Source organism: Juglans microcarpa x Juglans regia, chromosome 6D (assembly GCF_004785595.1).
Source record: "Juglans microcarpa x Juglans regia isolate MS1-56 chromosome 6D, Jm3101_v1.0, whole genome shotgun sequence".
In the NCBI taxonomy this organism is placed as follows: domain Eukaryota; kingdom Viridiplantae; phylum Streptophyta; class Magnoliopsida; order Fagales; family Juglandaceae; genus Juglans; species Juglans microcarpa x Juglans regia.
Genome location: NC_054604.1, coordinates 28,341,024 through 28,455,050, shown reverse-complemented (window position 1 = coordinate 28,455,050; position 114,027 = coordinate 28,341,024). Strand labels below are relative to the sequence as shown.

General features: G+C 38.1%; 4 protein-coding genes across 7 annotated transcripts; 2 read left to right on the top strand and 2 right to left on the bottom strand.

The window, feature by feature from the left end:
- The first annotated feature begins 49,433 nt into the window (after positions 1-49,433).
- Positions 49,434-53,291, top strand: LOC121233948 (metal-nicotianamine transporter YSL1-like). The gene is made up of 8 exons (XM_041129726.1): positions 49,434-49,682; positions 49,827-50,227; positions 50,353-50,525; positions 50,930-51,024; positions 51,137-51,271; positions 51,381-51,572; positions 51,685-51,797; positions 52,205-53,291. Exons 2-8 carry the CDS (start codon positions 49,864-49,866, stop codon positions 53,128-53,130), a joined length of 1,998 nt encoding a protein of 665 aa, XP_040985660.1. The 5' UTR covers positions 49,434-49,682; positions 49,827-49,863; the 3' UTR covers positions 53,131-53,291.
- Positions 53,292-54,032: 741 nt separating this feature from the next.
- On the bottom strand, positions 54,033-96,396 carry LOC121233947 (protein HLB1-like). Of its 3 annotated transcripts, XM_041129723.1 has the most exons (14): positions 95,937-96,396; positions 94,818-94,940; positions 94,537-94,606; positions 93,935-94,048; positions 93,412-93,495; positions 92,961-93,011; positions 92,749-92,778; positions 92,499-92,561; positions 92,271-92,336; positions 92,022-92,150; positions 91,756-91,791; positions 91,447-91,566; positions 90,359-90,547; positions 89,153-89,412 (listed from the first exon to the last, which is right to left on the bottom strand). In XM_041129723.1, the coding sequence occupies exons 1-14, from the start codon at positions 96,296-96,298 to the stop codon at positions 89,302-89,304; spliced, it is 1,548 nt and encodes a 515-aa protein (XP_040985657.1). In that variant the 5' UTR covers positions 96,299-96,396; the 3' UTR covers positions 89,153-89,301. The 3 variants fall into 3 exon arrangements, with proteins under 3 accessions (XP_040985659.1, XP_040985657.1, XP_040985658.1); XM_041129725.1 differs by lacking the exons at positions 89,153-89,412; positions 90,359-90,547 and adding an exon at positions 54,033-54,102 and having other exon boundaries at positions 95,937-96,363; XM_041129724.1 differs by lacking the exon at positions 92,961-93,011 and having other exon boundaries at positions 95,937-96,362.
- LOC121233946 (metal-nicotianamine transporter YSL1-like) lies at positions 84,773-88,829 on the top strand. 2 transcript variants are annotated; one of them, XM_041129720.1, is made up of 8 exons: positions 84,773-85,256; positions 85,409-85,803; positions 85,925-86,097; positions 86,444-86,538; positions 86,649-86,783; positions 86,893-87,082; positions 87,178-87,292; positions 87,752-88,829. In XM_041129720.1, the coding sequence occupies exons 2-8, from the start codon at positions 85,437-85,439 to the stop codon at positions 88,675-88,677; spliced, it is 2,001 nt and encodes a 666-aa protein (XP_040985654.1). In that variant the 5' UTR covers positions 84,773-85,256; positions 85,409-85,436; the 3' UTR covers positions 88,678-88,829. The 2 variants fall into 2 exon arrangements, with proteins under 2 accessions (XP_040985654.1, XP_040985655.1); XM_041129721.1 differs by having other exon boundaries at positions 85,400-85,803.
- A 3,571-nt stretch (positions 96,397-99,967) lies between the features above and the next one.
- LOC121234443 (rab GTPase-activating protein 22-like) lies at positions 99,968-104,493 on the bottom strand. Its single transcript, XM_041130378.1, has 5 exons — positions 103,617-104,493; positions 102,633-102,768; positions 102,449-102,498; positions 101,678-101,731; positions 99,968-101,539 (listed from the first exon to the last, which is right to left on the bottom strand). Exons 1-5 carry the CDS (start codon positions 103,823-103,825, stop codon positions 100,261-100,263), a joined length of 1,728 nt encoding a protein of 575 aa, XP_040986312.1. The 5' UTR covers positions 103,826-104,493; the 3' UTR covers positions 99,968-100,260.
- Positions 104,494-114,027: the final 9,534 nt, after the last annotated feature.

The window sequence follows — 114,027 nt, the reverse complement described above, 5'->3', positions numbered from 1 at the left end:
TTTTAGTATAGTAATCAAATCCATATAAATTACATCCGAACATTATACTTTGTAGAGAATAACTTCAAATTGGATGTGGTGTAAATAGGAGATTTGTACCCTTCAATCATTGGACGACACGTCATCATTCTAAGAAGATAACAATAGAATCGACTTTAGATGATTATCCCATACAATCCCCATCCCTTTCTTTTTCCACTTTCCCTCCCTCTCTAGTCTCTCCCCCCACTCTCTTCAAGCAACACCCCTCAGTCTTCCTTCGATCCCAACTCCTTTGAGGTTATCATCATATATTGATTCTAGTACTATAATTGACCCAGCTAGAAATTGAATAGATTTGACGCTCGAAAGTGTCATTGATACCATGATTTTGATCCCTTTCTAGGCCAAACGTCTAGAAAACTGGAGCAATGGATTTACATGGCATTGTCCTGGAAACAGAAGAACCACGACATGAGCCTTTCTTTTCCTTTATTTCTTTTCAACACTTTCAGGTTCTTTTCCTTTCACTTATTTCCTAAGTTGCTTAAGGTTGTTAAGACAACAATTAAAGAATAGGAAGGGATAAAAACCAAAAGACAAAAGAAATGTTGTTTTTAGCGTTTATGTTGGTTTGGATTGATCTTATTCTAAATATTCAGGCCAATGTCTGTCAGTAAGAGAGAGAGAGAGAGAGAGGGAGAGAGAAGGGATTGTGTGAAATAATCACATGAAATTGGTTCTATTGTAATCGTTTTAGAATGGTGATATGTCGTCCAATCATTGAAGAGCATAAATCCCCTCTTTACACTACATTCGGTTCCTATCCTCTTCCATACTTTGTATGTAATTTGTTCTTAATATTTTCCAACATTTTTTTTCTAAGCAAGTAAAGTTCTATTAGAAACGGAAAGAATCATATATGAGGAGGGGGTGAGGTTCCCCAACAAATGCCCCAGTACAATAACCACAGTGTAAAAGTGGTGGAAAAAATAAAAATAAAATAGGTTTTGAGATCGATTTCTTGGTTCCCACCCATGCCCTACAAAGAGGGCGCCATCTTAAAAGACGGTAGTTAGCAATTCACAAAGTCATGCGAACTATGGAACTACCGCTGATGGCGGTGGAACCTCTGCTAGAAGCAGTGAAAGTTGTGGGTGCACTACGGTTTGTTGTCTTGATATGTTTTTTAGATAGATTTGTAGCCCCTTTTCAAGATCATCAGTTAGGAAAATCGATAACATAGTTGAAAGCACGACATTGGATGGACTGATCTGCGACCAGTCATCTGTCTCCTCTCGCATCTGTGGTGGCACATTGTAACCACACGCCGGTGGTTGGGAGTCAAGGTAGGGCAGATCTGAAAGATCTCGGCGTGGGGGATCTGCTAGTACGACACGTGTGACCGGCAGAGGCATTGTGGTGCAGTGGCATGTGAAGACCACGCATGAAAACAAGCCTAGCGTGAGGGCCACGCTCTGAGCTTTTTGGAGTGATTCTGCTCTGTCCCAATAGATCCACGGTTGTAGGATGGCGTGGTGGGGCGTGTCGACTGATGGTGGCCGGAGTGCAATAGATTTGACCAAAACCACACCGGCAGAAAGAGAGAAAAAAAACACTAGCATGAAAGTGTATACACATTGCAGAAATGGAAAGGGAAGATAGAGGAGACTCCACCCTCCTCTCCAGCGAAGGCACTTGAAGTGATTGAGTTTTCTAAAGAGAATGAGTAGTTTCTCTCTCTAACAAGGCAAAAGGCACTTTCAAGTTATTTTTCAACCTTAATATAATATAGATACGGTATTTTGTCATAGATACGGTATTTTGTCATATTAATAAAATTTTTTTATTACAAACTTTTAGATTTATCAATTTTTTTTTTATAAGTTCATTACATATTAACATGAATTATATATATGTAGTTTTAACATAAATGCTCACAAAATCTTCAACATTGATCAGCCATATTTTATCCTAAATGCATGCATTTGGAGTATCTTTACTAGATGTGAGCATTTTTTATTAGGTTTTGATTTGTTGTAAGCATTGTTTGAAGACCCAGATGGGCCAAATCCATATTTTGCTTTTTGATTTCCTCCTATAGTTGACCAAGGTCATATGTAGCACATTGTCATGCTAATATTTATGGCCATATTTGGCCTATTAATGGTTTCGGTCCATTATCAACACATTGTCGACCACAACTTTAGATTTAATATTCTAGATTCAGTTATATCATCACCACCACTACTTTTATCAATTCATCGCCGATCAATCAACAGATATCAATGCTACATTTATGTTTTTCAAGATTTCAAAACTCTTTATCTTGAGTTTGAGCAGATGTTAGAGATAATGATCAAATCAATAGTTATCCTAATTTATTTTTTATTATTATCAAATCAAGTGATTTGATTTTTATAATGATTAAGATATTTACTAACTCATTTCTATGTAATTTTTCTATAAATCGTGATCATTGTGTTGTATTCAATTACAATAGAAAATAATAAAGATGCAGCCATCGAAATCTCTGATCTCTCGTTTTCTTTTCTCCATCTCAATTTTTATTGTATTTCATATTTTATGTTATGTTAGTTGGGATAATGAATTTTTTAAGTCAAGTAATATTTTTAGCGTTGAAAGTTTTTACAAACAATTTCTGTAAGAACCATGGACATGAAAGAAAAGAAAAGAAAGAGAATGAGAGAGAAGACTTCGAAAGACTGCCAACTGATGAACCTGTAGAAAGGTTATTATATGGAGGGATGCCCACATGGGGCTGACCCCCTCCTCTCCTGCATTGTAACGCATGGCTTTAAGCCATGGGTTATTTGCTTGTAACGCATTGCTTTATGTTACTGCCATTTAAATGACATATTGAAGGCTGGTCTTTACGGCCAGTCGTGTGGGGTGGGCTATATATAGCCCCCCTCAGTTGGTTTGTTGGATCATCCGAAATACAAATTCTTTCTCTTTTTTTGTTCTCTCTTGAAATAATATTTAGGCTATGGATGTGTTGAATGTTACTCTAATCTATACTATGTAGATTAGAGTAACATTCAACACATTCATAGCCTAAACTGGATATACTTGTGGAATAACTTAGTAAATTGTGCTTGAGGTATTTTTTGCTGTGCTTTCTTACATTGGTATCAGAGTCATCTTATAGTTGTGCCCAGTTTATATATTATTTTTCTTGCATATGTTTCAATTCTGGGTGCCATTTTTGTCCTCTATTTTTTTAAAAAAATTGTTTTGTGAAGCGCTGCCACTAACCACTAATTTTTAAAAAAAAAAACACTTTATCTGTGTTGAGCATCCGTGACCTCAGCAGGGCAGTGGTGCAACGAGCACCACAGAGGTGCTACGCGCACCCCAACAATGTTGTGCTCACCCAGGTGGTGTAGCACTCACCACAGTACCACAGAGGTGCTGCACACACCACCGTGGTGTAGCACCCACCAATGAGGTGGCGTGGCGCCACCTTGCTGCTTGGAATATTTTTTCGGCGGAGGATGCAAGTGAGGTTGCTTGTGGTGGTCTCTATCGTCGGTTGCATTTGCAACTGTGTAAAGGCAACTGTTCATGTGAATAGTAGCCACCTAGAGGTTGAAGATGACTTCTACGTCATCTGGAAGTAATCTGGGTTGGGTTTGGGCCTTTTGGCCCATTAGTTTTCTGTAAAAAAAAAAAAACATCTGGGCTGGGCCATTTTCGCAGCCCAGCACTGTTTGAGCCCATTTTTTTTAACACAAAATAAAATAAAAAGGGATGAAAGTGGCAACCCTGGTATTCGAACCCAGGACCACCGGTTAAACAAGGGCACTGCACACCATTGGGTTGCAACTTTCCTTTGGTTTAGGTGGGGGTTTTAAATGTATTTATTATACATTTATTTTATATTATAAAAAGATGTTTTTTTGCATGATTTAATATATGCTTAGATATATTGTTATATTACATGTGATCTTTTATTTAATATTTTAGATTATATGTGATTATATGTATGTGTGAATTGAACATGTGGATATGTGATTATTTTATCATCTATGAATGTTAGGCTTGAATATTTAGACATTAGTCTTCATTATTTTCAGTGATAAAATAGAAAATTTTCACTAAGTCATCTTAATTAGAATTGTCTGTGTGAATGATAGGCTGAAAGAATTGCAGTGACCCGATTAAGAATTGTAAATGAACTGTATAGCCAAAAGATTATAGACTATGGTGGCTCCAATAAGAACTATAAATGTACTGATGGAACACGAAAAATGGACGAAAAATGGACTGTAATGGCCTTAAAAAACTATCTTTATAGACTGGACCAACATGTTGCTATAGTTTGAGTAGCTATCATTGTAAATTGGCCCAACAAGTTGTTGTAGTCTGAGTAGCTGTCATTGTAGACTTACCCAAAAGGTTACTACGGTTTTAGTATGTTATGTCTTTACATGTGACTAGGGTTAGATGATTACTTAAGATAGTGAGAGTATGGTTGAGATTGAAGATGATTTGATCTCCCATATTTTTTTTTAAATTGAGCAAGCATTAGGTTAGAAATTTAATAATTGGATATTGTGGCACAAGAGATGATTATGAAGCCTAGCGATTTTTCAATCTAGCGACATGTCTAAATTATTTTTTTCTAGCTTGGTTGGACGGGGCAGATTTCTTTGGTGTGTGTGTAATATCCCTTCTTTGTGTATTGTAGTCAAATAACATCCAAGAATATAGTTGTCAATTTAAACAAATGGGAGAACTATGATGGGGATTACTACAACATTTGGCATCGTAAGATTCAATATATCTTAGATGAGTAAGAGGTTTTGGAGGCTTTATCTCACTCACCGCGCCGGAGGAAGGGGACTCAGAACAACACAAGAAAAATCATCTAGCCTATATTGAATGGGTTAAGAAGAACCGGTGCACGCGTATAATCATGTTGAGAAGCATGCACAAGGATCTCATTGTGAGATCGAAACCTATGACACTGCCCAAAGCATGTGGCAAGTTTTGAAGATGAAGTTTGGAAGGAACTTCACCCACGAAGTTACATGGATTAACCATGAGGTTTGACTCCTATAAAATGCGCTTTGACTACACGATGAACAGCATCTTAGGGCTATGTCGACCATGATCCACAAACTTAAGACGGTAGGAAACAACCTGACTGATGAACAACAAGTCCAGGCAGTGATAAGATCACTACCAAATTCTTGGGAGAGTATGAGCCAAAATCTGATGCATAATAAGAAAATCAAGGACTTTAATGAGCGCCTAGAGGCTCATCAGGAGCGGCCGAACACATAGCACGAGATCGAGTTGGCTTTGTGAAGTATCATCGGATTCCAACTAAGAGTCATGATATCAAGGTGAGGAATAGAGCTAGCGTGAAGGTGTTGGGACTTAGTACCTACAAGCTGGACTTGTGGGGTGGCCGCACTCTATTTTTCCATGATGTGTTATACGCTCTCGTATGTTTTTTTTATCAGACAGTTTTATGATATTGGATTTGGATTATTCAAATATGAATAAATCTATTTTTTTTCTACATCTGATAATTCCGATTCATATAAATGACATGTTAGGCTTAGCCATATAGGGCAAGATAGAATGACTCGATTAGCTAGAGAAAGTCTGATAGGCAATCTCGCTAAGGTCATCTTGCCCATATGTGAATATTGTCTTATGGGAAAAGGCAAGAGAAAACCGTTTAAAAAAGCCACTAGAGCATCTTTTGCATTGCAATTAATCCACTCAAACATCTATGGTCCAATGAATGTAAGGGCAAGACACAGAGGTGTCTACTTCATCACATTTATAGATGACTTTTCACGTTTTGACATGTCTACTTAATCTCCCATAAGTTTGAAGCATTGGAGTGCTTTAGACAATATCTCAGAATAGTTGAGAATTAGCTAGACAAGGATTTAAAAACTCTAAGAACTGATTGAGGACGAGAATATCTCTCTGAACCATTTTAAAGGCTCTATGATGAAAAATGAATCAAAAGACAGTTGATGATGCCAAGTACGTCACGGCAAAATGGCGTGGCATAAAGGAAAAATCGGATACTGCTTGAGATGGTTAGGTCAATGATGGCGCAAGCAAACGTACCAAACTCTCTCTTTTTAAAAGGCCAGCCGTGTGGGTTGGACTATATAGCCCCTCTCAGTTGGTTTTTTGGATCATCTGAAATACAAAACTCTCTCTTTTTTTTTTTTGTTCTCTCTTGAAATAGTATTTAGGTTGTGGATGTGTTGAGTGTTACTCTAATCTATACCACGTAGTGCACTTCGCAACGCCTGAGATTTGCTAAACTAGATATACTTGTGGAACAACTTGGTAAGATGTGCTTGAGGTATTTTCCGCTGTACTTTCTTCTAAAGGTCATAAACAATATTCTAGTCATAGACAAAGCATATAATAGTAAGGGGGTCACTACTAGCGAGTGATATGATCAGAGCCATCATGCACATGATGAGCCTAATAGTCATGTATAATACTCATTTTATCAGTTTTCTTTTAATAAATTTTAAAATTCAAATTTCATAATTTTTAGTATATCAATAACTGAGACACGAAGAAATAAATTTTTTGTAAATTTTTCTTAACTAATTTTTTTTTTAAAATTTTTAGCATATCAATAACATTTTTCTTTGTATTTATCCAGACATGGATAAACTTAGTAATTGAAAAGGCAGGTTTTGCATCAAGGCCATCCCGAGATAATGGTACCACACAGACTTGTGCAGTTTATTCAGAAGTTAGGATGTTGAGGGAGGAATAATTTATAAGATATACACATGGAGAGAGGGAAAATGAGGGTAGGTAATTAGAACTTAGAATCATGCCCGATCATTATCATTCTATACACTTCAGCATACATTTTGGGTTTTAATGCTCTCCCTCGAGTTGGAGCATATGTTGTATAACACAGGTTGTGACAAAGAAACTTCAATCAATTATGATGTGCATAAGGACATAGGAAATATATCTGGAACTTGCTCCATAAACTTCACAAAATGTGTAAAAATATTACCGCTCTATATCGCATCTCAAATTCTCTATCGATATTTATATTCTCAATCATTTCATGAAATATGGATAAGAGGTTAAAATAAATCTAACATATCACATCTATCCACATTAATTTGCTAGTTTTATTTTTGTAAGAACTTTTTGTAAACCTTACAGTACTTCTCGTAAACAATTTTGTCATATGAGAATAATCATTCACAAATGTAATAGAGAAATAATATTCTTCATGATCAACCTTGTCATCTTCTGTTATACTTGATAGTGTGACATATTTCAAAATGGCTTCTTGATATAGAAGATCTGGGGTCTAATGATGCAGATTTGATAGGTTCTACATTAATAGTGTTGGATTACCTCAAGAAGACAAATCAGAATAAATATGGCAATAAACGATGAAAGTGTTGATTTTTAAATTTATAAATAATTAAAATATTTGATGTAAAGTAAAAATAATGTTAACCATTACTTATGTTCAATGTATCGATTTGATGGTCTATATTTAAATGAAAATGTGTCATGATAACTTGAACCAATGTATGCCTCTTGAGGATATGAACCTTAACCGCTTCCCAATCAAACAAAAAGTTGTGTCCTTTGGTGAATTAGAAATCTTTTCAATGTATTATCTAATATTTGAGAAGTTGTGACTTCTCAAAAGTGCTCCTTCATTTTAGTTATACCTTTTCACAAATACCCTTTCATTTAAATAAGTTGTGACTCTTCACAAGTGTCTTTTCGTTCTTTATAAATAGAAAACCTCACCCACAAATTCATTAAATCTAAATTCTCTACAAAAATTAGAGAAACACTTCCTCTTTGTTTTTTTTTTTTTTTTTTTTTGTCTTTCTTTTTTGGGTTTTGACTATTTTATATCAGGTTCGAGAATCTCCTTTTATGTGCACCGACGAGAAGATTAATAAGAACCGACGTTGTTGTATCTTAGGAGTAAACTATCAAGAAGCCTAGTGCATGTTTATAACTAGAGGCAGTAGAATCTACTCTAAGGAAAGCGTTCATCACAATGTGACTCAACAACGGGTTCTCTCTTTCTAATTTGTTTTTTTTTTTATTTTACATATTCTCTAGTTTACAAAAAATTTCAAAATATATTCCCAATAGAAAGTTCTTTGGATTGAGGCAACATTGTATACATGTTAGTATTTTGGTCATAACTTTGACTATGAGTATTAGAATAATCATGCATAAGTAGGGGTGTAAATTTAAACCGGGAAACCGGAAAACCGGACCGGTTGGGAAAATATATATATATATAAATTAATTTTATATATTATACAAAATATTTATATATATATAAATTTTATATATAATATATAATTATATATCATATATGAAATAATTTCATATTATAATTTATAAATTATAACATAAAATGTTAATCTTAAATATGAACATTTATAATTTGTTTGATCATATGTTATTAATATAATTATATATAAGATAGTGTTATTATAATTTATAAAATAAAAGTTTAATCTTAAAGATGAATATTTAATTGATCATATGTTTTAAAAATAATATATATATTAAATTATTAATAACATTTTATCATAAGAAGTAACATTTTATTATATATTTTTTACATTTTAAAAAAATCAAAAAATCAGACCGGACCGGATCGGAAACCTGTAAAACCAGATGTACTGGTTTAGGAGGGTAACCGGAGCGTAATCGGTTTTGAAAAATGAAAAACTGGTACATACCGGTTCGGTCCTAGATTTTGTCCAAAATCGGACAGGACCGGACCGGTTACACCCCTATGCATAAGACTCTAATTTGAAAAGCTCTTTTCAACATGCACGTCATGATCAACACTCTATGCCTGATGGTGCACGTTTTAAGTTAATTTTTATCTTTTATGGAAATATTTCACTCTCATTTTTTAGAATTTTTTTACTCCAATTTGGACCAGATTTTTGGCAAGATTTTTATTTTATTACATATTTTATTTTTATGACATAATTAGAATTTTTTTAAAAAAAAAATCTCATAATCTTGGATTCCATAAGGTGATGAACACAACTGCCGACGTTAGGATTCCATCTGGCATGCGCGCTCTCAATAATTAGATACGCATTTGGAGTCCTACCACAACACAACACAATCTTAATTTCTTGCATGGTGAGAAATAACCGCGACGTACTTTGGAGGACGTCGGGAACGTTGATTGTATGATACTTTTGGCAATTTTTTCTACGTACTCCCTCGACAAACGAGCATGCATTGAACCACCTTCTTCATGTTTCGGCTAGTTACATATTGTACTATATATCTAGCCAATTGGACCACTCAGATTTTCGTGCACATGACTATAAAATTGGGCCAACCCTATTAGCTCAAATCTTTGCGTATTGTCATCGATTTGAACAGTAATATTTGAAAAATTCTATTTTTAAATTGATATGCACATGGCTCAAACTTTTGGGTATATTATATAAGTACTTTTTATTATGTGTTCTACAAAGTTTGATAATAAAATAATGCATAATATTTGCACATGTATATATGACGCCATCGATGTAATATAATTTTGCTATACCTAAAGAAAATGTGAATCTATTCATGAGAAGTAATTAGAAAGTAGGACTGAAGAAAAATCGACGCAGCTGGCCGCCACCGACAGGAACCGTCCTACCGTGTCAGGAACCAGTTGGAATTAGTGGAGAACCGGTTGGCGTGCGGTGGAAAATTCAAGGAACTGGCGTTCTGCAGTTCGGTCCTAGTTTGAAGCTAGACCAGACCACTGAATCGACCGATAAAATAAAACTATATTTTTTTTAATATACACTAATCAAAACGACGTCGTTTTGCACCTATAAGTATACAAAACATAATAGAAACGACATTGTTTGGTATTAAACCAAACGACGTCGTTTTACTTAACACGTATGAAAATATATATATATATATGTATCAAATGACGCCGTTCCACTTAAACTGAACGTCATCTTTTCGAGATCGGGTCGTCTTTGTCCCCAATCACCTTCTACCCTGTGTTTTACACGTCTTCAACTCTCTCTCTCTCTCTCCTCTGCAATTCTCTTTTTCTCTCTCTGCAACTCTCTTTTTCTCTCCTCTACAACTCTCTCTCTCAGAAGAATCTCGCCACTAGGGAAACCTGACTCCGACCGAGAACCACCAGATAACTGCCTCGATCGGTTTCCTCTTCCCCATCGACTAGTTACAGTCGGTTGCTTCACCCAATTTTCTCTCATCGGTCGGCGTCGTTTTTGCCCAAAAACCGTGCCCAAGGGGTCAGTTTTCACCCCTATTAAAAAGGTTATCTCATAAAGTCCCTTAGTGACTCCATGGGGGTATAAGCATGCATCGACTAAGGCACTACACCTACTGCAAAGATGAATCAAGGAACGATGCAATCAATATAAGGTTCTCATAAACTTTTTTGAGGGATTTCCTTTTTCTGACAAAAGAGAAGAACGAACTCTATTTTGGATGTGTTTCGTTTGTATCAAGAGGTCTCCTCGGACAGCTAGGGGTGGATCAAGGGACCTACAAATAGACAAATACAGAAGGGAGCTCAGGCTGGTTAGGGAACCCTCCGATGCTTAAGTTAGTTTCCTTTTTAGGAAGTGTTTTCTTTGCCTTTAAATTTCATGAGTTTGAACATAACTTGAGTGGGCTTTTATACTAGGTTTGGGGTGTTGTTGCTTCCATTTCCAAGGAGCTGTCTCATCGTGCCCTATGCTTTGTGCACGTGAATCAGTTAGAGGGCGTGATACCCTGGAGGAAATTATTAATGCAGCGTTGAGCTCTCACTTATGTCTCAGCGCCCTCTTAGTCAAGGCTGACGAGTCTCATCTTTCTCTTTTCGCTGAAAGAGCCATGGTTACTCTTTAGGCATGCATCCCCACTGTTGCCTCTTCATGACCATCATTTAGGTGGCTTCTCAACCTGTTACGGTGACGTCCACTTTTCTTTCCTCAGTGTATGAGTCATGGTTACCTCTTCTGGATGCTTCCCAACCGCTGTTTTCTAGGGACTTGAGGAGTTTGCGTCCCCCCAGCCTGTCTTGGTGGCACCCACCTTCATTTTTCCAGGGGAATGGTGGTTATAGCTTCTCCAACCCACTTCCTGTAGCCACGTGCTAGTGATGATTCAAGGCAGCTGGCAGGTTGGCGCACGTCACCCCTGGCCACTTCTGCCGTTGTCTCATTACTCTTGGGTCAGGCCGAACGAACCTCTTATTTGTGGGACGAGCCCATCAAAGGCTGTTATCTTCACTTTGCCAGAAAGATGCGCCTCCTTTGGTCCGTGGGTCCTTGAACTCTTGGGCTGGACCTTTTTACCCTCTCCATTATCCTACTAATTCTTATTGAACCAGTTTGATGGAGATTTAATTTTCCCTCTTTTTTTCTCTTCCCCTTCCCTCTTTTACGTTTTTACCCCACTTAGCCTAATGACTAGACTCCTCAGACCTATCTTGATGTGTCGTTTGGCTTTCTCATGTTGCTTTGTATCGCATGTTTCACAGGATTCAAACCCTTTCGTATCCCTCTTTTGACACATGGGCGTGGAAGGCCAACCATCACTTCTCCCATATATAAACATGGTTCTACCCTCGTTTCTCCTTTTTACCACAACTTTTTATCTCTATGCTCTAATCTTTCATTCTATTTGCTCAATTCTCTTCCTCCTCCGTCACTTTTCTCAATCTCCACTTCAATGGCTCCCAAGAAGGGCGTTCAACCCAAAATTCCTGAAGACCTAGATTTGCTAGATGTTCGTACCACGGAGCAATTCTACATTAGGTACAACTAGTGTTTAGATGTCACCCCCCGAGTTCTTGTTGTCGCTAGCTTCCACCTTTCGCGTCGCTAACACGGTGGTTTTCGAGGCTCCTAGACCATGCAAAAGGGCTGCCGACGACAAGGGTTATGCCTTGAAGGTTCCCTCTTTCCTAGCATGTTCTCCTACGGGTTGAGCCTACCCTACCCTTCCCTCACCTTGTCCGTGACCTGCTAGATCGTCTTAGATTGGCCCCTTCTCAACTCCACCCGAACGCTTGAAAGATCCTGATGTGCTGCTGCGTCCTCTGGTAGTGAGCTTTGTTAGAATAAGACCCAGAGCATGCTGACCTTACAGGCCTTGAGTTTCTTCTGACCCATAACCTCATAAAACGTGAGGGGAACATTTGAAGTTTCAGAGCGATGCACGCCCTCTATTCCTTGGAGCAGTGTTAGCGCAAGGTCAAAGATTGGACTTCCAAACTTTTCTTTGTATCCAACTGAGGGTGGGAGTTTCCGATCAGATAGGTAAATCATCATGAGTTCCTTGTTCGGAACATATGGGGTGGTTCCTAATGATAAAGTGATACGGCCGAAGGCCTCTTCCGAGGAGTTACGTCGTATTACCCTTGTTAAATAATGGGTGGAGAATCACTCGTCCGATGTCCTCTCAGAGACTTTTCTTTGGGAGGAAAATATAAGAGCATTTTTACCTCCCCTTGGTCACACTGTTTTTGACAACCGCAACATACTTATGTGGTCAAAAGCTCCCCCTTTCCCTAGCTCAGAAGCGTTCCCCCAGTCCTTTTCCCGCAGGCAAAGGAAAGAAAACAGTGTAGAGGTTACTAGGGTCGACAGTAGCCTAATATCCCCTTCTCGATTCCCTTTGGGCAGTCCTCTACGTTGATTGAGGTACGTTAGCCAGCACCATCTATGGCTGCTCCTCTATTAGCCCTCGCCAGTTGTTCGTCGGAGCTACCAAGGAGGTCGAGGATGGGAGTCCTGCCATCCCTAAAGTACCAGCCGCTCCTCTTTCTGCGGCAGTTGTGATTGTGGAACTTGTCACTGTTGCAGTCCCTATGGTGCCAGCCACACCAATGGGACCACACAAGATGTCCCAGGGGGCCGAGATGCTCTCAATGCATTTCTATGGGGCCTTCTTGGAACCGGCTCCTCGTCAATCAACTTTGGTAAAGCCTCCTCCCGAGGTGAACGTGGAGATGATCCCCTCCTCCCCGTCCACAATGCACTTCACTGTCAGGGGTCAAGTCTTTGAGGGTGCTGCTGAAGATTATGCAGGAAGCCTTGACTTAGATGCAGAAAGGGTATCTTCCCCTGAGTCCCCTCATGCACAATCATTAGAAGAAGACCTTGCATCTGCCCATGATGTTATTAGGCTTATTGTGGCTCCTGTCGTGGAGCCTGTCGGGAGAGCTTTGGGAGGGATAAGGTGGAGCTAGGGTTGGTCGCGGTTCCTAACCTCGTTACAGAGAAGAGGACTACTCCCTTCTCTCCCTTACCTATTGCGAGGTTGCCTACTGCTGGAAGTAAGATCGTCGTGGAGTTGAGGACTAAGGGAGAGAGTCCACGTGGCCTTAGTGAGAGATGGGGGCCACAGAGTTTTGGCGAGGAGCTTCCTACTGCCGTTGAGTGCCATCCTCTTTCCTAGCCTGCCATCACTTCTGAAGAAAGGGTCGCGAGTGCAGGTGAAGACATGGAGGCCGCTACTTGACCATCCCTCGAAGAAAGCCATGTGGAGGCCATTCCTGTCTCCACATGATCCAAAGCGGGAGTAGCTCGGGTGGAGTCTCTGGAACAAGTGACCAAGTCCTTGATGGAGCTCTTTTCTGAGGACACTTGCACTTGTTTATATTTTCTGCCATGTTATCAATTATACCCTATATTAACTATTCCTATGTTTGCTTTTGTCGGTGACACAGTGCATCTCGGCTAGCCGCCTTTATTGTGGATGGCCAGGAAGCAGTTAAAAGGGAGAGCCAGACTCTTCGTTCATTGGCATGGAAAGCTTTGCGCTGTGCTCAGGGGGAGAGGGAGGAGAAGGAGCGTCTATAAATGGATTTGGTGAAAGCCTAGCTCGCTCACAAAAAGAGACAGAAGCAGGTCAAGAAGCTTTGTCGCCAGCAAAAGACATTAAAGGCCGAGCTTGCCTTGGCAAAGGAGTGGGCAAAGTTGACTTGCCATAATGTCCTGACTGAGTCGGAGGCGAGAAGCTCAGCCATGGAGTCAGTTGATTACCTAACCACGAAGGTGTTGGCTCTTGAGAAATCACAGAGCCAGTTGCGGGGGGAGAATATTGAGTTGAAGGGCCGAAAAAACTCTAAGGCTCAACTGTTTTATCAGTTGGATAAAGATCGTCAGTCCCTTTCAAATGCTTTGAAAGGATGGGAAGATTCTTTGGCGGCTGTTAAGGCCGCTACTAATCGAGAGAAAAGGAGGGCCGACCAAGTGTTTGAAGAACTAAGGGGGGCCGAGAAGCAGCTAGCTACTCAGAATGTAGTCATTCGAGATCTACGGAGTGACATGTCTCAAGTTAAGGATGTTGTTCCCCACTTGAAGAGGCACCTGAGGTCGGCCATGTTCATTCGCTACAAGCTTGGTCGTACAGATACATTGAAGGCCTCAAGAGGATGCGGGACCTCATTCTGGAGAACCCTTAGGTAGACTAGAGAGCCCTTAACCCCCACGAACTCCCTACAGACCTAGACGTGCTTGAACATGGTTGCACCTAAGGCAGAGAAATGATGTCCGACTCCTTCCCTCCTAACTTTGACTCCCCCGATCTTGATCCTAATGCTCTTGATCCAGATCCTAATGCTCCTGATCCAAATCCTAATGCTCCTATCCTTAGCTTTTGTTTATGTTTCTTTGTTTTTAAAGTTATGTACATTATTTCATTTTCTTGTAAAGAACTCTGTCCGAGTATATATAGGAATCATTGCGTCCATCTGCTCATGCTTTGTATACATTTAACTATCAATAAAATTAACTTTTTCCTTTGTCACTTAGCCTCGGATGTTTGTCTCTCTTTTTGCTATTTTTCCTTTTTCTTTTTCCTTTGTCGGCCTCGTAGATTGAGGCAAGGGATGAGGAAAGTCCATGGAGACATGACACTAGGCTCACCTGGTCTTTTCGCCGATCTCGTAGACTGAGACAAGGGATGAGGCAAGTTCGTGGAAGCACGGTACTTGGCTCCCCTAATCTTCTTGTCGACCTTGTAGACTAAGGGAAGGGTCGAGACAAGTAAGTGGAGACACAGTACTTGGCTCCCATGGTCTTCTCGTCGGCCTCGTAGACTGAGGCAAGGAATGAGGCAAGTTCGTGGAGACACGGTACTTGGCTCCCCTAATCTGCATATCAGCCTCGTAGACTGAGGTAAGGGATGAGGTAAATCTGTGGAAACACAGTACTTGGCTCCCCTAGTCTTCTTGTTGGCCTTGTAGGCTGAGCTAAGTCCGTGAAGACCTGGTACTTGGCTCCCCTAGTCTTCTCGTCAGCCTCGCAGATTGATGCAAGGGATGAAGCAAGTCTGTAGAGACATGGTACTTGGCTTCCCTTGTCGTCTTATCGGCCTCGTAGACTGAGGTAATGGATGAGGCAAAGTCTGTGGACCCACGGTACTTGGCTCCCCAAATATTCTCGTTGGAAACATAAGACAAACAAAAGCAAAAATAGAGGTAAATGAGAGATTAAAAGAGTTATCTAATATTTCATTCAACTCGATACATATATCTACAATGTTTTCGCAGATGCTCTGCATTCCAAAGGTGTGGTAACTCTTTACCTTGTGCATCCTTGAGTCAATAGGACCCTGGCCGACTACTAGTCGTGACAACGTAGGGCCCTTCCCACAGCAGGCCCAGCTTTCCTTCATCCTTGGTCGTCGTTCCCGTCTCTTTAAGCTCCAAATCTCCTATTTTAAAAGACTGGGGTCAGACCCGTCGATTAAAGCTCTACTCCACCTTTCTCTTATGGGCTGCCATCTTCACCTTTGCCTCTATTCTCCTTTCTTCCAAAAGTTCAGGTTCCTCTTTCAACTTGGCATCATTGTTTTCCTGATCGACATGCTGGACTCAACACATGGGCATCCCTATCTCTACCAGCAAGATAGCCTCTTGCCCATAGGTGAGGGAGAAGGATGTCTCCCCTGTTGGGGTCTTTAATATGGTCCGGTAGGCCCAAAGTATTCCTAGAAACTCCTCAGCCCACACTCACTTCCTTTCACCTAACATCTTCTTGAGGATATTAAGCAAAATCTTGTTAGTAGCCTCGGCTTGCCCGTTAGACTATGGATGTTCTGGTGATGAATATCTTATCTCAATCCCCAGCTCCCGACACTAATCATGATAGTGACCACAATCAAACTGCTGCCTATTATTTGATATGATTATCTGGGGAATTCTGAATCTGCACACGACTGCTTTCCACTAAAGTTTGCTGTTATGGAGGCCAGGGGTTATGCTTCCACCATTTTGTGAATTAATCTTCTGCGACCACCTCAAAATTCACCCTGCCTTTGTGGGGTGGAAAAGACCTAATCGAGTCAATTCCCCACTGCATAAAAGGCCATGGCGACATGATAGATATCAACTCCTCAAGTGGGTATTGAGGTATCGGGGAGAACTCTTGGCATTTTTGACATTTTTTAAAAAATTCTTCTGCGTCCTCGAGGGCTCGAGACCAATAGTATCCTGCTTTTGTTACCTTAGCCACCAACGATCGTCTGCCAGAATAGTTTCCACACACTCCTTCGTGCACCTTCGCTAATATGTACTACCCTTCCTCCTGTGATACACATCTCAAGAGGGGAGTTGAGTAACCACCGCTTGTATAACACATTGCTCACCAGGGTGAACCTGTTAGGGACCCCAGTCTTGTCCCTAATCATTAAGTCCACTAGCTCGCCTTGGTGATGATGGTGACCGAGTGATCTTGCCAACTTGCTTGGCCTTCAACAAAGGGTAAGTATTTGGGAGGTGGAATGATGAAGATGGTGGTGGAATTGGGTAGGCTAGTGTTTAGGGTTTGCAATTCAAGTGGATGGCTAGGGTTTATTCCTTGAGTGTGGTGCCAAGTTGATGGAGGCTATGGATGTTGAAAGGTAGTAAGGCTAGGGTTTCGGGTAAGGAGGCAACTAGGGTTGCCAAATTTGGATAAGGGAAATTAGGGTTGGCGTGTATGAGATGGAGGCTAGGGCTTCAAGTAGGAGGCAACTAGAGTTGCCAAATTGGGAAGTGTGGAGATGTTTTAGGAAAGATTCCTATGTGGTTGGAATCTTTAGGGGATTCAAATTTGGCTAGTAAGGAAAGTTAATGATTGACTTGAGTGATTTTAGGGATGAGAGATTTAAGGGATTGAAAAGAATTATGAATTTCTTAAATTGAGGGATTTGAATTGGAAGGAGTCAAGACTCCTAGAAGGAAAGAGTTTCCTTTTGGAGACTTAAGGGTTTCGGCTATGGCAAATTGAGATGGAAGAAGGGCAATTATGGAAGTGTTGAATATGGTAAGTGAGGGCTAGGGTTTTATGGAGAGTGGCGGCAAAGTAATTTATGGAAGGTGGACTTAGGGCAAACGCTATAGTGGGCAACACTAAGTGTTTAGATGGATCAAATGGGGCAATGTGTGTTATGGCAATGAACAATTGATGAACACAATGTATTCTCAAGAACAATTCAAGATCAATGGAGAGAAAATGGAAGACAAGAGAATGAATGAATAATACTCATAAGATTGATAAACCGAATCACACTTATTCACGAATTGCAAAGTGTAATTCTCTCCTTAGGGATTCACGAGTTGCACCCCAAAGAGCCCAAGTGCTAAGCATCTAAATAGTTGATCTCAAGAACAAAACCGTCCAAAAGGAATTTGTCAAAAGATGTAAAAGAAAAGACTAAGAGTCCTATTTATAAGAGTTACAAACTGGAAACCCTTAATAGGTCCCTTGGAAATAAATAAATAAAAATAAAATAAATAAAAAGGAAATAACATAGTGGCACGGGCCAAGTTGGTCGTGGCATGCATGAGCCCATGGTGGGCTAAAATGGTGCATAGTGGCCTTTGGGCTGGTCCATGGCTAGGTGGCACAACATGACTTGTTAATGGGTATGGCATGGTGCCATGCAAGGGCCTACTGGTGGGCATGGCATGATGCCATGCAACGCCTACTGGTGGTGAGCCATGTGTACGTGCTGCATGGACCAGGCTAGTGGCCTGGGCATTGGGTCTGCATGGCCCAGGCTGGTGGCCTGGGAATTGAAGATGCAAGGCATGGGCTGGAGCCATACGCTAGATGGCATGCCTGGTGGGCATGCAACTGGCTTAACCTGCAAAGCACAGGCTGGAGCCATGCGTTGGATGGCATGCCTGCGAAGGAATGCCACTAACCTCACTAGCGTGTGGCATGGGGCACATGCAAGGGCGTGCACAGAGGGTCACGCGCAAGTTTGTGCACAGGGGCGTGCGCAGGGATTCTATTAGGGGCGAGCGAAGGGGCACGCGGCGCAGGGCTGCACGCATGGGCATACGTATGCCATTCTGCACGCTGGGCTACGCGTGACTATTAACCTCGCTAGCCTGCATGCTGGGCACCCCGTACATGTCAACGCGCCGGCCAAGGCATGCATGCATGCTGGGCGCCGCATGCGTGTTACGGCACGAGCCAAAGCATGCGTGTAAGCTAGCCATGGTGCTGTCCTTGCCTCCCAAGGGCAGTGTCGAGACTTGTCCCGAGGCCACTTTTCTCGGAGTTTTAACAGAACCGCGCTACTTTGTGTCTAACTTTCCTCACTTCTCCCTTAGCTTTTGGCAACTCGTAAGGCTCTAAATACCTGACTATCTCTTCGGCCCATCCAGGTATCCGTTCCTTTAGCTCGAAAGCTTTAGCTCTTATCGCTGGCACTTCCTCAATTCTAACTACAATTTCCTTGAGTAAGGAATATCCTGTTTGTCCCGATGCCACTCTGGTTAGCTTGTTGACTTTCTGATTTTCGACCCTCAGCACCTGCTGAATTTGAAAGTATCGGAAGTGGGCACGCCTTCTTTCGACTTCCAGTAGATACCTTTTCAGTCTTTCACTTTTCACTGCAAACTCTCTTTTAAACTGATTGTCCACAACCTGGGCATTTACTCTCGCCTCTATTTCCTTGGCCCAAGAGATGTTGCGACTATCAACCCAACCAACAGTGTCTCATACTCTGCTTCATTGTTGATAGCTTTGAAGGCCAATCGGATGGCATATTCGTACTCCACTCCTTCACCCAAAAGAATATGCACATCCACTCCCCCTCCAGCCCGGCATGACTAGCCTTCTACAAAAACATGCTAGGGCTTCAAGGATGGTTCATATTACGGCTCCTCTAGGAACCCAGTAAACTCCGACACAAAGTCTTCCAACACCTTTCCCTTCAAAGTGCTCCTAAGCACATAGTTGATGTCAAATTCACTTAGCTCAATGGCCCAATTGACCAATCGACTTGATACTTTTGGTCGCTGGAGGATTTTCTTTACATGTGCTTCTGTGAGGATGCGCATGGGTGAGCATGGAAGTATGACCATAATCGTCTAGCCATTGTCACCAACGCGAAGATAAGATGTTCTATGCATGGGTATCTCACCTCGGCTCCCGAAAGGCCCTACTGGTGTAATAAATTGGCCTTTCTTTGCCCCCTTCGTTGCAAAATAATACTAAGGACACCGCATGTGGTGAGACCGGCAGGTACAAATTCAAGACTTCCCCTAGCTTGGCTTGGCTTACGAGGGGAGGGTTGGCGAGGTAAGTCTTCAGGGTCTTGAATGCCCTATCTCATTCTTCATTCCATTCTTGGGCCTTTCGCAACACTTTAAAAAAGGGGAGGCACTTGTTCGTCGACTTGGACACAAATCTGTTTAGGGCGGCTATTCTCCCAGTCAGCCTTGGTATATCGTTAATATTTCTTGGCAGGGTCATAGTCAGGATAGCATCCACCTTCTCGAGTTCATCTCGATCCCTCTTTGTGACACCAGGAAGCCAAGGAATTTTCCCAAGCCGATGCCAAAGGCACATTTGTCTGGGTTGAGCTTCATTTTGTACCGTCGCAGCGCATCAAAAGCCTCTTAGAGGTCGGCCAGATGCTACAAGGAGGTCTTACTTTTGACAAGAAAGTCATCCACATATACCTCATATTGCGGCCAATCTGCTCCTTGAACATCCGATTCAATAGCCGTTGATAGGTGGCCCCTGATTTCTTTAAGCCGAAGAGTATAGCTTTGTTGCAATATAAGCCCTTATCAGTAATAAATGATGTCTTCTCTTTGTCATTCGAGTTGAAGGGAATCTGGTTATACCCAGAATAAGTGTCCATGAAGCTTAGCATCTGGTGACCTAACCTAGAGTTGACAATCGGATCTATTCGTGGTAGGGGGAAGCTGTCTTTGGGGCAAACTTTATTTAAATTGGTGAAGTCGATGCACATCATCCATTTCCTGCTGGCCTTCTTTACTAATACCACATTAGATAGCTACTCCGGGTGATGTACTTCCTAGATGAACCCAGTGGCCAGGAGCCGATCTATCTCCTCTACAATGGTGGTGCATTTTTCAGTGCTAAAACTCCGACTCTTTTGCCTAACTGCCCTTGCCTCAGGATCCACACAGAAACTGTGTTGGATGATGTCAGGATCTATTCTAGGCATATCTTCATGGCTCCATGCAAACACTTCACAATGTTCTATCAGCAGTTGTCCTATAACCTATCACATTTCTGATCCCAGGTTCCCCTTATCTTGACCGTGGTTCCTTGCCGGTCATCAAACAAATTGACTAACTCGAGCGGCTCACCTGGTTCCGCCCGTACCAATGCTTGCTCGTTCCTAGCATACCTTCCTGTATAAGTGCTCTGGGGGGACTTGGGATGGCAACCTCTCCCTCGACCGCGGGCACTATCACATAAATTCCTATCTTAGTGGGCTTTAACTCCTACATCTAGCACTCTTGGCCAACACATGTTCTCCTCTGACCTCTCCTACACCTGTGGTTATTGGGAATCTTATCTTCAAGTGGTAGGTGGACATTACAGCCCTTAATATGTTCAATATAGGGCGTCCCAAGATGGCATTGTAGGATGAGGGCAACTTCTGCCATGATTGAAGAAACGTCGAGGGTGTTCTCTCGCCAATACTGACAAAGTGATTACCCACATGGACTGGATAACATCTCTTGTGAAACCCCTCAGTGGCACAAGCACCAACCGTAGACGAGTAGGATCAATACCCATGCGACAAAAGGCATTGCAAATGAGAATGTTTGCAGAACTGCCATTATCGACGAGAATCCTCCAGAGAGTAAAATTGACAACCAACAGGGTGACCACCAACACATTGTCGTGTGGGTGGAAGATCCCTTCCTCGTCAGCCTTTCTAAAGGTGATGACTGGAGTCCCGTCACTTTCCCTCATAAGTCGATGCTCCGCTACATATATCTCCTGAAAACGAGCTTTCCTCACGTGCCCTTTTCTTCCAGAAGATGTCAACCTTCCTCCAGCGAACACTTCTGCTATAGTTTGAATTTCTCATAGTGAAGGACCCTGATATGGGGGCATTCACGATCTTTTTTTCCAAACCCTCCGTCTCTCCTGCCTTCTTAGGCTTTCGCTATTCCTTCTTATTCGGTCATCCCGGCTTCAACCCCGCTCTTGATTTCCTTGTTAGTCCTGCTTGTTTGCCCATGGGGAGTCACCCCTTCTTCCACCTAAGGTTTTACATTCTGTTGTATTGTAGCTAGTAGTCTTGTGAAAATGACAGTAGCAATTTTCTCCTTCTCACACTCTTACCTCTTGGGTTTGATGGTCCTTGGCATCCTCCATCGTCAACGCTAAACGACCGTGGCGAGGGTGCACCTTTTGTTGTTAAGAGTCTGTGGTGCCCGCTCTCTTGCCTATTCCGTCCACTTTTATCCGCTGACTTTGCTTGCGCTAGAGCCTTGGCCCATGGAGCCTAAAACTCTTGGGATGAGACTTTTCACCCTCTCCAAACTCTTTTTTGAGGGACTTATACGTAATAGTTATAGTTTTGACTTGAACATCATTGTGCTATTGGGTTATGACTATATATAGTTGTGGTAGCTAAATTCTAATTTGATTGGCCTACTTTAAAATCATTATAATTTTTTTAAATTTTCACATAAAATATAATGATCAATTTAATTTTTTTAAATCTTAGAACAATAAAAATATTTAAAAATATTTATTTAATTTTTATCTAAAATTATTTTATCTCATCTTACTATACAAATAATAAGTAATTCTGACATTCAAAGTTTTCACAATTTCTACAATTTTTCATTGAGTAATATTATTTATCATTTTTATTTTTATTGATATAGTATTATATAATTAAAAATTATTTATTATATTTTATTTATAAATATATTATTTAATATTATATTAAAAAATAATAAAAAAATAGATAGTAATTAGATTTCGATTGTGTTTCGATGTTGAAGTGAGTTGAATTGAGTTGAGTTGAGATGATAAAATATTATTAAAATATTATTTTTTAATATTATTATTATTATTTTAAGATTTAAAAAAATTAAATTATTTATTATATTTTATATTAAAATTTAAAAAAATTATAATAATAAATTAAAATAAATTAAGATAAATTGATAATTCAAATAAAGCCTTCCTCGATTCTTTTTCTACTTGCTCCGATTAAAAAAGCTGCAGGCAAATTACGTGGTTGACTGACTTTTTTTTTTTTTTTTTTTTTTTCTAAGCAAGTTGACTGACTTTCACTGCAGAGGGATTCAGGACATGGATATCGCAGAAAGGATAAGGGTTGGCGTATATAATCATATAATTATCGGCTGGAAATCATTTGAAATAATTCACGCACTTTGAAGCATTTATACGTTTTCTGTCTTTTTGTGGTCGATTCTTCTGCATCATCAACAACATCATCTGTCGTGTCTTGGGCCCCATCAACGCCCTGCCAGCCACCAGCTTCGCCTTTGAATTTTGATCCATCTTTGCTAGATCGAGGACTCGCCAACCAAAGGTCATCCTTCTATATTGTTTTTAAAACTATTCTCTCTTTTATCTTATTGTCATTATTAATAAAAAAATAATATTTTTAATAGTGAGTATGTAAGTATTATATAATTATTTTTAAAAAAATAAATAAATATAAAATTTATATGAAAAAAAATTAATTTTTAACAATAGACTTCACTCTTTTTTAAAACGACTACGTAGTATTTATACATTTCACAACTGTATATAACATTACTGTTATTAATAAGTCTGATCGTGAAGATTAGGTTTTTTTTCTTAAAATTACATTTAGATATTAAATTATATAAAATTAAAATAAGTTAAAGATGATAAAATATTATTAAAATATTATTTTTTAATATTATTATTATTTAAGATTTAAAAAAATTTTATTATTTATTATATTTTTTAATAAAATTAAAAAAAATTATAATAATAAATTGAGATGAATTTAATAACCAAACCAAATCTATTAACATATAGAGGAAAACTGAAAAATTAATGAAAAATACAAATTTTATATAGATAATATGTGCATAATTTTTTTTAAAAAAATAGATCGGCCTATTATGAAAAATATATATATAAAAAAAAATCCTTTCTAGTGGGACCGAAGTTTTTATAAAATATTGCATGTGCAGAATTCATCTATTTAAAATTTATATCTAAAAATATTATTTAATTTATTGTTCAGTTAACGTTTTATACATGACCTACTTAACGTGTTACTCTTATTAAATATCCTCACTTGAAATCCATAAATTCAAGCAATAATTTGAGTAAATATTGATCCAACACATGCAACTCAGCAAATATAATTCATGACTGATATAAGTAATATTTATTGTGTGTTTGTATGTTTGTAGTGATCAATTTGAGTTCTACGTAATATTGGCCGGTTGGGTGGTCTCACGTGTATTGTTTATTTATGTATGAAAGGTCGAGACCTGAAAATTCTTTTTTTTTTTTTTTTTTTTTTTTTTTATTTATGGCAACGCTCATTGTTCAAGGTTGCTTTATACATGATAAAATATAATTATAATAATAAAATAAAATAAAAATCTCTGATCACCCGAGACTTGTTCGATCTTGTTAACATCCAAGGTCTCCCTCTTATATCTTGTTTAGTTCATGTGGTGCTTTGTGGAGACTCTAGCTAGGTATGGATGACATTAATGAAAAATTTATCTAAAAGTGTCTTTTGTAATAATATTATATATAACTATGAAATGTATAAATATTGTATAATAACTTTAAAAAATAATAGAATTTATTATTAAAAAATTAAATTTTTTTTTCATATAAATTTTGTATATATTCATTTTTTAAAAAAATAATTGTGCAGTATTTATTCCCTTATAACTATAATTATTATTTCTTTTTTTTATTATTTTGGGTTAAATTTTGTGAGGTTGTGAGACAACAAACCGATTTCTGCAAGTTTTCGGTGCTGGACGTCACTTCATTTTATATTTTATCGAGAGTGGGAGATGAAAAGCAAGCAAAGCGACCTACGAGAGGAATGGTGGAGGAAAGCCATCCCATCAAATCGGAGGCAAGCAATAATCCTCAAAAAGAAAAGTAAAGAATCCAAATATGATCTTGTCGGGATTGTTTGTATATGGCATGCATGGATGCCAAACAAACGAAGCCAGCAGCTTCGAAAGCAAGTGGCACATATAGTGGCCTAAAAATCTGCATATATACCATGAGAACTGTCGAGCTAAAAAGTATCAATTCTGTCTTGCATCATTGCATGTACTGGTAACTGGCATTCTCGACCATCCAAGGCCAAGGTAACTTGAGAGAGAGAGAGAGACACGATGACTAGTTGACATCGTGTAGGAGTTGTAGCATTGGCATCCGCCACATTCCTTTGTGGACGATCATCTCCACTATGTCTAGGATCCATATCACAATCAATGAAGCTGAAAAAATTAAATTAGAAGCAAAAAATTAGTTTAAAAATAAACTAGGCTATTGTATTATACAATAGGACATGTATTATTGTATCATAATATATTATTGTATCGATGTATTATTACATCGAGGTTCGGTTGACTTGCGCTCGACTCAGCGGAACCCATCCAGAGAGGTTCGCTCGACGTGCGCTCGACGTTCGCTCGAGCGGAACCAATCCAGAGACGTGCGCTCGACGTGCGCTCGACGTGGCGTTCTACGTGCGCTTGACGTGGCGCTCGAGCAGAATCCATCCAGAGAGGTTCGCTCGACGTGTGCTCGACATGGCGCTCGAGCAGAATCCATCCAGAGAGGTTCGCTCGACTTGCGCTCGACATGGCGCTCGAGCAGAATCCATCCAGAGAGGTTCGCTCGAAATGCGCTTGACGTGGCGCTCGAGCAGAACCCATCCAGAGAGGTTCGCTCGACTTGCGCTCGACGTGGCGCTCGAGCAGAACCCATCCAGAGAGGTTCGCTCGACTTGCGCTCGACGTGGCGCTTGAGCCAATGTTCAATACAACGTGCGCTCGACTTGCGCTCGACACCTCGCTCGAGCGCAAGTCTGCAATACAATGTAAAATTCAGGGTTTTGAGCGCCGTGTTGGGACTATATTGAATATTCAATACAACCAATTCACAAGAATCACAACTACTGGCTCCAATTCATAAGAGACGTGCTTGAATTAAATTTAGGGCTCATAAATTTAGGGCTCACAGTAGGTGGAAGCTGAATAGAGGAGCAACGAGGAACGGCGGCACGGAGGAGCAACGACGAACGGCGGCACGCTGGCACTAGGACGGAAGACGCGAGAGAGAAGGGATGGTTCAGTCACTGGGACGGGAGACGCGAGAGAGAAGGGAGAAGGAAGAAGAAGAAGAAGAACTGGAGAAGGAAGAAGAAGGGGGGGGAAGGGGAACCGTATGAGGCTCATGAGGCTTCCTTAGGAAGACATATGAAACGACGCCGTTCCATATTAAGTGGAACGGTGTCGTTCAATAATTTTTTTTTAAACCCAGTTGTAAAACTACGTCGTTTTACAGCTGGGTTTAAAAAAAATTCGGAGTCGGAGTCAGAGCTACATGGAGCTCCGACTCCGACTCCGCTTCCGAATCACTAGTCGGAGTAGTTCCGAATTCCGACTCCGAATTTCGACAACTCCGACTCCGTCGGAGTCAGCGTCGGAGCGGAGGTCGGACGGAGTCGGAATTCTCAGAATTTTGCACACCCCTAACTATAGCTATATATTAGTATAGCTATATAATATAAGTATAACTATAGTCTATATTAGACTATAAGTATAACTATAGCTATAGCGAGTTTGTTAATTGTTATATTAGTATTTGTTAATTGTTATAGTGAGTTTAATTTATTATAACTATATTATTGATAGTATTATAGTGATAGTATTAGTATTAGTAATTAGTATGTTCCCCACAAAATTCCATCCCATTTAAAACGATTTTTTCCAAAAACAAAAATGATTTATTGGAACAGATCTCTAGTAAATTAGAAAAATTAACTATTAGTAACACTGCTACCACCTCAAAACAACTACATATTAATGTATTAAGCAAAATAGACTCACCCGTAATATCTGACTCTGAAATTAGTAATATTGAAAATCAATTTAAAAATCTAGATTTACAGATAAACAAGATTAGAGGAGATCATGTTAATAATTTTTCGGCTAGAGATTCAAAACAGCATGTCTCTATTACTCGTAATTGGTATCCCAAACCTACTCCACCGGATATGCAATTCGAGGAAAGAGAACATATAGTAAGATCAGTCTTCGCACCAGATGTATTATACGAATGGAATATAGACGGATAATCTGAATATGAAATACTAAATCATTTTCAAGAAATGATTATGGTAGCCAACGTCTATAAAAGTAACAGAAAAACTGATCATTAGGTAGCACACATTATTGTTACAGGATTTACTGGCCAACTAAAGGGTTGGTGGGATCATTGTCTTTCATATGATGAAAGGTCACGTATATTAACAGCTTATAAATATGATGAAAATATGCAAATAATTAAAACAGAAAATGATTTACCCCTAGAAGATGCTGTCAATACATTAATATATGCATTAACTAAACACTTTGTTGGTGATCCCGTTCAATTTAAAGAAAGAACTAGTGATTTATTGATTAATCTTAAATGCCCTCAATTATCTGATTTCCGTTGGTATAAAGATGTATTTCTAACTAAAGTTATGATCAGAAATGATTGCCTACAGCCATACTGGAAGGAAAAATTCATAGTCGGACTTTCATATTACTTCGCCCAAAAGGTACGAGAATCATTATGAAGATCAGACGGTACTATTGATTTTCATAATCTCACATATGGTGATATAATAAGTAAGATTAACAGAATTGGATTAACTATGTGCAATGATTTAAGATTAAAAAAGTAAATGGAGAAAGAAAAGAAGTTTGCTAGAAAAGAATTAGGTACTTTTTGTGAACAATTTAGTTATACTCCTTTATTAGCCCACTCAAGAAGACACAAAAAGGGAAAAAGAGTTTATAAGAATTGTTCCAATAAAAAATGAAAATACAGAAAACCTTATAAAAAGAGAAAAGACAAACCAATATATAATAAGCCACTAAAAAGTCCTAAAAAGACTAATAAAAAGAAAAAGCAGATTGTTTGTTATAAATGCGGAAAAGTAGGACATTATAAATCAAACTGTAAAGTCAAACAACAAATTAATGAATTAGATATATCCGAAACATTAAAAGACAAATTAATGGACATTTTTATAATACATTCAAGTGAAGATGAGGTTAGTTCTTTAGAAGAAGAAGAAATTTATCAATTAAAAAAATCAAGTTTTTCAGAACAATCTTCCGATAGTGAATTAGAAGAAGATGAAGTACATATTTGTAATTGTCTAAGTAAGGATAATTGCATTTGTAACAAAACTATTAATGTACTTTCAAAACAAGAAAACATTATACTAGAATTAACAGACAAAATCAACAACCCTCAAGAAAGAAAAGATTATTTAGAAAAATTAAAAGATACATTTAATAATCAAAATACTACAATAACTTCATCCTCAACACCTTACAATTTTTCAGAAATAATAGGTAGATTTAAAACTGACAAACAGAAAATTACGATTCAAGATATACAACAAGAAATCAATAAGATAAAACAAGAAATTAGAAATTTAAAAACATCCAATCTTAAATTAGAAGTTTCAAACGAACAACTATTACAAGAAATTATATTATTAAAAATAGAGAAAAATGAGAAAAATATTCATGAAGAAAAACATAATATTGAACAGGGAGAATGTTCAACATTAGATGAAACGGACAATTTCATTAATATTCTTAATAAGATAAATTTTCAAAAATGGTATGTTGAAGTAACAGTTTCAATTAATCAAGAATTCTCATTTACTACAATTGCCCTATTAGATACATGAGCAGACCTAAATTGTATACAAGAGGGATTAATACCTTTTAAATATTTTGAAAAAACAAAAGAAACATTATCCCAAGCCAATAGAACAAAATTGAATATAAATTATAAATTATCCAATGCACATATCTGTAATAATGGACTTTGATTTAAAACAACATTCATTTTAGTAAAAAATATTAATACCAAAGTAATCTTAGGAAATCCCTTTCTTGCACTACTATACCCTTTCTCTGTAACAGAAGAAGGAATTTCTACTAAAATACTTAGACATACAATTTAAATTCATAATTCCCTCGGTACCAAAAGAAATTAACTCTTTAAAGAAAATTTCATTAACCAGAGAAATTAAGTTTTTAACAAAAAATAGAATTAGAAGAAAGGAAAACCAAATAAACTTCTTAAAACAAGAATTAAAATATAAAAGAATTCGAAAACAGTTAAAAGACCCATTATTAACCCAAAAAATTGATAATTTCAAAATTACAATTGAAAATGAAATATGCTCTAACCTACCCAATGCTTTCTGGAACAGAAAACAACACATAGTAGAATTATCCTATGAAAAAGAATTTTCTGAGAAAAATATTCCAACCAAGGCTAGACCTATCCAAATGAATAATGAATTACTAGAATATTGTAAAAAAGAAATTAATGATTTAAAAACGAAAGGATTAATAAGGAAAAGTAAATCACCATGAAGTTGTGCTGCCTTTTATGTCAAAAAACATGCAGAATTAGAAAGATGAGTTCCTCATTTAGTAATAAATTATAAACCTTTAAATAAGGTACTACAATGGATTAGATACCCAATTCCTAATAAAAAGATTTATTATCCCGATTATATAATGCTACAGTATTCTCAAAATTCGACATGAAAAGTGGGTTTTGCAAATTCAAATCGCTGAAAAAGATCGATATAAAACAGCTTTCACAGTCCCCTTTGGACATTTTGAAAGGAATGTTATGCCCTTTGGATTAAAAAAATGCCCCTAGTGAATTTCAAAATATTATGAACGAAATATTTACTCCATTCACTTATTTTTCAATAGTATATATAGATGATGTATTAATATTTTCTTCATCTATTGAACAACATTGGAAACATTTAAATATTTTTGTTCAAGTTATCAAACAAAATGGATTAGTTGTCTCCTCATAAAAAATAAAACTATTTCAAGAAAAAATTAGATTCCTTGGACATGAAATTTATCAAGGAACTATTACACCAATTAGTAGAGCAATAGAATTTGCTGATAAATTTCCAGATAAAATAAAAGACAAAAATCAATTACAGAGATTTCTAGGAAGTCTCAACTATGTTGCAGATTTTTACCAATCTCTCAGACCATTATGTAAACCATTATTTAAAAGATTAAAAAAGAATCCACCTCCTTGGATAGAAAAACATACTAATATCATAAAACAAATTAAAGCCCATATTAAGAAATTACCATGCTTAGGGCTTCCATCTCCTCATACTTTTAAAATTGTTAAAATAGATGCCTCTGATATTGGATACGGAGGAGTTATGAAACAAAAATTATCATCCAACTCGGAACAGATAGTTCGATTTCATTCAGGATGTTGGAATCCTACTCAAAAGAATTATAGTATTATTAAAAAAGAAATTTTAGCTATTGTATTATGTATTTCTAAATTTCAAGATGATTTGTTGAATCAAAAGTTTTTACTTAGAATAGATTGCAAATCAGCCAAGAAAGTTTTAATTAAAGATGTGAAAAACCTGGCTGCCAAGCAAATATTTGCCAAATGGCAAGCTATATTAAGTATTTTTTATTTTGATACTGAGCATATTAAAGGAGAATCTAATTCTCTTCCTGATTTTCTATCCCGAGAATTCTTACAGGGAAAATCATGTCATCTTCAAAGTCTAAAATAAAGTCCAAATCCTTATACGCACGACCGCCATCTCCTCTCTATCCTTCACTTTGTCCTTCTGCAACTCCAAGACCTTATACGGTATTGGGGTCATTACCACAAAATATTAGATCCTCTTACAATCCATTTTCACCATTAGCCTCTCCAAAATTACCAACCTATTCCAAAGCTGTTTCTCATTCTTCTCATTCTCCTTCCCAAATTATTAATCCTCCATTATTATCTCAATCTTCTTCATCTCCTATTATTATCAAATCTCATTAGCATCCAGTCTTTCCTATTGAATCTGAAATTCAACATTTGTCTGTCCCTCAGAAATTACTTGATGCCTTTCTCCTACCAGACTGGCATTATGTTTCACAAAACATTAAAAAAACTCAGCATTTTTATGAATTTATATTAGTAGATACTGACTCAATTATTCTCTCAGAAATTCCTTGTTCCTTTCAAACTCAACCTTCTCCACCAGCATCTCCAATTATTGATTTTCATAAAGTCACTATCAAACAAGTTCTCACCCTGGAACAATGGGGAAAAAATCTCTACTTAATAAGAAAATTCTCTCATCCCTATGATCCTCCTTATTATGATTATTACGATTACCAGCAAGCATGGTTCCTTCATTTTGATAAATTACAGGAAATTAAAACACTCCCGAAATGGTTCTCACTATGGTGGGAATATTATGGACCCGAGCCTCTTCTCCTTCTTCTTCCCCTTCAGGAAAGTCTCCAAAATTTCATTTCACAAAATGACAGCCCACCAGCATTAAACCATTGCTCACCCCTCTTGCTATTCTTTCTCAAAACAAAATTAAATTGGATTATAAAATGGGAATACGTTATCAAACCTCATCCATCTCTCAAAACCATTATGTTCCTAGCCCGTCAAGTTTCCATCAAATAGTGGGAAAAATACAATTATGATCATGTATTGAAGATGTTTTCAAAAGTTACCAAAGCTCCGGAAGTCCTAGTCCAACGGAGCAGATTTCAAGCACAATTAGCATCCATTACAAACAAGAAGGATTTGAAAAAATTAGCTGAAGTGATGTCACAAATATCAGACAGTGACAATGAAGAAGAAGCACAACCCAGATTATCTCCACTACAGCAACCCGCATTATCACCAGCCTATCAGGCCTCTCCTTCTCAACAGGCCTCTCAATTTCAGGGCAACCAAGCTGCATCTCCTTCTCAAGATTATTCACCTTACCATCCGGTACAACTGATGGATTCTCAAGATCCGTTTGAACTGGAATTAGCAAATTATGATCCTCAGAATATGTGACTCCAAAAAATTATTATCTGACTAACCAGCATAACATGCAGAAATTGTCAAAATATTATCCCTCTAGAAAGTTATTCGTGACAGATTATTGACCAGCAAAGCGACAAATAATTCTGTACAAGATTACGTGTTCTGTACTATGTTTGTTTTTAGCGTCGGCTGACACTGTTCTTGTCGTTAATGTCGGTCGGTACTGTGTTTGTCTTTAGCGTCGGCTGATACTGTTCTTATAACGGCCGGTACTGTTCATGTATTATTAGAGTTACTGTTTTAGTGTCTATATAAAGGGGTTCACGAGGCAAGAAGGGTATTCAGAATTTCTAATCTGAAATCTCTTCCTCTCTCGTCCAAACCTCTCCAGTCTAGTCCTGTCCTCCTCTCTTTGTAAATCTTTCAATCGTCCTTCTCTCATGTCTTCAACTCCCAACTCCTTTGAGAATTAATCTCCTTGTAAGTATTATGTTCTTAATGAAGAAGTTTATTTCATATATCTTTTCTTCAATATTTATTTCCTCATGCATATGGTCGGTTATATCGCCTGCCTTCTTTGCTATCATGCATATGGCCGGTCTTACCGCCTTTAATTTTTATTAATACATTTTCTTTTATTAATATCTTATTATTCTACCTGGGATATACGCTTTTGGTATCAGAGAAATTGGTGATAGTATTGTTATTGCTATCAAAGGCGTATATCCCAGGTAGAATAATAAGATATTAATAAAAGAAAATGTATTAATAAAAATTAAAGGCGGTAAGACCGGCCATATGCATGATAGCAAAGAAGGCAGGCGGTATAACCTCATTATTTTATATGTGATTATTTAGTATAGTGATTATTTAGCTATATATAATATATCAGTATAATTAGTTATATATTAGTATAGCTATAAATAAAATGTTATTAATAATTTAAATATATATTTTATGCTTAAAGCATATGATAAATTAAATTTTCATATCTAAGATTTACATTTTATGTTATAATTTATAAATTATAACATGAAATTATTTCATATATAATTTTATATTATATATAAAATTATATATAAAAAATATTTTGTTTAATATTTTGTATAAAACTTATCTATACATAAAATTTTTATTTTTTTTCCAACCGGTCCGGTCCGGTTTTCCGGCTTTCCAGTTCAAATTTACACCCCTAATATTAATTATGATAATGTGTACAAATGGTGACCGAAATATTCAAAGGAAATGCTTCATAGTAAAATTATTTTTATTATAAAATAAATTTAATGTGTCATTCAATTTATAAATTTATTTTTATAAAAATTATTAGAATAGCAGTTCTTATCAAAATTAGAACAGTGTAGGCCTCTGCCATTTTATTTAAATAGGCTATTTAAATAGGGACTTTTGAGATACTATATATGTGAAGGGGCAAAATCCCTTAGATTAGGCACAGATCAGGCCCAAGTTATAAGGTCTGGGTTGAACCGGGCCAAAGACATAGGCCGGATTAGGGTTCAGATGCATAATATGGGCTGAGGTCAGACAATAGCATCTGGATCAGGGCTCGGGCAAGAGACCCAGGTCAGATCATGCTAACAGGACAGGAAACGCAAGACGCGGGCAAGGCTTGAGAAGGAAGGAGCATAGAACTCATCGCCAGACGAGAGGATTTACGCCAGATCACACCTAACATTAGAAAGATGGAAGGGACTCAGGACAAAAGGTGTGCCGCATTCAATGCGACCCAGAGCAGAAGGCACGCCGCATTCAATGCGGCCTAGAGTAGAAACATGTTGTATTTAATGTGTCCCAAGGCGCGAGCAATGTACAAGGACCTTGAGTACTTCACAACTCGATAAGGTGATGACATAGGAGTAGCTCGGCGAATCAACAACACAAGCATGTTATCTCTTGCTATGCAACACCCCCTATGGTGGAGACCTGGTCGGTAACTATAAATAAGGCACTACCAGCAGCAGACAAGGTAATCAATCACTATCACCATACACTCTCGTCTCCATTATTGTTTATTATCTCCATCACCATTACTGACTTAAGCATCGGAGGATCAACGGACCCCGAGGTCCCTCCTTTAGTTACCGTGCAGGTGATCGCTCGAATACTGCCGGCGTGAAGTTGCCCAGGCCCTCGAAACACGACGTCAACAGTGGCACCGTCTGTGGGATCTCTGTTGTCCCATAACTAGCGTGCCCTTCGTATGCCAACGATGACCCGCTCTGTGCGTTCGCAATGTGAAATAGTGCAATCTGAAGCAATGAAAGCAAGATTCAATAAACAGAATGAAGCAATACAGAAACTACGGACATGGAGACCCTCTGAAAATAGAACATTGCCTTACGAAGGAATGATGAAGAACCTGAGGCAAACCGACAGAGTCATCACATTACTCTGGGGTCCATCCTCATCCTAATGCAACCTCTGCAGAGGAGGAACAACATAGGGTCAATATGCAAATTCAGATGGAAGTGGTGAAGCAAATAGGCCAACCCTCCACAGTAGACCAACTGCTCACCAATGCTGAACTGCCATATAGTACTGGGATTTTGGCGGTACCTATACCCCCAAAATTTAAAGTTCCTCAAATGGAAGCATACGATGGGTCAAAAGATCCGTCAGAACACCTGGAGACCTTCAAGGCCCACATGACTCTCCACGGCTTCCCCAGTGAAGTAGCATGCAGGGCTTTCCCCCTCACTCTGAAGGAAGCGGCGCGAGTGTGGTTCGGTTCCCTGCAGCCTGGAACTGCGGATAGTTTCAATGAACTGGCACGTCTGTTCTCTACGAGGTTCATGGCCAACTGAACGAGGAGGAGGCCATCAACCTATTTGTTGACTGTTAAGCAAAGGGATGACGAGAGCCTCAAGTCATACCTCTCTCAGTTTAACAAGGAATGACAACGGACGACCAAGACAAAAAGATCACTTTGGCCGCATTGTTAGGAGGGATCTAGCCTAGTAACCCCTTTATGACGGAAATCTCCTGCAGGACCCCGGTAACCCTAAGGGAGTTTATGGACCGTGCTGACAGTTACATAAACGGAGAAGATACGCTCCGAGCATTAACTGCCCCTAGAAAGAATGACTTGGAAAGGGCAAACAAGAAGACAGCAGACCGGCATCAAGGGTCGAACCAAGGGGTTTGCAAGAAGAGGATTTATGAGACTAAGGGTAAAGGAAAACCCAGCCCTCATATACACACTAACCTAACGATTGAAGCTAAAGAGGACCTGAGTCCACAAGGAGAGTAAAAAAGAAGTTCGTCACACCCCAAATATTGTTCCTTCCATAGGAGCAATGAACATAACATGCAAGATTATTATACGAGGAGGAGAAGGTTTGACGGCCCTGAAATTCATGCTGACCAATCTGAAGATGAGAGGGATGAGTCAGGATGAGACTACCATCCCTACTCTTGGAGAAACCTGGACCGAAGTCTCGTTCGGAGGAACCAGGGCCCAATTCGTAGGAATTACAGCTCGAAGGAGTAATAGGAGCCCTGACAGAGCAAGAACCACGAACCCTCGCGGGGAGAACCCACGTCAAAGAGACTCGAGAAGAGCAGAACCTCCCATAGGCGAAATCAGCACCATAGCTGGAGGATATGCTGGGGGAATGACTTCCTCAGCATGAAAGGCCCATGCAAGGAGGGCCAGGTATGAAGAAGTATTCTTTGCCCACAGACCCTCTTGTAACAACAGGGATCAGACCGAAGAATATCTCGTAAATTTCAGCGAAGAAGATGGAGAAGGTCTGTCGCTCCCCCACGACGATGCACTGGTAGTAACGGCACAAATTGCTAACTATCAGACCAAAAGAGTATTGATCGACAACGGCAACTCCGTCGACATCCTCTTCTGGGAGGCATTCATTAAAATGGGAATCACTCCCCATAGGTTGCGACCAGCACCTACGCCCCTCAGAGGCTTCACAGGGGACACCATCCAGCCAATTGGAACAATTGTTCTATCTATGTTGGCGGGAACAACCCCCAAAACAACATCTCTCATGGTAGAGTTCTTAGTGGTGAAGGCCCCGTCTTCATACAACGTGATCCTTGGACGTCCGTCCTTGAATCGGATGAAGGCTGTAACCTCCACGTATCATTTGAAGGTAAAATTCCTGACCTCATCTGGAGTAGGAGAAATGCGTGGCGAATAGCAGACCGTAAGAGACTATTACACTCGGGAAATGAAGTTAAAGGCGATAGATATACAAACTCTTAAGTAAGACCACGGGGAAGCAACCATGCCTCCACCTCCGGCTCCTACAGAACTAGACTGAGAAGTAAGGGACGAAGAGGCACTGAGGTAGCGGAACCTAATGAGCTGTTAGTTTTGATACCAATGGATCTTGAAAACAAGAACGGATTGTGCAAATGGGATCTAAAATGTCCACCGAGCTGAGCCAATCTATGAAGTAACTTCTTGTCCAACATCGTGATGTCTTCGCCTGGCGCCATGAAGATATGCTTGGTATCGACGAATCGATAATAGAGCACCGCCTCAGTGTAAATCCGAAGGCAAAAAGAGTCAAGCAAAAGTGTTGCAGTTTCAGTGCAGAGAAGTATGCAGCCATTGCTGAAGAGGTGGATCGCCTTCTAGCTACGGGGTTCATTCGGGAAGTTTACTATCTCAAATGGCTCTCCAACGTCATATTAGTAAAAAAGGCAAGTGGGAAATGGAGAATGTATGTCGACTTCACCGACTTAAACAAAGCCTGTCCTAAAGATAGTTTTCCCCTCCCGATGATAAACTTGATAGTGGACTCAACGGCTGGGCACACCTTACTCAGCTTCATGGACTCATACTCTGGCTACAATCAGATCAGGATGAGCCCCGATGATGAGGAAAAAATAACATTTATGACTGATCAAGGATTCTACTGCTACAGAACGATGTCATTCGATCTCAAGAATGCAGGAGCAACATATCAACATCTAGTTAATCGAATGTTCAAAAACCAGATCGGCAGAAACATGGAAGTTTATGTAGATGATCTTCTAGTTAAGAGCAAGAAATCCGAACAACACCTTGATGATCTCTGGAAAGCTTTTGCTGTACTTAGAAAATACAAAATGAAGCTCAACCCGCAAAAGTGTGTTTTCAGAGTTAAGTCAGGAAAGTTCTTGGGATTTATGGTCTCCGAGCAAGGAATCGAGGCTAATCCCAAAAAAGTTAAAGCAATTTTGGATATGCCTCCACCCCAGACAATCAACGAAGTTCAGAGACTGGCAAGGAGGGTAGCTACCCTGGGCCGCTTCATCGCGAAGTCGACCGACCGGTGCCTCCCTTTCTTCAAGGTCTCGAGGAAAACACAAGAATGGGATGAAGAGTGTGGAAGGGCCTTCAGCGAGCTAAAGGAATACTTAGCCCATCTACCTTTGCTCAGTCAAATTACGCCAAGGGAAGACCTGAAAGCCTACCTGACTGTGTCACCACATGTGGTGTCTGCCGTATTGACTCGAGTAGAAGAAGGAATCCAATGTCTCGTTTATTATGTAAGCATAGCCTTTCGAGGTGCAGAGGCCAGATACTCCTGAACAGAAATACTAGCATTCGCATTAGTAATCATTGCCAGGTGATTAAGGCCTTGTTTTCAAGCTCATCCAATAAAAGTCCAAACTGATGTTCCATTGAGAAAAATATTACTAAAACATGATACGTCTGGTTGAATGACTAACTGGGCAATCGAGCTAAGCGAGTTTAAGATCGAGTACCTTCCACGCACCGCCATTAAGGGCCAGGTGTTGATAGATTTTGTAGCTGAATTCTCGAACTTTCTAGAGGAGATGATCATTACACCCAGGGCAAGCCGTGGTAGATATATGTCGACGATTCATCTTGCCGGATCGGGGGAGGTATGGGAGTACATATAATAACAGATTCAGAAGAAAAGTTTGACTACACACTCAAGCTCGGATTCAAGGTCACCAACAATGAAGCTAAGTATGAAGCACTTTTGTCAGGTCTAACCATTGCCATATTGTTGGGGGCTACTGAAGTTGAAGTAAAGGTTGATTCTCAGATAATGGTAGGGCAAGTGACCGAACAATTCCTTACGAAAGGGGAAAATTTGAAAAAGTATCTCTAGTGGTGTAACACCCCACTTAATTAACTCTTGATTAACCCTTAAGTACTTTAGATTAGGTTTTTATTTTTGGGTTAATCACTTTCATTAAGGTTGATAGTGAGATTAGCATTAATGTTGGTACTTAGCATTAATGAGCTAAGGATTAGAGAGACAAGCTCATTAGTAATTTTGGTGAGCCTTTTTAGGACCCAAGTGCATTCATTGGCCTAGCCCAAGAAAACCTTGAACCAAGCCCTTAGGAAATCAAGGCTAGTCTTGGTCCAAGTATAGGAAGGCATAAGGCCTTTGGTGTAGATTGGGCCCTTGGCCCTTTTCAAGCTCATATGGCTCAAAGCCATGTTTGTACTCATTTTACCATTCAAAGACCAAATGCCTAATACACCATACCATTAGTTTCCTTAAGCCCAAGTCACACTCAAAGTACCCAAATTAAGTTTTAAAAATTGGTTAAGGCCATTAACCATCATATTTGAGGTTAGTGCAATTTAAGCTATACTTTGAAGTTTAATCATGCTTAATCTTTTCTTAAACTTTTTAATTCAATTTTTCTTGAATTAATACTCCCTTAAACCATGATTATACCATGTTAATACCCTAGCTAAACCATTTCACATGTCATTAAGAAAAATGACATAACAAGCTCAAACCATGCTTCAATCGGTCTTGTGCATTGCCCTTTGTAATACTTGGACTGTTTTGCCCTTGAGCTCAACATTTTTGTGGTTTGTACTCAAGATTAATATAGTCCTTGAATACCTCATGAGACTCTCTCAAACTCAGTTTGAGCATTGGAAGAAAATGGTTGCATCAATCAACTCAAATAACCAAATCGGGTGCACCTTGGTCTTGTTTGTGTAGGAACCATTTAGTTCAAATTTGAACCAGCCTCTTGCCATGGTTTGCACCACCACCCCACACCACCTCCTTCTCCACCCAATCATCAAGAAGTCCCATGACCATCGTGAAGGATTTTGACTATTTTTTGCTGCCCAAAAAATCCAAAACCGAACTAATTTTTTGCCACTACAAAACCACCTTCATCCACCTATTTTCAGGGATGGTTTGAGGGATCTTCTGCCATCCAAATGATGTCCCACGATCTGAATTCATCTACAAGACCCTTGCAGCTATTGTGGAGAGGAAATAATGCTGGTTTAGGGCACTATTTCATTCTACACAAGTGACCTAAGCTCATGCAAGCAAATCTGAAAATTTTCCAGATTTGATCATCTCCCACTTCACCCAATCACCAAGCACCCAAGCCAATGTCCCTCAACCTTGGCCACCTATAAATAATTTCCTCCCCATATCATTTCAGCCACACCACAGCTCCAAGCATCATCTTGAACCTTGAGAGCATTTCCCTCTCTTAGAGATCAAAAGAGTGCAAACCGAGTGAGTTTTTGAGTGTTCTTGTATAAGGCAGTCTAGAGTGCTTGGAAGGCCACGAAATTTGTAAGTTTTCTTCCTTTTGATCTTAGCTAGCATGTCAAGCATTTTTTCCAAGTGTTGGTACGAAATTTGGTTGAGTTTTGGGAAGGTTATGATGCTTAATGCAAAACTAGGTCAATTAAAGGAAGGTTTGAATGATTGAATGTTTTTAATTGAAAATTTAGCTATGGCATGTCCTAAGAATGGTTTGATATGATCTATCATTATCCTCAAATGATTATGGAAGGTTAAATTTGTGATTACAAGCATGTCATGATAGGTTTTAAATCTATCTTGTTTTGATTATCAAGCATGATTCGGTTTTAAGCATATAGGTGATTAAGGATTTCTTAGCTTTGATTAAGTGTTGGGATAAACTTGATTACTCAAGGATTAGACTTATTAATGTCCCTAAAGATGTTAGTGATCATTAATGATTAAATAAAATCTCATATGCATGCATTCAAAGGAATCAATAGTTGAAAATACACATAGGCATCAACTAGGATGCATGCCACGAGTTGGGATTAATTGGACAAGTTCCAATTTGAATTTTGATAATGTAAGGGCATAGATGGTTTTAGAATTCCAAAAATATAAATTTCATAAAATTTGGTTAAATTTGGAGTTCGTTTGCAATTAGTGAAAATTTAGGACCTAAATAGCAAGTTTTAAAAGTCTAGGGGCATTTTTGTAAATATCTAATTTTTTTGAAGCCTTTGATTTTGAACCTATTCATAAGAGTACCACGAAGAACACGAATTGCCACACCCATGGAACGCCGAGCACCTAAGGAAGTATTTTGTATGACAAATTTGAGCCATGCTCAAACAATGTAACATTGTAGTTAGTTAAGTTTCATGAACTAATTTCGAATGTTGCGTTATTGTGTCTCCTACAAACAACTTAAATCAAACAAGCCCGGTCTCTAGATCGGCCACGAAGTATAAAGCACAAGAACCGAGTTATGAGCTCTGACCTACTAACAGCTATTCTCAACACAATCTAAATGACTTGCAGAGCTTCGGGCAAGGATGCGAAACGATGCGTTGGTGTGGGAGCAAGGCTCTCGGGCTCTGCCAACCTATAAGGGCCAATCCATGAAGTATAAAGTACAAGAACCAAGCCATGAACTCTGACTTACTAACAGCTACTATCAACGTAGTCTAAATGACTTGTCGAGTTTCGTGCAAAGATGCGAAACGATGTGTTGGTGAGGGAGCATGGCCTTCGGGCTCTGCCAACCTATAAAAGGCCAGGGCCAATCCATGAAGTATAAAGCATAGGAACCAAACCATGAGTTCTGACCTGCTAATAGCTATTCTCAACGCAGTCTAAATGACTTGTTGAGTTTCATGCAAAGATGCAAAATGATGCGTTGGTGAGGGAGCAGGGCCCTCAGGCTTTGCCATCCTATAAGGGTCAATCCACGAAGTATAAATCACAGGAACCGAGCCATGAGTTCTGACCTGCTAATAACTATTCTCAACGCAGTCTAAATGACTTACCGAGCTTCGTGCAAAGATGCGAAACGATGAGTTGGTCGGGGAGCAGGGCCCTTGGGCTCTGCCAACCTATAAAGGCCAATCCACGAAGTATAAAAGCACAGGAACCGAGCCATGAGCTTTGACTTGCTAACATCTATTCTCAACACAGTCAAAATGACTTGCCAAGTTTTGTGCAAAGATGCGAAACGATGTGTTGGGGGGGGAGCAGGGCCCTCGGGCTCTGCCAACCAATAAGGGCCAATCCACGAAGTATAAAGCACAGGAACCGAGCCATGAGCTCTGACCTGCTAACAACTATTCTCAACGCAGTCTAAATGACTTGCCGAGCTTAGTGCAAGGATGAGAAACGATGCGTTGGTGAGGGAGCAGGGCCCTTGGGCTCTGCCAACCTAAAATGGCCAATCCACAAAGTATAAAGCATAGGAACTGAGTCATGAGCTCTGACCTGCTAATAGCTATTCTCAACACAATCTAAATGACTTGCCGGGCTTCGTGTAAGGATGTTGAAAACGATGCAAGCCCAATCTCTAGACTGAGCGAGAAGGAAGCCAAAGGAGGAAACAAAACAGCTAAGTACACAAAATTATTTTATTTAAATTGAACAATCTAGTCTTCGCAGGATACAACAATTTAAACCCAGTCTTTAGACTGAACAAAGCAAAAGCGAAAGGAAAATGGAAGCTCAGTAAAACTCTACGTTAGTGGCATTTTCACGGCATGAATTCAAAAGCCCAATATGTGAGAGCACAATAAAAGCGAGGAATCATACAAACAGATGTACGAAAGCATTGTAAAATCATTTTACTTCCCGAACAGGGTCACAAACATGGTTACAAGAAGAAAATTACATCGTCAAGAGTTACAAAAACAGAAGGAAAAGCCTCATCTAGGTAAAAGTAAAATGATCAGCAGTGCAATATCTCCATCAAGGAGGCGTCTAGTGAAATCCTGTTCTGGCCAGACAAAACAGGGGGATCAGCAGGGTGATTTCTCCCTTGAAGAAGATGGACGCACTGTAGATCCAGGTTCGTCTGAGCAAAACTATGGAGCCTAGCAGTGCAGTTACATCCTTACGTAGCACCGAATGGGACGCTCAGTGCCGCTGCATCTTCCTTCTCAGGATGAAGGGAGTCCAGTGGCACCCCATGCAGGTTCTCAGGAGTGCGAACTAGGTTCAAGGTTGATCAGGAGGGGGACATCCTAGAGAACAGACGGTCGTAAGGGAGGCAAGGGGAATCAACTCCAAAGATTTAATTGCCACCTTAAACCGTCTGTTCCTTCCCTCCTCAACCACCTCTACTGTGCCCATATCGTGTTCTTGCTCCATGTCGGACTCATAGGCAGTGAGTTCCTGTACAACAATAAAGGGAGTCGACCCACGTAAGCAAGGGGCAAGAACAGGCACCATAAGCAAAAGGGCAAAGACAAAAGGTATGGGTGGCTTGTTTCTTCTTCAATAATCAAATCGCCATAACCAGCAACAGCCTGAACACCAAAGGAAAAGGAATCGCCCCTCGTAAAATATGAAAGGAAAAAAGAAAGTCATGGGAAGTTGCCAAATTTGGGAGAACAAAGAGAGAAGCGGAATGGGATGAATTCCCTAGGAAAGGGGAATAGCCCCCTTTTATAGGCAAGAGCGACGTTTGGCATCCCAGGGCACCATAACTCCTGAGACCTCCCTGGGCGACCACGTGTCTCCAAAACCTCTCAGATTGTCGACGCGTCTCTAAGGGGAAATCATAGACCCTTGAGATTCGAAAAATGTGGAAATCTCAACTGATACATTAAACGGAGTTCAAAATTACATCATCAAGAGTTACAAAAACAGAAGGAAAAGCCTCATCTAGGTAAAAGCAAAATGATCAGTAGTGCAATATCTCCATCAAGGAGGCGTCTAGTGAAATCCTATTCTGGCCAGACAAAACAGGGGGATCAGCAGGGTGATTTCTCCCTTGAAGAAGATGGACGCACTGTAGATCCAGGTTCGTCTGAGCAAAACTATGGAGCTTAGCAGTGCAGTTACATCCTCACGTAGCACCGAATGGGACGCTCAACGCCGCTGCATCTTCCTTCTCAGGAAGAAAGGAGTCCAGTGGCACCCCACTCAGGTTCTTAGGAGGCGAACTGGGTTCGAGGTTGAGTAGGAGGGGGACATCCAAGAGAACAGACGGTCGTAAGAAAGGCAAGGGAAATCAACTCCAAAGATTTAATTGCCACCTTAAACCGTCTGTTCCTGCCCTTCTCAACCACCTCTACCGTGCCCATATCTTGTTCTTGCTCCATGCCAGACTCGTAGGCAGTGAGTTCCTGTACAACAATAAAGGAAGTCGACCCACGTAAGCAAGGGGCAAGAACGAATAAGGCACCATAAGCAAAAGGGCAAAGACAAAAGGTATGGGTGGCTTGTTTCTTCTTCAATAATCAAATTGCCATAACCAGTGACAGCCTGAACACCAAAGGAAAAGGGATCGCCCCTCGTAAAATATGAAAGTAAAAAAGAAAACCATTGGAAGTTGCCAAATTTGGGAGAACAAAGAGAGAATCGGAATGGGATGAATTCCCTAGGAAAGGGGAATAGCCCCCTTTTATAGGCAAGAGCGACGTTTGGCATCCCAGGGCACCATAACTCCTGAGACCTCCCTGGGCGACCACATGTCTCCAAAACCTCTCAGATTGTCGACGCGTCTCTAAGGGGAAATCGTTGACTCTTGAGATTCAAAAAAGGTGGAAATCTCAATTGACACATTAAACGGAGTTCATGGAGAAGTTAATGATAGAGTTAAATGCGGAAACCTCAACCGACGTGCTACACAAAGTTCATGGAAAAGTTAATGATAGTAGGCAAAACTTCATCGACAGTGCTAAAACAACATTCAAAGCAAACAGGGAATGAAAAGAAGCTAATAAAAGCAGTTTCAGGATCAATGTGGAATCGACAGGAAGTTGAGACACCCACGTGCGTAAAAGTAGGGCCGCACGGTAAAACACTTCATGTGTTCAGCAAAAAGATTGTTGCGCGGTAAAACACTTTATACGTTCAGCAAAAAGATTGTTGCTCGGTAAACACTTGAACATGGGCTCAGCAATGAAGAACTACAGAATGCAACAAGCAGAAAAGAGAGAAAAATCAAAAGCATCGAATTAACCGAACTCAGACAAACCAGAGGTATATTATTTTGTGCAGATTATCAAAATTACATAAAAGACCGAATGTAGGTCTGAAGAAAGAGAGGGTAGTACACAAGTTATCAGCATACATCCACGCAAATACAAAGACTTAACAGTATTTTCGGTCGGTGTGAAGAAATGCCACTCGGAAATCACTTATACAAAGGATTGTCGTTCAGCAATCACCCATACAAGAATATTTGCTCGGTACCCATCTAAGCGGAATGGCCTCACTCACAACAACGCAATGACCCCAATAGGAAGATGTTGCTTGGTAAACGACGAGCAAAGGAAGCCAACCTCGGTCCCACTCAAACGAAAAGAAGCCAACTAGTCCTTCATCAATCGAAGGATAATATGTTCAAATTTTTATCAACAATGGATTTGGATGTGCAGAAGTAAAGAAGGAAAATCAACAAATGTAGCAGGCAATAAGCAATAAAAGAGGATAAAACGAAGGTTATATATATATATATATGTAGAACCAAAGGTACATTCATTTGTATTGTCAGAATTACAGTGAAAACTCGTGCAGGTCTAGTAACAAGAATGATAGAGCGGAAGCTGAAAGCTAAGAAGGAGCATCACGAAAGGCTAAAGGCATGTCCTTTACACCCCACGTCAACATTGCCTCTTAGGCAAACGTATTCGGCGGGAGCTCTCGAAGGTTTAGGGTACGAAGATCGGTCTCGGGATTTTCAAGAAGCACCTCCTGAAGACGCTTGAGACCTTCCTTATACCCATTAATCCAAGCTTTATCACGTAGGGCGAGAGCCTTTCGGAGTTGGGAATCAAGCTGGTCTGCGAGGTCTCGAGCTACATCTAGAGAAGACTCCAGACGAGAAACTGTGGCCCGAGCTAAAGCCCTTGTCTTATCTCCTCGTCTGGCTATCCCCAAGTATTTGTGGAACAGGTGGCATCGAACCTCGATGGCACATTTCTTCTCCTTCGCCAACATCTCAACGGCTTTTTTGCTTTGCCTTAGCTCTTCCTGAGTGAACTCCAGCTCGCACTCCAGCCTCTGGACCTCAGCTTGGGCATCTTCCCTCTCGGTAGAAAGGAGATCAAACTGGACTAGAAGATCCTCGAGATCTTTCTTTGCAGATTCTAAGGCTTCGAACGTTGAGGACATCTTCGTGCGAAGTATATTGATCTCCATGTCTTTCAGCTGAATCTCCTTGTCTTTAAGCTCGAGCTCCAGGGCCATTACCTTTATATTACGCTCCGTCTTCTCAGCCTCCTTCCTTTGAGCACGAATTTTCTGACGACAGATCTCGTTGTCCCCCCTCAGGGCTTCATTCTCCACCTCTATAACACGAAGATCGCCCATAGGTTTCTCTCCTCACAGGTTCATTTTCTTGTTTAACGCAATCGTAGCTTTGAAATCTTCTTCAAGAACCTTCTACTCTCAAGAAACCATCTCGGCTAGTTGATCGGAGCTTGAAAATTCACCAGTAACAGAATTTATTAGCAAAGCGTGAAAGATCGAAACGACAATGGAGGAGAAGTGCTTACATTGGCAAAAAGGAGCCTGAACTTTCGGGCCTGAGCTTCAAAAGATTCCGCCCGGGCCTTCTTGTAACCTGGCCCGAGCTCTTGCGAATTTCCTTGCCTCGAAGAGGAGGAAGGTTCTACACAAACTAACGTCAACACAATTTCAGTAGGAATGTGAGCCAAGCCAGACTCCTCCTCGCGTTGATGAAAAGCTTCGACTTGAGGATCCTGCAGGAGGACGAACTGAGAACTTAGTTGTTCCTTGACCTGGGCCGAACTCTCGCCCTGGGCAGCCCTCAAACGGGGGGAGCTGCTCGCAAATAGAGAATAGTCCTCCACCTCTATAGCGTCTTCTTGGAACAAAGGAGAAGACTCGGCTTGAGGAACGATGTTTCCCTGAGACAAATAAAGCAGCTCGGCATAAGACACAAATAACTAGAAAAAGAAAGGAAAACAGTTCAAGTGAAAATAAAAGAAGCGAATACCTGAAATGTTGGAGAAGGAGGGAAAGCTTCAGGAATCATTGAGGGAACCGGTTAGGCAGTCTATTTCGACACGGAAGAGAAGACTGGAACTTCAAGAGGAATTGGCTCCATATCGCCCTCAGAACATGGCTCCATAGTCTTAGACCGTTCAGAAGAAGTTAACCCCTCGTCTCCGACATGGGTAATCTCTTCATCTAAAGGCAGAACTGGAGGGGAGGCAGTGACTGTCAGAATGGGAATTGAAGAACCACCGAGAGAAACCAGACCTGGGAGCTCAGAAGGCGAAATAAGGGAGTTAGTCAAACACTCCCCGAAGGATGCCTCAACCTCGGCGAGCCTTTCCTCGAAGTGAGTTGGTGGCTTACGTAGGGGAACTTCCTCCTAAGTAAGAGTTTCCACAAAAGAGGAAAAAGCTCCCCTCGCTGGACCAGGACCCCAAGTAACCAGATGGTCGAAAGCTGAAGCAAAAAGAAAGGCAACTACAACATCTGCCTCAACTCCCTTAACAGGACCTGGGGCAAAAGGTGAAACAATATAAACGAATGTAACAAAAAGAAAGAATTTAGAAATATTAAAGAATTACCTCCAGGAGGGTTGTTTTCTGGAGTAGCTCGGCCAGAATTACGGACAAGAGTAGTTCGGTGGGAACTACTCTCAGGGGCAGTTCGGTGAGAACTGCTCTTAGGAGCAACTCGGTGGGAACTGTTCTCAGGGGCAGCTCAGTGGGAACTGCTCTTAGGGGCAGTTCAGTAAGGTCTGCCTTCCGAGACAGCTCGGTGAGAATTGCTCTTAGGAGCAGCTCGGTGAGGATCGCTCCCTGGATCAGCTCGGTGAGAACTACCCTTTGAGGCAATATGCTAGGAACCCTATTCTTTTTATGAGGAACACTTGGCTTAGGGAGATGTGAGGAAGTGGCAAGGATCTCCTTGGCAGTCACTGACTGAGTAGGAACGGAAGCACCTTCCTCCGTTTGAGAATGCTTTGGGCTGTTACCTTCGGGTGGAGAAGCAACGAGATGCTTCGCTCTGGGAGGAAAGGGTGGAACCAATAAGAAGTCCTTACCCAACACATGAGCACGGTGTAGGAGAACAATATAGTGATGAATGTTCTCATCGCTCAGTAACGAGTCAGTCTCGGCTAGGGTTGGATAAGCCACTACCCAAGACATTACAGAAGCAATCCTGAACTCCTCTCTTCTCCCTCCGGGCATTCCCATTCTAAGCCCCTAACGAAGAAGAATCACCAATGCCAATCTTTTATTGAAGAGTAACGCCTCTCCAAAATTGTGAAACATTTCTTGGCAGAGTAGGATTAGAAGCTACAAATGTTTCCATCGAGCTGATTGATTTGATACACGGACAGAAACTCTCGAGCCACAAGATCGAGGTAATCTTCTGAGCCGCTTAGAACAATTTGAAAGGCTACACAACTGGCCATGATTAAACGTCAAGCATTGGGATTAAGTTGCGCTGGAGCAAGTTTCAAAAAATCCAAAATTCCACGCACCAGATGGCAAAATGGTAGACGCAGTCCATTGGAAAATATGTGAGGATAAAGGGCCACCTTTGTTGACAAACCATCCTCGTCCACCATCATAACGCGAGGTTGAGGGATTTCAAGAACATGCAAAGCTTGTTGTTAGTCATGGACTACGCCCACCACTTCCCAGCAAAATAACTGAATCGGGGATCGCTTGCGCCTCGTTTAGTCATAGTAAAAGTAGACGGAAGGCCTTCGTGTCTTTAGGGCTTCAGAGAAACAAAGACGAAACGAAGGAGGAAGATGAAACAGAGGAAAGGGGTGAAAGAGTAAGGAAGAAGGAATACATAGGAACGACGTGATGGAATGGCTAGATATCCGAAACGGTGGCACAAAATTCGAAGGGACGCCTTGGTTATAGGGGAATGACATTTACCTACTGCATGAGATCGAGGAATGAACCAATCCCGGGCAATGTTGGTACACTAGAAAGCAGCTTTAATTAGTAAGGGCGGCGTTAATTAAACGTGGTGGTCGATTCACATCCCGATAATTATGGAGAGATCGATTCGCATCAACAATAAACGGGCATATACCCGCTCACCTTCTATATGACAAGGTCAGAAATCATAAAAAAAAAAAAAAAGATAAAAATAAAAATGGGAAGAGAAAAGAAATCTTAGAATTTCTAGCCCATAAGTGTGCTAAAAATTCGCGTGGCACTGTGAAGGTTCCATCCCTCACATTGGGCCTAGAGCAGGGCCCAAGTTACAACCTAGTTATAAGGTCTGGATTGAACCGGGCCAATGGGCCGAATTAGGGCTCAGATGCATAATATGGGCTGAGGTCAGACAATAGCATCTGGATCAGGGCTTGGGCAGGAGACCCAGGTCGGATCATGCTAACAAGACAGGAAACGCAAAACGCGAGCAAGGCTTGAGAAGGAAGGAGCATAGCACTCATCGCTAGACTAGAGGATTTACGGCAGATCACACCCAACATTAATGAGATGGAAGGGACTCAAGACAGAAGGCGTGCTGCATTCAATGTGGCCCAAAGCAAAAGGCATGCCACATTCAATGCGGCCAAGAGTAGAAGACATGCCGTATTCAATGCGACCCAAGGCCCAAGCAATGTACAGCGACCTTGAGTACTTCACAGCTCGATAAGGTGACGACATAGGAGCAGCTTGGTGAATCAACAGCACAAGCATGTTATCTCCTGCTATGCAACACCCCTTATGGTGGAGACCTAGTCGGTAACTATAAATAAGGCACAACCAGCAGCAGACAAGGTAATCAATCACCATCACCTTACACTCTCGTCTCTTTTACTGTTTATTATCTCCATCACCATTATTGACTTAAGCATCGGAGGATCAACGGACCTCGAGGTCTCCCCCTTTAGTTACTATGCAGGTGATCGTTCGAATACTGCCAGCGTGAAGTTGCCCAGGCCCACGAAACACGACGTCAACAATATATAAATGACAAATCATATCAGGCATATCTTCGATGTGTAATGTTAGATACAGTAATGAGATGTGCAAGCATCGCGCATTCTTTTTGAAAAAAGAGTGAGATTCACTATTAAAAAAATTAATTTTTTCATATTAGTTCTATATTTATTCACTTGTTTTTGAAAAGGAGCACATAACACTTACCCACTCTATAATTACAAATATCATTTCTTTTATTCAACTTAGAGATAGCTAGGGAGAGAATCTCCTTGACTTTTCGTGACCACTATTTTCCAAGGATCAACTAACAATGTTTTGTAACTTTGTTGCGTTTTCTCAAAATTTCTGGAGGTATCATTTTCTACACTGTCCCACCTCCAGCGTGCAAGGGTCCGAGTTAAATCAACTTCCACACAGAAAGAATCTCTCCTACCCAAACTTATCCACCTCATGGAGAGGAGAGAGAGAGAAAAATGTCAATGATAAGGTCAGCTTTCTAGTCACACCAATTCTTTGTGAAGTGTAGGCTTCAACAGCAATCTGGTAATAAATATAATTATGCACGCACGAGTCAGTGCCATGCCCTCCATATCAAATACTTTATACCAAGTTCTTTCCTATGTTCATAAAAAAAAAAATGGTTTCTTTTCTATGCATCTTGTTTAGCAAATCTTTCTAATTATTCAGTTACTTTTGTAGTGCATCAAAAGAAATATATTATAACTGATCAGATATTTGCACAGTTAGGTGTCATTTTCGATGACAAGTTGAGCCCATACTGCAAGCTAGTGCCAGCATATGTATATTATATATATATATATATATTTATATATATATATATATATATATATATATATATATATATATATATATACAGATAGATAGATAGATAGAAGATATCCTGTCTAATAATTTGAGGGTCATTTGTAAGCTGTGAGCAGTAAACTGGTGGTGGCAGAAAAGACACAGGATCTGGATTCTGGGGTTCACTAATTCACAGGAAGGTTTTTACTTTCTAATTATGGGTTCCAATTAAGAAGAAGACAAAGAACCAATTGACAACTTGGGCTGATCAATTGCATGATAATTCTATGGTCTACCACTGAAGCTAGAACAACAGAAGTACAGAAAGAATCCAGGTCAGTCTATGCATTAAAACAGCATTTCTTCTCATAAATCTGTCATTCTTGTCTCATCATCTTATACGTACTTTGTTTCTAAGTTTCATCCTCTGGGATTATATATGGATTTTTCAAGTTTGGATCATCTTTTCACGTCGAAAGGTTTTAGCGAGTGCAGATAATATTTTATCGTGGAGCCATGAACATGGAATTAGAAGCCAAAGAAAAGAAAGAGATTGAAAGAGAAGATTTAGGAGGACAGCCTTTTGAGGAACCTGAGGAGTCGAAGGCAATCCAGCCATGGAGGAACCAAATAACGATAAGGGGATTAGTAGTGAGTGTTTTGATTGGCACCATGTACAGTGTGATAGCCATGAAGCTGAACCTCACAACCGGGATAACTCCTCATCTAAATGTTTCTGCTGCTCTTCTTGCTTTCGTATTTGTTCGGACATGGATAAAAGTTCTGGAGAAGGCTGGTTTTGTATCAAAGCCATTCACTCCGCAAGAGAATACAATGATACAAACTTGTGCAGTTGCATGCTATAGCATTGCTGTTGGAGGTTTGAGGCCGCTTTAATATTTCAGATTTTTAAAATTAAATACGCCATTTTTTTCCCACTTTTTACTTACTTCCAATAATTTTGATGTAATCTAACAACTCCTCTTCACTTTTAATGAACTGCAGGTGGATTTGCTTCTTATCTATTGGGATTAAACAGGAGGACATATCTTTTGGCAGGCGTCAACAATGAGGGGAACTCCCCAAAGAGTGTTAAGGAACCTGGATTTGGTTGGATGACTGGCTACCTGTTTTTAGTCTGTTTTATTGGCCTTTTCGTCTTAGTTCCTCTAAGGAAGGTACATATGATTTCTTCCCGGTGGTAACCAATGAATTCAGACTTCATATGTTTTCGCAGATGAGATGAGATGAGTTGAGACAAAAGTTGAATAAAATATAATTAGAATATATTTTTTTAATGTTATTTTTGTTTTGAGATTTGAAAAAAGTAGAATTGTTTATTTTATTTTGTGTGAGAATTTAAAAAAATTGTAATAATTAGATGAGATGAGATAAAAATAATTGTGAAAACAAATGAGACTTCATTTTCACGTAGGATTCAACTCAACAAATTAAGCATGCGCAAAACCATGAAGATTTTTTTTAAAATAACATATTCTAGAAAATTATATATGCTATATTATTGAAGTAGAAATTCAATAGATTTGCATGATCACACTGTTTCTCCTTTTCCATTTTGCAGATAATGATAGTAGACCTCAAATTAACATATCCAAGTGGCATGGCAACTGCGGTACTCATTAATGGATTCCATACTCAGGGGGATAAGATGGCCAAGTACATGACATGATCTTATAAATTTCTAGGATCTATCAATTTCTATGAACAAAAAACCATCTAAAAATCAAAACTCATGAAACTGATCATCAAAGTCATGATTAATTTGCAGGAAGCAAGTGCGGGGATTCATGAAATATTTTTCAATCAGTTTCTTTTGGGGCTTCTTTAAGTGGTTCTTCAGTGGTAAAGACGAATGCGGATTCGCACACTTCCCTACTTTTGGATTGCAAGCGTATAAGAAAACGTATGCATGCATGATCTGTTTCTTCCTCTGCTGCTTTTGAGCTGATGATCAACATGTTAATTAGTGATTTTATTTAAATATTTGATCATCGGATGGATTTAATTTGCAGATTCTACTTCGACTTTAGCATGACATTTGTTGGAGCTGGCATGATTGTTTCCCATCTCGTTAACTTGTCTTTGCTTCTTGGAGCTGTGCTTTCCTTTGGAGTAATGTGGCCGCTCATTGGTCGGCTTAAAGGAATTTGGTTTTCTGAAAGTTTGGAAGAAAGTGACATGAAAAGTTTATATGGTTACAACGTCTCACTTTTTCTATCTCATGGGACTACTTCTTCGGCTACCACTGGTCGCCAATTTACAGTATTTTTTTTTTTTTTTTTTGGGTTTTTTTTTTGCAGGTTTTTTTTTTGCAGGTTTTTTCTCCGTTGCTTTGATCCTAGGGGATGGTATGTACAATTTCATTAAGATATTGGTATGCACAATCATTGAAATCCGCAGCAGATTAAAGAAGAAGGACCTCGAAATGGGTAATATGAACAGTAGCCTTGGAATTTTCATTTCTGCATGTTACTTATAGTAGGTTTCCTTAAACCTAGATCCTGGAAAGACTCAAAAGACGCATGATGCGTACGAGGAACCGGCATGTTAGTATGTGTTAATTTGCGTAAAAATTTTATTTATAATATTTATAATCAATATTTATTATTTTGATATGTAAATATGTGTTTATATAAAAAGATAATAATGATATATCACATATTGATATATAGTGTGAAAATGATAATTATCATATGGGAAATCTAAATATCAACACATACACGTACGGTAATAAATACGCGTAATGACACATGTACTAATTGACCATATATACTAACTTGGTTAGTTAATTAGTTACTTCTAACAATTTCTCTCTCTATTTTTTTGTCCCATGCAGATGTGGATGGCCAAGAGAAGCCTATTGAAGTAATGAAACGGAACGAGATTTTCATTAGTGAAAACATTCCCATGTGGTTTGCAGCAGTTGGATATGTCATCTTTGCCATCATTTCCATAATTGTGATCCCATTCATGTTTCCTCAACTTAAATGGTACTATGTTGTCGTAGCCTATTTTCTAGCTCCATCTCTGGCATTCTGTAATGCTTATGGAGCGGGACTGACGGACATAAACATGGCCTACAATTACGGGAAAGTGGCACTCTTCGTCTTAGCAGCGTTGGCTGGAAAAGAAGATGGCGTGGTGGCTGCGCTTGTTGGTTGTGGACTCGTCAAATCTGTTGTTTCTGTGGCTTGCAATCTGATGCAAGATTTCAAGACTGCCTACTTGACTTGCACTTCCCCCAAAGCAATGTTCTTGAACCAAGCCATTGGCACAGCATTAGGCTGTGTGACGGCTCCTCTTAGCTTCTTCCTTTTTTACAAGGCATTTGATGTGGGAAACCCAGATGGAGAGTTCAAAGCTCCTCATGCCTTGATCTACAGAAACATGGCAATTCTAGGTGTGCAAGGCTTCTCTGCTCTTCCTCGCCACTGCCTGCAAATGTGCTATGGCTTTCTTGCCTTTGCGGTTGGAGTCAATGTGGTGCGCGATATTTCCCCACAGAAGGTTGGAAAATATATGCCGCTTCCAATGGTTATGGCGGTACCTTTTCTGGTCGGGGCATACTTTGCAATTGATATGTGCCTTGGGAGTTTGATTGTTTTTATGTTGCACAAGCTTGATTCTAAGAAGGCCAAGTTGATGGTTCCTGTGATTGCTTCTGGATTGATTTGCGGGGAAGGGCTTTGGACCCTCCCCACTGCAGTTCTAGCTCTGGCCAAAATAAAACCTCCAATCTGTATGAAATTTTTGCATTCTTAGAAAAAGCTTTCAGAGGACTTGGCTGATAGCATTATACGACAAGGGAATCCCCGACTCAAATTAGTCTATTATGGGTGCAAATAAAATCATACATAATCTATGTACAAGGTGTAGAACGCATTGTATCCATTATCAAACAACAATAAAAATGCATCTCATCACTCGCTTGTCTTGTGTGATTTCCCTTTATTTCTTTCCCCTTTTTCGGCTCCAGGGCATTGCCTCACGAGTTCATCAACTAGCACGAGTAAAGAAGAGAAATATTGCAGGGAAAAATTTGGTATTTTTCTTCTTATTGAAAACATGCTTGAGGATCACGGTTTGATTAAATTATTAATTGTCTAAGCCTTTTTCTCATTATTTTTATTCCTTTGGTCAAATTGGATTAGGCATGATAATGTCCCAAATTGTGTAAACTAGATGGATTGCATCAAGCCATCCATCCAAGGATTCCCACGAGTCAGCAACCTGTAGGATCAACAGAAAATATTGAATTTAGACCTTACCATTTGAAAATCCAGTGCTTTGATCCACTTTTCAAACATTAACAAAGAATAGAACAATTGTTCTCATCTCCCTTATCATCTTGCAAATTAGAAAACAGAGTTTTGAGGCCATCATTTGCAGTACAAAATGAATGCAGATTGTTGAGAATGGAACGGACCATAGAGCACCACATCTCACCTTTTTTTATATTTAAAAGAATAAATCAGATCCATATATTGCCTCGTTAGATATTTAAGATACAAAGACCGGTAGTTGAGACAAGTAAGCCCAATCACCAATTGCATCCATGTAGGATGAAATTCAAGTGCTCCCACGGAGTAAATGTCAAAGAAAAATACTAAACATCATCCTTTCAGCATTCCTTGATGTGGTATCAATTCTGATGCCCCTTTTGCCATTGTTCACTACATCCCCTGTATTTCAAGAGAGGCTTTATGGCACTTGTTTTTGCTCAACTTTGTTTACCTGATGACAGGGATTTACAACCTAGTACCTGGTTTTTTCTTTTTTCCAGTTTGAATGTTTTGATTTTTTTTTTTTTTTTGTTCCTTTTATGTTTTTTTTTATCTGAAAATTCTTTAAATGCAAATGTACTAGAATGTAAACTTCTACCTATCAGGAATCCAGAAGATAGAAAACTTCCAAAAAAGATGTTAAAAACTTTCAAAAACATTGGTAAATATGAAGCAGTAACTAGTATGCACGTCAAAAGTGGAAGTATAGCTTGCAAAGTATCTGCTCTATGTGTACACTATATTTAATATGGACCCATGTGTCAGAAGTGAAAATGATAGGAATTTCTGATACTTAAATTCAGACAATGAAAGATAAAGAAGAGCCAGACCACAATTTCTAGATCAAAACATTCAAACTGAAGAAGGAAAAAAAAAAGTTTCGAATTCCGAGCAGGGTTTTTTCCCGGCCCGGATGAACAATCCCTACAGGTAAATTGGGATTCCATTCACCACTCTCCTCTCATACTATGTATGAGGTATTGAAGTATGGTTTTAATATACATAATGTTATTACTTGACAATATAACAAGGAAACAAATCAACGTTTACCTGAAGAAGCCCTTCATGGTTTAAAACAAATTGGGAACGTTTCTAATCAATATGAGGTGCCACTGGTTTCCTGACAGACGGTGCCATCAAGTATCCAACTTTCAGATGCAACAAAGCTAGCTGTCAATAGTTAATTTCTGTCAACGGTTCCCTCAACCAAACTCATTGAAACATAATAACATATACAAAGAACCTTACTATCATTCGGACTGAGAAATTCATTTAAATTTTCTTTAGGAGTGCTAAATGAACCTTTATGAACATATAATCAACGACAACATCAAGAGATAGGGAATGATAACTACTAACCATGGAATGAACCAGCCGCAAGGCACTGCTGTAAACCTAAATAAAACGTCATTAGGTTAGTCAGTGGAAAACTGAAATTGATGTAAGCACCGATAAAGCACCAGAAAGCAAGGGCAAACGAAAAGAGAAGACTCTTTAAATCTCACTTCAGATAAGTATTTTTCTGCCCATTTTGGGATTTCACTACCATGTTTATGTCAGAGTCAACATTTTATTACCTAGGTAAACAAATAATATTGCTAGATACAAAATACAATTATACTTACTGAATAATTTGGTTTCAATCCATGAGCAGCTACAATGTAGGTAGCAGATTGGCTATATACACTCAAAAGGATATGTGCTAATAGATGAACAATCTGATGAAAATATTACTGAGATTGAGTCACGAGATGTAGATTTCATAGATGATGAGTTTCCAAATAGGGGTGAGGTTGATAGGAGTTTAGAACTCCATGAGATTGTGGGTCAAGAGGAATGCGCTCTAAGAGGTTTAGTCAAGAATGAGGAATAAATTCCTCGAGCTCCAACAAGTTGTGAGAGTGACTTGTCTTCGAGTGGGAGCACACCACTTGTATATGAACCACAACAACCTCTGCCGCATAGAAGCATGCGTGAAAGTGTTCCCCATTGTCGTTGAGATTGAAGGGGAAGCTTTTATGGTAGCCCCATAAGATGATGATGAGTCTAGAACAATTCATAAGGCTCTCTCGTCTTCTACTAAAGATGAGTAAATGAAAGTACTAAAAGATGAGATTGAGTCTATAAGGACAAACCAGGTCTGGGATTTGGTAGATCTACCGTCAGGGTGCAAGGTTATTTGGAACAAATGGGTTCTAAAGTTAAAGCGCAAGTCGGATGGATAAATAAAAACGTACAAAACTCGCTTAGTGGCAAAAAGATATACCCAACAGGAGGGTATAAACTATAAAGAAACTTTTTCACCAGTGGCGAGGTTTGCCTCAATTCACCTGATTCTAACTATAGTAGCATACATGGATTTAGAACTCTACTAGATGGAAGTTAAAACAGCATTTCTCAATGGAGAACTAAATGAGGAGATCTACATGGATCAACTCATAGGCTTTGTAGTCAAAGGTCAAGAGCGCAGAGTGTGCAAACTCAAACGATTTATATATGACCTAAAGCAATCATCTAGAAAATGGTATCTCAGATTCCATCGAGTCATTCTCTTGCATGGGTTTACAATGATCATGGAAGACCATTGTATCGATTTCAACAGGTCCAAGAAGAGTTTATTATGTTATCATTGTATGTTGACGACATACTACTAGCAGGAAATGATAATGGATTGATAGCCGCCACAAAAGAGTGGTTATCCTTTAATTTTGAGATGAAAGATATGGGTGAGGAAGAATATATTCCGGGAGTTAAGATCTACAGAGATCGCTCAAAGAGACTTTTGCATTTTTCCCAAAAGAATTACATAAAGAAAGTTCTCCAGTACTTCCAAATGAGTGAATGTAAACCCATTGATATCCCTATTGCAAGAAGTAGAACTTGTCCAAAGAGATGTGTCCTAAGACTCGTGTCCGTTACGCTAATGTTGTGGGTAGCCTGATGTATGTAATGATGTGTACTCAGCTAGACATATGATATGCAGTTGTCTTGGGAAGTAGATTCCAATCTAACCCCAGACTAGCTCACTGGAAAGCAATCAAGAGAATTATGAGATATCTCAAGGGAACTGCGGACTATGTGTTCCGCTATCAAGGTTCAGATTTGTAGCTAAGATATTACAGCAATGCTGATTGGAGAAGTGACCTAGATGACCAAAAATCAACTACTGGGTATGTCTTTCTACTCAACAATGGCGCCATTATATGGAGCAATAAGAAACAACCTTGTATAGCATTATCCACCATGGAGACAGAATACATAGCTTGTTTAGCAGCAGTTCAAGAAGCTGTTTGGTAGCGGAGGTTCCTCAAGCATTTAGACATTGGCATGGATACTTCAGATCCAGTGACGATATTCTGCGATAGCATAGCAGCTCTCGCATATGCTAAGGACTCAAAGTATCATAGAAGAACCAAACACATAGATATTAGATATCACTACATCAGAGACATGGTAGCGCAAAAGGAAGTGGTCTTGAAACACCTTTCTACAAGTCGCATGGTTGTTGATCCCTTAACAAAACCTATAGCAAGAGATGTTTTTAAGGCTCATGTTAGGAATCTAGGACTGCGTAGATTGTAAATGTAATTTGTGTTTTCAAGTGACATTGACATTGAGATGTAACATTTCCTTTGGGATATTAATACAATATGATTCAGTTCTTGTCTTTGTCTTATGATTTTTTCTAATACACACACAAAAGATATGTCAACTGGCTTAGATCAGCTCACTCACATGAGCGATCACCTCTAGCGCTTGAGTAGCGAATAGAGATAAGATATTGTGTCCCTGGGTACTTGCCCAAAAGGATAAGTTAATGGACACAAAGATATGACACCTTAGTGGGAGATAAAATGAGGTCTATTGAGTGGACTATGCATGGGTTACCCCACCATCCATGTAGCCTGTAGTTAACCAGATGCGAGATCCTCTTTGATGCCTTGGATACGAGCAAATGGAGGAACTCAAGTTAGATGCTTAAGGAACGGCTAGACTAAGATTTGTATGATGTTGACAAAGACATATGCTCTTTAAGAAAGAGAAATCCAGCGTAGCTTGTGTTTCATACTACATGTGCTTATTCGACCAAATGAGTAAGTGAGTAAATGGTTCCCTTCTTTCTCACTATGTGAGTCTCATTTTTTTTAAGTGTCATTTATTTACTTTTGACTATAGCATGAGATAAAGGTTATGATGTCTGCTACTTTGGCATGCTATCTATGACCATGATTAATACGGTCTAAAGAGGCATTGTTGGGAAAGTGGTTCAACTAAAGTTAAATGACATGAGGGCAAAAGGAAGACTCATCGATATCATATCTTCGATAGTATTTGCCGACATTGAACTATGCCGCTACACATTGATAACGACTATGGTTGTGAACACATTGAAATGATTTAGAGGTAGTCAAGCATTAGTCTGAGTTTTTTGAACTCAAGAGGGTTCGAAAATGCTTGATATGATGCGATCGAATGAGTCTAGGACATGACAAGACACATTAGGGATGTTACTATGTTGATCTTCTCAGTGAGAGATTTGGTGTAGTATTCCAACCTTTCTTTTATAAATGTACTTGGTGGTCGCACGACATATTTACTTGTATGAACAAGATTGAGAATATTATAGAGATGTGAACCTGGAGTTATGTCCACTATGTGCGAGTGAGAGATGTTAAATGGAGGGGCGCCCACGTGTGGCTGACTCCCTCCTCTCCTGCATTGTAACCCATGGCTTAATGCGTTATTTTCTAATAACACATGGCTTAAAGCCATGCATTACTGCCATTTAAATAACAGATTGAAGGCTAGCCATTAAGGCCAGCCGTGTGGGGTGAGCTATATATAGCCCCCTCAGTTGGTTTTTTGGATCATCTGAAATACAAAACTCTCTCTTTTTTTTGCTCTTTCTTGAAATAGTATTTAGACTGTGGATGTATTGAGTGTTACTCTAATCTATACTATGTAGTATACTTCGTGACGCTTGAGGTTTGCTAAACTAGATATACTTGTGGAACCACTTAGTAAGCTATGCTTGAGGTATTTTCCGTTGTACTTTCTTATAAAGGTCATAGACAATATTCCGGTCATAGACAATATTCCAGCCATAGACAAAGCATATAATAGTAGGGGGATCACTACTAGCGAGCAATATGATCGGAGCCATCATGTACATGATGAGCCTAATAGTCATGTACAATACTCATTTTATCAGTTTTCTTTTAAAATTTAAATTTTAAAATTCGAGTTTCATAGTTTTCAACATATCAATAACTGAGACATGAAGAATTTTTTTTTTTTTTTTAATTTTTCTTAAATACAATTAACATTTTTCTTTGTATTTATCCAGACATGGATAAACTTAGTAATTGATAAGGCAGGTTTTGTATCAAGGCCATCCAAGGATAATAGTACCATATAGACTTGTTATTTAGAAGTTAGGCTATAGAGAGAGGAATAATTTATAAGATATGGAGAGATGGAAAATGAGGGTAGGTAATTTCAAGTTGCCTTCTTGGCTCATTTTGGTGTTGGTACTAATAATGGAGCTGAATTGAGAGCTATGTTGGAAGTGATTCAGCTTTGTAAAAGACTATATTTTTTCAATGTAATTATTGAAAGTGATTTCAAGTTGGTTGTGGATTGGTTTCGAACAGGTAAATGCACTCTATGGCATTTATGGGACTATTGGAATGAGTTTATTTCTAAAATGCAAGGAATGGATATCCATATTTTATATCAATTTAGAGAAAAGAATAAAGCGGCTGATTTTTTGGCTAAACAGGGTGAGTTAGGAAGTAATGTTATTTATGAAGATCTCCAGCATTTGCCGAGGCTTTTAAAGGGAGTTATTCGGATTGACAAGGCAGGGCTGCCTTCTATATGTACCTAAGTTTCTTTTTTCTGTTTTTTCTGTAGGCTTGTTTAAATGGTTTTTATTTTAGGCGTGTTTACTGTTTGTTGTTGCTTTTGGTTTTGTGTTTTGGATTTGTTTGTTTTGTGTTTGGGAGGTTTTTTTATTTCCTACTTGTAAACTCTCAAATACTTGGTTTGTAACCACGGTATTCTTCCGTCATAAGTGAGAGCAAATTAATAAACTTTGGACGGGGCCATTATTAGACGTGTGGCTAACGGCTCTTGTTAAAAAAAATTAAAAAAAAAAGGTAATTAGAACTTAGAATCATGCCCAATCATTATCATTCTATACACTTCAACTTACATTTCAAGTTTTAATGCTCTCCCTCGAGTTGGAGCATATGTGGTATAAACACAAGTTGTGACAAATAAACTTTAATCAATTATGATGTGCATAAGGACATAGGAAATATATTTGGAACTTGCTCCATAAACTTCACAAAATGTGTAAAAATAGTACCGCTCTATATCGTATCTCAAATTCTCTATCAATATTTATATTCTCAATCCTTTTATGAAACATGGATAAGAGGTTAAAATAGATCTAACATATCACATCTATCCGCATTCACAAATGTTATAGAGAAATAATATTCTTCATGATCCTAGACCTTATCATCTTCTATTACATTGGATAATGTGATCATATATTTCAAATGGCTTCTTGATACAGAAGATCCAGGTCTAATGATGCAGATTTGATAGGTTCTACATTAATAGTGTTGGATTACCTTAAGAAGACAGATCAATATAAATACGGCAAGAAACAATGAAAGTTCTTTGGATTGAGGCAACATTGTATACATGTTAGTATTTTGGTCATAACTCTAATTACGAGTATTAGAATAATCATACATAAGACTCCAATTTAAAAAGCTCTTTCTAGCATGCACGTCATGATCACCACGCTAGGCCAGATGGTGCACATTTTAAGTTTCACCTCTCAAAATCAGCCGCATTCTCATTCAAGTCATCAAATTTAAGTTAATTTTTGTCTCTTAATGAAATATTTCACTTTCACAGATTATTTTGATTCCAATTTGGACCAGATTTTTGGCAAGATTTTTATTTTATTTTAATTATGATATAATTAGAATTTTATTTTTTGAAAAAATCTCATAATCTTGGATTTCAATAACTATTTGTGTCCGGTTTGTTGATTTCAGAACGAAACTTCAAATTTATCAATAACTTCTACTCTCAAAATTTTATTTCGATTTGGTATATTTTAATCTCAACCCCTAATTTTTATTGATTAACCAACCGTCATAATAATTCTGATTTTGTCCGGCATCACTTTTTCTATCAACTACTTAAATAGAAACTATTGAAAATGTGACACATCATGAGTATAATTTAGTAGAACTGAGGCAACCTACTGAACTTTCGGTTGAGTTCCTCCTACTGATAAGGTAACGAACACAACGGCCGACGTTAGGATTCGATCTAGCCTGCGCGCTCTCAATAATTAGATGCGCCTTTGGAGTCCTACCACAACACAACACAATCTTAATTTCTTGCATGGTGAGAAATAACCGCGACGTACTTTGGAGGACGTCGGGAACGTTGATTATATGATACTTTTGGCAATTTTTGCTACGTACTCCCTTGACAAACGAGCATGCATTGAACCACCTTCTGCATGCTTCGGCTAGTTACATATAGTACTATATATATATATATATATACATATATATATCCAATTGGACCACTTAGATTTTCGTGCACATGACTATAAAATTGGGCCAACCCTATTAGCTCAAACCTTTGGGTATTGTCATCGATTTGAACAGTAATATTTGAAAATTTTTATTTTCAAATTGGTATGCAACTCAAACTTTTGGGTATATCATGTAAGTACTTTTTATTAGATGTGTTCTACATTTAAGTTTGACAATAAAATAACTCATAATATTTGTGCATGTCTATATAACACGATTAATGTAATATAATTTTGCTATACCTAAAGAAAATGTGAATTTGTTCATGAGAAGGAATTAAAAAGGTTATCCCATAAACTCCCTTGGTGACTCCACAGGAGTATAAGCATGCATCGACGAAGGCACTACACCTACTGCAAAGATGAATCAAGGAATGATGCAATCAATATAAGGTTTTCATAAACTCTTTTGAGGGATTTCTTTTTTCTAACAAAAGAGAAGACCGAACTCTGTTTTGGACGTGTTCCATACATACTAGGAGGTCTCCTCGGACAGCTGGGGGTGGATCAAGAAACCTGCAAACATACAAATACATAAGGGAGCTCGAGACTAGTCTGGGAACCCTCTAATGGTTAAGTTAGTTTCCTTTTTAGGAAGTGTTTTCTTTGCAATTCCGTGAGTTTGAGCATACCTTGAGTAGGCTTTTATACTAGGTTTGGGGTGTTGTTGCTTCCATTCCCAAGGAGTTGTCCCATCATGCCCCATGATTCGTACACGTGAATCAGTTAGGGGGCGTGATACCTTGGAGGAAATGATTAATACGGCGTTGAGCTCTCACTTATGTCTCAGCGCCCTCTTAGTCAGGGCTAATGAGTCTCATCTCTCTCGTTTCGCAGAGAGAGCGATGGTTGCTCTTTAGGCAAGCATCCCCACAGCCGCCGCTTCATGACCATCATTTAGGTGGCTTCTCAGCTTGCTATGGCAGTGCCCACCTTTCTTTCCTCAGTGTATGAGTCATGGTTACCTCTTCCGCATGCTTCCTAGTAGTTATTTTCTAAGAACTTGAGGAGTTTGCGTCCCCTCAGCCTATCTTGGTGGCACCCACCTTCATTTTCCCATGGCAATGGTGGTTATAGCTTATCCTAACTGCTTCTTGTAGCCACATGCTAGTGATGATTCAAGGCGGCTGGCAGGTCAGTGCACGTCACCCCTAGCCACTTATGTCGATGTCTCATTACTCTTGGGTCAAGCCGAACGGATCTCTTATTTATGGGATGAGCCCATCAAAGGCTATTATCTTCGCTTTTCCAGACCGATGGGCCTCCTTTGGCCCATGGGGCCTTGGACTCTTGGGCTGGGCCTTTTTATCCTCTCCATTATCTCACTAATTCTCATTGAACCAATTCGATTGGAATTTAATTTTTCCTTTCCTTTTCTTTTCCTTACCCCCTTTCTCTTTTACATTTTTACCCCTCTCAGCCTAACGACTAAACTCCTTAGACCTGTCTTGATGTGTCATTTGGATTTCTCACATCACTTCGTATCGCATGTTTCACGGGATTCGAACCCTTTCGTATCTCCCTTCTGACACATGGGTGTGGAAGACCAACCGTCACTTCTCCCTTATCTAAATGTGGTTCTGTCCTCCTTTCTCCCTTTTACCACAACGTTTTCTCTCTGTGCTCTAATCTTTCATTCTATTTGCTGGATTCTCTTCCTCCTCTGTCACTGTTCTCAATCTCCACTTCAATGGCTCCCAAAAAGACTGTTCAACCCAAGATTCCTAGAGACCTGGATTTGCCCGATGTTCACACCTCGGAGCAATTTTACATTAGGCACAACTAGGGTTCAGACGTCACCCCCGAGTTCTTGTCGTCACTAGCTTCCAACTTTCGTGTCCCTGACACAGTGGTTTTCAAGGCTCCTGGACCTTGCGAAGGGGCTATCGATGACAAGCGTTATGCTATAAAGGTTGCCCTCTTTCCTAGCATGTTCTCCTACGGGCTGAGCCTACCTTTCCCACGCCTTGTCCATGACTTGCTAGATCGTCTCGGATTGGCCCCCTCTCAACTCCACCCAAACGCTTGGAGGATCCTAATGTGCTACTGTGTCCTTTGATAGGGAGCTTTGTTAGAAAAAGACCCAAAGCATGCTGACCTTACAAGCCGTGAGTTTCTTCTGACCCATAACCTCATAAAACGTGAGGGGAACATTTACAATTTCAGGGTGAGGCACGCCCTCGGCTTCGACTCTTTGGATTAGTATTGCTGCAATGTCAAATACTGGACTTCCAAACTTTTCTTCGTATCCAGCCAAGGGTGGGTATTTCCGGTCGAATAGGTAAATCGTCGTGAGTTTCCTATTCGGGCCATATGGGGTGTGGTTCCTGAAGATAAAGCGATATGACCGAAGGCCTCTTCCAAGGAGTTACGTCATATTGCCCTTGTCAAAGAATGGGTGTAGAACCACCAGTTCGATGTCTTCTTAGAGGCTCCCCCCTATTCCGGTCACGAACTAGATGAAATAAATCAAAAAATGGATTTTTGTTCAATAATGAAATCTTATTGGAACTGTCCATATCCAGTTCATCCTTCGGAACCATATCACATTCCGGATCTGATGAAATAGGATGAATTGAGACGGTATTTTGTAAATAAGTAATTATCTTGAATATATTAACTATTTCTTTCTTTTCCGATCGCCTGGAAGGAACAAAAGAAACGTCTTGTTCTTTCTTCAACAATTTCTGATCTTTAATGGACCTCTCAGTAGGATTCGAACCCAGATGAAGTTCTGACCATCTGTCAGAGAAAAAAGAACGAATGGATCTTGTAGGATTCTCAAGAAAAACTTCGATTTCTTCCAGAAGCAGATGATTATACGTTCTGTAAATAGCCGGGACATTGAGGAATATCCAGAAAGGCATTTAGGGAATCGGTCTGATTCTAACTTTGTTCGTTCCGTTTGAAGAAAGGAAGGATCCCAAAGAATCGATCTTTCTTTTAGTTGTTGAATCTCTCGTTGATTGATCAATGTGTGATATTCTGAATCCTCATTACTAATGGAATCGAAATGATCTCTGGATTGATCAGAAGCTCTTCTTGGAGGGGAAAATATAAGGGCATTTTTACTTCCCTAGATCATACTATTTTTTATGGCCACGCCATACCTATGCGGTCAAAAGCACCCCCCCCCCCCCCCCGGGGGCTTGGAAGCATTCCCCCATTCGTCCTCCCACAGACAAGGGGGAGAAAATCACATGGAGGTTACTAAGGCTGATAGCGGCCCAATGTCCCATCCTCGATTCCCTTTAGGGCAGTCCTCCACTTTGATTGAGGTACATCGACCACCACAATCCATAGCTGCTCCACTGTTAGCCCCCACTTGCCGTCCGTCAGAGCTGCCAAGGAGGTAGAGGATGGGAGTCTTGTCATCCCTGAAGTACCAGTCGCTCCTCTTTTCGCAGCAGTTGTGATCGTGGAGCCCGTCACGTTTGCAGTCCCGAAGGTGCCAACCTCGCCGATGGGACCACGCAGGATGTCCAGGGGGGCAAGATGCTCTCAATGCATTTCTATGGGGGCCTTCCTGGAACTGACTCCTCATCAATCAACTTTGGTAAAGCCTCCTCTCGAGGTGAACATGGAGATGATCCCCTCTTCTCCGTCCACAGCGCACTTCGTCGTCGGCGGTCAAGTCTTTGAAGGTGCTGCTAAAGATTACGCAGGAAGCCCTGATTTAGATGCGGAGAGGGAATCTTCCCCTAAGTCCCCTCGTGCGCAGGAAGCCCTGGCTCGTTGTGGCTCCTACCGTGGAGCCTGTGGGGAGAGCTTTGGGAGGGGATAAGGTGGAGCCAGGGTTGGCTGCGGTTCCTGACTTTGCCAATGAGAAGACAAATACTTCCCTCTCTCCTTTACCTGTCGCGAGTTTGCCTACTGCTGGAAGTGAAATGGTCTTGGGGTTGAGGAACGAGGGAGAGAGTCTGGGTGGCCCTAGTGAGATAGGGGGCCACGAAGTTCTAGCGAGGAGCTTCCTACTGTCTTTGAGTGCCATTTTCTTTCCCAACCTGCCATCACTTCTGAAGAAAGGGTCACGGGCGCAGGTGAAGACGTGGAGGCCGCTACTCGGCCATCCCCGAAGAAAGCCTCGTGGAGGCCATTCCTCTTTCCGCACGATCTGAAGCAGGAGGAGCTTGGTTGGAGTCTTTGGAACAAGTGACCAAGTCCTTGATAGAGCTCTTCTCTGAGGCCTCTTGCACTTGTTTATCTTTTTTGCCATGTTATCAATTACCCTATATTGACTATTCTTCTGTTTGCTTTTGTTGGTGACATGGTGCATCTCGGCTGGCCACCTTTATTGTGGATGGCCAAAAAGCAATTGTGAGGGAGAACTAGGCTCTTTGCTCATTGGCACAGCAAGCTCTGCGCTATGCTCGGGGGGAGAGGGAGGAGAAGGAGCATATGGAAATCAATATGGTGAAGGCCCACCTCACTCACAAAAAGAGCCAAAAACAGGTCAAGAAGCATTGTCACCAGAGAAAAACATTAAAGGCCGAGCTTGCCTTGGCGATGGAGCAGGCAGAGTTGGCTCACCATGATGTCCTGACTGAGTTGGAGGCGAGAAGCTCAACCATGGAGTCAGTTGATTACCTGACCGCAAAGGTGTTGGCTCTTGAGAAATCATTGAGCCAGTTGCGGAGGGAGAATATTGAGTTGAAGGGCTGACAAAACTCCAAGGCTCAACTGCTTCAACAGTAGGATAAAGATCGACAGTCCCTTTCAGAGGCTTTGAAAGGATGGGAAGATTCTTTGGCGGCTACCCAGGCCGCTGTTAATCGAGAGAAAAGGAAGGCCTACCAAGTGTCTGAAGAACTAAGGGGGGCCGAGAAGCAGCTAGCTACTTAGGATGTGGTCATTCGAGATCTGCGGAGTGACCTGTCTCAAGTTTAGGATGTTGTTCCCCGCTTGGAGAGGCAACTGAGGTCAGTCATGTTTGTTCGCGACCAAGCTTAGTCATACGGATACATTGAATGCCTTAAGAGGATACGAGACCACATTCTGAAGAACCCTTAGGTAGACTAGAAAGCCCTTGACCCCCACGAACTCCCTCCAGACCCAACATGCTTGAACACGGCTGCACCTTAGGCAGCGAAATGATGCCCGATGCCTTCCCTCCTGACTTTGACGCCCCAAATCCATATCCTAATGCTCTTGATCCAGATCCTAAGGCTCCTAATCCAGATCCTAATGCTCCTGCTCCTTAGCTTTTGTTTATGTTTATCTGTTTTTAAAGTTATGTACATTATTTCCTTTTCTTGTAAAGACCTCTGTCCGAGTATCTATAGGCATCATGGTAGCCATCTACTCATGCTTTGTATACGTTTAACTATCAATAAATTAACTTTTTCCTTTGTCGCTTGGCCTCGAATGTTTGTCTCCCTCTTCGTTGTTTTTCCCTTTTCTTTTTCCTTTGTCGGCCTCGTAGATTAAGGCAAGGGATGAGGAAAGTCCGTGGAAACACGATGCTTGGCTCCCCTAGTCTTCTTGTTGGTCTCGTAGATTGAGGCAAGGGATGAGGCTTGTGGAAGCACGGTACTTGGTTCCCCTAATCTTCTTGTTGACCTCATAGACTAAGGGAATAGTTGAGGCAAATAAGTGGAGACACGGTACTTGGCTACCCTAGTCTTATCGTCGGCCTCGTAGACTGAGGCAATAAATGAGATAAGTTTGTGGAGACACGGTACTTGGCTCCCCTAGTCTTCTCATCGGCCTCGTAGACTGAGGCAAGGGATGAGACAAGTTCATAGAGGCACGATACTTGGCTCTTCTAATCTATTTACAGGCCACGTAGACTGAGGCAAGGGATGAGGTAAGTTTATGGAAACACGGTACTTGGCTCCCCTGGTCTTCTCGTTGGCCTTGTAGACTGAGGCAAGTCCGTGGAGACCCGGTACTTGGATCCATGGTCTTCTCATCAGCCTCGTAGACTGATGCAATGGATGAAGCAAGTCCATAGAGACACAGTACTTGGCTTCCCTTGTCTTCTCGTCAGCCTTATAGACTGAAGCAATGGATAAGGCAAAGTTTGGGTGGACATAGTACTTGGCTCCCCTAGTATTCTCGTTGGAAACATAAGACAAATAGAGGTAAATGAGAGGTCAAAAGAGTTATTTAGGGGAGGTGCATTAGCAGAGGTGCACGAATAAGTGTGTGGAAACCATTATGGCGGACTATCATTGGCGGCCAAAGTAACACGAGCAAGATACTACTGGCCTCGGGCCCTTAAGGACGAGGAAGAATTTTTCCGAAAATGTCAAAAATGCCAAGAATTCTCCCTTATACCTCAATACCCACCTAAGGAGTTGACATCTATCACGTCGCCTTAACCTTTTATGCAGTAGGGAATTGACTTGATTAGGCATTTTCCCCTCGGTAAAGGCGGGGTGAATTTTAGGATGGTAGCATTAGATTACTTCACAAAGTGGTGGAAGCAGAAACCCTGGTGTCCATAACTGCAAACATCATCAAACGTTTTTTGTGGAAAGCAGTCATGTGCAAATTCGGAATTCCCTAGATAATCATATCGGACAATGGGCAATAGTTTGATTGTGGTCACTATCGTGATTAGTGTCGGGAGCTGGGGATTGAGGTTGGACATTCATCACCAGGACATCCACAATCTAACAGGCAAGCCGAGGATACTAACAAGGTTTTGCTTAATATCCTCAAGAAGAAGCTAGGTGAAAGGAAGAGTGTGCGGACCGAGGAGCTTCCAGGAGTACTTTGGGCCTACCAGACCATAGTAAAGACCCCAGCGGAGGAAACCCCTTTCTCCCTCACCTATGGGCAAGAGGCTATCTTGCTGGTAGAGATAGGGATGCCCATATGTCGAGTCCAGCATGTCGATCAAGAAAACAACAACACCAAGTTGAAAGGGGAGCTCGATCTTTTGGAAGAAAGGAGAATGGAGGCAAAGGTGACGATGGCGACCCATAAGAGAAAGGTGGAGCAGAGCTTTAATCAATGGGTCTGACCCCAATATTTTAAAATATGAGATTTGGTACTTAAAAAGACGGGAACGATGACCCAAGATGAAGCAAAGTTGGGCCCACGGTGGGAAGGGCCCTACGTAGTCACGACTAGTAGTCGGCCAAAGTCCTACTGACTGAAGGATGCACAAGGAAAAGAGTTACCACACCCCAAGAATACAGAGCATTTGCGGAAATTTTTTAGTTGAAAACATTGTAGAAGGATGTATCAAGTTGAATGAAATATCTCAAGAGGGGAGTTAAGTAACCCCGCCTGTATAACACACCGTTCACCAGGGTGAACCGTGCTGCTCTATTTCTAACTTTACTCGCTTCCCCCTTAGCTCTTAGCAACTCATCAGCCTCTAAATACCTAACTATCTCTTCGGCCCATCCAAGTATCCCTACCTTTACCTTGAAAGCTTCAGCTCCTTTTGCTGACACTTCCATAGCTCTAACTACAGTTTCCACGAGCAAGGAATATCCTTCCTGTCCCGATGTCGCTCTAGCTAGCCTGTCGACTTTCTGATTTTTGGCCCTCAGCACCCACTAAATTTGAACGTATCGGAAGTGGGGACGCCTTTTTTCGACTTCCTGTAAATACCATCGCAGTCTTTCACTTTTTGTTGTGAACTCTCTTTTAACCTAATTGACCACAACATGGGAATCTACTTTCACCTCTATTTCCTCAGCCCCGAGATATGCTGCAACTATCAACCCGGCCAAAAGTGCCTCATACTCTGCTTCATTGTTGGTTGTTTTGAAGGCCAGTCGGATGGCATATTCGTACTCCACTCCTTCATTCGAAACAATATGCACTCTCACTTCCCCTCCAGCCCAGCATGACGAGCCATCTACAAAGACATGCTAGGGCTTCAAGGATCGTTCATATTATGGCCCCTCTGGGAATCCAGTAAACTCCGACACAAAGTCTACCAACACCTTCCCCTTCAAAGTGCTCCTAGGCACATAGTCGATGTCAAATTCATTTAGCTCCATTGCCCAATTGACCAATTGACCCGATACTTCTAGCCACTAGAGGATTTTCTTTACAAGTGCTTCCATGAGGATGCGTATGGGGTGAGTCTGGAAGTATGGCCATAGTCGTCAGGCCATTGTCACCAACGCGAAGATAAGATGTTCTATGCGTGAGTATCTCACCTTGGCTCCTCGAAAGGCCCTGTTGGTGTAATAAACTGGTCTTTCTTTGCCCCCTTCGTTGCAAACTAATATTGAGGACACCGCATGTGGTGAGACCGATAGGTACATATTCAAGACTTCCCCTGGCTTGGCTTGGCTTAGGAGGGGAGGGTTGGCGAGGTAAGTCTTGAGGGTCTCGAACACCCTATTGCATTCGTCGTTCCATTCTTGGGCCTTTCACAACACCTTAAAAAAGGGGAAGTACTTGTCCATTAACCTGGACACAAATCTATTTAGGGCGGCTATTCTCCTGATCAGTCTCTATACATCGTTAACATTTTGTGCAGGGCCATAGTCAGGATAGCATCCTCCTTCTCGAGGTTCACCTCGATCCCTCTTTCTGACACTAGCAAGCTGAGTAATTTTTTCGAGCTGATGCCAAAGGCACATTTGTCTGGGTTGTCGTATTACAGTAAAAGCCTCTCAGAGGTCGGCCAGATGCTACAAGGAGGTCTTACTTTTGACAAAAAAAGTCATCCGCGTATACCTCCATATTACGGCCAATCTGCTCCTTGAACATCCGATTCAATAGTCGTTGATAGGTTGCCCCTAATTTCTTTAAGCCAAAGGGTATAGCTTTGTAGCAATACAGGCCCTTATCAGTAATGAATGATGTCTTCTCTTTGTCATTCAAGTTCAGGCAAATCTGGTTATACCCAGAATAAGCACCCATGAAGCTCAGCATCTGGTGGCCTGCCTTGGAGTCAACAATCGGATCTATTCGCGGTAGGGGAAAGTTGTCATTGGGGCAAGTTTTGTTTAAATTTGCAAAGTCGACACACATCTTCCATTTCCCTTTGGCCTTCTTTACTAATACCACATTAGACAACCACTCTGGGTAATGTACTTCCCGAATGAACCCCGCAGCCAGGAACCGATCTATCTCCTCAGCGATGGTGGCGCATTTTTTGGAGCTGAAACTCTAACTCTTTTGCCTAACTGCCCTCGCCTCAGGATCCACATAGAAACTGTGTTGGATGATGTCAGGATCTATTCCAGGCATATCTTCATAGCTCCATGCGAACATGTCCCAATGTTCTGTCAGCAGCTATCCCATAACCTGTCGCATTTCTGATCCCAAGTTCACCTATCCTGACCTTGGTTCCTTGCCAGTGGTCAAATAAATTGACTAATTCGAACGGCTCACCTGGTTTCACCCATACCAATGTTTGCTCGTTCCTAGCATCCCCTTCCTGCATGGTTTGGGGGACTTGGGATGGCGACCTTTCCTTCAATTGCGGGCTCTATCCCATAAATCCCCATCTTAGTGGGCTTTAACTCCTACATGTAGTACTCCTTGGCCAACACTTGTTCTCCTCTGCCCTCTCTTACACCTGTGGTTGTTGGAAATTTTATCTTCAAATGGTAGGTCGACGTTATAGCCCTTAATCTGTTCAATACAGGGCACCCCAAGATGACATTGTAGGATGAGGGCAACTTCTGCCATGATTGAAGAAACGTCGGGGGTGTTCTCCCACCAATACTGACAAAGTGATGACCCCCAAGGGCTGGATAACATCTCTTGTAAAACCCCTCAATGGCACAAGCACCGGCTGTAGACGAGTAGGATCAATACCCATGCGACAAAAGGCATTGCAAAAAAGGATGTTCACAGAACTGCCGTTATCGATTAGGATCCTCCGGAGGGTAAGATTGACAACCAACAGGGTGACCACCAACTCATCGTCGTGTGGGTGGAGGATCCCTTCCTCGTCAGCCTTTCCAAAGGTGATGACTTGAGTCTCTTCACTTTCCTTCCTAGGTCGATGCTTCAATACATATATCTCCTGAAAGCGTGCTTTTCTCGCGTGCACCTTTCTTCGAGAAGATGCTAGCCCTCCTCCAACGAACACACCTGCAATGGTTTGAATTTCTCCTAGTGAAGGGCTCTGATGTGGTGGCCTTCCCGATCGGTTTTGTTGAACATCCGCCTCTCCTGCCTTCTCGGGCTTTCACTATTCCTTCTTATTCGATCATTTCGGCTTCGACCCCACTCTTGATTGCCTTGTTGGTCCTACCTATTTGCCCACAGGGAGTCACCCCTTCTTCCGCCTAAGGTTTTACATTCTGTTGTGCTGTAGGTAGTATCTTGTGAAAATGGCAGTAGCAATTTTCTCCTTCTCGCGCTCTTACCTCCTAGCTTTGAAGGTCCTTAGCATCCTCTACCGTCAGGGCTGAACAGTCCTGGAGAGGGCCAACACCTTTTGTTGGTAAGAGCCTGTGGCGCTCGCTCTCTTGCCTGTTCCGTCCACCTTTATCCGTTGGCTTTGCTTGCACCGGAGCCTTGGCCTTCTTGTCGCCTTGTTCCAGCTCTATTCTTCTTGAGGCAATTAAGGGCCAAAGGGTATCTTCTACATTATCGAAGCCGTCGGCCTTGTCCTTGAATTGTTTCAAGGCATTCTACGTGCCAACTCCGCCATGAATGGACTTCGAGGCCAAATGCCTCCCAAGAGAGCCACAAGTGTGAATTTTTCGTCTAGGTCTTTTGTCGTCATACGCTCCTTGTTGAATTTGAACAGGTAAGACTTCAAGCTCTCATCCTCTCGCTGCTTGAGTGTCAGGAGATAAGCCACCAATCATCGCCTCTTACGATTGGCCATGAATTGCATGAGGAAGAGCAACGACAGATCCTCGAAATGGCGAATTGAGTTCGGTGCCAAGGATGCGAACTAGGCTCGTGCTGCTCCTTTCAAGTTCAAAGGGAATGCCCGACATGCAATCTCTCCTGGGAACCTGTGCAGGGTCATGTGTGCCCTAAAGGTGTCCAAATGCTCCAATAGATCTTTAGATTCGTCATACAGGTCTACCTGGGAGACTCTAAACTTTGGCGGTAGTGGCACCGCCATCACACTTGCACTATAAGGCAGGCTAGTGTTGGCAAGCATTTGGTCCACTGAGGAGGATTTTCCCTCTCTTCTCGCCATTTCTTGGTACTTATCTTGGAGGTCCTGCTTGATTCTTTTTTTATCTCCCTCGTCGTCCTCCATTATTACTCTATGTGACTCTTCCTCTTGGTTGTAACTTGGCTCTAGGTCTTCCGTCGATCTATGCGGGCCTTCTCACAAAGCCTCGTTTTCTTTCTAAAGTGCTTCTACCTGTGCCATCAACCTTTTCACCAACTCTTCTTTCTCCATCTATGGTGTGTCCATGGTTACTGATGAGCCCACCAAGCCCAAGCTGCCCCTAAGTGTCTTCAGTGTACAAAGTACACATTAGTTTGTTAGGATTATCCCGCAGACGGCACTACTGTTTTGGAAGTGTTTCGTACATACCAGAAGGTCTTCTCAAACAGCTGGAGGGTAGATAAAGGGACTTGCAAACATACAAATACAAAAGAGAGCTTGGGGGTGGTCAAAGGACCCTCCGATGCTTAAGTTAGTTTCCTTTTTAAGAAGTGTTTTATTTGCCCTCAAATTCCATGAGTTTGAACATACCTTGAGTGAGCTTTTATACTAGGTTTGGGGTGTTGTTGCTTCCATTTCCAAGGAATTGTCCCTTTGTGCACTTGAATCAGTTATGGGGTGTGATACCCTAGAGGGAATGATTAATGCGGTGTTGAGCTCTAAATTATATCTCAACACCCTCTCAGTCAGGGTCGACGAGTCTCATCTCTCTCTTTTCGCGGAGAGAGCCATGGTTTCTCTTTCGATACGCATCCACACAGCTTTCGTTTCATAACCATCATTTCGGTGGCTTCTCAGCCTGCTACTACAGCGCCCACCTTTTTTTTCTCAATGTATGAGTCATAGTTATCTATTTTGTACGCTTCCTAGCAATTGTTTTCTAGGGACTTGAGGTGTTTGTGTCCCCTAAGGCTGTCCTAGTGGCACCCACCTTCATTTTCCCAAGAGAATGGTGGTTATAGCTTCTCCTACACGCTTTCTGGTAGCCATGTGCTAGTGATGATTCAAGGCAACTGGCAGGTCGGTGCACGTCACCCCTAGCCACTTTTGTCGATATCTCATTACTTTGGGTCGGGTCGAACGGACCTCTTATTTGTGGGACAAGCCCATCAAAAGTTGTTATCTTCACTTTGCCAAACTGATGGGCCTCCTTTGACCCATGGCCTTAAACTCTTGTGCTGAGCTTTTTTACCCTCTCCAAACTCTTTTTTGAGGGACTTGTAGAAAATAGTTATAGTTATGACTTGGACATCATTGTTCTATTGGGTGATGAATATATATATATATATATATATATATATATATATATAGTTGTGGTGGCTAAAATCTAATTTAATTTGCCTACTTTAAAGTCTCATTTAGATAGTAAAAGTGTTTCATCTCATTATTATAATATTTTTAAATTCTCACACAAAATATAATTATCAATTAAATTTTTTTCAAATCTCAAAATAATAATAATATTAAAAAAATAATATTTTAACGATATTTATTTATTATCTAAAATTATTTCCTTTCATCTCACTGTACCAACAACAAGTAAGTCTGACATTTAAAGTTCTCACAATTTCTACGATTTTTTATCTCAATTCTTATCATCTTATAATATAATATTATATGATCAGAGATTATTTATTATATTTTATTTATGAATCTTTTTATCTAATATTATATTATAAAATAATAATAAAAATGACGTATAGATTTTCTCATTTCCATTTTCTGCTTGCTCCGATTAAAAAAGCGGCAGGCAAATTACGTGGTTGACCGACTTTCACTGCAGAGGGATTCAGACATAGGACTTGGACATCGCAGGAAGGATAAGGGTTGGCGTATATAATTATCGGCTGGAAATCATTTGAAATAATTCACGCACTTTGAAGCATTTATACGTTTTCTGTCTTTTTGTGGTCGATTCTTCTGCATCATCAACCACATCATCTGTCGTGTCTTGGGCCCCATCAACGCCCTGCCAGCCACCAGCTTCGCCTTTGAATTTTGATCCATCTTTGCTAGATCGAGGACTCGCCAACCAAAGGTCATCCTTCTATATTGTTTTTAAAACTATTCTCTCTTTTATCTTATTGTCATTATTAATAAGTTGTTATCATCATTAATAGATCACTGCTTTATCTCCTACTTTGGTAGTTTAAAATGACCGCTTGATTTTTTTTTTTTTTTTTAACTTAGGATACTTTAAAAATTAAATTAAATTCAATTCATCTTAACTCATTATTATATTTTTTTTAAATTCTAACACAAAATATAATAAACAATTCAACTTTTTCAAATTTCAAAATAATAATAATAATAATAAATAATATTTTAACAATATTTTATCATCTCAGCTCAACTCAGTTCAATATCTAAACACAACCTTAATAATTAAGAAAATAATTTTAAATATATTGATATTTTTTTATTTTTTAAAAATATTAAAATATATTAAAAAATGCATCCCGCCCAGGCAGCAAAGATTGGCCGGCAGAGTATCCCCACCCTTGTCAATATTAATAAGTAGTGATCGTGATAATTAGTTTTTTTCCCTTAATTAACATATAAAGGAAAACTATAAAATTAATGAAAAATGTTTTGTACAAATTTTATATAGATAAATTTTGCATAATTTTTTAAAAAAAAAAATAGATCAGCCTATTATGAAAAAATATAAAAAAAAAATATTTTCCGTTTTAATGGGACCAACATTTTTATAAAATATCATCTCTGCATAATTCATCTATTTAAAACTTGTATTTAACAATATTATTCAATTTATTGTTCAGTTAACGTTTTATACATGACTTACTTAACGTGTTAGTCTCTTTATTTCTCACTTTAAATCCTTAAATTCAAGCAATAATTTGAGTAAATCTTGATCCAACACATGCAACTCACCAAATATAATTCATGACTGACATGAGTAATATTTATTGTGTGTTTATACGTGTGTAGTGATTAATTTGAGTTCCAAGTAATATTGGCCTGTTGGGTGGTCTCACGTGTATTGTTTATTTATGTATGAAAGGTCGAGATCTGGAAATTCCTTATTTTGATGGCAACGCGCATTGTTCAAGGTTGCTTTATACATTATAAAATATAATAAAAAAAAAAATCTATGATCACCCGAGACTTGGTCGATCTTGTCAATATCCAAGTCTCCCTCGTATATATTGTTTGTTCATGTGGTGCTTTGTGGAGAATCTAGCTAGGTGTTGATGACGTTAATGAATAATGTACCTAAAAGTGTGTTTTTTTATTTTGGGTTAAATTTTGTGAAATTGAGAGACAACAAACCGATTTCTGCAAGTTTTTGGTGATAGAGGTCACTTCATTTTCTATTTTATTGAGAGTGGGAAATGAAAAGCAAGCAAAGCGGCCTACCGAGAGGAATGGTGGAGGGAAGCCATCCCATCAAATCGGAAGCAAGCAATAATCCTCAAAAAGAAAAAGTAGAAGGATCCATATATGATCTTGCCGAGATTGTTTGTATATGGCATGCATGGATGCCAAACAAACGAAGTCAGCAGCTTCGAAAGCAAGTGGCACATATAGTGGCCTAAAAATCTGCATATATATCATGAGAACTGTCGGACTTAAAAAGTATTAATTCTGTCTTGCATCATTGCATGTACTGGTAACAGGCATTCTCGACCATCCAAGGCCAAGGTATCTTGAGAGAGAGAGAGACACGATGAATAGTTGACATATAATATATGGATTATGCTATTCATCTTCTAACACCACATATTATATATTTTTTAATTTATTTTATTTTTATTAAATTAATTGAATTGTTATACTTATCATTCATGCACTTTATACTTATTATAAGAAAAATAAATTTAAAAAAAAAAATCCACACACGAATGCTGCCACTCGGTTTCTTCTTGCCGGGTGTATGCATATACTTATGTATATATGCATGCTTTCTAAAAAATTATAGGAAAATCTCAAGAAACTTTGTGTACGTATAAGTAGTATTTTGTAGGTTTTATTGTGATGAAATGAAATAAGATGAGTGGAGATATAAATAATAGTATTTTATAGATTTTATTGAGATGGATTTAACTTTTTTAGGTTGAGATAAATTTAACTTTTTAAGTTAAAATATATGAAGTATATTGAAATGAATTTAACTTTTTTTATGAGAATTTGAAAAAGTAATGAGTCTCATTAATGATTGGTTTGAGATGGGTTAAGTTTGGTTTAATAACCAAACAAATCCTTAAGAAAAGAGTTTTGCTACTCATCATCTTCACACATAATAAAACATATTTATTTTATTTTTTTAATTTTTTTTTAATTTTATTTTTCTTAAACTAATTGAATCAGTATACTTATAGTTCATTTACTAAACATTTGGTAAGAGAAAAAAAAATAAAAATAAAAAAAATGTAATGTGTAGAAATGATAATTAGATTTTTTCTTTAAAATAAGGTACAATGCCTTGACGTTATATTTGATAGGACTAAGATTTCCACCTAAAACCAATGGGAATGTATTCGAGATCAGATTGTAGATCATGACTTAGTCTAGAATATAATATAAATAGTTAAATCTACTTCCTTTTATTAGTCTAACTTTTTAGAATAAATAGTAGTTTCAGCATGTTATGATCGGAATAAGTCTCATGAGTTGAACCTTGACTCTATAGTATATCTAATTTATTAATTAAATATTCTATATGTTGGGTCCACTCATTTAGACGTAATATTATATATCATTAAAAAAAGTTATCATTACAATTTTAAAGGTGCCAGATTTAAAAGTCTACAAAAATATAGAGAGAAATACAATTTGCAAGTTTTTAGTTAAATTGTCTTTGCTTTATCATCCTTCATGTGGCATCAAAATATTGATAATTTACTTACCAATGGATTAATACCACATCAAGATCAAATTGTGAAAAGATAATTAATATTAAAATGCTTGCAAATATAACTGAACTCAAGGATATCAGATGATGAAGACGAAACTATTTCTAGGAGTCGAAATAGTTCTTCTTTATCATTGTTATCAATATTCTACTGATTAAGCTTATTTTTTAATTTTTTATCCTTTTTGGCTTTCTGGGAGCATTTGTCAGCAAAATGTCCTGGATTGTCACAAATAAAACATTTTCTTTGAGAAAAATCCTTAGATTTCTTTTTCTTAGAAAATGACTTAGAAAATAGTTTTTTATAAGTTTTCTTATAAAATTCATCACGGGCTTTTCTCCTAATACCGCCATGAGGTTTAGAAAACTTATGCTTCCTTTTAGAGGGAGCTATAGCAGGAAGTCCAAATTGTTCACAAAATGTTCTCATTTCGTATTTGGCTTTCTTGCTATTTCTCATCTGCTCTTGGAGCATCATTTGATCATTACACATACTAATACCAAGTTTCTTGATTACTGCACAAATATCACCATATGTGTATGCATCATAATTAAGAGACCCAGCAATAGTAAGTTCATCATTCACTTTGTAAGCGAACAAGCGAGATAAACCATCAATAAATTTCTCCTTCCAGTAAGCCTTCTGACTATCATCATGAAGCATTACTTTGGAAATAAAAACATCTTGGTATCATCTATAATCAGACATCTAAGATTATTTAACTGGTCGCTGATGCGGCTAGTTATGTCAGATGGTGTGCCAATAAAATGCTTTAAAATTGTATAAATCAAAGTATTAACTCCATCAGATTGGACAGATCTAATGGATTCATCAAAAATAGGTAACTCTTTATCATTACATTTGACATCGTTCTGAATGGTTTTCTTGGCATCTCTGGTTAGGTATTTATCCCACCAGTTTCTCAAAACATCGGAAAAACCTTGTATTAAAATCTTAACAATATCAGGTTGCCTTATATTGTTATTTACATAAGCATTTGCCACAAGATATATTTTACTCATGGTATTCATGATTTCTTGTTCAGAGAAACCATCAATATTCCACTCGTAACCTTTGTCAGCAGAGTAAGAAAATTGAGTTTGAAAAACTTTTTCTTCAAACTGTAAATCAGGAGGAGTAGGCCTGGAATACCAGTTCTTCGTTAGACTCATTGGTTTGGGTCCATTTGAAGAGAATCTAGCAATTTCAGGTTTTAAAACAATATCTTGAAAAATATTTTCAAGTAAATCAAGATCCTTTTCTTCAGAAGAGTGATCGTTAGAAGACTCATCTGTAGTTTCAACAAGAACTTCTTCTTCTATTTCTTTGTTAGACAAAGTACTAGTAGAAGGCTGTTCTCTTTTCAGATCATTAAGCATTTGATCAATCTTATCTAAAGTCTTTGCCTGTGGATTTTTAAAGTCAATTTTGGCTCGACTTTTAGGTAAGATAATCAAAGGTTTTTCAATTATTTTCTTTTGTTGATCTGTAGTCAAAACCAAAGGAATATGATCAGGTTTTTCAACCTTTTCTTCAATCCGATCAAGCTGTTGTCCGATCGTATGAAAAGCAAGATTCACAAAGTTATTTTGAGAAATAACATTTTTTGTTTCTTTGAGAATCTTGTCCTTCTCAGGATCTCTGGAAACAGTTTCTAAGATTTTGAAAGGTGAAGCAGATATCTCAACCCCTTTATGGATGATGAGAACAGTCTCCAAAGGTAGATGGCTAGACTGAACTACCATTTTACCTTCTTCCTTGACAAAATCAGTTTTAACAACATTCAAAGTGTTGTTAGGAACATAAATATTTTCAACAAAATCGAAGAAAAGAATATGTTTTTGCTGCTTATTCATTTCTTCTTTCCATTTCCGTTTAACACGTTGTTTTTCTTTTTCAGAATACTTTGAATGATAGGCTTTTCACCTAGCACTATTTTTTGAAAGTTTGTATTTTTCAAAAAGATAAATAAGATCAAATGCAAATGGTTTATTCAACACAGTTAAACTGTGATGAACTTGTGATGCAACAGGAGCTACCATATCTGAAACTGTAGGTGATAGAGATGAGTCATCTTCTTTATCGGCTTCATTATGAATAGGTTGGTTTTTAGAGGACCCAGCATCCTGTGCAGAATAAAAGACAGAAGTAACTTGAGAGGACGTAGAAAGTCCTTTCAATTTTAAAACAGGATTAACAGGTTGGGCTGTTTTAACAGAATCTTCCAGAAATTGTTTGAGATTTTGATCTCTTCTTACTGGAATTTCTGACCCCGCAAAAGAAGAACTAGATCCAGCATAAGAATTTCTTCTTAGCCCTGGAGATCTAGTCTGATCAAAACTAATTTTAATGGTTCCATCCAAATACTGTTGAATGTTACTTGGGTAACTGTCAACAGGGTTTCGAGAAATAGGAGGAGTCTCTTCTTCCAAAATCCATTCTTTAGGAAGAATTATATCTTTCCAAAAAATCATTTTTGGAATTGAAACATCCGCATCTGGGGTTGAACTCTGGATCAGAAGAGTTTTTCCCTGGATGGGTTTTGCAATGGCTTTTGGATTTAAACTCGTTTTTAAAAGACGATAATAAATCCTGTAAATCAAAGTAAGGGGTTTGCTACCCTTACGCATATCATATTCAGAAGTTAAAATGTTTAAAGTCAAACATTTTGAAATATGTTCATCATCAATAGCAAGAGTTAAATCTGGATAACAATTAAAATGGACTGGTCCATCTGTTAGAGAGGATTGGATCATTCCGAGAATACTTGTTTCAAAATTATTGAATCTGGCATCCCTTAAACAGAATAATACGGATGCATTGATGTCTTTCCTTGTTAAAAGTTTGGCAGCAATTTGGGCAGATCCAATATGAATATATCTAAAACATTGCTGCAAGAATTTTGTCATCTGTTCTTTTGGGAAGAGATAACATTTTTCTTGAGTTTTGGAAATAGCATAAGTTTGTTCAACAGTACGCACGCAAAATTGTGTGTGCAAAGATCTTTCAAACCAATTGGTTCGATAGATCGTGCTAACATCAAGTTTTGGAATCTTCCAAGATCCCAGCACAGCGACTTAGTTGCTTCAAAAGCATAATCTTCCTCATTAACTATGTCAGGCGGCATAGCCGACCTAGAACTAATTGTTGAATTGGATCTATTTATCCAACTCATTTTGTCCTAGGACAACACCGACCGTCGCATCTCAGGGGTCTGTGAACTTACCACTCTCGGCCCTCGGGTTTGAACCTATAACTGCCCTATACTCGCCTCCCTAGCTTCAAAATGGGACTTACACCTTCGGGTTCCTGACCTACTTGTCGAAAGATGATCCTGAACCAACCAAAGTAGAAACTCCGGGTGGGGGTTGTCAGAAAACAAAATAAGTTCAATAAAGAAGGAACAATTCACAACAATTAAATACCGGATTGGCTCTGATACCAAAACAGCGGAAATAAGGAAAAGTCGAAGCTGACTGAAGAAGAAGAGAAGGAATGGAATGGAAGAATAAATTGCACAATAATTAAATTATGCAAGCACAAAATAAACAGGCGGTAAAACCGGCCATATGCATGTATGAATATGCAAAATCAGAATAAACATATAAGTTTTATTAAAATTAACAAACTTAAAGTAATTACAGGTGCAAGGTAGTGCAAATTTGCACTTACAGAAATCAGGGTAAATAAGGAGACTCAAGAACAGAGAAGAGAGAGTCAGGTTTCTTTAAGAAAAATCTTTATATATATATAGACACACACACGGTTTCTTCTGGCCAGGTGAATGCATACGTATAATGTGTGTATATATATATATATATATATATATATATATATATATATATATATATATATGCATGCTTTTTAAAAAATTATAAGAAAATCTCAAGAAAATTAGTATTTTGTAGGTCTTATTGAGATGTGATGATTTGAGTTGTAAATATCAATATTTTATAGATCTCATTGAGGTTGAGATTAATTTAACTTTTTAGGTTGAATTGTATGAAGTATATTAAGATGAGTTTAACTCTTTTATGAAAAGTTGAAAAGTAATGAGTCTTATCTTTAAGAAAAGAAGTGTTGTGTTAACTTTATGAATTTAATGATTGGTTTGAGATGTGTTGAGTTTAATTCAACAACCAAACACATCTTTAAGAAAAGAGTTTTACGACTCATCATCCCTACGCACCATAAATTATATTTATTTTTATTTTTTTATTTTTAAACTAATTGAATTATTCTACTTATCATTCACATATTATATATTTGATAAGAGAAAAAATATGATGTGTAGTGTATAGGAACGATGAATATAATTTTTCTTTAAAATAAGGTACAATGTCTTGACGTTATATTTGATAGGACCAAGATTTCCACCTAAAACCAATGAGAATGTATTCGAGATCAGATTGTAGATCATGACTTAGTCTAGAATATAATATAAATAGTTAAATCTACTTCCTTTTATTAATTTAACTTTTTAGAATAAATAGTAGTTTCAGCATGTTATGATCGGAATAAGTCTCATGAGTTGAACCTTGACTCTATAGTATATCTAATTTATTAATTAAATATTCTATATATTGAGCCCACTCATTTAGACGTAATATTATATATCATTAAAAAAAGTTATCATTACAATTTTAAAGGTGCCAGATTTAAAAGTCTACAAAAATATAGAGAGAAATACAATTTGCAAGTTTTTAGTTAAATTGTCTTTGCTTTATCATCCTTCATGTGGCATCAAAATATTGATAATTTACTTACCAATGGATTAATACCACATCAAGATCAAATTGTGAAAAGATAATTAATATTAAAATGCTTGCAAATATAAGTTTTCAAATAGTTAATTAAGTTTTGTGCATAAAATTAATATTTGTTATAAGTTATTGGAATGCAACAATTAACTGTTAGGGAGCTCACAATTATTCCCACTCACATTAGTATAATAATAATTAATCTATCTTTTTCTCCCACTAAAATAAAAATATTACTGAAATCATGATCATAATATTAGATCCATAATGCAAATTTGGACCTTATAGGATTTCTATGATTCAAGAGTGAAAAAATAACGTTCATCATTTTTTTTTAATCATGATCACAGAGCCTAATATAGCATAAAATGATTTGAAGATTAATAAAAAAATAATAATAATTAATATTCTAATTATTTAATATCATATCAAACAAAATATAAAAAGATATCGTTGAAACTTAAAACACGTCTCTCCATAGATGTTAATTAGATTAGCATACATTTAAGATCCGAATTCATGCATTTCTGTATACCTTTAAGTCATATCCGTGATTGAAGCAGCTTGCAATTTTGGACGGATTCAGATATTTCAAGCTGCAATTTTGGACAGCCGGAAAACCAAACTTGATGATGCATTGATGATGAAGATATATCATCCTCTTCCAAATCACCACAGATCATAAAATTGGTGTCAAAATCGCACACTGATTGTACTGGATGTGATTGCAGAAAATGCATGGCCAATATTATCATCTCTGCGCGCATGTGCTTGGCATTTCTTCTCGAGCTGTCGGCATCCATCCTCTGCATATATTCCAAACACTACTTGCGACACGCCATCCATCCTTGCAAGCCTCTTCTTCTTTCCTTCCTCTACTTCCCTGAATTTTGTGGTTTATCATCTCTCAATCATATGTGCATGCTGGTTTGCTGCAGCACCCTTCTTGCTATCTAGCTGGCAGGTGTGCAGTGTAAAATAATGCAGCCTAGCCTGATTTAAGAAACAATAATACTAATATATATAAAATAATACTAAATATTATATGTCTCGTATATATTTTTTTTAAAATAATAAAATTTGTTATTAAAAAAATAATTTTTTTCACTTGAATCTCTTATTTAAATAATTTTAAAAAAAAAACTCTAAATTTATAAATATTATTGCTGTATGAAAAGTTGTATTCTCAAGGAGGGTGCTGATATATATTTTTTTTTTTATCATTAAAGTACATTCCCAGTCGATTAATTTCAAATAATTGGAGCTCCCAAATCGAAAGTTAGCATTTTTTTTCACAACATCGTGTGCACAAACATTTTTTTATTATTATTTTGTTTGCATCGTGACAAAAAGAGTAATGATGTATGTATAATTTTTTATATAATTATATTTTAAAATGAGTATATAAATGAGTGTTATTTTTATAAATTATTTTATAAAAATATTCCTCATTCAAAACATAATTATATAAAAAAATTGTAAAAAATATTACATGCCTATCATTTTCTTACTAAAAATATCTACGCAAGCTAGCTAGCAACAATGGATAGACAAAATATCGAGAATTTTTAATATTATATTCGTCATGCAATTAGATAGCACATTAAATTATAAGCTATGATGATCAACACGATGATATGGGTATTAAAACTTGTATGAAGTTTAATTTTTAAAATTCGGATAGAAATTCAATTGAGATTCAAACCGCACATCCCATTAATCGGGGATGGCGTATTTTTTAAGCCTAATATTTGTTTGATCTCCCTGCCTGCCTTACAAGTTACAATAAGCGTCGGCCAGGCTCCCCTTTATTTTTGGTCATGTACAGTACACATTTGCATATGCTCCCTACAGTACAAACATCTATAATTAAGATAACGTGTACAAATGGTGACCAAAATATTCAATGCATAAAATTTGGGAAATGCTTTGTAACACATATATATATATGTATATAGCAGTTTTAATGTGATATGTTAAATTATAAAATTATTTTTATAATAAAATAAATTTAACGTAACAATATAATATCATTTAATTTATGATTTTATTTTTATAAAATCTTTTAGAATAGGAGTTCTTATCAAAATTAGAAGCAGTAGTGTAGGCCTCTGCCATTTTAAAAAAGGTAATTTTTCCTGGGCAATAATTTAAATAGGCTGTTTAAACAGGAATTTTTGGGATACTATATATAAATTAATGACAAATTATATCAGGCATATCTTCAATATGTAATATTAGATACAATTATAAGTTGTGCAAGTATCGTATATTTTTTTTTAAAAATAGTAAAGTTTATTATTAAAAAAATTAAATTTTTCATATAGGTTCTATATTTATTCACTTTAAAAAAAAAAAATGTACAACACTTAACTATTTTATGATTATAAATATCATTTCTCATATTCAACTTAGAGATAGCTAGGGAGAGAATCTCCTTTGACTTTTCGTGACCACTATTTTCGAAGGATCAACTAACAATGTTTTGTAACTTTGTTGTGTTTTCTCAAAATTTCTGGAGGTATCATCTTCTACACTGTCCCACTTGTCTGCAGCCTACAGCGTGCGAGGGTCCGAGTTTAATCAACCTCCACACAGAAAGAATCTCCTACCCAAACTTATCAATTAATAGCTAGCCCACCTCACGATGGAGGAGAGAGAAAGAAAAATGTCAATGATAAGGTCAGCTAGCTTTCTAGTCACACCAATTCTTTGTGAAGTGTAGGCTTCAACAACAATCTGGTTATAAATATAATCATGCATGCATGAGTCAGTGCCATGCCCTTCATATCAATTAGTAATTACTTTATACCAAGTTCTTTCCTATGTTCATAAAAAAAATGGATTCTTTTCTATGCATCTTGTTTAGCAAATCTTTCTAATTATTCAGTTACTTTTGTAGTGCATGCATCAAAAGAAATATATTATAACTGATCAGATATTTACACAGTTAGGTGCCATTTTGGATTACAAGTTGAGCCCATTCTGCATGCTAGTGCCAGCATATATATATATATATATATAGAAGATATCCTGTCTAATAATTTGAGGGTCATTTGTAAGCTGTGAGCAGTAATTGGGGGTGGCAGAAAAGACACAGGAGCTGGATTCTGGGGTTCACTAATTCACAGGAAGGTTTTTACTTTCTAATTATGGGTTCCAATTAAGAAGAAGACAAAGAACCAATTGACAACTTGTGCTCTATTGCATGATAATTCTATGGTGTACCATTGAAGCTTGAACAACAGAAGTACAGAAAGAATCCAGGTCAGTCTATGCATTAAAACAGCATTTCTTCTCATTAATAATCTGTCATTCTTGTCTCATCATTTTATACTTTGTTTCTAAGTTTCATCCTCTGGGATTATATATGGATTTTTCAAGTTTGGATCATCTTTTCAAGTAGAAATGTTTTAGAGAGTGCAGATAATATTTTATCGTGGAGCCATGAACATGGAATTAGAAGCCAAAGAAAAGAGAGAGATTGAAAAAGAAGATTTAGGAGGACAGCCTTTTGAGGAAGTACCTGAGGGGTCGAAGGCAATCCCGCCATGGAGGAACCAAATAACGATAAGGGGATTAGTAGTGAGTGTTATGATTGGCACCATGTACAGTGTGATAGCCATGAAGCTGAACCTCACAACCGGGATAACTCCTAATCTAAATGTTTCTGCTGCTCTTCTTGCTTTCGTATTTGTTCGGACATGGATAAAAGTCCTCGAGAAAGCTGGTTTTGTATCAAAGCCATTCACTCGGCAAGAGAATACAATGATACAAACTTGTTCAGTTGCATGCTATAGCATTTCTGTTGGAGGTTTGAGGCTTTAATATTTCAGATTTTGAAAATTAAATACGCCATTTTTTCCCACTTTTTACTTACTTTCAATAATTTTGATGTAATCTAACAACTCCTCTTCTCTTTTAATGAACCGCAGGTGGGTTTGCTTCTTATCTATTGGGATTAAACAGGAGGACATATCTTTTGGCAGGCGTCAACAATGAGGGGAACTCCCCAAAGAGTGTTAAGGAACCTGGATTTGGTTGGATGACTGGCTACCTGTTTTTAGTCTGTTTTATTGGCCTTTTTGTCCTAGTTCCTCTAAGGAAGGTACATATATATGATTTGTTCTTGGTGGTAACCAACTAATTCAGGCCTCGTTTGTTTTCACAGATAAGATAAGATAAGATGAGTTGAGATAAAAATTTAATAAAATATTTTTAGAATATATTTTTTAATATTATTATTATTTTTTTTTTAGATTTAAAAAAGTTGAATTGCTTATTTTATTTTCTGTGAGAATTTAGAAAAATTATAATAATTAGATAAAATGAGATAAAAATAGTCATGGAAACAAACGAGATCTCAATTTCACGTATGATTCAACTCAACAAATTAAGCAAAACCATGATGATTTTTTGGTCCACGATTTTAGATCTCCTTTTCCATTTTGCAGATAATGATAGTAGACCTCAAATTAACATATCCAAGTGGCATGGCAACTGCGGTACTCATTAATGGATTCCATACTCAGGGGGATAAGATGGCTAAGTACATGACATGATCTTAATTTCTAGTATCTATCAATTTCTAGGAACAAAAAAACCATCTAAAAATCAAAACTCGTGAAACTGATCATCAAAGACATGATAAATTTGCAGGAAGCAAGTGCGGGGATTCATGAAATATTTTTCAATCAGTTTCTTATGGGGCTTCTTTAAGTGGTTCTTCAGTGGTAAAGACGAATGCGGATTCGCACACTTCCCTACTTTTGGATTGCAAGCGTATAAGAAAACGTATGCATGCATGATCTGTTTCTTCCTCTGCTGCTTTTGAGCTGATGATCAACATGTTAATTAGTGATTTTATTTAAATATTTGATCATCGGATGGATTTAATTTGCAGATTCTACTTCGACTTTAGCATGACATTTGTTGGAGCTGGCATGATTGTTTCCCATCTCGTTAACTTGTCTTTGCTTCTTGGAGCTGTGCTTTCCTTTGGAGTAATGTGGCCGCTCATTGGTCGGCTTAAAGGAATTTGGTTTTCTGAAAGTTTGGAAGAAAGTGACATGAAAAGTTTATATGGTTACAAGGTCTCACTTTTTCTATCTCATGGGACTGCTTCTTCTGCTACCAATGGTCGCCAATTTACAGTATTTTTTTTTATTTTTGGGTTTGCTTTTTGCAGGTTTTTTTATCCGTTGCTTTGATCCTAGGTGATGGTATGTACAATTTCATTAAGATATTGGTATGCACAATCATCGAAATCCGCAGCAGATTAAAGAAGGAGGACCTCGAAATGGGTAATATGAACAGTAGCCTTCGAATTTTCATTTCTACATGTTACTTATAGTAGGTTTCCTTAAACCTAGATTCTGGAAACACTCAAATGACGCATGATGTGTACGAGGAACCGGCATGTTAGTATGTGTTAATTTGAGTAAAAATTTTATTTATCATGTTTGCATCCCACGTCAATATATGATTTATTATTTTGATGTGTAAATATATGTGTTATATAAAAATATAATAATAACAAATCACACGTTGGAATGTTGTGCGGAGATAATAAGTATCATGTGTGAAATCTAAATATCAACACATACTCGTTCAGTAATAAATACGCTTAATAACACATGTACAATTCTTTTTTATCAATAATCGAATTCATCAGTGGCTACAATTGTTTAATTGACCATACTAATTTGATTAGTTAATTAGTTACTTCTAACAATTTCTCTTTTTTTTTTTCTCCCATGCAGATGTGGATGGCCAAGAGAAGCCAATTGAAGTAATGAAACGGAACGAGATTTTCATTAGTGAAAACATTCCCATGTGGTTTGCAGCCGTTGGATATGTCATCTTTGCCATCATTTCCATAATTGTGATCCCATTCATGTTTCCTCAACTTAAATGGTACTATGTTGTCGTAGCCTATTTTTTAGCTCCATCTCTGGCATTCTGCAATGCTTATGGAGCTGGACTGACGGACATAAACATGGCCTACAATTACGGGAAAGTGGCACTCTTCGTCTTAGCAGCGTTGACAGGAAAAGAAGATGGCGTGGTGGCTGCGCTTGTTGGGTGTGGACTCGTCAAATCTGTTGTTTCTGTGGCTTGCATTCTGATGCAAGATTTCAAGACTGCCTACTTGACTTGCACTTCTCCCAAAGCAATGTTCTTGAACCAAGCCATTGGCACAGCATTAGGCTGTGTGACGGCTCCTCTTAGCTTCTTCCTTTTTTACAAGGCATTTGATGTGGGAAACCCGGATGGAGAGTTCAAAGCTCCTTATGCCTTGATCTATAGAAACATGGCAATTCTAGGTGTGCAAGGCTTCTCTGCTCTTCCTCGCCATTGCCTGCAAATGTGCTATGGCTTTCTTGCCTTTGCGGTTGGAGTCAATGTGGTGCGCGATATTTCCCCACAAAAGGTCGGAAAATATATGCCGCTTCCAATGGTCATGGCGGTGCCTTTTCTGGTCGGGGCATACTTTGCAATTGATATGTGCCTTGGGAGTTTGATTGTTTTTATGTTGCACAAGCTTGATTCTAAGAAGGCCGAGTTGATGGTACCTGCGATTGCTTCTGGATTGATTTGCGGGGAAGGGCTCTGGACCCTCCCTGCTGCAGTTCTAGCTCTGGCCAAAATAAAACCTCCGATCTGCATGAAATTTTTGCATTCCTAGAAAAAGCTTTCAGAGGACTTGGCTGAGAGCATTATACGACAGGGTAATCTCCGACTCAAATTAGTCAATTATAGGTGCAAATAAAATCATACATAAGCTACGTGCATCGCATTGTATCCATTCTCAAACAACAATAAAAATGCATCGCATCACTTGCTTGTCTTGTGTGATTTCCTTTTATTTCTTTCCCCTTTTTCGGATTCAGGGCACTGCCTCATGAGTTCATCAACTAGCACGAGTAAAGAAGAGAAATATTGGAGGGAAAATTTTGGTATTTTTCTTCTTATTGGAAAGCATGCTTGAGTATCACGGTTTGATTAAATTATTCCTTGGTCAAATGCTCGGGTCATTGTCGGAATACATGGAGGAATGGAACACTGAATGAGTAAAGATGGCTTCTCGTTGAATGCCTCAAACATTCAGTATCTAAAATATGCATGCGCTATATGTCTATCAAACGAAAAGTACAACCAGCTAAATCAGGAAAGCCAAATTGGATTAGGCATGATAATGTCCCAAACTTCTCTAATATACAATAGCTTTATTCCAATGAGCCAATTAAATAAAATGAAATCTTAGTCATCTGAACAAAAACATCGCACCGTCGATAAAGATAACAAATGATCAGCTAGTTATGATACCTGCTAGAACATCACTCTTCCTGCGTGCATATATTGTGTAAACTAGACGGATTGCATCAAGCCATCCATCCAAGGATTCCCACGAGTCAGCAACCTGTAGGATCAACAGAAAATATTGAATTTAGACCTTACCATTTGAAAATCCAGTGCTTTGATCCACTGAGGAACGTTAACAAAGAATAGAACAATTGTTCTCATCTCCCTTGTCATCTTGCAAATTAGAAAACAGAGTTATGAGGCCATCATTTGCAGTACAAAATGAATGCAGATTGTTGAGAACGGCACCGACCATAGAGCACAGTTTCATATATATCACAACAGCTCACCTTTTTTTATATATTTAAAAGAAAAAATCAGATCCATATATTGCCTCGTTATATATTTAAGATACAAAGACCGGTAATTGAGACAAGTAAGCCCAATCACCAATTGCATCCATGTAGCACACCCCATGTAGGATGAGTGCGCAAGCAAAAAATTTAATTTGCATCAGGAAGGGATGAAATTCAAGTGCCCCCACAGTGTAAATGTCAAAGAAAAATACTATACATCATCCTTTTAGCATTCCTTGATGTGGTATCAAATGATTGATGGACAAGTGAAACATGCCAAATAGTTTTCCAATCATTTAAGGTCACATCATAGGATGATGAGAGTACAATGAATAAAAGGATCATGAGTAGCATGTCAAAATGACATAACTTTGTAATAATCTTGACTTAAAATGTTTAATTCGTTACTCCTAGTGTTTAAAACAAAATGTATGAAGAGTTTTAAATGAATTCTAGGGTCCTAAAAAGTCATACATTTATACTACAGCACTAGTCATAACCTGCAAATGCTCAAGATAATCTTCATATGACCAAAATTATCAGGTTTGACACCCACATTAAGTGCTACAAGTTGAAATTCAAATTACAGAACTCTTGTTCATAACATGCAAATGCAGACTTGATCTTTAGTCTGGCTAAGAATAATTGGTTTGAACTTACAATGCAGGAAAACAAAAAAGAGTCTGGAAAACAAAACATAATGCTTACCATGAAAACAGGCCCATTAATTGTATCAATGCAGAGGCCTGCACCAGGTGGCAAAGTCAGATCAGCACATGCTGATACAGAAACTATATCTGGAACATCAATTCTGATGCCCCTTTTGTCATTGTTCACTACATCCCCTGTATTTCCAGAGAGGCCTTGTGGCACTCGTTTTTGCTCAACTTTGTTTACCTGATGAGAGGGATGCCAAAGAAACTTCGTTGAGAATAAAGAAACGATGATCCTTTGCCACAGTTTACCAGCCTATCCAAACCAATGTATGTGCAGTGACTAAAGGAAAGTCTAAGCCACAAGTGAGATTTATACTCCAAAAAAGACTAGTCAATATTATAATTGGAGCCCCTCGAATCATTATAGACCGTAAGAACTTCTCCCTCCCAGGTAAGTAGGACTGTTAATTCGGGTTCCGGCCCAGGAACCCGGGTTTCAAACCCGGGCCGGGTTAGACCCGGGCCAAAACCAAGATGAATCCGGATTTACAACCCGGTACCCAGGTTTTTTTTTTTTTTTCCAGTTTGAATGTTTTGATGTTTCTTTTTTTTTTTTTTTTTTTGTTCCTTTTAAGTTTTTTTTTTTTTTTATCTGGAAATTCTTTAAATGCAAATGTACTAGAAAGTAAACTTCTACCTATCAGGAATGCAGAAAATAGAAACCTTACAAAAAAGATGGTAAAAACTTTCAAAAACATTGGTAAAAATGAAGCAGTAACTAGTATGCATGTCAAAAGTGGAAGTATAGCTTGCAAAGTACCTACTTTATGTGTACGCTATATTTAATATGGACCCATGTCTCAGAAGTGAAAATGATAGGAATTCCTGATGCTTAAAATTCAGACAACGAAAGATAAAGGAGAGATGGACAACAATTTCCAGATCAAAACATTCAAACTGAAAAAAAAAAAAAGGTTCCGGGCCTGGAAGAAAACCCAGCCCGGATGAACAGTCCAACAGGTAAACTGGGATTCCATTTACCACTCTCCTCTCATACTATATATGACCTATTGAAGTATGGTTTTAATATACATAATGTTATTACTTGACAATATGACAAGGAAACAAATCAACGTTTACCTGAAGAAGCCCTTCATGGTTTAAAACAAATTGGGAACGTTTCCAATCAATATGAGGTGCCACTGGTTTCCCGACAGGCGGTGCTGTCAAGTATCCAACTTTCAGATGCGGCAAAGGTAGCTGTCAATAGTTAATTTCTGTCAACGGTTCCCTCAACCAAACTCATTGAAACATAATAACATATAGAGAGAACCTTACTATCATTCGGACTGAGAAATTCATTTAAATTTTCATTAGGAGTGCTAAATGAACCATTATGAACATACAATCAACCACAACATCAAGAGATAGGGAATGATAACTACTAACCATGGAACGAACCAGCCGCAAGGCACTGCTGTAAACCTAAATAAAACGCCATTAGGTTAGTCAGTGGAAAACTGAAATTGATGTACGCACCTATAAAGCATCAGAAAGCAAGGGCAAAGGAAAAGATAAGACTCTTTAAATCTCACTTCAGATAAGTATTTCTCCGCCCATTTTGGGATTTCACTAACATGTTTATGTTAGAGTCAACATTTTATTACCTAGGTATACAAATAATATTGCTAGATACAAAATACAATTATACTTACTGAATAATTTGGTTTCAATGCATGAGCAGCTGCAATGTAGATAGCAGATTGGCTATATAACTCGTTAGGAGAGACTTCTTTAGCATTGTCTGATCCCCCAATTCTTAGTGTGTCCTCTGCTAATCCATACTGCAAATAATGACACCATGAGTTTGGGTTGCACGAGATATAGTGGATACTGAAGACGAACAAATGTACAAATATAAGATCATGGTATCTCAAATATGGAAGGTTAAGTTACCAACTGACCAAAACAGTTCCAAGGTTGTAAATTGCTCGGTGGAAGTCAAACTGCAACCGAATGGCTGCACGAAACTGCATCAGAAGACCAGTCAAACATATCATAATAAAAGAACAAACAGTGGAAACTATTCTTAGGATACAAAGAAAATCTTAGGTCTTAGATGCAAATTTATATTGCTAGTTGCTCCCATACAGTTACCCAATAACTCTGATCTTTTCAAATAAGTTTTGTACCTTACTAACTGCAGTTCTTACAATTCTTTGCTTTTCCCGTGCAGGAACAATTGCACTGAGTTCCTAAATTTCACATTAAAAACATAAATTGAATCAAACTTGCCAACTAAACACAGGTAGACATATTTGACAAATTGTTGAAATACTCCTAGAACATGGAACAAAATAAGAGTAAAATTACATCGGAAAAAATGAAAAGAAGAAAAAAAAAAACTAATTATTGAGGAAATGCGAATATAACTAAAAGTACCTGCAGAGCAAGACCCCAATTATTGAGTGCCTGAAACAGATTTCAAAAGAGTGAGTACCAAAGAATGCAATGTAAATAATTTCATGAGCTTTGATGCATCAACAAGGGAGAAAAAGGGCAGAAAAATGGAAAGAAAGGGGAAAGGTGAGAATAAAGATGCTGGAGTACCCCATATGAAACCATAAACAACTTAACAATTTCTTCAAAGATACCTGAGGACTGTTCCAATTGAGTTGGATGGCTTTTTCATAGTTCTTTGTTGCCTATAAAACAAAATTAAAAAAAAAAAAAAAGTACCGTTTTAATTTCTCTAGTTCTAGAACATAAGGGAAAGAGCATAACAATTAAGGATAAAACGTAGATGGTAGACAAGACAACAAAAATATGGAAGAGGGAATTTGCATCAAGCATCATTAATGCCTTTTAATGTCACAAAGGTCAGCTATTTAGAAAACATCAGAGCGCATGACTACATTCTAATAAGTAGACAATTGTTTTGTATCCTCAATGCTCAACTACTCCAACAATAATATCCATATACAGCTGCCAAAAGTCAGGTTGAAACTACAGCAGCGGGCAAAAAACGCAGAAGGATGGTAAATATCGTAACATTATGGAATTCAAAATCAAGCACGACTGATTACTGATATTAGGTAATGAAACCTGCTTCCATAGTTCTTCAGCCTCCTTCGTACGGCCACGAATTTTTGCCCGATCAGATATTGCAATAGCCCAATTATAGAAAGCCTGGAATTAAGAATGACATATTACTTTCACATGAAATATACTATCCAGTATCAATGGAAATTAGACAGACTTATGGATAATATGATTGGCTAGGTGGGAATTTAAGGAGCCCCAATTTAGCAATACCAACGGCCTTATATCTTACCAGGAATGGGGGAAATCATAGAGCAAATTCCGGCTATATTTGAACCCCAACTAACCACAGATCAAATGGTAAAAAATACCCACAGATCTGGCATAAGTATGAACAGATAACTTTAAAAATCCTCTACCCCCCCGATCCCACCCCAGGGAGGCTCCACCTGCGTCCCTGCCCATAGTTCCTTAGATGGAGTAGGTGTTCTGGGAGGCTATCATGATTCTTGCTAATATTTACTTCTAAAAATAGTATTACCAGTCATTTAAGAAGATTGACAAGTATAATGCGATGCATCCATACATCATGAAGCGAGGGGCAAAGACGGGTAGCCTCATCATACTTCTTACAAGCTTCCTCAAGCAAGGCATCCTTAGAAGGTGAAGCAGAATCTTGACTAACATTATCTGCACTTTCCTGCAAGCCAAATGAGGATCATGAGGTGAAATAAAATGCACCTTGACACTCTTATAAGTAATTAGAATGTCCTTAAATAACAATATTACAAAAACTCTTTCCATCACAACAAATTGAGAAACTCAAGCATCTTTAAAAAATAATGGGCTGAAATAGCCAAAACGTCAGATATCAATTTTGTGTTCCATATTAAACACCTTTAACTCATTTCATTCCAAACAAACATTGTTGGTAAATGATGACTGTCGCAGAAACTTGTCATATCAAAACTTCACACTACAGGAAAATGCTTTTACTTGCTATAATTTATACTATAAAGGCATAAACACTCTTGTAATATATCACTTCATGAATATATTCAAGGTAACAGATAGTCAAGTTATCAGGTTACTACCAAAGCCATCCAGTTGAAGTTTTCATAGAGTGAAAGAATAATAAAATCCACTGACGTCAATACTTTGAGAAGCAGATGAGACGGTATTTCAGACCTGAAGAACCAATGCCCAATTGTATAATGCATCATAATCTTCTGGATTTCTCTCTATAGCAGAAGCGTACCTACAAAAGTTGAGTAAAGAATATAACTTTAGAACAGAACTCTTTAAGAGTTTACAATCTTCTTTTTTTTAAACAGATTTTCAAGTCTAAGTAAGTGGTTTAAAACACAGTATAGTTCCCACATACACCCAATTATATCTTTTGTTAAGAGTAAGGCAAAAATTTGACAATACAGAGAGGTTGATGATTAAGAATGATAAGATGACGGTACCTCCTGGCTGCAAATGTAAGAATCCGTTGGCGAGACTGGCCTTCCTCATCTACACCAGTCACAGTATTAATTAATTCCATAGCAGCATTGTTTTGGTCTACATGTCGCTGTGGGCTTTCTTGACTAAACAATCGAAAAGCAAAGAGTTAAAAGGAAAGTTTTTCTAAAAGAAAATAAGTACACAGTTATTTTTTCTTCATGCTGATATAGAAGTTACAGAAGAATATCGGCACAGGACAATATTAAAAACAATGTTTCCTTGGCAATTGAAAGGTATTTTGTCTATTTTGAACTTGATATGGAATCAAGTTTCAGGGAACAAAAAAAGATTTTGTGCAGATTCCGTGCATGTAAGATATGAGCGCATAGGTCTGCATAAAAAATGAATAACGAGGAAAGCCACATTGTCTGATGCTGCTAGGAAAAGTATGTATATCAACAGAAACATCTGCGAAATGGGTAAATAAACATCAGAACACCCCCATGTGTCATAAATCATGGTTCATGTTAACGTGCCTCTATTCAATCATAGGATGCCCAAGGTAATCAACTTAAATAATGTCACAAAATTCCATTTCTTTCATCAAACTGGTTCGCAAGGAAACAGAATCAAAGGATATTTTTACAACAGTTCTATCTTCTCGCAAGCAGCAATGTCGTGTCATTGCAAATTCAGGAGGACCTAGAGATTGTAGTCCCAAAGTTCTATAATCGATGTCGGGTATACTCAGCTAGACTGAGTGAAGCCTAATTTCAATGAAAAAAGGGCAAAAGCGAGTGAATCAAAACACGGAAACAAATATCAACCAAATTTCAGATTCTGATGAAAACACCAGCGAGTAATATTTAAAAAAATAATGAAATTGCGTTAGCAGCGACAATTGAACCACTCTTGAGTACACAGGTAAGATCATGAATATATATATATATATAATGCCTTAGAGAGAAATTCACTGATTTAACATGATGTAAACCAATTGCCTATAATATTTAGTACATCGCGATCTATTATGGCAGATTTTATGAGCTACATTCAAAGACAAAAAGTGTTAATCCCGCATGTTTTGGTGTTAATTAAAATTAGAAAATGTGTTCAAGCGAATGCGAAAGAGCACTGACCTGTAAGGCGAGGTAGCATCTGGCCCAGTCTCCTCTGGCTCGTCGCCTTTCAATCCACTGAGCAACTCCCTCATCGTGAACGTTCGGCTTCCTTCGTCTTTGCGCAGCTGACGCTCAGTTGAAGCATTCGCTGCTTTGTTATCAGACTCATTGGATTGGATCGAGCTTTCTTTAAGTTCTTCGGGATCGGGATCGGGATCTTTATCTGTCGCCACTGGTGGTTCCAGCTGGGGCTCCGGCACTGACTCTGATTCTGCCGGCTCTGTTTCTGGTTCAGGTTGAGCCACTGGCTTTGGTTCCGGCTCCGAAGGTTCTGTTTCGACTCCGTTCTGCAATTCAGATTCCTCGGCGGTCGCGGACATGTTGGTGGAGAGAGAGCGAGAGATATGTAACTGCTTAACTGGCCAGAGAACCTAACGTGTGGGGAGTATAACTTATTACTTTAGAACTACATATTATTAGAAAAAATCTATTATCGTCTCAACTCTTATCATTCTCCTATTATTTTATAATATAATATTAAATAATAAATTTATAAATAAAATATAATAAATAATTTTTAATCACTTAATATCATATCATATAATGATAAAAATTAAGATGATAAGTAGCATTACTCATATTATTAAGTACAAATAAATTAGTAATTCTATTAAAAAATTATTTATTATTTGATAATTATATGTTTAAAATATTTTTAAATTACATTTATTTGAAAATAAATTAAAAAATATAGAACTTACGATTATTTAAATTTTTAAAAATTATGACTATATCTTTAAAATTTTAAAAGTTATAATTATCTTAAACTTGTATAGATATTTTTATCCATTGAATAAAATGTGAATTACGTTTTGCATTATCTAAAAAAATATAAATGATATCTTTTCTTAAACGTACTTTTTTAACTTATTTGAAATTAAAAATATTTTAATATATCACACTCAAGTAATCTAATTTTTTCATTAAATAAATTTTCAGCCTATTTAAACAATTTTGAAGACTATCACTGTAATCGACAGCCCTTTGTGAACGGTTAAAAGATGACAGAATGTTAAATGACGTGGTTTGGTCTTTACATAAAAAATAAATCTTTTTATTCTTGTATTCTCAATTTTGATAGTTTTGATTTTTTTTTTTTTTTTTTAAAGAGATTTGTTGGTCAATGAATCTTGACTCTTTAAAATTTGATGAATTTATGTTTAAATTATTACATTGAATAATGAATTCACCAAATATTAAAATCTGAAACTTTAAGCTACAATACATTTTAATCCATCTTTATATTTAAAGATTCATTATTCATACTCTATAACTATTATTTTATTTACTTAAATTATTGTTTCCTAATTTTGAGTCACAATATATTTAATTTGGAAAATAATAATTTAAGTATCAAATTAAATTATTGATTAATATATAGTTAGTATAATTGTAAAATACGAAAGAAATAAATTAAAAATGTTATTATTAAAAAATAATATTATATTATCATTTTGACTAATCTAATGTATAGTTATGGTTATGAGAGTTTTGAATTTATGAAAAATATGTATTTTTTATCAAATTTTAAAAATAAATTTGATTGAACTAATACCAAAGTTCAGAGTCCCTATCACATGGCTGATAAGCCACAGGCCCACATTATCGCCAATAGAATTATCCTACATAATAAAATAAGTAAATATAAAAACCGAAAACTATTTAAAATTAAAGAAAAAAAATAGAAAAATTCTAACAGAATGGTCAAATTCAGAGAGTAATTTGTCTAAAGGCCAAAATACAAGAACCAAAAAACAACTAAGAATATTAACAATTGTTTTAGGTCATTGGAATCCCCCATCGAGTATGGAAATCAAACATAAAAACAACTAAAGTAAATTTGATAAAACTCGAGTCTACTTCATTTTTTTTTTCTTTAACAAATTAGATGTAAAAATAAAATTATCATCAATTATTAAATGACATAACTCATTTGAAATTTAAGTCGATCATTACAATCCCAATTAAACTCATATATGTTACTTTTAATGAAATAATGAGATTATAACTCGATATACAAAAATCGATTTGCATTCAAATTTGACAATAAAAACTTGCATATAAACTCTTATATATCAGTGTTAAATTTAAGTAGTTCATGATCAAGTTCGAATTTATTTGAAAATTAAAAAAAAATTATTCATAAACGTAAAATATAACTCAATGATAGATAGAGATCAACTTATATTTGAATAAAATAGGATCTGTGTGCAAAGTCTTCAAAGTCCAAACTTGGGTTTTTTGCCAGAGAGGCTTCCTCCTTCTCTTTTTCCATTAGTCTACTTTGTCCATAAAGTTATTTTTCCTTCTTTCCTCCAAGGCCAAAAAGGGTAGATTTGTAATTTTTCTGACATCATCTGAGAGACACGCGCTGGATAAGAAAGCTCACATACCATCGATACTTTGGAAAGAAGCAGTGGTTCCCTAAAAAAATTTGCATGTGATCACGTGCCATCACAAATTCCGGTGTCTACCAACTTTGGTCTAAACTATAATTCGTCAATTGTTGCCTCTATCTTACTGTTTTTCCTACATTTTTCCAGGATATTTTTAGGTCCAAAGAGTTTAGTTAAAAATTCTAGACGCCTAACAATCACCACCCCCATTTAGTCCCTTGGCAGTATCTTTCCACCACAATCCATGAGCCCCACTTTTTTTTACTTTTACTCCTGACGCGATAATCACATGTATTCCTTTAAGAAAGTGTGGAGTATTGTGATGACATATAACGCGATAGAGTTAGGACTTTTTATCTGACTTTTTATTGTAAAAGTTATCCCATTTGGCCACATGATCACGAAGACGAGGTAGTAGACTTCCACAACTGCTACTTCAAGACAAAGTGTAATTACTACAATCACCATGGCCTTTGGTCATAGGACTACAATCTCACACTTAGATTGTATAAAAAACACCACTTTGTTTGACTTCTTCTAATTAGGGAAGTGTTGGAAAGCATTTCTTTGTTTTCAATGTCGATTTCTATAGTACTACACTAGTTAAGAAATAGTGTTTCTTGAAATCTATCTATCCTTTATTCATGTGTTTTTGTATCATTTAATTATAATATATGGAGCTTGCTTTTTTTAAAAAAATAAAAAATGAAGTTACTAACACCGAGGGATTATATTCCCTTAATGATCTCGAGAAGTGAAAAAATTGAAAAAAAATAAAAGGAAATTATACATTCTACACGGACTATTTGGTCTAGAATATTGAATAAGAAAAGTATAGATATAGGTAGGTTGAAGTAAAAAAGACTACAGTACGGATTAAATAGCCAGTCTAATATCTTAGGGAAAAAAAAGTAGTAGTCTTGTAAAATTAATGGTCGAAATAGGACTGGTCCGAGTCCCGACCACCCTCGTAACACCTCGAGGGTGGTGCAACCAACCTGGCCTTAAGTAAGGGTGGTTGGCCAAGGTTGATTTCTTTTTTTAAATATTTAAAAAAACTTTTAAAAAAAAAAATTTGAATATCTACAATCGTACAACGCACTGCCTTTAAAAAAATTGATAAATCTGAAATTTATATAAAAAAAATATATATATATTTTTTATTGTAAACTCTACTTTTCTTTAAAGAGAGTGTACGACTTCATACCTTAAAAATGTATCTAACATTATTATGATAAATTAAAAAAAAAAAAAACTTTTTGAGCTTGAGTATTTTAAGAATTTTATTCTAATCCCAAATTCCCAATTAACATAAAAGCAGAAATGCCCAAAAACATGCGAGGATGGTACTAGAATATAATGGCAAAATGATGGGAAAGCATATGGTTATGACAATATGACTACATTTGGGCTTATTTTATCAAGTCAGAAGAACCCACCCTAAAGGTGGGTTTGTAACTCAATTGCTTTTGCTTTTTAAGAGTCCTCCAAAAACCAAATAGAAACACCAAGATCATGTCTTGGGCCAGGATAGCAGCAGCATTGACAGCTTACCACGTAACAAATGCAAACAGAAAATACCAGAGTCCTAGGTTTAAGAAAATAAGGGAGTTAAATAATTCTAAAGAACTAATTCTGCATTGTTGCCACCATCACCCAAAATGAGTCCCGAGTGCGGGCAACTACACTATAAATCCAACAATTTACTCGCAACAGAAATTGCTCATCAGACGCTAGAGCATCAAGCAGTTAAAATCAACCCGAAGATCCCTAGGTTTTGAAGGGATCTCAACAGGACCACAATAATTTAGAAGTTATAAGAGAAAAGTGTGAATCTGGGGAGGAATGAAAAAAAAAAAAGACGTGAGCATAGGAGACGCGTGTTCCTAAATCTTGTCATGGAGGGTGACTACTAAATCATGAGCATCATCAAGAAGCTTCCAAACATCCAGACGGCCGGCCATGCTGTTGCATTCCTTCATAATTTCGTCCATGCAGCTGTACTTCTCTATTATGAGCTTCCTCCTTTGCAGCACGCAGGCTGCTATCGCGTAAAGCAACAAATCGTCATTAGGAGGGGCTTTCAGCCTTATTCTACCCCAAGCTAACTTGGCAATCCCTGCTCTAATTGCCGCCTGATCAGCCCAGATTACCTCCCACAGGCACAGCGTCTGCTCAAAGCTTAACTCCCTTCGGAAGAGAACCACCACCATCCTGTACACAAAAAAGCAATCCTCAGCTTGAAGCTTCTCCAGGTGCCTGTAGAGATGAATATCCTTGCGCTTGATAATCTTAGAAACAATATTCAGCTGCCTCCGGATTCCCACCTCATCAAGTCGGAAATTATGCCGAGCTTTTTTCATGAAACCCACAAAGCACCAAAAGGCTTCATGGTCCTCCTCAAACACTGTGATTATTGGAGCAAGTAGATCACTCATTCCTTGGCAGTAACCAATCTCAGGATCATAGACTGCATAGGCTTCCAGGATAGCAACCAGGCGAGCAGCATGGAAAACCCTGCATGGCTCCAAGTGATCATAATCCTTCAACCCAGCACTCTCTGCTAGCTGGTGAGCTTTGATCTCTGACACTGCAGCCTGAGATGGTGAGTAAATAAACCATTCATCATTTGCCCGCAAAGCATCAAGACGGATGATTCTTTGCCAATTTGCAAAATCTTCAGCTGTGTGGGATTTCAACTTGCTTTCAGCATTAGAGGGAGACTTGTTTTCTGGATCGAAGGCATATGTATTCACCTTGGCAGGCTCATCAAGGCCATTCTCTTCAGATAATTTGGTGGCAAGTAAAGGTTGCACGTCCTCAGGTTCTTCTGAAGAGTCGGAATCAGTCGTCTCCGTGTCTCCAGCAGAGGCATCTTCACAAGTCAGTCCACTCTTATCACCTTCTTCTTCCAAAGATGAATCGTTGGATTGAAGGGCATGACCACAGACAGAATGGCCATCCTCAGCCAATGGGCTTCCTCCCTCAGTCAAAAGGGACCTACTGGCACTGACCACATCTTCTAAGCTAGGAGAATCTAGAACCTGACTAAAATCCCCACTGCCCTCATTGCTGCAGTTCCCAGAAACTTCCTTCAGCTTTAAAGTCTCCTCACTGCATTTTAAAATCTGCAGGCATCGCTTCCGCAGCTTAACATATTCTTTTCTGCATCACAAAGTAAAAGAAGAGTGACAAGGGGAACAAGAAAAGAAGGGGGAGGGAGGGAGTGGAAAACACAAAAATTATGATATTCCAAACATAAAATTTAAGCGTCCTAATGGATTTAATCAATAATGAAAATACCTTTTCTGTATGTTAACCAAATCTCTTTCTTTCTGGGAACTGTTAATGTCATAGCTGTGCACACGAGCATATCAAAGTCAAGACGTGAAAGATCTGGAGAAATTTGGCCCTTAAAAAACACCCAGCATACAGCAAAAGGGAACAAGAGACCCAATCATAAATAGCCAGAAACAGTATAAAATAGCAATCTATATGTCTGTTTTCTCCATGAAGAAGGAATTTTGCAATATGTCAATTTACATGGCAACCATAATGGTGAAGCAAATATTTTTTTTATAAGTAATGGTGAAGCAAATTAGCATGGCCACACAAGTAATTACATAAAAGTCCCCTTAGTTACAACTGCACCTGAATTACCACAAAAAAAAAAAAAAGGGGCTAAGAGAGTCTGAAAATGATTACATACGGATTCTGGTTCCCAGACTCTCCCGTTTGATAGCAGTAGAATTCAGGAGTGTATGTCTGTGTGCATGTGTTATAACTTCCTAGTTGATGTATATCCAGATTTTGAGTCTTAAGACAAGAATGGTTAAAAAATCAGAACGAGGGTGGGAAAAAATATCATAAATCAAGCAACTTAAAGTCAGTTATGGATCAAGCAATCCATAGGACCGGGCTAACCTGTGGCAATGACTAACAACATAACAAGAAGTCTCCAAAAGGTAGCAAAATCTATCTTAGTTTCACAATTAAAGAGAGAGGAACAAAAATACTATAATACAAACACGCACAGACATTGATACATAAAGGTATTTAGATGGAAATTCTTACACTCCAAGAAGGAAAGGCCAAACCTCCGTTCTAATACTTGGATCAACACCCTGCATCAGAGCATAAGGAATCAGATCTTCGCAACAGTAACAAATACAGGGATAAAAATCAGAAGAAACTAGAAAAAATAAAATTGAATTTGAAAGAAGAAAACAAGGTGGTCTGAGAAAATTCGATAGCTTACCCCACCACGAACTTTCTTCAAAAATTTGACCCCACCATCACTGAGCTTTCCATCTGGTGTAAAGAAACTCTTCCATTGTTTTGGCAGAAGGGTATGTTTTCTTCTCCTACGCGACCAAGGTGATTTAAGACTAGCCCTGGAGAAAGCACAAAATAAATTAGAAACTTTAACCAAGTGAAGGAGAAACTGAGGCACAAAATAGCATAAAACATTTATCTGCACCTAAAAACAAATAAGGTTCATATAAAAAGCAAATGTATGACAGTCATAAAAAAACCCCATTTGCAGGCATAGTAAAGGTGAACGGGGAAGTTGTAAAACTAATCCACCACAGTAATCATTTAGAGCGAGTAAAATAAACTTCGACAAGATTGCACAAATATTACTTTTGCCACAAAAGCTTATGAGCATGAAAAACAGATTGAATCCCAAAGAAATATTAACTTAGCGACTTTGTCATGACAGTCGGAGCAGAAAACCTACTCAGGAATTCTGATTTTGAAACCCAAACAGTTAATTATTATATATAAACAGTAATAATGAGGGGTTTTGTGAACAAATTCATAATCAAACGCCGAGTTCATTTCCAATATTTTTAGTTATCAGCCTAAAATTTTGCAAAAATAAGGAAAACAAAGACTGAAAAGGAAAAGCTCAATTACAGTCACAATATAGCCCCATCCGCTGGGTAATAAAGGTCCAAACCTGAAACCACCAATTAAAAAAATATAATTTAAAAAAAAATAAAAAAATAAAAAATAAACAGGAGACTGAATCTGAATCTCACAAGATGAGACCGTTTTCCTACTAAGAACTAGTTGAACGGTGACGCTTTTTAACACTGGAATACAAAATTGCGTACTTTTCAGATCGGGATCTGAAAAGAAAACACTACTCTACAATACATGCTCTGAAATTGATCGAGAAAAAAAGAAAGGGAAAAGAAAATCTTTGGATTAGGGGAAGAGGAAATTAAGAACTCACCGATCAGTAGAAGTTGATGAGGACGAAGACGAGGAGGAGGAGGAGGAGGAGTGAGCAACGACTAACAAGACCGATCGCAAATGAACCCACGACGAAGATGACGACGACGACGACGACGATAGTGAAGAGGAATTTGGCGACGACGAAGGCGGCGAAGAAGTGTGACTTCGCCGTAGGGCTCTCATCAAGTGTTTCTCGTCTGTAAGCATTTATCTATCTATCTATCTATCTACTAATTCTTCCAGATTCTGAAACTGAATACGAAATTGGGTTTGATTCTTTCTCATTTCTTTAGGGCTCGGATTTCGATTTCTTGGGGTTCCCCTTTTACCAAAGAGAGTAGAAGACAGTGGCGGCCAAGGCGATACCGACCATAGCCGTCACTGCGATGGTTAGTCCGACATTGGAAGCCGATAAGCCGAAGCCACTTCCGCCGCTGCTACCTTCAACGAACACGATCCATCTGCTAGTATCAGAGCCGCCACCGGAGGAGAGAAACAGCTTCAACGAGAGGAAGCAACGGGAAAATACCGTGGTCAATACCTCTTTCCCGTCTTCGCTCTTCCTCGTCCTCAACAACACCATCACACACACACGAACTGAGGTACCGGGAAACCCAACCACACCTCTCTTTTATCTTACCTAATATCTTCTTCTCTCGCTCTCTCTACAACTGCCTTTTCTGAAACTCTGCTTGCTTTCCATGAAAGTCAATAAATATAGCAGAAATACTAAAATACTGCTGATTTTATTATATTTTCTGTGACATCCATATCTCTCCCACCCTCTTGGTAAGCGAATCTCGCTGATTTTTATTTATTTGTTTATTTGTTTATTTGTTTACTCGGCCTCTCTCTGGGACGGAGAGTGGGAGTGAGAATTTAGAAAGAAATGTAGATCGAAGACGCACGCTTTCAGCTTCAGGGCAATGTGCGGGTACCCAAACAGTTTGGGCCCGGTCCATTCTTATTATAAAGTATAATTTTATAAATAATATTACTACTTATAATTCTACTTATAATTCTACTCATAAATCATTATAAGATGGTCTATACGAATAATATTGAACGTAAGATTTACTCAAATTTTATTAGTAAACAACCTTTTAACTTTAACTTCAATAGTTGTAAGAGTATTAATAGTGGACTCAATAAAATTATATTTTGATAAAAATTTAACTAGATTATATAAAAACTCATTATAGTGGACTCAATAAAATTATAGTACTTTAAACTTTAATAATCTTCACTTGTCAAATCTGTTGAGTCCAAATTACTCACCAAATATTATTTTGGCATAAAAAATTCCCTCTCCCACATGCTATTAGTTTCACGCGAGCTCACAATTTCAAAAAATTTCTCTTCATCTCAAAAGCACGAAGCGCCAAATTCCAAACTCAACCACAGAAGGCGGCCAGTCTCCATCAGTCATCATTTCAATGATGTGGCATCATTTTGCTGAAGTGATTCAAGTTCTAATTCTGCAATATTATGATTAGTTGATACCAATTTTTTCTTTTAAAATCTAATATCAACGTTAGAAAATTAATATGTACTTTTTTAATAACGAATAAATATTCAAATTACAATTAGAATTAAAATAAATGAAATGATCAAAATAAATATTGTAATAGAATAATGATAGATTTGGAGAGTATATTATTTGATGTTATTCAAAAGTGGCTAGCTAAATTTATAAAAGTGAATTCTCTAACCAAATTTTAGCAAACTTTATTGAGTCCATTGGACCACTAGTAATGCTCTTAACACTATTAACATTATTAACAATTAATTCAAGGCATAAATGTAATATCCGTCAAATTAACATTGTTAACTTGACTAATAATTAATTTAAGAGAGATCAATATTTATCTCGTCTATAATATTATGGAAGGGTCAAGTAACATGTTCGAACAACACCTTCAATAGATTGTAACAATAAGATGAGATGAAACGTTTCTTATATTCAAACAAGACCTCATTTCATCTAACAAGTGTTAAGTGGAAGACAAAGTGAAAAGAGAAATAAATAAAGAAAAAGAAAAAGCTTACATGGATAAAAATGTATCAACAAAATATGAGTATAAAATATATGATCCATTGGAGCTCTTTTTGTATAAATAAATAATTGTTTTATGAGTTCTGTTATATACAGTCACTTTCTTTTACATATCTTTTATGCACTCAACTAATTTGATTGACCAAAATAGTTATTTTATATTAAAAAAAAAATGACGCAACTAATTGCATTAGTAAAGTATACAAAAAATATGTAAAAGTGACTATACATACAATTTTTGTTATTATATATATATATATATGTAAAATACATGATCGCTCGAACGCGGCTTTTGATTACAACATTATTTGTCACAATTACTTATGTAATTAATTATGACAAATTTTTTTCTTATTTTTAGGCAATTTGCTGGATTACTCCCGTCAAAGCTATTGTAACACTGGTTCAAAATGAGTAGAGTAGAGATTTAAACTTTAACATCTACTCTAATATCATGTAAAATTATCAATTATTTTAAAATATTAAACTGATTAAAATAAATAAATTTAATTATTTATATTATATTATATTATTAATATTGATAACTTATGAAGCAAGCAAATCAAAAGAGATGGTGATTGATACAAATGAATGAAAGAATTTTGGTATATTATTTACGTTACAATTTTCTACTTTTACTCTAACATAACCGAGGTTAGGGAAAAGACAACAAAGAAAGCTAAAAGATGAAACAAAAGTCAAAAGGTCTGCATGGGGTAAATAAGATAGGGTTGTAATTAGTTGGGAGAGGATAGGCCGATTTGATACCACATGGGGTACTAATATTATGTGACTGAAACAGCAAGTAAAAGAGCATGGGGAGACAAAATAATCAATCCTGTCGGACAACATGCCCTTGCTTTGCCCTGATCCAATCTAAAAAGAAGTCACATGAATTGCGAGAATTCCATCTTTATTCTTTTTGGTTTGTGTCTCAATGGCTGTTCCTTTGTTTATTTGTAGCTTCCGTTCCTTTCCTTGTAACATCAAGAAAAGCAAATAACTAATAGCTCTTACTAGCATAATTACTTCCCAAAATGGATGATTAAACTGTTGGTATAGCTTTCGATGCCAACAATGCTGTCTGAGCTAGCTTGCAATGAAGAAAGACATCTTGTTGGGAGTTTCGAGCATGGGAAACTCTAAATACTTAAGTTATATATGCTCCTGATAGATTGAACTTAGTAGACATAAAAGTATAGTGCCCAAGAAAATTTCACCTTGTTTCTAAACATATTATAGTGGTGTGGAGGACGATCTCGGCGTGTGTCTACGTTTTTGTGTACGACATTGAATGCTTTTTTATTGATTTTGCTATCTGATCTAGATTTTGACATACATGACATCGTATCTTAGCTCATCTTATTAAATGTAATATCTCATATCTTTTCACATTAAATGTCTTTGGCTTTTCTGCTTTGCTACATCAAGTGAACCTCATATTCTTAATGATCATTATAGTTGGACAAGATAACGCGATATCCTTATCTCATCCTTTATGTCTTTCGCTATCTGATCTAAATTTTGACATACGTAACATCGTATCTTATCTCATCTTATTAAATATAGTATCTCATATCTTTTCACATTAAATATCTTTGGCTTTTCTACTTTGTTACATCAAATGAACTTCCTATTCTTAATAATCATTATTGTTGGACAAGATAACGCGATAGCCTTATCTCATCTCTTATGACTTATTAGGAGAATTTGCTTATTCCAACGGTAAAAAAAAAAACAAAAAAACAAAATTTGACTGTTTGGGCAGCCCATTTACCTCAGAGAAAATCAAACATTTCGAACCAAGTTATTCAAACCTGGTAAGATAAGAAGAAAGGTTTAAGAAATATAATAACGGAAATGGTACCTTACAACTCATTTATTAATATTTTATTATTTGACTATTTTTACCATTTGAATTTAGATTAAAAATTATAGAATATGGCATTCTTGTATAATTTAAAAGAAAATAAATTTAATCAATCAACGTAATTATGTAATTTAATTTAAAATAAATTTAATTTTATAAAAATTGACATTCTTTTACTCTTTGAGTATAGTTTTATAAAATTAAATTTATTTTTAATTAAATTATATAATTATGTTGATTGATTAAATTTATTTATTTTTTCTAAATTATGTAAGAAAATCATATTCTAATATTTTTAATCCAAATTTAAATAATAAAAGAAAAAAAATTAACTAAATAGTAAAATAGTAATAAATGATGAGTAGGATATCAGTATCCATACGAGAGTGTTGAAGAATTGATAACTTCAACAGAATTATCTAGATTTCTTAACGTGAGAGAAAAATAATAAGAAAGGATAATTGAAGATTGATAATGTATGTCTCGACATAACCCTCAAGTCGTGCCGATCTTAGGTCCTTAATCCATCTCAAAGTCGGGTGTAAAAGAAAGAAAAAAAGAGAGAACACATGATGACCCAAGGGCCACCAGTCATAATGATGGGCCCATTGTCAAATCATTAGATTGTTCGTTGGGATAGTTGAGTTGTCCACAATTTCCGCGTACTTTTCTTCTTTTTGGTCAATCTATATATATAAATATGCACAACGGATGCCACTTAGTAACGGTTGGTTGGTTGGTTGGTGGCTTTGGTGCCCACTTTTAGTGATAATTTTAGATTTGAACTTAAAGCTGACCAAGTAGAGTGCAACAATTTGAGCCTTTGATATTTGGAAATTGGGTCCGTAGCGCCCAACATCGATCTAAAATTAGGGTTAGAATGAAAGATGAGAAAATGCAGTGTATAGGGCAGGTCTTATACAGTGAGTCTCATAAACAAGATTATTTCAAAATTTTGTAAATAGTAATTGTGAGGGGAGGCCTACCCTAAAAGGGCCTGAGTCTAGGGAAGCCCAACCACGAAACCCGGGCCTGGAATAGGGGACGGCTCGCCTGCGATCTAACACCTCCTGGCATGCTAGAGAAATTGCGGCCAAACAGACGTAGGACGACTGGCACGACACGATCTCCTGTTAGGCCGCAGACTGACACCCACTAACGCGATAGAGAATGAGTGGTGGCAGGCCTGCGTCTGACACGCCACGATTTCCCTCAACGGAAGGGTCCGAATAAAGTATGAATAAGGGAAAACCCACCTACGGGAGACTCTCAGTTCAACCTGCATAACAATTCTACTTTGCTCTATATTTCCTTATCCCTCACCAGAGAATTATCCACTGACTTAGATATCAGAGTAACCTCGGAAACCACGAGAGCCTATCTTTTTTCTTAGTTTTAGGCACCAAGGAGTTTGGGCTTTGCGGAATTGTTCGGGCTGCGAAACACGACATCAATAGTAGTAAAATAATTTAAGTGAGAATATTTTATTCAGTTTTAGGAAATGAGAGAGAAAACTATTTGAAGATAATTTTTTAATATAATTTTTATTTTGAAGTTTTTAAAACTTGAATTGATTTTTGTGGTTTTTTTTTAGTTTTTAAAATTTATATTGATTTTGTGTTTGAGTAATGTTTGGAAATGAAATTATGAAAAATTTTAAAAATACATGAATCTAGGCTAGAGGAAGACTTTGGACTAGAGGGAGCATCCTTCTATAAATAAAGAGGAATCATGTAGAAATTAGGAGTTATATTCTGTAATACCAAATGAATGAAAAGATATCAGAAGTTCATTGAGAACAAAGTAGGGGTTATTAAATATGAATTTCTCTGTGATCCGAGGGTATTGGAGATAAGAAGTACTGTATCTTCAAAGAGATTTTATAAAAATAAATTTATAAACTTATATGATTTGGTATGATATATCAAATATATTTTACAACAAAAAAATATTTTACAATCTAACATATTATATCGAGATACATTTGTTTGTATGCTTCATCTTGTAAGATTCTTTATGGATCAAACATTTCTCATTAGAGATTAGTTGGCAATAATAACACGTAGTTGAACTTGATGCATATTTCTTTGGTATATGGAAGGTTTTTTGAGTGCACTATTTTGTCACGAGTCATCTTTGGTATTTCTTATTTAAAGGTTTTTTTTTATAAATTTATCATTTATCTAATTAAATGTCTATTGGCTCACAATTTTGTGATCATTGAAATATGTTCGTAGAGGCCGAGTCGTGATGCTGCAGAGTTTAGATGTGTGTGTTGATTCTAACGTTCTGTGGTAGAGCAGGATGTACGGTGCACAAAGGCAACGTACGGTGGCACGAGGATAGTGTAAGGTGGTCATCTTGGCAGTGCAGGGTGGCAGAAAGATTCGGGAGGAAGACTCTGTGTCAGCTCTCGATGGATTGAAGGGGGTTTACGTAAGAAAAGTGCTAGAGGAAGTAGAGAGTGGAAGAAAGTAGACAATGATGGAAAACCTGGAGAAACAATTGGGTAAACTTAGACTAACCGATGAAGAAAAAGTGAATGTGGAGTTAGATGAGGATTTACCCAAGGAAATAAGGAGTAAGGGAGAACATAGTCTGGTTGGAAAATTATGGCTGGAGAGGACGATAAGTTTTGGGGTGATGGAATCTACGATGGCCAAAGTTTGGAAACTCAGCAGGGCAGCAAAAGTATTAGGGGTGGGGAAGATTGTACTTGTCATTACTTTTGTAAACCATGCAGACAAACAGAGAGTGTGGAAAGGGAAGCCATGGTTGTTTGACAATTAGTTGATGGTGCTGAAGGTGTTTGATGGATTCACGCCTCCAATGAAGATTTGTTTTGATCGAGAGGAGCTATGGGTGAATATGTATAACATGCCTCTCACTTTTATGACCAAACAGAAAAGAGAGAAGCCAGGCAACACAGTGGAGAGGGTGATGAATGTCGATGTGAAAGGAGATGAAAGTGGCTGGGGAAACTATTTAAAGGTTCTTATTGAAATGGACCTTACAAAGCCTTTGGCGAGGGGAAGAACTATCTCAGCTCAGGGTAATAGCTTGTGGATCTCATTTAAGTACAAAAACTACCATTTCTTTGTTTTACATGTGGAAGAATCATTCATGATTCTAAAGGTTGTAGTAAGAAAAGAGATCTGAGTGGAGGGAGTTATGAGAAGGAGGAGCAGTTTGGGGTTTGGCTAAGGGTAACCTCAGTAGGGAGGAGGAAAAATAGTTAAGAGTGCAGTAGTGATAATAGAAGAATGGGGTCCTGGAGGGGGGAGGTAAGAGAAGAGATGGAGTCGAGTCATAATGGAGGAAAGGAGGAATTGAGAGAAGAAAAGTGGGCGATACAGGCGGGGAGTACTGCTATTGAAGGAGTTGAAAAGAACTTGAGTGAAGGGGTTGAGGGATATGGGGTGACAGTGGTCTCAAGGACACTGATGGGGTTTTAGAGTCTAAGGAGGTAGTTAAGGAAAAGAAGGGCACTGAGGTAGAGTCAAAAGAAAAGATTAGAGCGGAGGAGGTTGTGAAGGAAACTCAGTTTGAAGAGATAGTTTCAAGAGAAGAGGTGAGGTTGGAAAAGGATGAGGTATTGAAGGATATGTTTAAAAAAGGAAAATCCTGGAAGAGAAGGGCTCAAGCTGAGGGCAGAAGCAATGAGAGTTTGATTCTTTCTGTAGGAACTAAAAGACCTTGCGAGGGAGAGTTGCGTGGTAATAAGGGCGAATGGGAAAAAAGAAACAAAAATTATCTAAAGAAAGGGAAGGAGAACTACAAGAAGGATTGGTGGAGACTATTAAACATCCCCACCAAGCATTATGAAAATACTAAGCTAGAACTGTCGAGGGCTTGGCAACCCTCGAATAGTTCAAGACCTCTACTGTTTAGTGGAAGATAAGTTGCCTAGTGTGGTGTTTGTGATGGAAACCAAATTGAGGACAAATAGGCTGGATGGAATAAGAAAGTTGAGAATGGTAGGCTGCTTTGGGGTGGAACTGAATGGAAGGGGGGAAGGGGTTTAGTGTTGTTTTGAAAGGAGGAGGGGATGGTGGAGATACTGAACTTTACATAAAGACACATAAGTGCATGGGTAAGTGAAAATGAAGGGGCGAAAAAAGACTCTTAACAGGGTTTTATGGACAACCCGAGACTAGTAAGAGGCAAGAGGCAAGAGGCTTGGGATTTGTTAACTTCCCTCAAGCCTGCTTGTAATAATGGGTGGTGTGTCATTGGTGACTTTAATGAAATCCTCACCAATGATGAAAATGAAGGGGGAAGGCCTAGATGAGACAATTTGATGAATAAATTCAGGAATGCACTAGAGGTTGGAAGGCTATTTGATCTAGGGTGGAAAAGAGACAAATTCACTTGGAGCAATAGGCATGGGAATTATACTTTTACAAAAGAAAGGTTGTATAGAGTGGTTGCCAAGAAAGACTGGATTGAGGCACATAAGGAGATTAATGTGGAGACTTTAGTTTCAAGAAGTTCTGAGCATAGACCAGTACTATTGAGTTGTTCACATACAGATGGGACTGAATCATAGAGAGGCAACAACTTCAAGTATGAGGCATGGTGGGCTACAGAAAGAGAATGTGAGAAAGTGGTGAGGGAGGGCAGGAAGCAAGCAGACTTTGGAAGAGGACCTTTTGAAAAACTAAAGAGGTCTATTGATGGGTGTACATGGTCTTTAAAAATGTGGAGCAAAAACCTATGGAGGAATAAGGGGAGAGAGATCAATGAGAAATATGAGGCTTTAAAGCTTTTACAACTGGATGAAGGGAGCCATAATATTATTGAGATTAGGAAAATTCAAAAAGAATTGGAGGGTCTGCTTGAGCAAGAGGATTTGAAGTGGAAACAAAGGGTTAAAATGCATTGGTACAAACACGAAGATAGAAACACTAAATATTTCCATGCTTGTGCCAATCAGAGGAAGAGAAAAAATAGGATTTCTCAAATTTAAAATGAACAAAGTTACAAGCTAACCAGTAGAGAGGACATAGAAGAAGCCTTTAATGGTTATTTTGAGAAGCTGTTCCTTTCTTCAGAACCATCTCAAAATGAGTTAAATGACTGTTTAAGGACATTGAAGCCAAAAGTTACTAAGGAGATGAATGAAAGCTTAACAAAAGAGTTCAACAGAGTTGAAATTGAACTGGCCATCAAACAAATGGTCCCACTGAAATCTCTTAGACCAGATGGTTTAGGGGCATGTTTCTATTAAAATCATTGGAATATTGTGGGTGATAAGGTATGTGAAGCTGTCTTGAAGTTCTTAAATGGAGGAAGGATAGATAGAATGATAAATTACACCTATATAGTCCTTATTCCCAAAGTTAAAAATACAGCAGTGGTTAGTGAATATAGACCTATAAGTCTTTGCAACGTGGTCTATAAAGTTGCCTCTAAAGTCTTGGCCAACAGATTTAAGAAGGTGATAGCAGTGGTTATTTTCCCAACACAGAGTGCATTCATTTCAGGAAGGATGATTGCTGATAACATTATGGTTGCCTATGGGGCCCTTCATGCTATGAAGACTAGATTAAAAGGGAAAGTTGGATCTATGGCTATCAAGTTGGACATGTCCAAAGCATATCATAGGATGAGTGGTGTTACCTAGAGGTTGTTATGAAACAGCTTGGATTTTGTGAAAAATGGGTAAATCTTATCATGGAATGTGTATCAACAATGAGCTATTTAGTTTTAATAAATGGTAAGCCAGGAAGGAGAATTATTCCAATGAGGGGCTTGAAACAAGGAGATCCTATCTCCCCTTATCTGTTCTTAGTATGTATAGAAGGACTGAGTTCCTTGCTTAATTTCTCTAATGCAAGTGGCTTTACTAAATGTGTAACCAAGGCTAGAGGGGGCACTAGGATACATGATTTGCGCTTTGTAGATGATTATGTCCTATTTAGTAGGGCAAAAGAAGAGAAATGGCAGAAGCTTATAGATCTATTAAAGGTCTATCAGAGGACCTCATGTTAGTTTCAGAACAAAGAAAAAATATCTGTTTTCTTTCGCTCAAATACAAAGGCTGAAGACAGGGCTTTAATTTCAAGTCAAGGGGAATCTGTGGCTTGTGGATGCTATGAAATATATCTTGGTCTACCCTCCATGGTTGGTAGATTAATATATAACTCATTTAAAAGTATAAAAGACATGACATGGTAGAAAATCAACTGTTGGAAGAATAAGTTTCTGTCACCTGCTAGTAGAGAAGTTCTAATCAAGGTTGTGTTGCAGGTAGTACCTAGCTATACAATGAGTGTTTTTAAATTGCCCAAGAACTTGTGTAAAAAGATTAATAACATACTTTTTAAGTTCTGGTGAGGCAATGCAGATGAGGAAAAGAAGATTTAATAGCAAAGTTGGGAAAATATGGGGATTCAGAAATTAAAAGGAGGTATGAGATTTAGAGATATTGATAGCTTTAATATAACTTTATTGGCCAAACAAGCAGGGAGGTTTCTTCAG

Excerpts from the sequence above, each read along its gene's own strand:
- LOC121233948 (XM_041129726.1), top strand. The coding sequence starts at position 49,864 with ATGAACATGGAATTAGAAGCCAAAGAAAAGAAAGAGATTGAAAGAGAA. Across the intron at positions 51,272-51,380 it reads TTGCAAGCGTATAAGAAAAC|ATTCTACTTCGACTTTAGCA; the intron begins GTATGCATGCAT and ends TTTAATTTGCAG. Across the intron at positions 51,798-52,204 it reads GAAGAAGGACCTCGAAATGG|ATGTGGATGGCCAAGAGAAG; the intron begins GTAATATGAACA and ends TGTCCCATGCAG.
- LOC121233947 (XM_041129723.1), bottom strand. The coding sequence starts at position 96,298 with ATGTCCGCGACCGCCGAGGAATCTGAATTGCAGAACGGAGTCGAAACA. Across the intron at positions 93,012-93,411 it reads CTGAAGAACTATGGAAGCAG|GCAACAAAGAACTATGAAAA; the intron begins GTTTCATTACCT and ends TTTGTTTTATAG. Across the intron at positions 92,337-92,498 it reads TAAGAACTGCAGTTAGTAAG|TTTCGTGCAGCCATTCGGTT; the intron begins GTACAAAACTTA and ends CTTCTGATGCAG.
- LOC121233946 (XM_041129720.1), top strand. The coding sequence starts at position 85,437 with ATGAACATGGAATTAGAAGCCAAAGAAAAGAGAGAGATTGAAAAAGAA. Across the intron at positions 86,098-86,443 it reads TCCTAGTTCCTCTAAGGAAG|ATAATGATAGTAGACCTCAA; the intron begins GTACATATATAT and ends TCCATTTTGCAG. Across the intron at positions 87,083-87,177 it reads AAAGTTTATATGGTTACAAG|GTTTTTTTATCCGTTGCTTT; the intron begins GTCTCACTTTTT and ends TGCTTTTTGCAG.
- LOC121234443 (XM_041130378.1), bottom strand. The coding sequence starts at position 103,825 with ATGCTTACAGACGAGAAACACTTGATGAGAGCCCTACGGCGAAGTCAC. Across the intron at positions 102,769-103,616 it reads TCATCAACTTCTACTGATCG|GGCTAGTCTTAAATCACCTT; the intron begins GTGAGTTCTTAA and ends TGCTTTCTCCAG. Across the intron at positions 102,499-102,632 it reads TGAAGAAAGTTCGTGGTGGG|GGTGTTGATCCAAGTATTAG; the intron begins GTAAGCTATCGA and ends GCTCTGATGCAG.